The sequence below is a fragment of the Argiope bruennichi genome, chromosome 10 (genome assembly GCF_947563725.1).
Source record: "Argiope bruennichi chromosome 10, qqArgBrue1.1, whole genome shotgun sequence".
Classification (NCBI taxonomy): Eukaryota; Metazoa; Arthropoda; class Arachnida; order Araneae; family Araneidae; genus Argiope; species Argiope bruennichi.
The window spans coordinates 71,478,659-71,595,479 of NC_079160.1; the positions used below are offsets into that span (position 1 = coordinate 71,478,659).

Below are 116,821 nucleotides of genomic sequence, written 5' to 3' on the forward strand. Positions count from 1 at the left end.
GGGGAAAAGTGCAGGAGTGCAAATAGCCAAATCAACAGAATGAAATGTACCTGTGGGTTCATGGAAATGTGTCTTCTCGTTATTATTGAGCAGACAGAGACAGTTAGAAGAAATAAATTGTTCTATCTGTCGCCCGCGAGAATTTGTTCTATCAGAACCCCACATAGTACCATGGCCATTGAAGTCACCTAGTAGTATGAAAGGCACTGGAAGTTGATCAACCAGAATGTTAAGATAATTTTGAGAGATAACATTATTTGGTGGTAGATAAACACAACAGACTGTAACTAAGGTTTTGACGTGCACCTGTACCGCCACAGCCTGTAAGGAAGTGTGTAGGTTTAGGATAGTACTGGGATAACTGTTGGAGGTCAAAAGGCACACTCCACCAGAAGATAAGCCAGTAATGTTATCCTTTCGGACACAATTATATCCACGTAACTTCAAGTGCACATTTGACTTCAAGAACGTTTCTTGAAGAGCTATACACACAGGGTGTGTGGAATTCACGAGAGCTTTGAGGTCTTCCAGCTTTGTCCTAATTCCACGACAATTCCAGGAAATAAAAGAGGCCATTAATGAGTGGGAGGGGGACTGTTATCTACGCCAGTGAGAGGAGTTGCCGACTGTTCGCAACCCATGTGGAAATCTTCATCATCCTCTGAAGGATGGATTTTTAATAGCTCAGAATTAGATGGATTCCCAAATAAAGAAGGCAAGTCCTTGGTGGCTAGACCAGCTTTGCCTATCTCAAGAGCAACTGACTTCCGAGATTTCAAATCTTTCAGGGAAGCACCTTTCTTTGAAAATTTCAAAGTCAAGGACTTTTGGGCTTTTGATATGCGTGACCTTTTCTTAAAATCAGATGGTTTTGCCTTTATTGGACTTGAAATTAAGTCAGAATCGGAATCGCTTGATAAAATGGTTACAGGTTTTGTTTGTACCTCACAATTTCTGAGTGATTTTGTTACGGAGGCGTAGCTACGACCTTCTGTTGGAGTCTGCGCTAACACCAGTCGTCTGGCTTCCTGAAATGATATATCTTTTTTTACCTTTGTTGTAACAATTTCTTTCTCGAGCTTCCATTTGGGGCAGGCTCGTGAGAAAGAGGTATGCTCACCCTTGCAATTTGTGCATTTTTCTTTTAATGTGCAGTCAGTGCTCTCATGACCAGCTTCAGCACAACGAGCACATGTCAGCTTGCCGCGACAATTAGCCTTTGAATGGCCAAAACGCTGGCATTTAAAGCATCTCAAGGGATTGGGAATAAATGCCTTCACAGGTAATTTGAGATATCCTGCTTTTATCGATTCTGGTGCCTTAGGGGAATTAAACGTGAGAACTAGATGCTTCGTTTCAAGAAGTTTACCGTCATGTCGAATAGTAATACGACGGACATGTGTCACTCCTTGCGAGCTTAGTTTCTGAGTTATTTCCTCCAGTGAAACATTAAACAATTCACCGCAGGTTATAACACCTTTGGATGAATTAAGCGTTCGATGTGCACTCACATTTACTGGTATCGTTGCTAATGCTTTCAATTTCAGCAGTTGTTGAGCTTGCTTGCGGGAATTCACTTCCACAAGCAAGTCTCCAGAACGTAATTTTCGAATTGAAACAACTTCTCCGACAGTGCTTGATATAGCTTTTTCCACTAAAAATGGTGAAACTATGTGAAAATTTTCTTCATCTTTGGTTCTTTTAATCACGAAAAATGATTCAAAGTGTTTTATAAATGCATTTGATACAATTGGTTGCCCACTAAAGGGAGCACGTTTGGATTTGCCCATACGATATTAGAAGTGTTTCAGGCCCGACGGCACCGCCCACCACGGAGCCCAACAAGGGAAGGTAGCCACCGGCTCTGGCCCTTCCCAGCCTCGGCGCTTACCTTGGTGCTAGCCGGAACCTATACGCTCGGAGTTACCCCCGGGGACAGTGACCACCCTTAACGCCAAGCCCAAGGAGTAACCCCTTTGCTTGATCCCTAGCAGACTAGCCACTCAGGTGACCAGCTACCAGCCGATTGATGCACAGGGGACCACAGTGCACCACCCGTCTTTCTAATGGGTTGCCACGCACGGCCAACACGTGGGGTTTTGGCTGTCCATGAGAAGCAAGAAGCAAACAGAGCGGCGACAGCTTCTCATGGAGAGCTCCCTCGCTTGCCGTCGAGGGAAGGAAAGACAGCAGAAAGCAGAAGGCGTAGGGGAGAGCGAACTGAAAATGAGTATAGATCCCTGGGTACCTCGGGATTGGGACACCCGTACTCACCTATAGTAGGTGAGCCCCTGAGGGGATTAAAGTTAGATAAAATTTTGTCCCTTGGAACATAATTTTAAGACAGGATTTTTATTTCCAGGTTTTTTTTTTTTTTTTTTTTTTGCTTTAGTATGCCGAATTATAAATTATCATTCGTTAATACACCTCAGAAAAGACAATAAAAGTGTTTTCATAAGACCCTCTCTATGTGTGTAATAATTTCAAATCACCCATGCTCTTAAAATAACTTTCTTGCCAACAAGCTGGTCGCCAAAGGCGGCTAGTTAATAATAAAATTAGAAATAAAAGGTTAAACAAAAGATGGATCAAGACGATCAATACATAAACTGCTCATCAGATGAGAAAACCAAAAAAGACTGTTGAAAGGAATACATCCTTTTCTGCAAACAGTATAGAACAATTAAATGAAAAAAATATTGTAGACAGTTATTCCTACCTTTATGGTTGAGGTGCGTGTAAAACTTGGATCGAGGAAGCAATCATTGAGTTTTTTATTCTATAGAATACTATGGATATAGTCTAATTAATAACTTTTATCAAGATTCCTTTGTTTAAATTTGGCAAAGAGCAGGATGGCGAACCAAGCAGATAAACGGAAAGAATGAAAGAGTGGGCATGAGAAAGAACTGCAATTTAGATTTAGGAGGAATCTGCATATGATATGATATATTTGCATAAAATATTTGACGCCTCTTGTTTCTTGGTTCCAAATTATTCCGATTCATTTTATAAAAGAATTGTTACTATACCTTATCACGCATTCTCTCAATATTAAAACATCAAAAGAAACAAATAAAAAGGAGTATTTTAAATAAAATTGAATCTTAATATTCTGATGTTATTAATCGATCCATGCTATGCAAATAAATGTTCCTTAATAATTTCTAGACTCAAAAAGTTTTGGTCACAAATAAATAATTTCATTCCTTAGTAAATCTGGGGCTAAGTTATCAATTTGTGTACTTCACAATTCGTGATTTTACAAACCTAGTTTAAATACTAAAAAAAAAGAAAAAAAATCGAAATTTTGAGGAAATTATTTACTAATAATCTTTATAATAAGTAAGGATTTGGGAATATTTTCATTTAACTATTTTAATATTTAAAAGGAAAAATTTGAATTGAATTTTTTTAAGGCAATCTGTATATGTAGAAACGGTTGTGACAGTCTCAAAATACCTCATGAGATGGCGCAGGCGGCGCCAAGGAGAAAGCTAAGAACTCTAATGAATATTCAATGAGACTGGACATCTGGTGCTGTACTGTCCGTTGTTAAACGGCTGTGAGCCGTGGTACTGTGGTAGAATGATGAGGTGCCCAAACCATTGCTTGTCTTAAAACTGTAAATAAATATGTACAATAGAATATCATATTTAACCCCTTGACATCGTTTTGAAATGATTTCTTTCTTAGGATAGACACATTCTCTTCCACATACAATGGCTCAAACATTTGAGAGTACACTTTACTTTTACTTGATAAATCCGATTTTCAGTATAAATATCACAGTATAGAGAAATACAAACATGTTTTTGTTTTTACACATAACAAATGGTTTAATTTAAAGTAAAAATAAAGGACAATTAACGAAAAACTTCTAAATTGAAATATTTCAGAAGCATTTTAAATGAACATACGCAGATTTTTGACTCAAAAAATTGAGAGTACACCAATGAAATTTTCGTAATATCGAGCATAGAAAGAAAGTGTCAATATTTAGTTACAAGTCTTTTGGTTTTTATAATTGCCTCTAAACGTCATGGTACCAATTTGACCAACTTTTGAGTGTTATCTGAAGATATTTTACCTCATTCTTCTTGCGACACATGTTTTAAATATGTTTTATTTCTAATTTTGTGTTTTTGGACCACTGTTTTGAGTGTGGTCTACAGATATTCAATGGCATTGATGTCAGGGGACTGTGGTGGTGTGTGTGTAACTGCTGTTTACAATAAGAAAAAGACCATATTTTGATGTTACGTGCAGTGTGTTTGGGATCGTTGTCGAGCTAGAAAATGAAATTTCCATCAAATTCCAAAGTTTTAGCACTTTAGATTACTGCGAAGTATATCCAAATAAACCATATGGTTCATCAAACTTGCTGCAGAAACTTCTTAGATCATAGGCAGAAGTGTAAGTGCTGAAACTGTGCGAAATGTAATTAGACAAGTTGGATATAAAAGTCGAGTTGTTATATAGAAACCGATCAACAGCCTTCAACATCAGAAAAGCGTTTGGCATTAGCAAAAACTCATCGACTGAAGACCAATAACTTTTGAAAGAAAGTTATATTTAATGATGAAAGTAAATTCAACACTTTTGGTAGTGACAACCGTCCCATGATATGGAGAAAGGCTAATCCTGCTTTGGATCCAAACAATTTACGTCTTACAGTTAAACACAGTGATGATTCCGTCTTGGTTTAGACTTGCACGGTTTCCTCCAGAGTAGGAAATTTAGTTTTTATAGATGGTATTATGAACCATATGGTTTACTTGCATATACTTCGCAACAATCTAAATCAAAGTGCTAAAAATTGGGTTTAAATAGAAATTTCTTCTTCCAGCAGGACAACGATCCCAAACAGAAAGCACGTAACGTCAAAATGTGGTGTCTTTTTCATTGTAAACAGCAGTTACACCCACCACCACAGTCCTCCGCCATCAATGTCATTGAATATCTGTGGACCACACTCAACTGTGGACCACACTCAAAACAGTGGTCCAAAAACACAAAATTAGAAATAAAACACATTTAAAACAAGTGTTGCAAGAAGAATGAGGTAAAATATCTACAGACACTACCTAAAAGTTGATTAAATCGGTACCACGACGTTTAGGGGCAATTATAAAAACCAAAAGACATGCAACTAAATATAGACACTTTCTTTCTATGTGCGATATTATAAAAATTTCATTGGTGTACTCTCAATTTTTTGAGGCAGTAATCTGCATATGTTTATTTAAAATGCTTTTGAAACTTTCAATTTAGAAGTTTTTCGTTGATTGTTCTTTACTTTTACTTTTGTTTACTTTTACATACCATTTGTTATGTGATGTAAAAAAAAGTAAGGTGTACTCTCAATTGTTTGAGCCACTGTATATTAATATTTTAAGGAAAAATTTTATTGAAATTACTCTCTATAAAGAGAATAATTTCAATAAAAATAAAAATTAAAGAATATAAATATAATAGAAAGAATAAAATAATAACTATTTTCATAGTTGCCAAAAAGAAGTAATCATTCTTTGAGAATGATTTTCATAGCACTTGCCATAAATAACGTTTTTAAGAATCTGAAGTCCTCATTTAGGTGCTAGAGCATTTTACTAAAATTCTGAGATCCTCTAATTTTATCTTTACATCTACTAATAATAAATATGATATTTGTGCCTTTTGGCGCTCTACAGGCGAAGCTGTTTGACATAGAGCTATTCAACTTGGCATGTAAATGAAGCATTTTGGATTTATTTTGGAGATGAAGGAAATGAACATTTCAAGGCATTCATTTAGAATTTTATTTAATTAAAAATGAGCTAAAATCTGGCATTTTCCCGCAATAACTCTTGAAAATATTTTGACTCAAACATAATTTTGGCATCATCTTAAAATTCAAAGCATTATCTTTTTAATGATATGAATCTTTTTTACTATATAATTATTTTTTCTATTCTAGATGAATTTTTTTAAATCTAAAATGTGTTTTGCAGCAATAAATTTCATTGTTGAAGTCAAATTCAAATCATTTTCATTATTGCGACTAATATTTCATCCTCGCTTTACCCCATCGTTTCTGAACAAGATAGGATGATTTTTCACGTTTTTTCTTTCCCATGTTGAACAGTTTTCAGCATGAATTATGGCTTTAATGATCTCTTTCTTACATTTAAATTCTTAACTTCAGAATCAAGTAATGACGACTGCTATCTTTTCCATTAATGTAATTGGATATATAAATTCATGGGTATAAAATGAAGAAAATACTGTTACAAAATTTCCGGGGTTCGTTTGGATTGGGGGAGTTATATTGTGTGGAGAACGCTCAATCAGCAGTAGAAAATAAAACAACGACGTTTATTTACACGAAGACACACAGGACAGCACAAAGACGACAACTATATACACCACAGAACACGATTATCTTCAGCCGAGACGTGCAGTATACAACAGCATACAACAGTCTCTACTGCAGACAGTAGCGCACAGCTTAGTTGAGCACTAGCTTCACTCCGTCGCTGCTCCGCTTACTCTGGAAGGCCAGTTCTTTACCGTCGATCTCGACTACTCTTCGACTCCACTGGTCCACCACTCACTCCCCGGCAGTTGCAGCTCCTATTATAGGTCTAAAGAGGCGGGGCTAGAAGCCTCTCAACCAACCAGGAACGTTCGAGGTGCAGCGGCCAAACAGGCGATAAATGACTGTTTGTTTCGCCAGCTGGCGATAAGCATCAATCATACCTACGGAGATGAACTTTGCTCTCCAACGAATACGAGTGACTCACTTCCTGCCTTCGCCGGCTTGCTCCGAACTTGTGCCTCGTGCTGGTCGATGGAATTACGGCCAATGTATCATGATATATACTTGTTAATTTAATTTGTAATTAAAATTTATTTTTGTTATTTACATGGCTGGCAGTTTTCCTTAAGTAAAAATGTTTTAATACTCTAATTTAAAGTAAATTTGGCAATGCGTGTTAAGCCACGCACCAAACTGGTGACCCGGTACTTTCGTTTTTACTCTTCTAAAATTTGCGAAGTCCAGCCTCAAAATTTCTAAAATATGCTCAAATCAGATTTTGGTAATTGAGCTCTTCAGTTACTTTTCGTAATGGATTATTTTGGATTATTGTACCAAGAGGTAATGCATCAAGGACCAGGTATGTGCTTGAATTTTCTGTTCATTTCCCCATTATTTTGGCGAAGAAATCTTATTATTTATATTCAGCATTAATTTTTGTGTTATTTTTCGTATTCGAAGTATTAATTTCTTATTACTTTCATTTTGGCTAACATGTTTACTATTATGATTTTTAACTAATCATAACTTTTTCTGATACTCGTAAATATTGTAAAAATTATTAGTTTCCCACATCGAGTAACCAAAAATGCTTAATTCTGAAAACGAAACTGTCAATGCTGACGCTCCGACAGAGTCGCAGGTGTCCCATCTTTCGGTGAAAATACCGCCACTGTGGAGGAACAATATAAAATTGTGGTTCATCCAGGTGGAAAGCAATTTCGCTTTAGCTAAAATAACCAATGATCTAACAAAATACAATCATTTGATTGCAACTATTGATCCGGAAACTTTATCTGCGGTAGCTGATATTTTACTCGCACCCCCCGACACTAACAAATATGATGCATTAAAGGCTCGACTTATAGCCGAATTTTCCGCTTCGGAAAATGAACAGATCCGTCGACTGCTTTCTGAACTACATTTAGGTGCCGATAAACCATCGCAGTTACTCCGAAAGATGTGCGAACTGGGTGGTGGCACAGGCATAAAAGACGATTTTCTCAAAACTTTATGGCTGCAAAGACTACCGTCAGAAATGCGGGCAATTTTATCAATAAGTTCTGAACCCCTGGACAATTTGGCCAACATGGCCGACAAAATTGCCGAGGTCCGTATTTCCTCAGCAGATAACAGCGTCTTTGCCGTCAGCCGAGTCGCGGAAAGTAATGCCATGCGGAAAGCTTCCACTCTGGATGAGTTTACTGCACTCCGAAGCGAAATCGCCGCTTTAAGTAAGCAGGTACAACGGCTTTCCCGCGGCAGAAGCAGAGGCCCTTTCCATCGGAAAAACAAACAGCGCAGTTTTTCGCGTGGGCGTTCCGGTGATCGTGGGAGAAAATTCTGTTACTATCATGCGCGTTTCGGAGAAAAGGCACTGAAGTGCGTAACGCCGTGTTCGTACTCAACTAACGCGGATCCGGAAAACTCGCAATAGCGGCTGTCGATCAACCTACATCGGCGGCAGCCGCGCAATCGTATCGTTAGCATGTGTTTGATAAGAGGTCCCATTTTAAATTTTTGATCGATTCTGGCTCTGATGTTTCATGCATACCGCTCAACAAAAACCAAAAAAATTTCAAACCTGATTCTCTGCAACTTTTTGCAGCTAACAACTCCAAAATTTATACTTATGGATCTAAATCATTAAATGTGGACTTAGGTCTCAGGCGAAATTTCCCATGGAAATTTTTAATTGCTAATGTGCCTGTTCCCATCATAGGGGCCGATTTTTTACAAACCTTTGACCTATTAATAGATCTCAAAGGGCGCAAACTTATTGATAATGTAACTAAATTTACCCAACCCGGAATAATTTCAAAATCAACAAATTATGCGTCTCTAAAACTTATTTCTGGTGAATCAATATACCATAAAATTTTGGAAGAATTCCCAGAATTAACAAAATTAACATTTGGGTTAAAACCTGTTAAACATAATACGGTGCATTTTATCGAAACAACTGGTCTGCCTTTCCATAGTAAACCTAGAAGGCTAAATCCAGAAATGTATGACGCCGTCAAAAAAGAGTTTCAGTTCATGATGGACCAAGGCATATGCCGGCCATCAAAATCACCTTGGTCATTTCCCCTTCATGTCGTTACCAAAAGCTCAGGCAGCATTCGACTTGTGGGTGACTATAGGAGATTAAATGCTTGTACTGTACCGGACAGTTATCCCATACCCCATATCCAGGATTTTTCCAATTGCGCTCCACGGAAAAAATATTTTTTCAAAACTTGATATAGTCCGCGCTTATTTTCACATACCAGTGCATCCGGATCATATTCAAAAAACCGCAGTTTGTACACCATTTGGACTGTTTGAATTCCCATTCTTAAATTTTGGACTTTGTGGGGCAGCACAAACTTTTCAGCAATTCATGAATGAAATTCTGGGAGACATTAAATTCTGCTATGTCTATTTGGATGATATTTTAATATTTAGTTCCAGTCAAGAAGAGCATAAAGCTCATTTACGAATCGTACTGGAGAGATTAAATACATATGGACTAACCATAAATGTTTCAAAATGCATATTTGGCGTTTCAGAAATTCCTTTCTTAGGTCATTTAATTACTAGTTCGGGAACTAAACCCCATAAAGTTGAACCGATTGTCAAATATCCACAGCCAAAAACAGTTAAAGATCTTCAAAGATTTTAAGGTTTTTTAAATTTCTTCCGTAGATTTTTACCGAATATAGCAAAACATCAGGTATTTTTAACTTCCTATTTAAAAGGCGCGAAAAAGAATGATAAAATGAAATTGGACTGGTCAGATAAAGCGGAAGAAGAATTTCAAAATTGTAAACAATTAATTGCAAATGCTGTTTTATTGGCACATCCAAAACCAGATGCCACATTAATTTTACAAGTCGACGCTTCAGACTTTGCAATCGGAGGGACATTGTCTCAATTAGTAGATGAAGAATTGCAACCACTTGCATTCTTTTCTCGGAAACTCTCCCCAGCAGAAAGAAACTATAGCGCTTACGACAGAGAGTTATTAGCAGCTTATGCTGCCATCAAGCACTTTAGGCATATGCTTTTGAAGCTAGAAATTTCTCTTTGTTTACGGATCATAAGCCGTTAACTTACGCTTTCCAACAACGCTTGGACAAATGTTCTCCGAGACAGGCTAGGCAATTAGATTTTATATCTCAATTTACTACCGATATTCACCACATAAAAGGCTCTGAGAATATATTAGCAGATGCACTTTTTCTAGGATAAACGCTATAAATATGCCAAATCCCACAGATTATAACGAAATTGCGCAAGCGCAACAAATTGATTCTGAATTTTAAAAAATTAATCAATAATTCTGAAACATTACAATTTAAAAGAATTGCTTTTCCAAATTGCGAAACTCCCATTTATTGTGATGTATCAACAGGTACAGCTCGACCTTATATTCCTGAATCATTTCGTCAACAAATTTTTGCATCACTACATAATTTATCTCATCCTAGCATTCGCAGCACTTCAAAATTAATCCGATCGCGTTTTATTTGACCTTCCATTCGAAAAGACTGCAACAAATGGGCTAAGCATTGCATCCCGTGTCAAAAATCGAAGGTAATTCGCCATACTAAGACCCCAGTCGGAAAATTTGTAGACCAATCACAGAGGTTCGAACATGTGCACCTGGACCTTGTAGGCCCTCTACCTCCTTCTCAAGGAAACTATTATTGTTTAACAATGATAGATAGGTTCACGAGATGGCCAGAAGCCGTACCAATTCCAGACATGACAGCACAGACAGTAGCAATTTTTTTTTAAGCACAGTGCAAATTTTTTTAAGCACTGGATAGCCAGATTTGGTTGTCCTGTAAGAATCACTACTGACCAAGGCAGACAGTTTGAGAGTGACTTATTCAGTGCTCTCTCTCAGCTACTAGGAATTAAAAGGATAAGATCTTCTCTTTATCATCCTCAAGCCAATGGCTTGATCGAAGAGTTCCACCGCCCATTAAAGGCAGCTTTGAAAGCCTACAACACAGATCAGTGGTCTGCAGCACTGCCCACCTTGTTACTCGGATTCCGGTCCGTCTTCACAGAGGATCTGCAAGCAACGACAGCTGAGCTGGTATATGGCAAGTCTCTGCGACTACCAGGAGAGTTTTTCGATCCAACACCTGGAGACGCATCACCCAAGCAGCTCGTGGAGGACTTGAAACACCATTTTGCAACGATGAGACCAGTTCCAACTTCCTGTCATGGACAAAGAACTATCTTTGTACATCCTCACTTCAACGAGTGTTCACATGTATTTGTGAGACATGACGGTGTACGCAAACCCCTACAAGCACCATATGATGGACCGTACAAAGTTCTAGTCAGGCGACAGAAAACTTTCGATCTCGAGATCAAGGGAACTTCCCATACCATCTCTATAGACCGTCTGAAACCTGCTTTTATTATTCCTCCTGAGTGTTCCAGTATACCACCAGCCAAACAAGATGCAAGTTTCACTACTAAGTGTACCAAAACACTTCCAGCTGAGACATCCATCGTCGTTCCAGCAAGGCAAACAACTCGCTCAGGGCGACAAGTTCGACCCCCACGTCGTTATGTCCATTTCCAATGAGACTGCGGAGGGAGTGTGCAGCGGCCAAACAGGCGATAAATGACTTTGTTTCGCCAGCTGGCGATAAGCATCAATCATACCTACGGAGATGAACTTTGCTCTCCAACGAATACGAGTGACTCACTTCCTGCCTTCGCCGGCTTGCTCCGAACTTGTGCCTCGTGCTGGTCGATGGAATTACGGCCAATGTATCATGATATATACTTGTTAATTTAATTTGTAATTAAAATTTATTTTTGTTATTTACATGGCTGGCAGTTTTCCTTAAGTAAAAATGTTTTAATACTTTAATTTAAAGTAAATTTGGCAATGCGTGTTAAGCCACGCACCAAAGAGGCATATCTCGGCTCCTACTGGACGGCTCGGGAAAATTCTCGATGTTTGGGGTATAATCTATTTTGGCGCCAAAGTCGCCAAGTCCCCAAATGGTCGCCAAGTTTGTCGCCAAGCTCTGGAACCTCATATGGAACCAACTATGCTGGTAACTATGCTCACAGATTCGTAAAAATACGTAGCACAATGAGTTAATCGATGTAGGGCTTCTAAATAGTATGAGTTAATATATTGTTAAGGATTTACTCTTCCGTTGGAGTTCTTTTTGATTTGTTGCTCGTTGAAATGAACAGTCCTTTAGTGACAGACGACAGCTTTTATTAACACGAAGACGACAAATATACAACCGATATCAACACAGGAAACACACAGCAGCACACTACAACAAACGGTAGTCCACAATTAGTAATCGGTAGCAACAGCAACCAAGCACACAAAGCGGCCAGATAAAATTCAGCAGAATGAGGGAATTCACGTAGCTTCATTTTACGGCCTTTCCAAAAGTCTGCAAATCTCCACTGTCTTCTCGCGTTAGCTGTATCCAACTGCCGTCTCACTACTACATGACTGACTACTCCACACATGACACGATGTTGCTTCTACAATAAATTACAGGGCTCAGCACACAGCTCAATTCGGCAATCGCTTGAGCTCTTCGCTGGGCAGATTCAACTAATCACCGTAGACTCTTTACATGATCTCGACCTCGGACACGATTCATTGCAGCTTGAGACTGCCGGCCTTTTATAGTTCTCGGGAGGCTGGCAGAGAATGTTCTCGGACCAATCAGGCGCATCTCAGTTCCTATTGGATGGATCGATAAAATTCTCGAAGTTTTCAGTAATTTCTATTTTGCTATTCAGTAATTTCTATTTCTATGCCAAGCTCTGAGATCATAAAATTTATCTCTAATCTCTCATCTGACTGACGCGACACCCGATCAGCATCCAACAGGGCTCACAGTAAAACGGTCTTTCTTGCGATGAAACTATTCGTGGGAAGCAACATTACAGGTTTGTAACTATTGTTACAAATCTGTAATTTTGCTATCCGGCACGAATAGTGTCATCCTGTAAAAACCGTTAAAACCTTTGTAAGATCTGTACTGTGCGTGCTGAGCTTGGCGACCATTTGGCGACTTGGCGATGAATTTGGTGACTAAATGGATAATACCGGAAAGTTCGAGAAGTTTCATGATCCATCCAGTAATAACCGAGATATACCCAGGTACGCCCTGATTGGTCTGAAGATTCTAGCCCCGCCTCCCGGAACTATAAAAGACGAGTACTCTGAAGCTGGGAAGAAGTCGTATGTATCGTCAGAAGTGGTGTGTGAGAGAAGTCGGATTCGCCGACAAATAAGAGATTTGAGATGATTAGACAGCAAGCAAGCTGCTGAACTAGCAATTAAATGTGCTGCTTCATAGTGATTGATTAGCGGTATTTGTAGAAGAAAAAAATTTTGTAACACTATATATAACTTAGTTATATAATATATGGTATATATGGATCAAAGTTTGAATATTTTCTTGGGGAAGTCCTTACAACATAGTTATAACACACACACACATATATACACACAAAAAATATTTAAGTGACATTCTTAAACTATTAATCCTGCCGAACCAACTGGTCGACAAAGGCAGCCAGTATTTCAAAAAAAAAAAAAAAAAAAAAAAAGAGGAGAAGCAAGTTGCTGGTTATTTCATTCTCAAATAGTTTCATTTGTAATTTAGATATAAACAGAGGAAATCTTCAGTAATTACATAGATAGTAAGATATTGCATTAACATTCACAAAATCTTTAATATTCTAAAGAGCTTGTGCATTAAAAAATAGTGAGCACTTAAGTAAAAATTTATTTTAAGTAATAAACAAAAATTAATCAGTTTAAATATAATAAAAGAAAGTCCTTCTAATTTTGACAGAATTTAATTCACATGATCTATTATAAATAATTCATTAAAATAATATTTTATTGTGGAAGTTTCTTTTTATATCAAATATATTTCTGATTTTTCCCTCTTCTTAAGAACTCTTAGAAAATGAATTAAGGATTCAAAATTGAATTTAAAAATTATAATCGACTCTCACAAGGAGCCTTTTTTCGCACCTTTTAAAACTGGAAGTAGAGTCATAGACATTTCACCCTTCCTTTTCTCCATTGAAGGAGGGAATTTGTAGTCTTTTCTTCCCGATGGATACTCGAAGAGTAGTATGAACAACAGTCAATGACATTATTTGGCGGGAAAATAGTAGAAAGGTAGCTTCTAGTCACCAGATCTGCATGATGTGACCACCAGATCGGTGGTTGTGTTTATTATTACTCATACATTAAATTTTAAAAGATTTCCATATATTTAAATTAAATGCCATTTTTTTTATTTAAAAGTAAAACAGTTTATGGAAAAAAATATTTACTAGATTTTGTTTTCCAGAAAAAATTTCTGAAAATTCTATTTTTCCATATTTTCTCCTACAATGAATATAGTCACAGAGAAGGAGAGGAGTGAATATAGTCATCGACTATCACTACTACTACCTTCTCTGTGAATATAGTCATCTACTTTGTAGGGCAAAATAATAATAATAATTCTTTTGTTCATTTTTTTTTTATTCAGAAGAAAGTATTTTAAATGTTGTGTGAGGCCCTTGTGCAACAATAGATGCTGAGAGAAAGAAAAAAAAAAATTATAAATTCGTCAATCGTTTAGTATATTTTCAGTACTGTTTATTATTTTTCCAGATAAATTGCATATTGCATTATCTACTGTTAAAAATATTTTCAAGATATGTTGATTTAAATGGAAGGAAAAAAGATTCTAAGGATTTCATTATTTTTTAATACAGAATTATGAAACGATTTTCTTAAAAAAGAATGATCTCTCCGAATTCAGAAATTCAATATATCTTAATGGAATATTTCTTTAACTAAAAATAATGCCTATACCAAGGAATATTTTTGTCAGATGAGTAATAGTAGTGTAAATGAAACTATTCTGCAACTTAAAATTACTAAAACTTATTTTAATTAGTAAGATTACAGTATTATGTTAAAATAGCATAAGATTATGCAGATTATTTCACGATTCTTAGAAAAAAATGTACAGTTCAAGGAAATTAATTTACAATTAACATTAACAAATGGGAATAAAGAGTAAGTAATATTTTTTATCTCCTTTCTTTTTTGTTATCTTTTAATCATCAACTTTTTCATTAATTTCGTACACCCCCTTTTTTCTTTTCTTTGTATTCTTCAATTATCAATACATTTTCATTATTCTTTATCATTTCGTACTTTCATTCAAAATATTTCCAGTTCGAAGCTTAGGAAATTACATGAAAAGTAAGCGTTAAAAGCTACAAGAAAATCTTGCATACAAAATGCCCTTCCTCCCTTTTATTTTCAATTCATAAATTTATATTTAGTATACATTATTTCTTGTTCTTAGTTTTTTTTTTTTTTTTTTTCAGAATATTTTTATTGTCACCTAGAGCTGAGAGTTCAGAGGAAAAACAGTTCTAAAGTAAAAATCTTCCTATTTGTTCGTACTGCGAAATGATACATCCCAACATCCCATAACAAACGGCCGTATTCACCAAACCGGTTGCTAAACATCGGATCGTTCAACCCATGATCAACGATTAATCATCAACCAATGATCATTGGTATTCACGAACGGTAATTTCACGACTAAGCATCAAGGTTACGACAATCAGCTTTTTCTGCCTTTTTCAACCGGAAATGGATCTTCATTGGTCTATATATATCACATGATTATCAGCTGATGGGTGGCGCTGTTTCGTGTTTTTGTTGTTATTTTGTTTCTTTCCCAGATGTGTACAAGGATCAAACGAGAAAACGAAGGTGATATTGCCTAGTGATAATCTCACCGATTTGCTTACATGATATTATAGCTTTTTGTAGGATTGTTTCTCTGACTATACATTATTAACCAAGTATATTTTAAATTTCCACTCTATTATTATGTAATAAAACATTTGAGCATTTGCTCTCTTTTGAATTGAGAATATGCATATTAGCTGTGCTTTGAATAGTTTTCCAATGAATTAAACTTTTACAAAAGGTCTATCTGAATTAAATTTTTGAAAAAAATGCATATTAACCTTAAATTAGTTCATTTACTTATGGAAATATTTAAACATTTTTTTATATAATTATAGAGTATATACATAAACGATAGAAATAACAAACTGCTGCAAACTGATTTCGCAAGTGAGGAGTTCATTAAAGTTTCTTCTAAACAATGAATTTAACAAAAATTGTAGTATCCTGTATTTTTAATATAATAAAAGAGGAGAAAATGTAGTGTATAAAATCTTGCTTACAAGTATTATGACTTTCATATTAGTAAATAATTTTCATTTACACAAAATATTTCAATTTCCAAAGGTTATTTAAATTGCAATGATATCTCTGGCAATCCCATATAATTGTTTGCATGAAGTTTATAGCATATATTACAAACTTCTCTTTAAGATTGTTATTAGACTTTCAGCATTTATTTTTAAACAAATAGGTTTTAAACTTCCACAATATATTATATTTAAAAAAAAATACTAAGATTGTTTTTGGTGTCAATATTTAAATATTTATTAGCTGTCTACATATTCAGTAGTGTTTGAGATAATTTTTTTCCCTCAAAGCGGAATAAAAGTAAAAAATACTTATTCTGTGGTATGCTTTTATTTCCATCGAAAAGCAAATATGGAAAAATTTTCTTTTATTAACTATCAGAATATTAAATTTTTACATATATTTTGTTAAAAAAGATATAAATTTATTGTTATAAATGTCAGAATATATACATATAAGAAGAATATATACATTCAGAATATATGCTGCAAATCAGAAAATTCAAATTATAAACAAAAGTCAGTGAAAATTGTATATGAATATTGAAGAATTCTTATGAAAAACAAGAGCCTTTTTTGCCAAAATAAATATTCATGCAATAATTTTTTATAATATTTTATTATTGTGGAAGTGAATTAGCTCATTTGTATCTCATATCTGAAACTTTTTATAAACAATGAATTTAACAACTCTTTAAATTTGAATGAGTTAATTGTCAGTTTGACAACATGTACTTCACAATCTTGCCATTACAAATCTGCATAAAAATAATATAAATATTGATGACAACCATACTTATTTTAGAATTGCTATCCTTGAATAAAAGAAATGATTAATTTGCACATCATAAGCACTCACCACTCACTTTTGTACAAATAAATTGAGTGGAAAAACATCAACAACCAACAATAAATTTTTTAACACTTTCTGCTTGATGATTCAAACTTAATCAAAAAGCAACACAGTTTAACTTGATTAGCCTGTCAGAAACTAGTAATGATATTTTAATTCTTTCAAGTAAATGTGAAATTCCATTTGTTTCAACAAGTTTTTGCCTTTTTTTTTTATTTTTTTTATTCCCAGGATTTTGTACCAAAAAAGTTATTAATTTTTTGATATTTTAACATTTAGTTTCTACTCATACTTGAATAATATCTGTCACTTTATTATATTAATTTCCAACGATGTTTTTAATTATTCATATCTTCATGACAATCATTACTTCCTGAAATCATAAACCTATGAGCACAACATCTAACTAAATACTGTTAAGTCAGCATAATTTCCTTTGTTTAATTGTCAAATTTTTCAACTCAGGATCTTGTGTATTTAAACAAGGAATCTCTTTCTATATTTAAATTTGATGAAAGATGATCCAAATTGAAATGTTTCAAAAAAGTAAAAGAATTTTTCACAAAATTTTTTTTCTTGAAATCATCTTAAATATTATTCTAATAGGTTACATTAAACTGTCAGTTAAATTAAGTTGAATTTTTAAAATAAAAACCTCTTTTTTAAAATTTTATATTTGCATCATAATTTGTAGAAATTTGAATTAACTCGGATAAGTTATTATCTATACTTGTTTTTCAAATTCCAAAATTTTCAAATCACAATTAATCTATTTTCTTTGTTTTTCACACACTTCTCAGAATGTCTTAAAATATGCAAAATTAAAAAAGGACTTCTGTATACAAAAATCTATTTTATTCAAATTTGACTCGAAAAGTAACATATATGAATTACAAAAGAAAATTCTGACAGAGAAGTTACAGCTTTTACAAGCATTAAAACAAAGTTCCATTAAAGGTACTTTAAAATATAACATTCATGCTGATTATTAATTCAAAATTCTTCTACAAGAATTACAAGAAAGTGTCAATAGAGGTGCAACATTAATGCTGATTCTTAATACAAAATTCTTCTATATGTGTCTTTTTATTTCTCTAATACATATACATATTGTAATAAGATAATGAGCACATAAAACCACTAAAAAATAACTACACTGATATGAGTCATACATGCATGTCATTTTCTATAAATCATAAAAAGAACAACATCAAATTAAAAATACATTTGATTTTCAAAGATGGGAATAAGGAATTATTTAGTCATTTCTATACAGATAAATTCAAAAAATAATCAGGTAGAGAATACATTAGAAATAATGTTAAAATTTGTTATGTAATGAGAAGGAAAACATTAATAAAAATTGGTAATCATTTTCAGCAGCTAACAAAGGTCAAAATTTGATTTCTTTAAAAAATGTTAATTTTATACACATTGTTGAAGATTAAAGCTGAAGTAAACTGATATTGTAAAAGAGATTAGCTATATTGAGTAACTAAGCACATTATTATATCACACAATTTATAAGTAACAAAAGTAATTTCTAATTATTAATCATAATAAAAACTGCAATAATTCTTTTTCTATAAAATAAATAATAACATAAAAAATCAATTTACTAAAAAAAAAAAAAAAAAAAAAAAAAAACTTATATACCCATGTGAAAACAGTGTACAATCATGGAAATGAGTCATACAGGAAAGTTTCAAAAATACAAAAAGCAATCCTGTATAATCATCACCAGACAGATGAAAAAGTTTTTTTTTTGTTTGTTGCTTTTCTTTCTTTCTTTATTTTTTTTTTTTTTTTCGGGAGGAAAAGGCTGTTCCTTATTTCTTCCATATCTTTGCAAGTCTTTAATCTGAGAAATGTGAAATAAGAATTAATTATATTATAAATAACTAATGAAAAAAATTGCTAATTTAACAATAATACTTACATGACATACTTAAAAATTGATAGTATAAACACAAATATTATAATTTATTTGATTATAATATTAAATTTTTTAAATATTATAATATTTGATATAAGACAAAAATTCCATTTTTTGTAACTAAATTTAGAATTCATTTATACAGTACTTTTTAAAACTTTTTTATATATATAAAAAAAAGACATAAGGTATTCTATTCTCAATCACTAGAAATGTGCATTCTAAAATATTTGTAAGTGATTGCAGATAACTTTGGAAAATATTCTACAGAAAGAATATTTTTTTTCCTAATCTTAAAATATTATTTGTTCAACGAAAACATATTTATTATTTAGGTGGTTGTTTCTCAAAAACCCTTCTTGCTTTATTCATACAAAAATCTGCCGTAATCTTTGATATACAGTGGTATAATGGTAGGGGTAGAAGAATAAGATTTTTCAATATGGAATAAAGCATAATTAAAATGTTAAGTTTATATTGCAAATAATCTTTAATACTTGAATTCTTTATTACATTTTTACAGATTTACAAAATTGAAAAATAAAAGGAGCAAGGTTAAAATTGATTAACATGTACACTGTCTATGTAAAGAATGGGAAAATTTTCTTATAGCAAAACAAATGCAAAAACTGTTACAGATGAATTCTAGTTATAAAAGTAATATTAAAAGTTAATTAAAAATGATTTGAAAAAATATTACATACATACATTATCAATTTTTAATAACTTATATCGCCATAATAATATAATTAAAAAAACTATAAGACTACACAAATGATATGAATATGTATAGATATGAAATAACTTATTTTATTAGCAAGTCATTAGATTAACCAGATAGAAAATATGCAATAAAATGTTTTTAATGGAAGTATTTTAAGGAACAAAAAACTGTAAAACAGTATTGACAAAAAACAGTATAATCGTACTAAACTTGATGAGTTTTCTAAAAGGTATTAATAAGTTTAGAAAATTCTTTTAATTATAATTCCTTTGCTTCAAAAATTTGAATGTTCACGGAATTATACAAATGACAGATTCTAATTTTAATTCCAGAAAATAATAATCAAAAATCAACTCGGATATAATAACAATAAAAAGGGATTCCCATATGAACGATGTAAAAGGGATAAATGTAAACATACCCCAAGTCGCTCAGATTCATTATTTGGTAGGTAAATAAATCTTGGCCTCATTTCAGCTATACATCTAGATACTTCATTTATAGCCCGGCAACATGATGACTGGATAGTTTGATTGAAATCACCAATTATTTGTTGATGACTTCCTGAAGCAAAAAAACGTAAGGCAATACACAATTTCTCTTCAGTAGTTACAGCACTGTTTCGTAAAATATTGATGCTTAATTTCTCCTTCTCAAAGATAAAATGCATTGGAAACAAAATCACATTCATCTAACAAATCCAAATCAGAAACTCTGTCAGTGTAAATTATTCACCTCCTATCTGATATCAACTGCAATAGTTCCTATGTATCTAAATCCTCCATGTTTGTTTGAAAACTAATGTAACAGTTGTCCTTCTTGAGAACTGCGCATGCGGAAAACCGTTGATCAAATGTGATCATCGGAAGTCCATGAATCAAAAAATGGGGGAAAACAGGGGGAAATTGACAACGGGTTTGGTGTGGTGAATACCGATTTGACTGCTGAACAGCGTTTAATCATCAGCCGATGTTTAACAACGGTTGGTGAATACGGCCGAAATGCTTGTATCAGTACGTCATAAAGAATAAAGAGAATTTAAGAATAATGCGCAGAATAAGCTATTGCGCATACTGTTTCGCGCCAGGTTTATCACAGAGAAAAGTGCAGAGATTAACAGTAGTTTGTTGATATTAAAGATAAACGAATTTGGACATCCTGACCATCTATCCCCTAATTTCACTGTAAATTAATGCACTTGAAGAGGATTAAAAACTAAAAAACGTGAGTTCTTATTCACTCGAAGGATTTACTATTAATGGTTAGTATGTATGCGAGATCCTTCCTTCAGTTATCCAAGAATTTTTCTAAAATGCCTCCACTTAGAACCATGGTATAAGTATAAGCTGTTTATTACTTATGAGGTACTTTATATTAATTATATTATGCAGGATAGTACCAAAAAGACCAGTTTCTGTTTTATTTGCTGTGAAATTGCGGAAATTAATTTGAATTCATTAATATCTTGACCCATACATTACCAAATATAGAAACCATTCTTCATGCAGAGAATGTAATTTTGAATTTGTTTCTGGTTTATTGGAATTTTAGATTCATTTCCATTGTAAATTCTTGTGTTACATATTTCCAAAATGGAAATAGAAATATTACTTTTATTCATCATTTTACTATAATCATAGAAAAATACAAATCTCATTATGAAGGCTAAACGGAACAGTCATTATTGAGTTGAAAAAGTGAAAGTAATTCACATCCACATCAATACCATTAAATTAAATTTCTGTAGTAACTTTAAGTACTGAGGTTGAATACCATAACTAATCCTTCTGAAAATTTACAAAATGGAAGAATTTACAAAGAGTATCTTAATTTATTAGGTTATGGAATAGAATAAATAGATATTTAGTGTTTTATTTCAAATGCACTTCCCTGGATTTCATTTTAGCAAAATCTCATTATGAAGGCTAAATGGAACAGTCATTATCGAGTTGAAAAAGTGAAAGTAATTCACATCCACATCAATACCATTAAATTAAATTTCTGTAGTAACATTAAGTACTGAGGTTGAATACCATAACTAATCCTTCTGAAAATTTACAAAATGGAAGAATTTACAAAGAGTATCTTAATTTATTAGGTTGTGGAATATAATAAGTAGATATTTAGTGTTTTATTTCAAATGCACTTCCCTGGATTTCATTTTAGCAAATTCATTCATTATGTTATCATAATTAGTATTTTTAATGTTATTTTATGTATTAAAAAATAGAAAATATGGATAATCATTCTTGTCCAATAGTTGAATTTATTTTTTTCTTAATTTCACTTGATTAACATTTAAACTCATTTAAAGCAATAGAATTAGGAAGAAGTGGAAATATTCAAAGAGCAACAAAAATATTTGAGTAAGACAAATATACCAGTATCATGTAAAAACATAAAATGCTCTGCAAAGATGCAATGTATAAATTTGTTATGATTTCGTTTTTACATGTGAATTCATACTTTTTTAAATCTTTGCTATATATATATATAATAGCAAGATCTGCAGCATTTTTTTTAAAAATTCAATAAAACTCGTGCATTATACATATGAATTATAGATAAAGCAAAAATTGCCCTATTTATAGGGCCTAAGTAATAAAAATCTAATCGTTAAATAGCACAATAAAAAGGTGGAAAGATTTTTAAATATAATTTCTTGTAAACAGCAGTTTGTCTCCATGCCTTTCTAGTAAACATATTGTGGGTACACTTGTCTAATTATGTTGTTATTGGGACCAGAAATATATTGTTCTTTTTTTAATTTGAATTGGTAAAAATATTCTTCATTGAAAAAGCTTGCCTTGGCCTAAATTCATCATAGTCAAAAATTTCATTCAATAATTATTACATGTGGCACTTTAGTTGTAAACAACACACTATTTTCATTCATAAATTATTCGACTGAATCTGTTATTGTTTAAGTTCATTTAGAAATAAACCATATAAAATTCTAGGAGGAGATTCTGTAATGTTCAGAATAATGCCTAAAAATGTTCAAAAGTTGAAGAAAATGTCTTTGGTTAATACAGATTAGAAGAAATGATTGGGGAAACATTGTTTAATATATAGTAAATAATATAGTTCCTTTTAGAACATAAACCTTTTTATTTTATTTATTTATGTAAAATATATGCATGTGTTTGTAACATACGCAAAAAACATTTTTATTATGTAGACTAATAAACAGATTTTACAGAGGTTATGTATTCCTAAAATACTGCTGTTATACATTGTTACTAACATGATTCAATTTTTAATTTTTATGTGCCACTTTTATTAATTCAATGTCAAAGCTTTTTTTTTTCTCCAATTTTTCAGTTAGCCAGATAATGTATTTCACAAATTGTGTATCAAAATATATTTTACATGCTGTTGGATTATAAAATTATTTGATTATCAGTAAAAGATTGCTTTAATTTAGTGAGAGAAAAAAATTGTATTCCATAAATACAGAATTACAATTTTTATTGAAGCAAAACATAAAACTTATTTATGTATCATTAATTTTTTTATTTGTAAAAATACATAATCTAAAATTAATTTAATACAGAATTATATACATTATAATATAATTATTTTAAACACCTGTTTCATGTTATAATATTTTACAAATTTCTATAAATGCAATCATTTACATTTCACTATATATATAGTTTATTTTAAAAACATAGGTAAATATCAATGTGAGAATAGTATACTCTTCAAACAGCTTTTTTTTTTCCAAAAACCTTTAACATATTTCCCAAACATCAAGGAAAAAGTTTTAAAAAATCAATACATCTTAAGATTATAAATGAAAATTAAAATGATATGTAACATAATATATTTATAAATCATTAAATAAAACTGTTATGGATAATTTCTTATTTGAAAATAGTGACTTATTAAAATGATTCATACATTGAATAAAGATAAAACATAAAGGCATTTATCATGTGAAAAATAAAATGGATTACCAAACAACAGATATTAATCACAACATCTACAATTTCAAAGAAAAGCATGCAACTAGTTTAAATTATATTTTCTTCATAGTTTTAATCAAACAACTAAACATTATAATATAAACATAACAAATAAAACATATAGGATTTTATAATAAAAATTTTTAGAAGAAAACAAAAGGACTATGCAAATCAAAGATTTTACATGGAGAATTTCTAGTTATTTAAAAATAAAATAAATTACAAATGATCTAACTCAGAGTAATAATTTTCATCATCATTTGGAAATGGAAAAGAGTTTCTTTTTAATATGACTGAATATTGCCAGTTTTCAAAAGAAATGGAATGATTATTTAACAGATTCTTAGAAATGAAAGTTTTTAAAAAGTGCAAATTAATTCCTCATTTATTTTTTAAAAATCAGAATATGATTTTATTTTCATATTGAAATTTCTAAAATGACTGAAAGTACTGAAGCAAAATGTTAATTAAATTTCTTCCTGTAAAAGATAATGACATAAAACTGAATATGTTACTATATTTACAAAATATAACATAGAAATAAGAGAAATATGGACATAAAATCTATTAAATAAGAATAAAAGACACATTTTTCAATTTATGTTCTAAAAACTTAGTGTCTGATCTGTATATTGCAAAAAAAAAAAAAAAAAAAAAAAAAAAAAAAAAATCTTTTTAAAATTTCTTTTTTATATTTAGTTTTCTTTTTCATATATTCAAATTGAAAACTATTTGAAAGACAACTATTAAATAAAAGATTTGAAATTAACTGAACATTTCACAAATCAGTAATTACAAAAAAATTAAAAAATATGAAATAGACATTAAAAATATGCATGACGGCATTACATTAAAAAGTATATTACTTAAATAAAAAAAAGTATTGTTATCAGACTTGAAAGAGTATATTTTATATTTGCAATTCCATGATAATTTAAGTTTGCAAATATGTAAAGTTATTCCAAAAAAAATCAAGATTAAAATCAAAAGTTACTTAATTTTTTAAGTACTGGTTTGCTATGTATAATTTAATATTTAGTTAAGCTTATAAAAGTAAAACAAGTAAACATTTATTGTTTATGTAATTGTTTTTTCTGCAAAAAAATTTCAAGCTCGTTAAAGAGAGAGATGGCTGATATAATGCAGCACTTTGTAATAAGCTTTTACCATTCAAATTTTGAGCATTTAAAACTTCTGAAATCTCATCATCTTCAAGTTTCAATACATTATTTTATAAATAATGTAGTGAAACTTTCATTAGTACTTTCTAGTGCATCAAAAAGCTTATAAATGAATGGTAATATTATTTGATTGTCTTCATTTTTTAATGACATACAAAAGTATTGTCTTTTTTTTATATATATATTAAACTTAGCTCCATATTTCACCAGACATAAAGCTGCGTTTGTTTATTTTTTATATTTGGAACAATGTTGAAAATAATATTTCTATGGTTATCAGTTTTAGCATCAGTAAAATCTTTCAATTTTAAATTATTATTATCTTTCATGTGTTTTAATAAAAGTACAACAATGTAAGTATAACCTTTGAATGCAGCAGCATGCAAAGCAACATTGCCTTTATTTGAAGTTACCATTTAATTAATCCCTGCTTTGAATTTCAATGATTGGTCCTTCATTCACAACATATTGTAGTTCAGTTACCCCACTTATGTCTTTATCGTTAATATCATCATCTTGTCCCATATCTGAAAACATTTTATACATATATTCAACAGGAAGTTCTCTCATATTGTAATTATTTGTACTCTCACTAAAATCATACTGTCCTTTCATTTCAAATGCTAATTTTATAGCTTTTAATTGTTTTTTGATAAAAATAAGTGTTGGATGGTTTTGTCCCAAAATATTTGTTGCATTATCAATGCATTCTTCATACATCTTTTTTGCTTCATGGTGTTTTCCTTGCATAAAAAGGCTAGTTGCTGTATTCACCTGTGTGTAAATGGTATCACGATTCTGCATTCCAAATAAAGTTTTTTGCAGATTTAAAACTTCTTTAAATGACTGACTGTGATCAGCAGTTTTATCCATTTTTGCCTGAACTGATTTAATATTACAATATGTTCTTAATGTATCTGAGTGATTTGGACCAAGTATTTTCTTTTTTATTTCATAAACTTCTTTAAAAATCCTCAAAGATTCTTCTAACTTCCCTTGATGTAACAGTACTACAGCAATATTATTTTTAGAAATTAAAGTTAGTGAATGCTTTGAATGCCATTTCATGGACAGTTTGTACACTTCATGATTCAAATTAAGAGCTTCTTCATATTTACCAACTGCATTTAAAGCAAGAGCCATGTCACTTTGTGTTTGTAAAACATTAATGTGGTTTGGACCTAATATTTCTTTTTGTTTGGGCAGAATTTCTCTAAAAATATTTATCGCTTCTTCATCTTTTCCTAGAATGTGAAAGACAAGTGCAATATATTCTCGAGTTTCCAGAGTTTCACAATTATTTATGCCAAGTAACTGCTTTTGTTTTTGATATATTGATTCAAATAATTCCAAAGCTTTATGATAGTTATGAAATTTATATAGGGCTTTGGCTTGAATTTGTTGAATTTTTAAAGTATCAAGATTGTCTTCTCCAAACAATTGTTTTCTTTTTTCTAGCACAGATTCAAAAATAGATATAGCTTCTTGATAATGTTCTTTATCACAGAGATCATATGCTTTGTCCATTTCTGCAGACATACCATCTTGATAAAGAGATTTCAACTGATTTAATGTAGGAAAGTCTGAATTTATTCCAACAGTAATAAGTGTTTTATCATCCTGATCATGAGCATTCAGTATGCATCTTAATATATTTCTATTCTCATTTTTTTTCAATACTGATATAATCTTTGTATCACCATTTTTAACCATTTTGAAAGATTTATCTATCAACTGCAATAAATTTTTAATATCATCAAATGTAGCAAAATCTAAAGGGCTTTTATAATTACTACTCATGGCATTATATATTCCTCCATGTAAAAGTAAAGATTTAACAATAGTAAAATGATTAAATTTGGCAGCGTAATGCAAAGGTGTACAATTTCCCTTACCAAAAATGTTAGGGTCTGCTTTATTTTTTAGTAGAATATCAACAATATTCTCATAACCTTTCCAACAAGCATAATGCAAAAGTGCAATATTATCAGCATTTCTCACATTAATTGGAACTTTATTTTTAATATAACTTTTAACTTGTGCAATATTATTTTTTTTTACAGCATTAAATAATTTTTCTACTGATTCTAATAAATCAGCACATTGCACATAATTCTTTACTTGAGCAATTTTTAATGGTGTGAAGGTATTATGAACTGCATTATAGAATGCTCCATGATGCAAAAGAATCCTCAGTATATTTTCGTTATTTACATTGACTGCCATATGTATTGGTAAAACCCCATACCTACTAGAAACATTAATATCAAATTTTTTATCAATTAAGAATTTCAAAATATCAGTATGACCTCCCAGCACAGCATAGTGTACAGGTGTGTAACCATCTACTGTTAAATGTTTACCATTAGGATCCAAATCTAAAAGAAACTGGACAATATCTTTATGTCCATCTCTTGCAGCAAAATGTATAGATTTAGTTCCAGCATCATTTTCAGAATTTATATCGATTCCTTTTTCAATTAAATACTTCATTATATCAAGGCGCCCAAACTGTGCAGCAATATGAAGCAAAGAGAGACCATCATTTGCCTTATCATGAATATTTATTCTTTTCAATTCTGATAGCATTTTCACAATTTCCAATTTCCCATGAGCTACTGCCAATTCTATAGCTGTTCTATTTTTGTAATCAGCAATATTAACATTTGCACCACTTTCAATTAATAATTTCACAACAGTTATGTGTCCTGAATAAACAGCTAAATGTAAAGGGGTATATCCATCTACAGATCTTGCATTTATTTTTGCTTTCTTTTTCAATAAAATTTTAACTACCTCAATTGCTCCTTCACTTGCTGCCCAATGAAGAGGTGTTGCATTATCAATGGCTGTTACAGCATTAACATCTGCATTTTTTTTATTTATTAAAGTTTCAACAATAATTCTATGGCCTAATTTAGCAGCTATATGAAGTGGGGTTATATCAGTGAAAATCTTCTTATTTATTTCAAAATTTTCATTTAGCAGAAATATTTCAACAAGATCATGAAAACCATTATAAAATGCAAAAAAAAGAGGATAGCCATCATTTGCATAGATATTTGCTCCATTGTTAATTAACATCTCAACAGTCTCTTTATCATTATTTTCAACAGCAAAACACAATGGAGTAAATCCAGATTCATTTTCTACATCTACTTGAGCCCCATTTTTAATTAACATTTCAACTACTTCTATAGTATTATTTAGTACAGCTAAATGCAGTGGTGTTTCTCCAGAAGACCTATCATTTACATCAGCATTTTGCTTAATTAGTTCTTCAATAATTTTCCTATTTCCACATAGGGCAGCAAAATGCAAAGCTTTTAAGCCATAAAAGTTAATTAAATTTATATCAGCTCCTCTTGTTATTAATAATTCCAAAATTTTCATGTTGTGATTTTTAATAGCAGAAAATAAGGGCGAGATATGAAAATCATTCCAGATATTAACCAGGACTCCTTTATTCAATAGGAATTCTACTGTATTTTTTTTGTCATTAGCTACACTCAAATGCAATGCTGAACATCCTTTAGCATCTGTAGAGTTCACATCGATTCCTTTTGAGATTAAAATTTCTATAACTTTAGTATGGCCATTCAAAGCTGCTAAATGCAGTGACATTCTTTTTTCTGAATCTGTTGCATTGATTTTTGCACCTTTCTCTATCAAATAATTGACTACATGTTCATGGCCATGCAGACAACTATAATGTAGTGCAGTAAAACCCATTAAATCTTTTAAATGCAGTATAGCATTTTTATTACACAAAAATTCAACAATATCTAAATGACCATTCTTTGCAGCAAGATGTAATGGAGTTTCATTCCCTATTGTAGCATTGTTAATGTCAGCATTGTTTTTAACTAAAATGTCAACTATATTAAAATATCCATCTTCAGCTGCAAAATTTAATGGTGTATAAGAACAACAATCTAAAGCATTGACATTAGCACCATGCTTTAAAAGAAATTCGGCTATCTTCTCATGGCCATTTTCAACTGCATAATGCAATGGAGTGCCACCATCAATATTATGATTATTTATTGAGGCACCTTTTCTGATTAAAAGTTTTACAATGCCCATATGACCATTTAATGCTGATAGATGCAATGGTGTTGTTTGCCTGTCTGTTTTTGCATTAACATTTGCTGCTTTTCTTAACAATAAATCAACTATTTCCAAATGTCCAAATTCTGCAGCAGTATGCAATGATGTAAAACCCCCTAACTGTACACTTTCATTTACTGAATTATAGCTTAAAAGAATACGTGCAACATTTATATGATTATTGACAAGTGCATAGAATAAAGGGGAACAATCCATAGCATCTTTTAGGTTCATCTTTGACTGGCATTTTAACAATAGATTGACTACATTTCCATGGCCATTTTGTGCTGCAAGGTGTAAAGGAATTTTTCCCATATTGTCAGTATCATTAACATTTACTTTTAATTCTTCAATTAGGAATATAATAATATTTATATGCCCAAGCAAAGAAGCAATATGGAGCGGGGTTCGACCATTAATGTCCTTGTCATTAATACTTAAATTATAATAAAGAAGGAATTTCATGATTTCAACACTATCTCCCATTGCAGCAAAATGCAATGCAGTCCTCAAATTAAAACTTCTTTCTTTAACATCTGCGCCTTGTTTGATTAAATGTTGCAGTTTTTCAATATTCCCTGTAGCTATGGAATCAAAAAAAGCTTTTTTTAAATCAAGTATTTTTAATTCTCTTTGATGTATTATTCTTATTTTGAGGGGGTTGTTTTCCACGATTTTACCAATTGGTCTACTATGTTTAACAATATTTTCTAATGCTATATGCCTAGCATTTATAAGCACAGCAATTGAGTGATCTAATTGAAAAATATTCAGCAAGATATTATTGTGAGCCAAGTGGTTTCGTAAAACTCTTCCAACTAGCACAGGTATATCACAGTCAAAAAACAAAGAGTTATTGGTTAAGCGTTGAAACTCATTCAAAATACATAGTACATCTAATACTAGAGTCTCAATTATTATTTTTAATTTATCATTGTTTTTATATAAAGAATAATTTTTAATTAATTGAATTTCAGATATATTTTTCAAAATTATTTTTTTAAAAGTACATAATTTTGAAGATAATTCAAAATCTAATTCTTCTTTTGTACAGTTCTTTCCTTTCTTAAAAGTAATTTCTGCATTACTGCTTACAGATTTATGATGGCTTAACTGTAATCTTAATTCATCTAACCATTTTACACGTCCTACTTGAAACTCAATATAAATAAATAATTTCTTAATGAGCATTACAATTTCAGTAAAATTATTTTCATAAATCTTATTATTATTGATTTCGAATAACTCTATAACATTTTCAGAAATTTCTTTTAAATTTTCAGTCTTACTATTTGATGTAATGTATTGTAAACTTTTCTTTGCTCTGAACTTGATTACTCGCATATGATTACAGTCAAGTTTCAATAGCTGAAAATGCTTCAAAAGAATTTGAAAATAGGAATAACCTATAACATAATCAGTTTTCATTTTAGTCTTCCTGTTTTTTTCTGAAGTGATTATTAGTTTAATTTTATACAACAGATTTTTTTCCAATGTTGTTTTATTTGTTATTTTATCAGTAATTTCTTCAATTAGATGTTCAATGTAATCAATTTGATCAACCACATCTTGAGTGAAGATATTTTGTAATTCAACATCTTTTAATATTTTCATCTTATTTACTAGCTCTTCTAATGTTTCACACTTTATAATACTTTCTAACAGCAGTTTAAGTATTTTGATTTTATTTTTTGCTAAAATTTCCAACACTACATTAGAGATATTTTTTACATCATTTTGAATATTTTTAAAAAAGTCAGTGCCAGCATTTTCTGGAATCAACTGCCAATTTGTAGAGAAAAATGTATGAGAGAATGAATTTCGTAAATTCGCAACAATTTGCAAAGAGTTTCGAGGTAGATTGGACAAAATGAGCTCAGCTGAAGAGTCGGATAATTTGGGGGACTCTAAAGTATTTTTTAAATGTTCACCAATAATTTGAATAGTACGTTTGATAATTAAACATTCATCTTCATTTGCAACATCAACAGAAACTGCTAAATTGACATACCTTCTAATAGTTTCCAATGAATGTAAATCTCTCACAAGTTGATAATCAGAATATAATTCTTCAAAAGCAGGATGATTTTTAAGAACACTGGCAATAATCTTTTTCCTGTCTTTTATTTCTGGAGCTTTTCTTAAGTTTTTAACTCCTATCTTCCCAATATTCTTGCTTTCTTCTTTTAGGACACTGACAAAATTATCTAAATATATCAGTATTTTATCTTTAGTCAATACAAAACTATAAAATAAATTCAATTCATGATTTTGGATTCTAGAACTTATAAATATTGTTAAACAGAACTCCATTTCTTCCCATGGTAATTTATCATAAGAACATTTTAATTGCCCTTTTAATATGAACAAATTTTGTGCAATGTACTTTGCTATTAGCAAAAAGTTTTCATTCTCTTCACTGTCTGTATTTAAGCTTTTTAATGAATCCACGCTCTCAAGAACTAATTGAATTCTTTCTTTCATAAGTTCGATTGGATTCGAATGTTTCACTTGAGTACCATCATCATAAAAATGAATATTTATCAAAATTGCTTCAACACACACTTGAATTTCATCTGATAAAGCTATGTTTTTCAATTTAAATTCTTTATATGTTAAGCATAAAAGTTGATCTATTTCATCTGCATTCCTTTTAAAATAATTGTTAGGCCATTTATTAACTAGAGTTTCCAGGAGGTGACAGTTATTATTAAGTATTGCATAGTAAAATGCATTATGACAATTGTCATCTTTATTACTTGGATGTATTGTATTCTTTTTCACTTTGATGGATAAATTATTGATAAGTGTGCACTCTTCACTAAATAAATATTCCAAAATATTTGTACCATTATGCTTGCAAACAAAAATAATAATATTACTTTCTGCAAACGGATTCAGAGCATCACTGTAATAAATATGTAAGGCCGATGAAGATTTCACTGAAGATATAAAATCAGTATACCAATTTAAACATTTCAAATAATCAAGCTTCCCATTTTCAATAGACTTTCCAATTTCTAATAAAATATGAAGATAGATTTTTTTACCTTTCTCATCATTACAGTTATTGAAATGTTTAATGAATTTTTCTTTAGATTTTGAATCACTTCTAAAACATTCACAATAAATATTGCATTTCGATGAGATAGACATATTTCGATAACTATGCAAAACTCTTACACATAAACTTTAAAGCAAAATGGTTGTTGCAGTATCTTTTCAATAAAGGAATAATGAAAGGTACCATTTCAATAATTGCATGTCCATTTACTTATGTATATATAATTACTACTATAAAAATGGAATAAAGAAGAACTGGTACACCCATCGCAGAGCACATGATTGATAAAAATGATTATACGAAAACTTGATAAATTTGGTTTCGGTTTTGAAGTTGACAGTCAAAGTTAAAGTGAAAACAAAATGAAGATCAAGGGTAAAGCAAAAGGAAATATTAACTTATTCGATGTTATCGTCAACTCACGGTCTGTTATTAATATTGTTTTGACGCAAGAATAGGATTAGGAAGAATATCTTGACAGAAAGAAAAATCTAATAAGCAGTTTGCATTTTTAGATCCAATATGACGTCGAATGATCATGCTGACATTAATAACAAAATTATTCTAATAGAATGATGTTTCTATTTCATGAATGTTCCCTGAGTTACACTATTAGCGCCAGATTTCATGCCTCTGTGGGAATTCCTTTTCCCTCTCTAATTTATAAAACAACCATATTTTTTTAAAATTAATTTTAATTTCTATATAAGCAGTCATTAAATTTTGATAAATTGATAAGACCAAAGCATTAAACTTCGGATCACTTTTAAAAAAATTTGCTCGCAGTATTTCATTTGTATAAAAATTAAATTCTAAAGTTGTGTCAAACAAAACTGTAAAAAGTATGATAATTTTTAATGTAATCTAAATAATATCGGGTGTCCCATAAATTTGTAAATACTTTAAAAATTCATAAAAATTGAAGGACTGGGTATATTTGAATGCGGTTTGCGAAACTATTATTCTCATGAAGGAGGATTTTTTTTTTTTTTTGATACAGAAAGAAAAAAAAATAATAATTCAAAAATTTGTCAATAGAGGGCGCTGCACACAAGCAAATCAGTGGAAATATGCAAATTAAAGTTTTATGAAAGGCAGAGTGAGCGATTGACACATCATTTCTAAAGGTTTGCATTAAGATGTTGACACTGGTGGATAAAGCACTATTGGTAAATTTGTTTTATGTCAGCAACGAATCGGCGGCTGAAGCCTTACGAAAGTTTAAAACCCAGAAAAGATTGAAAAAAGGTTCAGGTCCGATCACTCCTGCTGGACTTGTTTCCCTAGTACGCCGTTTCGAAGAAACTGGAAGTTATTGTCATCGACCACGCAGTGGTGCACCTCGTTTAACAACAGTCCGTACCCCCAATGTCTCTTCGCAAATGGACACGCTAAGGGAACAGTCTACAAGTGCAGTCAGTAGCGCACAAGAAGTGACACGAATAACTGGTATACGAAAGACTTTGGTGTACCGTATCCTTCATGGTGTATTGCACTTGTACCTATACAAATTGCAATCGCTACATCAGCTCTTACCAAATGATACAGCTAAGAGATTGGAATTCTCAAATTGGGCTTTAGCGGAAATTGAAGATGATCCGCAATGGCTGCTGAAATATTGTGGACAGATGAGGCTCATTTTGCTTTGCATGGAGCAGTTAATACCCATAACTGTAGAATATGGGCACATGAGAATCCACATGCTTACACTGAGAAGCCCCTGCATTCACCACGGGTTACTATTTGGTGTGGTTTCACTGCATCCATTATTGTAGGCCCTTTTTTCTTTGAAAAGCCCTGTAAAAAACCAGGATGGAAGACATGTCCAGTTAATGGAACAAGTTACTTGGAAATGTTGCAGAAGGAAGTGATATCGTCCTTTGTAATACTGCTATTAATACTGTGGAGTGGTCTTCCCAAAACTTTTTTTTACAGCCAGATCCTTTATCGGGAAATGATAATGTATTTTTTTAGCTCTTAATCAAATTCAGGCTAGCGGGAGTGGTGTTTTCTCATGTACACTCTAATAAATTTGCCATATCAGAGAACGCCTTACTGATATTGCCTTATAATATTTATAAAATATTAACTTTTGGCCTAAATTTAGCATTTTTTCAGAATCTGTCGAATTATTCTTGGCGAGTTATTTGGTGATTAATCCCTGGCATGCGTTAAAAGTATCCAAAAATCGAATTTGTGTTTCAGACACGTTTTTCGCTGCCGATTGAAACAAAAATTGGACACAGATCTACGCTTGTAGATATAAAATCGCATACTAATGTTTGATATATTTAAATCATTTCGTTTTTGAGTTATAGCATTTACAAGTTTCTGAAAGTACAGTTCACCAGATAGTCAATTCCACATTCAGTTTGTCTCAAAATTTAGTAGATGTATATGTTAATGTTAATATGTAGATGTTAAATACGTGTACTAAATTTGCTATACATTTGAACAGGCGGACTTCCTTGGAACAGATTTTGCTCAAAATTTGATAGAATTTTACAAAAGAGATCGTATACCAGATTTCAACTGCATAGCTCAAAGAAATTTTAGTTATCTTTGTCACAGATGGACATTTTCTAAAAATGTGTTTTTCGAATTCAGGGAGGTCTAAAACGTGGAAATTCGGATTCTCGAATCGAATTTTTTGATAATTACTGTACTTTCTTTGTACAATATAGACGAGAAAGTAAAAAAGGAGAGCGTTGAGATGAAATTCAAACTGATTTGTGATTTTCTTCCATTACTGAAAGATAAGGAAAAGGGATTCTGTTTAATTTCTGTGTAGTTTACATAAGGATGCAAAATTACTCGCGAAATTATTCAATGTGAAAGTTAGATGGTATATTATCGAGACAGTTGTTGTTTTAAAAGCACTACGATGTCTTGAGATTTGACTTTATTATAATGGTTCATATAAATCAACAGAACATGTTCAACGACGTTAGAACAATACAAAAAGGAAATAACACTGTTTAGATCTCAGTCATAATTTGATGTTTAAAATTACTTTCTTATAGGGAAGGAACTGAATGATGAGGGTTATAAGATTTGAAAATTGAAATATTAAACTTGTGTTTCTAGGGCCACTTTTTTTTTCGATATAAATACCGTGTTATTAATATGCTTAAAATTGTGAAATTGATATGCACAGATAGCCATGCCAATTATTATATACTAAAATCAGTATAAACACTTAAAATAATAAATTCTATCTAATAGAAGATTTTTTTAAAAAGAAATTCCACTTATGGCCCTAGGTACGAAACCTTATTGTATCTAGAGTCACTTTTCGAATATCAAGTTTTACTCAATGATGAATAGAAAACAAATAAATTTAAATATAATATAATACATATGAATTTTATGAAAGCAACAATAAAATGTTAATACATTTATTTGTCATTTAAATTGCAATGTGCCAAATTATTAGTAAATTATAAGTATTTTCATAAGTTATTCAGCATTATAATCTGAAAAATTAATTCCAAACGTTAACTGCATATATTGTCACATTGAAGCATTTATAATTTTTTTTAACAATTTGGCCACAATATTGTTATTGTTCTGTTTCATAAACAACATCTTTATCATGCAGAAACTTTTTTGAATGTGCAATGTTTCGAATGTTGATTATTTTAGATATTTTGCACTATATTTTTTCTCATTAATATTTAATATTTTTGAAAATTAAAAATGCTCTGTTTTTCTGATTGGAAATCTAGTAATTTTTTTTTTCAATAGATTGTATTATCAGTGGAATCAGAAGAATTTACATTGTCCGATAGTTCTTCAAATACCTCAATTTGAAACGCTGATTTTTTTTAAAGAAGTTTTCTTTTCTTTTGATCTTCTACTTGTTTTCTTCAATGTCTTTCTTTTCTCAAGTACCTGTAGGGATTCTGCATCTCCCTGGTTTTCGACCACTTCGTCAACAAGGCAGCAATAATATACTGAACGAGAGTATTCTTTTCGTTTTTAGAGAAAATCGTCCAAATAGCACATCGGCTATAATACGTACAGTTAAATTTTGCATTTTTTCCCAACAAAAAGCAGTGTAGTATTGTTTTGTTTACTCCAAAGTTTTATGTTGCATCACATAATGGAATTTGATCTTTCAAAACTACACCTGCGATCACATTGCATTAACTGCATTAAGTTTTGACTCTTTATTCCATCAGGATTTCTTGGCATCTAAATAATTATGAATATATAATGAAAGAGGAATACTGATAAATTAAGAACTCGCTGTACAAAAATAGGTTAAATATTAAAAATTTGATAAAAATATAGTAGAAACCTTATTTAAAATTATATTTTGGCTTTTAAAAATTTAATAAAAATTATCTTTTTTTTAATAAATCCTCACGTTTATTTAAATAAATTAATATTCTGCTAAAATAATAACATCAAATGTATTTTTTATAAGTTAAGCACACTGAAAGTTTCTGAGCACGATATACATCCCTTTCATTTAAAAATTATTAAACAACAACAATAAAAAGTAATTAATTTAAAATGGTTTGGATAATTGACTCTTTTTTTATATTTATTATGAAAAAAATCTTATAACAACATAAAGAATATGATTGCTGTTTTACTTAAATTCATGGTCCTATGTACAAGGAAACTACATGGCTCTTGGTATAAGATTATGCAATTTCATACGAAATGTTTTATATTGAAAAATACTATTTCAATAGTAAACATAAAAATTTTACTATTGAATTACTAGCTAAAAATAAAATTTTGTACTAGAATGTAAAGAAAGTGTACTTGATTTACCTTTGTGAATCATTATAAGAAATGAGTTGCAGAATTTTACTTGGGACTATCAAAAAAAAAATTTTTTTTTTTTTTTTCACTTATGACGTGCCACAGTCTTTTCCTACAAAATTTCAAAATGGCTCGGAAAGCAGCAGTTATTATTGCCGCTTGTACAACTTAGGAATAAAATTTGTAAGTAAATGTTAGTTAATTAAAGAACAGGAACCTTAGGTACACAAATCTTCCCCACAGCAAAATTTAGTTTTATCCTATTTTTATCTAAATTTTTGAAACAAATTCGTTCGCTTAAAATTCACTTGATGGGATAAATTATCTATACTTATAATAAAGCTCAATGTGTGTGTGTATGTTGGAGCTCTACAGGCCAGGCCGTTCGATCTACAGCTATCAAATTTAGTACTGTATACCTTGGAGGCCGGGAATGTGCACCTTGGAGCGATTTATTTATCTATCTAAATTTATTTATCTATTTTCACGATATAAATGTATTTAGTTGCTGTTCTTCTTGAATTGAAAAATGTATCTACATCCACCTGGCTTCCTATCATTTTTTAAAATTTATACTACTACTAAGGACCATAATACCGAAATCAATTAGAAATAAAATTGGTGGTTTCTAAATTCTTCCTTATTATATCAAATTATGCTATTTAAACAACAAAAAATATTTCCGAAAGATAAAATCAATAAAATTACAATTCCTATCGTTTTTAAAAAAATCATTTTATAAATATTCAGGGGAATCTGATTTAAATACATTCAAATGTTCTTGTCACACTTTGGTTATTTGTGTATATTTCTGTGCTAATAAAGAAAAAAAAATACTATACAAATGTAAGACTTTTTTTTTATTTATTTCAATGCAATCTCTCAATCTCTCTGATCAATCTTGAACGCAAAACAAAGAGTTTATCGAAAAACACCGTAGATATATCGTACAATATTTTATGTTGATAAAGTAGATATTTATAACAAAAAAGGTTATTATAAAAGTGCATCGATGTCTCAGTTCACCGCGTAAGCCTGTTCCATTAATTTTAAACAATCAAAAGAGCATAAACAGCAAATTACCACATCTTTATGGTCTAAATCAGAGGTGTTGTCAGTGTGCACGTGTGAATGGGAATATCGGGGATCGTACAGCAATGTAACAATATGGGAGATTTTTTCCCTAATGACAATTTCTTTTTATTTCACCAGAGACATTATGAAAGTTAATTGTGCACATTTATAACTGAGCCCTGGAGCTAGGCACAAGAACTTTTGAACACAGTCAAAAATAGTTTTTAAAGCAAAGGCTATCGTTACTTTTGATCAGTTGTACTTCAGCAGATCATAAGTTTTAAAAGATGATATGAAGAAAATAGTCTTGTTTTTGCAAAGAAGTTAGATACGTCTGGACATACAATATTAAAATGTTTACTTTAGTTCTATATTCTACCAATAGATGGCGCCAGCAGTAAATGGAATATATATGGAACAGTGCATGAACACATACGAATACCAGTAAGACCGGTTTACTCTCATGAAGTGGAGCGGCGACTTTACACTTTCAAGTGAAGTCACCGCTCCGATAAATTTCAGTGATATGCAATTCAGTGATACGATGATTCCAATAACCGGTCCGTTCACTTTTCAATCCGTTCACAGATTTCTCCTTTACTGTTATATTCGAGAGCTTCCATTGGACAGATCGTATCGATTGTTACTTTCCAGTGAAGTCACCACTCCGGTAAATTTCAGTGATATCGTATCGATTGTTACTTTCTATCGTGATAAAAAATCTGTAATCGAAATATAACCAGTAAGATCGCATCAAGGATTTGAATCACACCTCTCTTCGAAAAGTATTGATCACTTGTATTTGTGACTTTTTGATATTGGTTACGTAATAGTAAAATATTCGTCATTCCTAGATTTTATACCCTGTTCACGCAATGAACTGTTTATTCAGATGTAGATAAAGATCTGATAAAAATTCGAAAGAATTATTATTGCATCCATTCTCTTGAAAAGCTGGTCATGTTCCTCCGTCGGACAGACCATGCTCTCCTGAGAGGCAAATTCTAACTCTACTCCTAGTCTGAACTAATGAGATCTGGATAAGATTCTCAAAAGTAAAATCTGCATCAATCTTCGAGCTTGTTACAAACCTCGTGCCGGCGTCCTGGCATAGGGGTAGCGCGTCTTCCCCGTGATCTGGGCGTCCTGGATTCGAGTCCTGGTTCGGGCATGGTTTTCTTCATCTGTTCTATCTGTGCAATACATGAATGTGCTCCCCGGTAAAAAAGGGGTTGTGCAAGCAAGCGTGATGCGTGAGTAGCTAAGACGTACTCTTGGCCCTAGTTGGCACTACTACAAAACAAGAGACGCACCTTCGGCTTAAAATCACTGACTTCGTCAGCGATCTTATCCATAGCAAGTGCCATTAGAAACAACAACAACAAATCTCGTAGCATTTATCCTAGCGCTGATAGGATGCGGAGCGGAAGTTTGAAGACGGACTGCAGATTCAGTTATATCTACCATGGTTTTTTTTAAAAAAGCTTTTATTAAACTCTTTTTATTTTTTCACTGACACTGGTGAAAGAAATTATCGGTTGCTTGAATTAATTCTAATTTGAATCCTAAGGAAAGACACAAGGATTAACAAGATTGATGAATAAAATAAAAAAAAGAAAATGTATCGTGTTGATTTCTGAAACGAATAAAATTTTTAAAAATTCTCGTATTTTTATTATAATAACGCTAATTTCCCAATTTTTCTTTTTTGCATATTATTATTGCATCCACAAATCACAATGTTTAGCTTATTGGCCATCAAACTGTTTTTATTTTTGTTGATAACGGACGAATTTGTTTAGTTTCATATTTAAGATACGAATTAGGCATGAGATGGCATCAACTGTTACACCACGGAACAGATGTTTGCATTGCACTTTCTTTACAGTTGTCTATTCTGTTATGTGAGTGTTTGTTGAATGATGGGGCCAAATGGAGCGTGTTTTCTTCAAAGTATAAGCATATATATTTGTTTATGACCTGTAGATACAATATTTATTAATTGGAACAATGAATAGTATTGTCTTAGAGAATTTTGATTTGAATTCCAAGCAACGTCTTAATACACCTCTTCAAAATGTGAGACGTTTTGTGTCAAATAAGCGAAAATCACGGAAAACCAAGTATGAACGAATACCTTTGATTTCTCCCGACACGGATAGCGCCTCAGATGAAGAAATTACTCTTCATGATATTAGACATTTAAGAAATGATTTAGTAGATGAAGCTAACCAAAATTCATTACGAAAAATTAAGAAACCTAATCGAAAAAAGAATGGCGATGTGTCAGATGCTAAGAAAGTTGTTGATCCGTTTCAGAACTGTGATTTTTTGTATTTGAAAATAGAAGAAGGAGACACGTTGCAGAGCATATCCATAAAATATCAATGTCCAGTTAGTAACCTTTTGAACTTCTTTAGATTTTGAGATATTGTTTATATTTGATATTTATTTAAAATGACACCTTAAAAAACAAATTGCGAAACGCAACTTTATTATGCTTTTTATAAACTTTACGCCTTATTTTACCTTGATAATAAGCTTACTGTATAAATTAAATTAAATCAATTCAGTTTCAAATTTTTGTTGTTTCTGTTGACAAACTGAAATTTATGAATTATATATGTGTTAAGTCTGATAATGGGATCGGTTAACTCAGATATAAGTCCTGTAATTCCCAAAAATAATTGATTCTGTGTTTCCACTTATTTTGTATTTAAAATTTAGATATTTTAAAATTTCCTTATTACTTTGAAATTAAATATTTCATGCTTTTTAGAATATTCAGTTCATCCCAATTATACCTTTTGGCATTTTTTGTAAAAGTAATGTACGTTATTTATTTGAAAAATATCAATGGTTATAACTTTACTTCTATTGTTAGAAAAGAATTTATTAAATTAAGTAAATTTGCTCTTTGTTTGATATTACAGGATCCTCATTATTTTACTTAATATTAAGATTTTTTAAAGTAATTTAATAATTGTTTTATAATAGCAAATAATCTATAATATAAGTAACACCTCTATTTTTTTTTTAAATCTACTTTTTAACATTTAATCTTTTTAACAAAAGTTTTGAGTGCTTTTTGGGGTATATAATTAATAAATTATTATTATTATTTAGCAAAATAGTTGCAAAATATTGAATACATGCTAATGTTCATAAAAATTTATTTCCATATTTTCTTTTTTTTTTTTTTTGAAATTTGCAAATGCATGGTTTTAGTAATTTATTATATTTATTGTTATGTATTAAGATAAGAATTTAGGTATATCAAATGCCTATAATGTGTAAATGGTACAATTATTCAAAATGCAAAGGTTTCTTTATAAATGTGATAAAATAGTTTATAGACAAAATATACATATTTTCTGTTTCATTTATATGAAATAGAGTAGTAGGGATGGCAGCCATTTGTTCATTTCATCTATATATAAATAGAAGGATCATTTTTATATAATTGAAGTTTATTTTCTGGGAAATAAAAATAGATCTTTTTCTGCCATAATTTAAAATAGAAATTTAAATTGTAGGATTGATTTTGTAATAATATTAATATAAATTGTGGTAGGACCTTGATGTCATTGATATATATTTTTTGATGTGAATTGTTAAGAATGAATCTTAGAATTTTTCTAAAGCTGCATTTCTTTTCAGAGTAGTTAGTAATTATTTTTTATTCTATCCCTGTCTGTCAAGTTAACAAATTTTATCTTTCATTTTTTATTTCTAAATATCCAAATAAACCATTGATTATTCTAATATTGAAAGGTGTTTGCATATTCTTTATTCATTTTTTTAACTTTATCCATTAAATCCATTTTGCCTAAAGAAATATAGCCTATATATTGCATTGAAATTTTATGTACTCTATGCTTACAGAACAATTAGTATATTTTTTCTCTCTTTATTAAACTCTTTTTCTTCTCCAGTTTTGTTTTTATACTTTATGAAAATCAAAGATAAATTTTTAAAAAGCTCCAAGTGCCTTACAATTTAAGCTGTTTGGATTGAGTTATACAAATGTGAAAGAACTATCATTTTATATATTTTAAATTCATCTGGCGAAAGTTATATTAACTTCTTATTATACTATGCCCAATTTTATCATTTGTTATTATTTCTTAAATTATGCAAAAATGTTTGGAAAATTGTAAATCTGTTAAACTATGAATATTAAGAAATGAACAATATTTAAAATAGAATAATACTCTTGAATTTGTGCTGCATAGTATAAAATAGGTTTAAATCTACTTTGTAATGCCAAGCATAAACACTGCAACATATTGCTAATACTAGAAATCAAGATGACTGACAAGACAAAAGTGTAATGGAAAACTATCACCAAAGAGCTGTTTGTAGAATTATGGAGGCAAATTATGAAAGGAGAACCTCTCCCCCCCCCAAAAAAAAACACCTTCCTGCTATTATAGTAAAATGAAAAATATCTATATCGGTAGTTTCCTTCTCCCATGTAAATTTATTGAATTAATCTAATTCTATCTATTAAATCGAGAATTACATATGCTTATAAGGCAAAACATTATAACAGTTATAATTTTTTTAGATATTAATGTTTTTTTTTTTTGTTGTTGTTTAAAATATTCATGTTATTATTTATTTTTAAATTTACTCAAGTATGTAATTGCAGGTCAATTTTTTAAAAACTTTAAGCATATTTTCTTTTTTTAGATTTCAGATCTTAAAAGAGCTAATAACTTGATGAGTAGCCAAGAATTTTTTGGATTGAAGCATCTCAGAATACCTGTGAAGAAGCATAGTTTGCTAACAGAAATACTAATGGATTCTCCTGAAATCAAATCTAACTCTACAATTGTAGAACAAGATCCAGAAGGTGTACAGACTATAAGTATTGGTATTGGAGGCTCTGTTCGCTGCCCTTCACCACAAGATTCAGCTGCATTTTTCAAACGAATGGATGAAGATCTTGTAAAAATTATGTTGAGTACCAATACTCAAAAGGATTCTCTTGAAGCAGCTGCCGCAGCATTAACTACTCCACAAATCCAACCCCTTGTCAAAGATCCTTATAATACTGTTGACTGTGGAATACAATGGAATTATTTAATATTATTTATGATAATTGTTGCCGTTGTTATTCCTGCTGCAGTTGCATTGTACATGTATATGCGGACCTCACATGAACACCAACATAGTGTCTATCCGAATACTTCTTCCAATAGTACAGTGTCTGAATTAAGTGGAAAAGATAGGAGATAACAGTTTATAAATGTTAGTGATAATGTTAAAGTATTTAAATTTTTAAATATTTTGTTTAGCAATTTATATTTTGAATATTGTTAATATATTATTTTAGATTTGTATAGATGATTTATGTTAGGAATTTATTGTAGTAAACAGTTAAATTCCTTAAAATATATATATCAATTTTTTTAAAAAAAATTCTCTTATTATTAATTAGATTATGAAATAATTAAAATGTTAATTCCTTAAAAAATTATTAAAAAGAAACACAGTATTCTCTCTTTAACTTTACAATGAAGAAGAAAAAAATTAAGTGCCATTAATGTTAGTAATTATTTTTAAAACTATTATATTGCTGATATTTATATTTATACTCTAAAAAGTCAATTTGAATCCTGAATATTCAATTGTAAGTTCAGAATTCTTTGATATATATGCCACTTTTAATGCAGGCGATTTCAAAGATTTTTAAATACTAATTTTAAAACTTGCACTTTCTGTTAATTTGTTTTGATGTTGTCAGTATAAGATAAATGCTGTATATAAAGTGTATTTAAAGTGTCCTTAATTCTAATATCTTGTATTATTTCAATTTAAGGCCATAATTAAAGTTCTGTTTTTGTATTTTCTTAGAGAAATGAAATGCTTACTAATAATTCATTAGAAAAATTTTGACCCCCCCCCAAATTTTAGATACTGGGTAACCAAATTGAAGGAGTACAGCCGTATTTTTTTTATGGCTGTACTTAATTTAGCTTTTGTGCTATATTCTTACTTTTTTAGCATTGCATATATTTGTTAGTACTGCCACTATCCCATTCTAAGCACCTACCATTTTGAAATTACCGCATTTCTTTTGTCTAAAGTATGTTTTTGCAAAGTATCTTGTTATTATGCTATTAAAAATTGCATAATCAATTATTTGCTTACATTCTTTGAAAATTATTTAGCTAAATTTCCTGTTTTTAAAAGTGTTTAGACATTTTTTATTAATATGATTTCGGTTAAAATGGGCAAAATCGAGTTAAAGCACGTTACTTATAGTTTGTATGAAATCAACAATAATACATTAAGAGCTTCAAAATTAGACAAATTTTATACTTATTTTATGGCTTAATTACTCTTGAGTGCACTTTGATGGCTGCTCTTCTCACAAAAATGTGACATTTCATGTCCATATTTATACCTGACATCTGCTGTCCTGATGGTAGAAAAATACTATTAATTTCTTTTCAATTTTTCGGTTTTAAATTCAAGAAGAGCTGTTTATTTACGTGTTAATTTTCCGGTTTATATTTTGCATTCATTTTTACTGTAATTTATACAATAAATTTTATTATAATTTTTTTAATTTTAAGATTAAAAGTACCTTTTAAAAAATAAATTTTTTTGTTTCCTTTCATAGAATTTCTGCTTTTGAAATATTTCATAATTTCTAGTTCAAAATATTTTCAGGGTTTGGTTGCATTTCAATTCATCTGACTTTGTCTGAATGTTTTTTTCTTTATTCACCAGAATTGCCTATTGAGTCAAATGTATGATCTATGTGCAAAATAATATATTTTTTCCATCTGAATGATTTAAAATGGATATACTATTTTCTTTAATAAAAATGTCTTAGAAATAGAAGTGGAACATATCAAACATAAGATCACACAAGTTGAATTTTTGTTTATTTGGTACAGTTGGTTTGTGCTTGTCTATTAATGCTGTTCAAATTCATTTAATTAATTTCTTAATTATGTACCATTTATATTTCATTTTTTAAATGAAAGATCATTAAATTTCCATTGCATATTTTAATAATTTAATGGGTCACAATATTTTTTATTAGCAATTCAAACAATTTCTAGTTAATAAAAAAAATAATGGACATCTGCCTTTAGTTATTTTTATTTTGTAAATAAATTGCAACCTACATTAAAATTACAAATTATTTTGTGTTGAAATATATTTATCATATAAGAATTTGCAGTCCCCCAATACTACTGTGTTTTAATATTTTATTATGTCATAATTCTAAATTACAGTAAACCTTTGATTTAATGGATAAATCACAACTAAGTATCCATAAGATGGAAATATCCATTAAATTGTTGACTAAGATATAAACAAATTTTAAAATAAGATTTTGTTTTCTAAATCCTATTGTGTAATATAAAAGTGAAATATTTATTATTCATATCATATGAATACCAAGAAAGAAAGAACCCGCCTATTTACTACTATATTTTAAAATGGCAAGAGGTGGGGGAGTGCAAGAATATTTATTAAATTCTGTATAACCATGAGTTTATTCTATATCATAATTGAAATTGTTTAATATCTCTAAATATTGTTTCTATATATAATGGACAATTCATTGGAAGATATTTTTGGTACTGTCTGTTTCTTGCATTTTGTGATGTAAAACAAAATTTTTTATACAAACATGAGCATAAGAAAATTATAATTTTTGTTTGACTTAAAAACGAACTTCTAAGAAACTTTTCATGTTATGTCAAAATTTGAAACTGGTACAAATGTTATGGTGTGAAAGCAAATTATGCTTGTCACTTATGTTTAAAATTTAGTAATTATTTTTTTCTTTTAAATAATTGCTTTTATATAAAAATATCAAGAATTAATAATTCATTATGTTTATGTAAAATTATTAAAAAATATATGATTTTTTTATATAAAATATATATTACTATAAAATTTTTTTTCATTTTTTTTAAAGAATCAGTTTAAATATATATGTTTAATGCAGAATTGTTTTCTGTGAGTAAGAAATTCCATTTTTTTAAGAAAAAAAATTATTTTTTCAAATTTTTGCATTTTTTTTTTTTTGAAAGAGTTTGGCATTTTAATACATAGATGCTGTTTTAGAAAAACAAAATTTTTCTTTAATTGTTAGTAAAATTTATAAAAAGAACTTTAATTTTTTAAAAAAAAGAATAGATATTAGGGAATAGAAAACTTAATTTAGAAATAATTTTTGATGTTAAAGTTTCTTTAAAAATTTTCTCTTATATTTTAGACTGTAATTGAAATAAATTGACATATATTTTTTGTGTAAAACTATATTCAAATTCAAGGGTCCAAACAATGTAAAATAATTAAACACTTAAATTCTATGTATTTATTTCAGGTATAAAATTTGTATTTAATCTTTTGTAATCTTATCTTTTTTTGGTTTAATATAATAATTTAACTAAATTATGAATATTTTATGTGTTGGAAAAAAAACAGAAATGCATATATATATTTTTCTTTTTTTGTGTTGAATGCTTTTTCTGATAAAATTATAAACTAATTTTATTTATTCTTGTGTCAAATATTTTATGTGTATATGTAAAACTCATAAATATAATATATTTTGTATTGCTCATGCTTTTTTTTTTGTTGTTTAGGTATGGCTGAATACTTAACTGTTTATTAAAATCTGTTTTCGCACATTATTTGTTTTTATTGCTCTAGAAAGTGAGAATGTTGCTCAATCTGTTCTGAAATTTATCTTTGGATATCACTTAGTGTTTCTGAAATGTCTATTCAATAATTTTGAAATTTTAATGTAAACTGTTTCTATTTCTATGCATTGTTTTTATTAAATCATGTAAGAAATTTTATTAAAAGTTGGTTACCTTTTATGTATGTTGATTTTTTTTTTATTGTTGATTTTAGCTTATGACTAATTTAAAAGTAGCTTATACCTTCATCTTGCAATCAGTTGTCTTTCAACTTTAAAATTTAAAATGTATATCTAGTTTTAAAGAATTAATATTCATTTTCAGTATTATTTTTTTTTAAATTTTTTTATTACTGTATGTAATGTCATGTGGTAACTTTCACGACATTTCAGATCTGCAGTGACCTAATGGCAAGGTCAGATTTTGTGATCGGCAGATCGCAGGTTGTAAAATCAATTCTACCGAAGATCATCTGCCTTGTTGAGAACTTGACATATGCTGGGTTATTCAGAAAGTAGGAGCAGTTGAATCTTTCCATCTTCGTGAACGACAATAAATAGAGACGCAAACGATACGTTATTAGATATAGGAAAGTTCAAAATTTTATTGTAAATTCTTTCAACATGAATTCAATTTGTTATGCAACAAACATCGAATCGAAATCATTTCTTGCTATAATTGAAATAATTGGTTGCTAATTATTAAACTGATTGCTGTAACAATCCGATCTTGAAGAGTAAGGGGCAGGTTTTAAGAACACGCTATTTCATTGATTGCGAGATTCCTAATTTCCTGCTGCTTCCGTTTGTGGAATTTCTATTATGTCCGAAAGCAAGTCAGATGCGTTAAACATTTTCATCTGATGTGCGAGGACGATCAGTGCTTTTATCCTTGCATATGCAGCCAGAATATTCTTTGAAATTCTTTTTATCATTGGTAACTCTGTTTATGACGAAGCGGATCTTTGTTGAACTTGCAAAAAAATTGCACGCTGCAATGCAACAACAGATTCATTCTTTGGATATTGAAGTACACAAAACGCCCTTACCAGAGTCAATGTTTTAAAAACAAACCACTTCGTTCCTATTACTGGAGTTTTCCGATTAGGAAAAAGAAAATTTTTAATCTACCCCTTCTTTTTGATAACCCTTAAATCGATGTTGGAGGTCGTATGTCCTCACATTTGTGTAGTGTATGATGTGAGCCTGTACTATGGCACCTACTGACTGACTTTTTGAAAGGAAAATGTCTGCTTTTATTTGTTATTTGAATTTTTTTGTTCGTTTACCAAGTATAGAAGTAAAAAAAAAAAAAAAAAAAGTCAGGAAATTTGACTTTAATATTTATTTACCATTTGATTTCCGTAAACCCGGAAGAAACCTTTTTTCTTCAACTTGTAAAGGTGGGGGGGGGGGGGGAATCGATTTTTCACTTGTTTCGTTATGTATTAGCAGTTTGAAATTTTGAACTCTTATGTATTCTAATGCTTTATACTATTTTAATACTATTTCCAGGAATTAGTTTATTAATAAATAATTAAATGAAATGGTGATTCTGTACCAGTGGCACCACCTGATAGTAAGTTTGAGAAGCAATAAATCTGTTAAGAAGCTAGAAAATAAGTAAAAGAATTCTGCTAGTTAGTACACTAATAAAAGTGAGTTTCAAAGCTTTTAATTAAATTTATTGTAATTTTGTGTGTTGGTGAAACATTAAGAAAAGAAAGAGTTAGAAAAATGGTGTTAAGTGTGTGATCATTAAGCTAAAAATAAACCAGAGACATTTGGACTAAATCCGGCAGCTGGAAGTCCTGCTTTCCATTCGTGTGCGATAACTCTAAAACCCAATGTTAGATATATAGATTTGATATAGGGTTTTATCACTAGAATTGTTAATCTGTGCTTTATTGTGGAATCAGTGGTCAACGGAAAAATGTAAAAAATACGTATTCACTTCTCTTTAATATCAGAAATTTTCTACTTACATTAAAAAGTAAATATACAATGTTGCACATTGTATATAAAAATCGAGAAGAAACACTTCCCCTGATTAAAATAAAGCAATACTTGCATTTCCGCTTTTATTATAAATACAAGGTTTCCATTAGTAAGCAAGGGATGCAGTTCATTTGCGCGTCGAGAATTCTGATTTTAATATTCTGATTGATTTTTTTGATATTCTTATAGATATTTTTTTACGTATAGATCTCCAAACTTTATTACACATAAGATGTCCTAGATTTCTCCAAGATACTTGCATTTCCGCTTTTATTTAACTATTTTCAAATTACACTAAGATCGGTTAGCAATGGATTGCATTTTTTGGTAACTTATCGCGGGGCCGTAAAAAGTAACGTGTATCTTATCTTCACATCTTATATTGTTTTCTATGATAGTGATTGAATAGTAAAAGTTAAAAAATACAGTTATACCAACAAATTTTATGCATAGTTTTTATATATAAATTCTAAAACGTTTCATTACAAACCATACAATAATCTTATAGTACATACACATATTTAAACACATTGTACAGGGTGGTTATAATTAAACTTCCCCTATAAACAGCATCCTACAACGCAAACGGATGAACTGATTGCAAACTAATTTGGTGTATAGACTATACATGAGATGCGCTCACGGAAATTCGGGGGAAAAAAAATTAAGTTCCAAAATGTCCACTAGAGGGCACCTTTTCCGGAAAAGCATTAAAGTTAACACAATAAACGACCAAAACGGAATACAGAAACAATATTAACAATCAAGAAGAAGAATTGTGAGTAATAAAATGTAAAACCGCAAAAAGCTGTCAGTTCTAGGAAAAAATGTCGAGATTTGCATGCTTGCGTAGAAGAGGAGGCTTTATGCAAAACAGGTTAGGGTAAAAAACTTTTGCAGTTGTTTTCATGTTTTCTGTGGATGTTTCAAGCTGCAATGATGACGATATCTTGTTGCGACGTTGAATGACTTAAAGAAAATGTAGAGAAAGGTGCTGTATGTGACCACCGTCATTCATCTGCAAAATTTCAAATCGATGGACAGTGTGTTCAACTGCAGATTATAACGCTTCTGATATAATCTGCAGTTGAACACACTGTCCATCGATTTGAAATTTTGCAGATGGATGAGGGTGGTCACATGGAGCACCTTTCTCTACATCATCTTGGACACGATTAACAACTGCTCCTCTTGTGCAATTTCGTCCTAATCTGTTCTTGTTTCTGCAAATTGAACTGTTTTTCTTTCTTTCTTTCTTTTTGTTATTTTTCTCAAACAGCGTACTGTTATTTTTTTTCCTTTACTTAATGCGGTTCGATGACAAGGTGACCAGAAACTAGCCTATAAATGTTAATATTGTTTATGTATTCGGTTTTGGTCGTTTATTGTGTTAAAATTAATGTTTTTCCGGAAAAAGCGTCCTCTGGTAGATATTTTGAAGTAATTTTTTTTTTTCGAAATTCCGTGAGTGCATCTCGTGTATAGTTTATATACCAAATTTCGTTGCAATCCGTTCATCCGTTTGCGTTGTATGATGCTGTTTATATGGGGAGCTTAATTATAACTACCCTGTACTTAACTTATATATGATACACATGTCAGGGATTTTAAATTATTTTTATGCATAGTAAACATTAAATATATCGTACATTTAACATCGAAATGAAATTCAACTTTTGATATATAGAAGTATCTTTTCTTGGCATTTAGTTGCATTGTCTTTGTCTAAACAATGGAGTAGCGATGGAAGTGGGAGGGGAGGGGGTAATATAAATGTCTTTGAAATAAAACTTAAAGACATTTGTATTACTTATTAAAGCAAAATAAATCAAAGTAATACCATACTTCGGAAGGCATTTCTGTTTGCTACGTAAGTAGTGTCAATTAAGAAAATGAAAATATAAAATTGAATATTTGACGCTATTGTTCTCTCTACATCACAATGTACAAAGCTATTATTCTTATAAAGCAAATCAAAAAATTAAAATTTCTCTTCGGCCAGTGGAAATTAAAATTTCACAACTCCGATTTATCTAAATGATCGTTCATTCCACTCCCTCGTTAGCTAATGGGTCGAGATACATGCTGACAATACCGTCGATTTGCCAAATATTGTTGACTTCGGAAATAATGACTATCTAGATATCTGTTTTTGAACAGTCTTTGTACATTACCTTTTTACTGGAATAGAAATGAATAAACAAATGTGGAAGAAGATATTCTAATTGCATGCCTTGAAAAAAAAATGGAATTGGAAACATCAAACATTTTTTAGAAAACATATATTGATCAGTCAGTAAAAAAAAGCAGATACTGGATTTGTAAGTACAATAGAGTCCCAATTAGCAGCATCATTTGCAATCAGACTTTATCCATATAATCAAATACGGGAAAAACTTATAAAAAAGATGAAATTTCTGTTAATATCAATTTAATGACTGCCAAAATAAAGCTGTTTACATTTTGTACATTTTACTTAGATATTGCTTTAAAATATCACTGCTTGAAGATATAAGTCAATGGAATTTGCTTTGCTATCTTTATTCGGGAAGAATTTCCAAATAACTGAAGTTCTATTAAATTAATACATTGTGAATATTTTATTGCATTTTTAAAATAAAATGTATCTCACATAGCTGCAAATGTTTATTGTCTTGAATTTGTAGACCAGTTCTATGAAATTCTTAAATTTATCATCTTTATCATTAATATATAGAAGAGACCTTTATCTTAAAAGATCACAACAAAAGAAAAAGAAATTACAATAAAAATAGCGGAAGTTTAAATAAAATCTAAACTTTTTCAACACGTAGAGGAACTTTACGATTTAAATATTTTTTAGAATTGAACAAGTCGTACACTACAGCTTCCTCAAGCAGAGTGCTCAAATCGCCGAGATCTCGGTCATTTGCAGCTATTTTCCTCAAAATGCGGCGAACTGTTTTCCCTGATCTTGTTTTTGGCAGAGCTGTCGCATGGTGGAAGTATTCCGGTCGAGCAAAGGATCCTATCTGATGTTCAACTAAATAAAAAGTAAGGAAAAAAAATAAAAATACAGACGATAAATACTATTATTCGTACTTGTTTGAAAAAAAAATAATATTTCGCATCCTGTATGACAGACGATAAATAATATTATTCTTATTTCTTTGAAAAAATATTATGTATTCTCAGAACTTTCTTTTCAATACAAAATACATTAAAAAAATCAAGAATAAGGAAATGATATGATAAAAATAATTCTGACTGGAATAACAAGAAACTGATTTTCTGACATCTGTAATTTCTTTGCATAAATGAATAATCGCATTTTATAAAAATCCGCACATAATTTATGTTTGTGTTCTTTTAATATCCATATGGTAAAGAATTTTTAAAGAAGCTTATTCTATTCTAATTTGGAGAACACTTTTGAATAGAGCGTAATCTAGCAAGTGTGCATTACAACCGCAACTAAGATCGAATAAATAATATGGAATCTCTATTTTTATCGTACTTAAAATTTTCTAATATAAACATATTTTGAAATCTGCGAAAATAATACAGATCTAAAATATTAAATCAAAATTTCTGCATAATGAATTAAAGTTAATGATTGAGTAAATATGAGCGAAAAACCTTTATTTTCTAGTTCATTAATTTATTTATAACTGCTTTTTTACTTCTGGGTCTAATTTAATGCTTAATTTAGGATTGGTAATTTTTAACAATGGCCAGATAATGTGGGCGATATCTGAACTAGTAACACCATTCTGAAATTCTGTACCATATCAAAAAGGAACTTTCAACAAAAATGGACACAAATTCAAGCATATTCTTTATAATTCAGGATCTCAAATAATAAAAATAAATGAAAGGGCTCAGTGATGCATTTGATTCTCAGTAATTTGGAGCTACACTTATTCGGCGTTTTCAGGGATAGAGAGAAGATTTAAAGGAAAGTAAGTAATGAATATGCATTTCAGACTTTGCAATGATGTAAACATTAGGATTTTGAGTTATATTCTGATATTTTTTAAACATATTTCATAATTATTTGCATATTTTAGCATATTCGTAATATTTTACGCAATAATAAACTTGTTATCAAAACGTCTCTCACTCTCTCCCCCTCTTTCTGTTTTTTTTTTCAATGAACTACTAATATGGTATTTTCGTTGAAACTGCAGTCCTCTGATATATCTGCTGGATTACTGAAAATTTGCTGTAGGAAGGAAAAAATGTGTATAGGAATTACTAAATAATTTATAAACTTTAAATGAGTTTTTAAAAACTAATAATCATGTGAAATTTTATTAAAATGATTTTATATTATAATAAGGGAATTTCATTATTTTGACAAATGTAATAGAAAAATATTTGTCTTTTGCGTTCGAATAATTCTTTTCATAAAAGTTTAATAGTTTATTTAGGAAAGGAACTTTCATAATATATTTGATAAACAATGCTACAAATATACAGAATTAAATTTTGGTTATACATTTTTATAATATTTTAATTTCTTTGCAAGGGAAGAAGCTTACCTTTTTGCGTCAATTCTTGAACAATGCGTTCATCAAATTTACATCCCTGAAAAAAAAAAATAAACGGGATGAAAAATTTGATTTCCACAGAAAGTGTTATGTTGCAATTTGTTAATGATACTTTTGACATAGAAATTTCGCCAAGTGAATTTCTTTCTTCCTCTTTTTTTTTTTTTTTTTTTTTTGAAAAGTTATTTTAAATTAAAAAAATGACATTACAATTTTTTTTAAATATGAAAATACTATTTTCAATAGAAGAACATTTATGCATAAGTAAATTACTATTAAAACTGGTAGAATTTATTTTTCAGGGAACTTTGGTAAATAACTAATTATTTTATTTTACAATGAACTATTCTATAAAATATTTAAATTTGGTCAGGTAAGATAAAATAATTTAAAATTGCAAACAATATTAACAATGAACTTTGTATCTTGTTTCATAGTTCTTTTACAGATTTTTTTCCCCCATCCTAATCTTATTTCAAATTGTTAGTATAATTTATTTGAATTATCAATGTGTATAAAAATTTTCTTCGTGATATTTATATCTTTATTTCAAAACATCTTTCCTAATCTCTCAATGAAAACCACAGTGAAAGTCTTTAACATTAGATTTCAGGTATATTAATAACTAAACGAAGATCGAATATTCACCTCGTATCCTCTAATAAATAACAAAAGTAATGTTTGTTTTTTATTAAACATATTAAACAAAACAATTATTTTTAAATAAAATAATATTCAATATTATTCTAAATTACTTTAGAAAAATTCAAAAATTTTATGTATAAAAATTACAGAAATAGTCAAAGCAACTTATACTGACAATGAATATTTTGCATTTCCAGATAAATAGTTAGTCGGTTTGTGCAGCGCTTTCATACCATAAGTTGCATGAGCATAAATAATGCACGACATTATAATCATAAATTTAAAATAGTATATGTGTTGCAAATGCCACACTGTGTCTTAATGCTGCTAGGAGTTCTGTCCCTTCATAAAAGTCTTAAGAGTGGTTTTAAGATAATTTTTTTTCTTTTCCGTTTGAAAACTGTTAAGAACTGCTGCAATAGTTTTCTTTCTGCTTTTGTCCCGATATTGTTTTAATGTAAACAGCTGAGACAACGCCGTCAGGACAATACTTTTTGTTTCAGAAAAAACAATTTTGGATAATTTTACTCCGCAAAGGGGGTGAAATGCAGAAGATATGTGCGTTTATGGAATTTCTTGGTTAGGCCGTGATTTTGACTTAGTTCAAATTAAATAGAAGTTTGACATATATTTGCCAATAAACAAATATTTGCCATTATCCTATTATCCTATGACATATATTTGCCAATAGACAAATATTTGCCATTATCCTATTGGAAGTTACGTGATCTTCCTTAGGTAGATATGGCTTCTATTGCAATGCCATAGTTGGCCCAGTGTGAATGGTGCTTCATTTACTGACAATCTTTAGTTTAGTGATATTAACGTCCTGCTTTGAAACAATACCAGGAATTTTTTTGAGATGTCAGGACTGGTTTAAGCCCTTTAGGAGCCCTAAGACAATGCGAATTTCAGGGTTCCTTTTTCTTTTTTTTAAAATTAGAAATTTTTATTGGCATAATCTATATAAGCAATATTAAGCAATATTTAACTAAAAATCTATATAAGCAATATTTAACTAAAAACTATTAAAACAATCTGAATGGAGAGTCACCTTCAAAAGAAATTGTTTAAGTATATCTCGTATATAAAAAAAAAAAACTTTCGGATAAATAGTTAGAAAAAATAAAAAAATAAAAAATTATCGAACAGTTTTAATACAATTTAAGCACTTTAATACAAAATTTTACAGAATTCTGGACTTGTAAATCAATCAGCCAACTACAAAATAAGTTAGGTCACATTTATCTGTTAGTGAATTCCAAAATATATATATAAAAAATTATCTCAAGAATAAGAATCGAGTTCTGAAATAAAGAGGTAGTTGTTTCCAATTTCAATAAATTCGAGGTCACAGATCATATAAATCAAATGAAGTCACAAAATGAAATTGCCATGACAATTTTACAAAATTATAATTAACTAATGATCTGGAATTCTCGGAGGCACTAGATAGTTGCCTACTTTGCCTTTTTGATAATCCAGCCCAATATGTCAAATTACAAGAACAGCATCTGAACCTGAACCCTCCACTCTATTCCATAGCAGTGTCAGGACATTGGATTGCCGATATGAAATTTAACTATTACCAGTCCCACTTATATGGCAATCTAGCCACGAACCTGGAGATTCGACCAGTCCATTTGCCTCCCTCCTAAATTAGTACTGAATTTCAAACTAAAAACACTTTTTAATTTTACTCCAAATTTTTGATAATTGGCCATAATAGGTATGTACTAACTTAACTTTCTTGTATGAAATGAGTAATGCCATGATTATTATTAAAATAAATGTAAATTAAATTTTTCTCATATATCTTTGTGCTATTCTAAACTACACATTCTTTTATATTACTTCTTGAGATTTCATTACAGTTAGCAGCGGCGTAGCAACGCTGGATACAGAGGGAGTATAAACGTCATGGGAACCAGCCTTAGAAAGCTCCAAGGAGGCTAGCTGTTACAACGATTGTGGAATTTTTGAAGTCCAATATGACGAGAGAAAATAATTAATAACATGAACCTCGAATTCCATTTACTCTTGCAGAGCTACTGATAAAGATTAAGGATGAAAAAATCATATTATTCCTAGACACCACTTTCCCCTGCGACGCCACTGTGAGTAACTGAGGTATCTGCATGTAAAACAGTGAAGGCATGTCCATAAGACTTTTGTATTTATCAGTACTGATCTTTCGTTTTGTAAAAAGTGCAAATTCATTTCCCAGCTTTCCAAGTGAAATGTTCTGGTAAGTACTTACATCTTTCAGAACGACGAAACAGTAAAGGCATTCTCCTTTGACTGGGTGAGGATGACGCACAACTGCGATTTCAGCTACACTCTTATGTCCCATGAGAGATGCTTCGACATCAGTAGTGGACAGTAAGTGACCAGATACATTAAGCATATCGTCTACCCTGCCTGTGACCCAAAAAAATCCATCTTCATCCCTCATGCCACCTACAAATAAAAAAAACTCTTATTAAATATCAATATATATTACATATTTATGCATAAAAACATAACTAAAGATAAAGTTAACTCTTACCCATAATATGATTATGAGCATATTTTGAGTAATTTATTAATGTATGTGGACCTAAATTTATATGAAAGCATACATTAATAGTTTCCGATTTAAAATATAATCAGCATTTCTCCTAGAATTATCATCCGATAAGAATCTTTTTATTCAACTATGAAGTGTTTGCATTATTTTATGCGAAATCTTTTAATTTGATACTGTTGGTGATTCTAATCTCACTTGGTTTAGCATATCTAGAAAGATGCCAGCCCAGGAATCAATGACTTGTTATATATGGGGAGTGTGGCATTTACTGCTAATCAGAGCGATCTAGGAGAAATTTGACTGTCATTTAGCTTCTCCGAGGAAAATGGTCCGCTTTTGTGTTTGGCTTGGAAGGAAAATTTCCAACAATTAGCAAGAATGAAGAAACTAGTTTGTGTTAAAGCGCATTTCGATTAATATTTTTTAATGAAAAATGCAGACCATGTGCACAATCCAAGAGAAGTAAGGTTAGGCTCATAAAAAGTGGATGTATTGATGGCGCCAGTTTGGGAGCGCACTTCTTCATATCTGTGTTATGTTAAGGAATAAATAAAGTGTTTGAAAGATTATTTTAGAAATATTAAAAAACTTTTTCTAAGTAAGATTTTTTGTTGTTGAAATGTTGTTAGAGAGTCGCACACTATGAAATAATAAAAATTTAGAATATTTGATAGAAAATTCTAATAAAACTCAAATAACTTTATTTCTAATATTGTTCCGATGCAAAAAATAAAATAATTATGTCAATAGTATCTAAAATTTAAGAGTAAAAAACCCATTTTTAATCTCAATAGGGTTTGATTATTAAGGGAAAAAATTATTAGGAATAATTTTAATTGAGATTAATAAAATACACATTCATTTAGATAATAGTATTTTTCTTAATTCATCTAACAACGAAATAAACTATTTTTGAAAGTCATCTTGAATCATAATTTATAATTTTAAATAAACGTAAAAAAAAGTTTATTTCTTGCACATTTGCTTTCATTGCACAATTCTGAACTGCATTATAGAAGCAGATATCACATATTTAATTCATAAATGTTACTTTTTCCTACATTTATTTATAAAATTTCAGAGCCGTCGATCAATATTATAAGTATTTGTACTAAATATAAATGATTATAAAATTGTTTTTTTATATTTTAAACAGAATAACTTCTAACAAATTTTATGTACCTTTGATTAGGAGAAAAATGCAATCACATTTTAGAAGACTGACAGTGTGAAGCATTTCGTTTCTTATCTCTTTTTGGTGTCCTTTTTGAATATTGTTTGTTTTGAATGTCCATTTTAACCATATAAGCCGAATGAAAGTTCTCAAATAGGTTTTAATTATTAACTTTATAATTTGTTCTTTCGAATGATGGCCTACATTCCAGTCCTGTTATTGATTCTATTACCATCAAAATCCATTTCATAAAAAAAAAAAACAAGTGATACAGATTTATTGCAAAGAAGAAAGTACAGAAACACACATTTTTCTGGTTATTGCGGTTCATTTCCTGAACAACTTCTATCAAAATAATAATTCATTTTTAATAAGTTTATTAAAGTTTAAAACAGTGGCGAAGAAAGTATTTAAATGAAAAAAATATATATATTTAAAGCTTAAAAATGGACCTTTTTTATTAAATAATTAACAAATAGAACCATAAAGCATTAAGTACTTTGATGTAATTGATTAAAGAAATACACCACCGAGCTTGGAATAGTTAATACTAAGTTGACATTTTTTATCCATCTTTCCAAATCTGTAATATTTGATATAGGAAATCTGAGAATATCTGTTACAAATTTGAAATATCTTCTGAAACAGCTTTTAAAGCAATGGCTTTGCATCTATCAGTTTTTGCCCATTTTCTACATTTTTTTTCTGTCAGTAAGTATTTTAATTGATTATGAGAAAATAATATATATTTTTTTAAATTCTGTTGATACCTTTTGAAACTTTCTGTTGAATTGATTGTTTGATACGTTTCCTGTTCATCGAAAGTTTTTATTATAAAAATGTGGGAATACCAAGTAATCCAACTTTCAATTTACTAGAATTATCGTTCTCGTTAAAAATACAATTAAAAAAAAATCGAGAATTTGTAATTTTTTTCTTAAATTATTAGCTTAACGGAAATTCAAGTCGAAAATAATCTTTTAGCGAGTTAATCTATTGTAAAATGCGATAAAGTAACTTAAACTCATCGAAGAGCATATTTATGATATGCTCATCGATGGCAATATCAATAAATTGCAATGATCGATGGCAATATCAATATCATTAAATGGCAATATCAATAAATTTCATTCACTACATTTTTGACAAGAATGTCTTATAAAGCATACGGGACTTATAAATTTCATTCACTCTATTTTTGACTGCAGTGTCTCATAAAACAAATGGGCCTTGCATGCCATTTTCATAATAAAATATAATAAATATTTTGGCCTCAAGGAAAGAATCTTTTTACCAATGCTGTTTTTGTCCTAAACTTATCTTCACAATTTCATTTCATTGCTCGCAAATTCTAAAAAATACTTATTATTTGTATCTAATGTTCTAAACCGAAATTGTGAAAACGTTTAATAACAGATTCTTGCTTCATTCTCTCTCGCCAAAATAACATTTCGTTAGATATCGGATTTGATATGACGTAAGAGTTTTCAATAATTATTTATCATGTAACGGTTGTTTGCGATAAGTTTAACTGTGATATCATCGATCACCATAAGTACAAAATAATCGATGTTGAATCATTGAAGAAAAGTGATAAAGCGGAAAAGGGCTTTTGCGATAACGAAAGAAATATTTTACAGTTGTTTGAAAATAATAATAATAATAATAATAAAAACTCTTTAAGAAAGTTATTTTAAACCTTTTCCTAATAAAATTACCAAGAAACATGACATTTCTAGATTAATTATTGCTCGATTTTTATTTTTCTAAGTTTCAGAATTAGCTTAAGAATTCTCGTATAAGATCTAAGCTAACATTTTATCTCAAATATTTCCCGAACAAAATAGTTAGCATATTTTTTCTGTTAATTTAAGTCTGTATTTCTAAATATAACCGATTCAATGAATTTGGAGTTGTTCTTATTTAATCACAGATTAAATTCTCGGTTTTCTCAGTTCGACATTTTTATACATTTTCTCATAAGTGATGGATTTCTGATTAGGTAGCCGCTTAGAATCGCTGGGCTCAGATAGGGCCGCAAGTTGTTTCATTCAAAAAATTATTGTTACCAAATTATTAAATAATTAACATGAAAAAATATAAATTTTAAAATATTAAGATGATAATAAGTCATCAAGTATAATTTTTAAATTTCTATCTGTTTCATTGCTTTTACTTAACCCTTTAAAGGGCCATTTTTTTCTAGTCATATTATGTTAAAATATTTTTAGGCTTGAAATTAGAATAAGAAAAGGGATTCATTTAGCTTATTAGATAAATTTAATTTGATTAATTAATTAATAATTAAGTAACAAATCAAGACACATCATTTTGTCTGAGATAAAGAACGGAAGCATCTAAGTTTCTGACTTACTAAAAAAATTTGTCAGAACTTACACCAACCTACATAATTTAATACAAAGATTGATAAATTTGGTGGGAAGCATACTTCCCACGGCCCTAGAAAGGGTTAATTATTACAAGATTTATAAGCATCGAACATTTGTTTATAATTAAAAATGTGTACAAATGTATATATTGCAGAGTCATGAGATTTAGTAAATAAATAAACTGCATTTTAAAAAGATACTAGAATAAAAAAAATACTCTAAATAATGAACTTGTTGATTATGTTAAAAATGTGTTGAAATGCAAAACTAAATTCGCTAGTTTATTAAAAGAAGGACGTTATAATGTAGATTGTATAAAACCGCAAAATGCTTAACCTGTCACTGTCTCTCATAAGTATGCATACAATTGGGGTTAAAAATTATTGTACCGATTAAGTTATACAATCAAATGTTCTTAATTGTAAAATTCTTCCACGTTAAAAAAGTTCTGGAACTTTCTAACTATTTTCCAAATATAAATGAAATATACCATTTCCCACAAAATAAGTGAAGACTATCATGTGATCGATTATTATCAGAATTATAAACACAACAAGTTTTATCTGTTTAAAAACAGTTCACGCTTGTAGTTCGTGATTACATGTTTTCAAAATTTCTTTATGCAGAAAACCTCCATCACAATAAGGCGCTGTCACAGTCGCTCCTGATACTAAATTACTTGTCAGAAAATAAAATTTCGGTACTTCCACTAACAGTTAGCTTATTTACCAGATTTCGTCCCATGTGAATTTTTTATGGAAGAAGAATTTGCTAAGGCTGCCACGATTTTCAAGTTCTTAAGAAGTGTAGCGATGAAATCTTGGAGTGGAGGGTAAAAAAAGGATTAGAATCCGCATTTGCATCTTTGCATGAATGATAGTAAAAATGAATAATTTCAAAGATAATTATTTTGAAGAAAACAATAAATAAATATTTTTTTAAATCTATAATCGTTTTTCCATAATAGGTTCCCATACTTTTTGCATGTCAATGTACAATTTCAGCATTTTTCTTAATACCTTTCTCCTTCAGTACTTTTGGCGCAGCATAGACAATTCTGGCTCTTGCGCCATAAAAATCCAGATCAACCAATCAACCTTTAGTACTTATTTAAATAAACTAAAAGTCAATTTTTCTGTTGTAAATAGTAATTCAAACTACTTAATATATTTTCTTCCAATTATATTCAAAAATGTTATATCATTAGAATCATTAATATTTAATTCCGAGTTAATACGTTGGGTGTATCAGAAACTAATAAAATAAAAATGCCCTATTAACATTCAAAATGAATTTCACTAATGTAGGGTTTGTAATTATTTTTTGGTATCGAAATTTTGAATTTATCTGGATTTTATTAAAGAATACATTATTAAAAAAAATTAGAATATTATGCACGTTTATCTTTTCACTTATGACAGCGTTCTTTTTTTTAAAAAATATTTTTCAGATTCAATTTTTTAAATTTAAAATAGAAATATGCTTAAATAATGTCATCGTCTAATTTTACATCAAACTGAATCTATTTAGTTTGGTGCATTTTTGAGTAATTGGGAAAAATAACATAATTCTAAAAATGTTTTTTATTCCTCACCAAAATCTCGATTTAAATTTTTTTAAAAATCCTGAAATGTTTTATGCATATTTCGAGTATAAAAAAGTTACAAAAATATTTATTGCAAATTTTAATAAACTTGCTTACCGTCCCCAGTGCAGTAATAACCTGGAAATTTTGTGAAATAGGTATTTCCAAATCGTTCGTGGTCTCTGTATATGGTTCTCATTATAGCGGGCCAGGGCCGCTTAATCACCTAAAAGAATTTCTTTTTATTAGTATCTCAGTTATGCAATGAAATGAAATTCCTTTATTATGAAAGATTGTTTTAATCTGTATATAGACACCTTTTAAAAGATACCCAAACAATTAAGAAATAGCCATAAAATATAACGAAAAGCTTCAAATGCTTAAACAATATTGTGAAAAAATTTGTAATTAAATAACAATCATAGGAATTAGTACTACGATGAATGTAATTTTAGAATAAGAAATAACAAATAAAAATTTCTGAAATAAGTTTCCTGAAAATAATAATGATTATCATTTAAAATTGCAGTTAAATTTTAAGAGTTTCACCTTCAAATTTAATATTTCTTATATAAATGCTCCTTTTGTTTTTTTCATTGTATTGAAGAACTTTCAATCCAATTTGCGTTACACCATTTAAAAAGTCAAGTTACCTTTATTCTAATTAGTTTCTCGATGTAGATATCTCTGCTCCCATTCCTCAAAAATTCCTTCTTGTTCATAATATATTTCGATTTCCTTATATCAGAAATATAAAATTCTCCAGTTGTTCTATTACCAATGTATATTTTGTTTAATTTTTGAAACTAATTGAAAAAAAAAATGTCTAATGCTTTCTATGCTGTTTATACATACAGAATGATGCAAGATATAATTGAAATTGAAAATAAATAAATTTATTTTTTAAGTTCGCCTGAATTACCAAAGAATATGCCAATAAAACAATAAGAAACATCGTACTATGTAATTCAGCCCGGAAGTCTAATTTTTTTGTTGTTTGTTTGTGTGTGTCTAAATCTGTTGAAAGGAAAGATTTAAGAAAATAATACGGGCGTTTAAAAGACTCAGAAAATTAGAGACAAAAACACTCAACTGTTTTTAGACAGAATCCATTTTGAACAATTCTAAAACAATTTTTTTTTGCTTAAGAATTACATTAAGTAATATTAAAATAGTTTGGATTATTTTAACATAATGATATTTTTACATTGACATATTATTTGTCCATTACCTGATGTTACGATGCAAAAGTCTTTCAAACTTTGTGACATCCATTCAATTATTTGCTTCCTGGTTAGTGAGCATTGAAAAAATTGTCTTAAAATTTAAAAATTAATTAGAGTTTTAATTAATAAAAATTAAACAAAATTCTAATGTTTCTCCTCAATAATGCATAGTTGATTAGTGCCCACTTTTAAAGTACTTAAAAAAAACAAAACTAGCGGTTCAGAGAAACTGATTTTATTTTCATGTAATTTTTTTCTTAAATTTTAATTAATTTATTAAAAATTATTATTCAATGACTGATGCAATAGATTTTCACCTTTCGTTCTCTAATGAAATGCTCAAATAATCTGTTTAGTTATGAAGTTGAATTTTTCAAAATATATCTTTTTTCAATCTACAGTTTTCAATATGTATCCTCTTTATTTTGTCTAAATTTACATTTTTTTTTATTCAATTAAAAAAATTGTAAATTTGCGTTTCAAAAATATTTAATTTCAAAACTTGCTTTCGTAATTTTGTTTGAAATTCAATGAAAGTGCGTTGTATTGTGCATTATTTTGATACGCCTAATGTTTTGAGTTTACAAACTTAATTTAGAAATGACGACGAAACGCAGACGATAAAATGAATAATGATTTTTAACACTAAAAGTATGCTACGCTGTTATAAACTAGAGGTTCGAATTTCCTTTTTTTTATTTCTAAACAATAACTGACACAGGAAAATAATCTAGTTTCAGGACTGCAACGACTGATAAAGCTTTAACAATTAGACATTTATTGAATACAAATTAATAAGTACAATTCGAACAAAAAAAATCCAACAGGAAATATTTTGTTTTGGCTGAGTTTTTCGGAAATAATTTGAACGACATGAATATGATGAATTAAAAAAATCGTCTGTCGCTTAATAAAGATATTTAAACGAATTTATTGGCATTATTCCAAATTCATTAATCTCACTGATTCTATTAAGTATCATTGTTTAATTGTACATCTTATGTTTAAAACAAAGTTATAAACTTACTTGCAATTAATTGACATAAAATATTGGTAAACAAAGAAATTTCTTGATTCAATTTGGAATGTCCGTTTCCTGTGGTAAGTAAAATTTGTCTGTAATTTTAGTTTAATTCAATCTTTTTATCGTAATAGGACTTCAGTTTCAGAATGATTCTTAAATAAATTTGTCACATCGAAAAATAATTCTTATAATAAAAAAAAAATACTGCTTTCAATTTTAAAAAAAAATAATCCATTCATTTCTAGAACCCTTTAGTATCTTATTTTTATCATTATTATTTAAAATATATGGAAATGGCGATATGATGCATGAAAAGCGTTCTTTCTACAGTTAAATGACGAGTTTATTTACTGATTCTCTTTCAAAGTGGAAAAAGTATTACATTTTATTTGTTTCTTCAAATATATTTCTGGCTTTTACGACTGTTTTAAGACGTTAATTTTTAAAAATATATAACACTCATTGTTAAAATTTCAGAGATAAAAGTAAATTACTAATTTTATGATATCATCTTTTATAAACCCTATGGAATCTGTATTAAGGGGAATTTTTTATTTGAGATGTATTCAAAATCTTTTTCAATCAAATGTAAGAAATTTTATAATTAACATATAATTTTTGAATTAAGAAGAAATGAATGAAACAGTAAAAATAATTTTTAAAAATATAATACCAAGTAGAATTTTTAAAAATTATTCCAGACTTTTTAGAATTAAATTGATAACTCTGGATTTGGAAATTTTTTTCTCAAAAATACTACCAGAGGGCGCCTTACAGGTGAAAACAATATGTCATTAATTTAACCAATTAATTGATAAGTAAGTTTTGAAAATTAAATAGAATTTAATACCTTTTAAAATTTCATCTATTTGTTGGAATTATAAATATTAGATAAAACTTATTTGAAGTTTATTACCAAGTTTCCTTTACCCGGACCTTTTATTTCATTTCCATCATCGTCTACAATGGCAGGTTCTACTCCAAAAAATGGGAGAGCCTAGAAAATTAAGATTTATTGAAATACAATTTTGATCAAGGCAATCTTTCAACTTTAATATAAATGCATCATAATAAGGAAAATAAAATCATATTAAGTAAAAAAGATTCCCGGCACTGTAAGTTGAGTTTCTTCCTTTGTCATGCCAGAAAACTATATATATGTCAATATTTTTTTAACATCTAAAAAATAATATAAAATAAATAATAAATTTATTTTGGAAACGAAGGTAGGAGGTTTATTTTTATTTTTTTAAAAATATTTAGCTTGTTAAAATTCCTTTCATTTGGAACTAAACTGATTTATGTTCTGTCATCCTACAACATTAAAGCAATTTCTTATTATATGTTTTTTACAAGTATAAATCGTTTTATCAGAATCATGCGTATCCAATAAAATGATAAGTTACTTCGTTTATACAATGTAAAGGACACGAAGATTTGGTTAAATGTCGTTTTCCGCTTGAAGAAGCTATGCATTTGAGAGTGATCTGAGCTCTTTGAATCTCATGAGAGCTCACAATCAGATTAACTTGGAGGAATACGTGAATCGTGATGCCAATATCTTTGACAAAGAAAAATGAAAAGAAGTTATTTCATACTTCTTGAAAGACGCAATGGATACCATAGAAAATTTTTTAAATGCTTTTTGTTAAAGCACTAGTGAAAAACATTCAATAATTCAATTCATAATGCTATATTTAGTATACGCAAACAATCAGCACATCGGTTGATGATTAAAGATTTTTTAAAATTAAATACCTATCTGCAAGTATATAAATTGTATAAAATAATAATAATCTTGTGATAATGATCTAGATACATAATTAAAGCATGATACCTCTCATTTTTATGCTATATATTTAATTTTAAAATGTAATTGTTATTTTCAGTATTTAATCATTAATATACTGGCATTATCTTTAAAAAAAACTTTAAAATCGTTACTTTGAAATAAGTTTGCAGGAAAAGAGTTAGATTTACAATAATCATTAATTTAAATTTTTATTTTACGCCTTTTCATATGTTCGTCTATTTGCAGTAGCTCTTTTAAAGATGTATAAACGATGCTATATTATTTCATTAGAATTGACAGCACGTTTAAGAAGTGCCTGGTTTGAATAATAGATGGCGCTCACTTCCCTAGGTGTTGGTGAAAGTCGAGATTTATTCGATTTAGTTGAGATGAAGAGTAGAAAAGTTTTTAACAGAAAATTTCTTTCATCAACATTTCTAAATAAAAAGACTTTAGAATAATATTTCGACATTTCACTAGGATCTATGAAAGAGCAATTTAAATTAAATTTTTTCTCTCGAGTAAATGCTTTATGTTATAATTAATTATCCAATAATGGAATAATGCAACTGTTCTATTTTAAAAGAGAAGCTGGCTTAAAAAAAACTTTAAGAATTCTCGATGTAGTAGTTATTTCTTATGAAAAACTTAATAATATATGAAGCATATCTTATTAATTATTTCTTATGAAAAACTTAATAATATATGAAGGATATCTTATTTTCCATTATTATGTAATATAGATGTTTTGGACTATTGAGAAAAGTTTAAGGAATCACTTTAGTTCTCTAAAAATAGTTTGTTGCAAGGTTCGTTCCAAGCGTTTTTGAAATTGGGAATTTGTCAAATTAATTAACCGATGGTATTTACATTTCTATTATAACAATAAATCGTGCAATTGTCATATTTTACAGCATAGTGACTTATTTCCCATCAATTAAAATTTTAGCAAAGTTCATGAAAACTTCTCGACTAGTGTGAATAACTTACCGCACATCCAGGCTTTAAAGGAGTACAGAAAGGTATCGGGGTTAATAGATGTCCTCCCTGGAAAGCAGAATTTATAGCACAACTTTATACTGAAGTAAGATTTAAAAAAGCAGAATTATTTTCATATCTATTATTTCATATATATATTATTTTCATCAAGTTATTAATACATTTTGACATGCTATTTTTATCTTCTTTTTTTCCCGGTTAGATTTTATTCTTAAAACTACAGAAAATAAAATTTCTGGCTATACAGCAAGTACTCTAAAGATAACAAAATTTTTGTATTTTTTTATGGCTTATATGACTGCGAGACTAGATTCCAAATTTAAGATTTCATATCTAAATAGTTTTAAAAATATTTGAAATTTTCTGAGTATTGTCGATTTCAAAATTTGATAATTAAGGGGGACGTTGTTAGTTTCATTTTCATTTTGAAGCATTTTTCCTATTCTTAAGTTTAATTAATCAAAAATATTTTTGAATAAATCCATCCCTTAGGCTTAATTGTTATCTTTTCTCTCTTCATTCGTTTCTATTCTTCGTTTCTATTTATTGTGCTTTCTTTTCGAGTCTTCATTACTACTTAATAATATCCACAAGAAGAACTTTTTTTAAAAATCAATAGCAAATTTTGCACAGAGAGTTTTTTTTTTTTTACTTAAAACTTTGCATTTTAATATTTTGTTGTTTCTTGTTCATTCTTCGGTTCAGAGAATACCATGACTGAAATGTTCTCGAGTTATTAAGACATAATATTTTGAAGGGATGATTGATTAATATTCTGGTCTGCAGATACAAATGTAAGATTTCATAATGCAAGTATTTTGAATATACTGATATTTTGAATAAAATTGAAAATATAGTGTTGCACTATATTTTCAAAACATATTATAGTGAATACAAAGTTATCTTACAAAAAATCAAACCGGCGAAACTAAGCCGATTTAAAACTATGAAGAAATTCAAGAGTATTTGCATAAAATGCTGATAATCTTTAATGTTAACCTGTATTATTATTATTATTATTTATTAAGTACATATTGTGTCTAAAACTTTTTATAATTCAATAATATTGAAATAAAGTAGTGTTTTGTGCATTTTTTATTTGGGGAAATAAGATATTGAAACTTAGAGATCTACAAGCATTATAAATTTTAAAAACATTTTCCTCAGATTTTTATTTTTATTGATGCGGATATTAATATGTCCTAAGAGTTTTTTTTTCTGTTCAAGATAGAGAATTGAAATTTTTTGTAGATTTTATAGATATATGCACTATAAAAATTAGTACCGGTTTAGGGTTGAGAGCTCTAGTAATTTTTTTTAAAAAAAAGTTTTTATAATTTTTATATTTTTTTCAAATTTAGTTGGGAAAATAATTATTAGAATTTAATAAAGAGTCAGATCTTCAATTCCATACTAATTTTCTCCCAAGTGATACAAGAATATAAAAAACTTAAAATAGTTCAAAACATTAAAAGAAATATTTTGTAAAAGTTTAAAAAGCTTCAAAATTTCTTATATTTTAAATTTTAAAATAATTATTTTCACTAAACTGTCTTTTTTAAAAGTCAGAATCAATTTAATAATATGATCTAGAACGGAGTCAATATATATTTTTTTAAATATTACTGGTCTTTCGAACTTTCTTTATTTTTTTTGTAAAAAGGATACTGTACATATAGCCTTAGAGAATTTTCAGATGATTGTCATACAATATCAGCGCATTATAAGTAAAACATGCGTGATCGATAGTTTATTAATATAACAAAACACTCATCCTGAATTTCAGTTGAATGAAATGCATCTTAAGTTTAAATTAAATGGATTATTTGTCAAGTGAATTGGTCCAAAAGAAAATAAAGAAGCAAAATGCTTTTATAAATAGGAAGTCCCACATGAGCCTGACCAAAAAGGAAATGCAAGTGATTGTTTCTTTGTATTTACTAGAATTCTAATTTTGGTTCTTTTGCTCACATTCACGAGCAAGTAAATTAACCTCGACAATTTCTCTGGAATATTTTTAGGTTTATATTTTAATATCATTAACTTATTTCTTAAATACAGTTAAGTTACAATAATGATGAGAGATTGAGTTTCGTCAATTACGATGGCGGTCGTACCTCTGTATACATTGATGGGATCATAAAGAGAATATTTTGTATTCACCTTAATGCCCATTTTAATTGTTGTGAAAGTTCAGCCATTTAGGTTACCCTGCACGCTAAGGCGAATTGGGTGGTACTATTACTTAATCTTACCATTGTATTACTCCATGTTATATGTTCTTTAATCCTTATATGGAAAGTCTTCTTTGATTAAGAAAATAGATCGTTGAATTAATTATTAAACTAATTTGAATAATTCAAGTTAAATATGATATTAAGAATATTCAAAGAATGCCTATAAGATATGTAAAGAAAAACTAACGCATATATGTCATTAATGAACACATAAGAAAATAACTTATTTAAGACCAACGGCATAGTTTACAAAATTCAGTAGCTGAGGTCAGATAATTTCATTCAAGAGGATGGGAGTATGTTGAGGTTAATTGAAGTTTACCGTTTCTGTTTGCCAGTAAGTGTCGACGATTGGACATCGCCCTTCTCCAACTACTTTATGATACCACATCCAAGCATCTCGATTTATAGGTTCACCAACTGAAGCCAGAACTCTCAAGGAACTGCGATCGAATCTTCAAACCAAAAGGCATTGATTAAAAAAAAGAACAAAGAAAATTAAAGAATTTTTGGTTTTTGCAAACACATTATTTAAAATTATGCCTATAGTAAATCACTAATTATTAGACGCTGATGGTTGAAAGTTCAAAATCTTAAAAATGGTATTCCAGTAAAATTGATTAGAAAGGAAGAATATGAAAATTTCTTAAGATACATCTATTATTCAATTCATTATATTAAAATTATATTAAAAGACTTCATAATACAAAAAATTTCAATTTTCAGTTTCTATTAAATTTTCTTAGTTTATTTGGATAAAAGGACGCAACTTTTCTAACAAAAATATAATTTTATTTGAATAAAAAAATGTAAGAATAAATATAAAGTTGCAGCCTTCATGGGACAAAGAAAAAGTTGTGGAATAAAAGAAAAAAAATACCGTTGTCATTAATATTAACATTAATATATCGTTGCCATATAAGGAAAGCAAAATAAACGCGAAATTTGTTGCTAGTTAAGATATTAATGATAACAGAAAATAAAATATTTAGTGAAAACCAATAAGAAATATAAGTATACAAAAGATATTCAACCATTTCAATAAAAACAATAAAACGATTTATTATTATTATTTTAATAAATTAGATGCTTTAAAATTTTTTTAAATAAAAATCAAAAATTATGATGATACTTCAATCTTTGCAACACTACTTACAACTTATAAAGTTTGGATATAATTAAAATGGGATAAATGTAAAATCATACGATTTATTTTAAATATCGCTTTCATAATAATTTAGATTTTCCCCCTACTTTGTTAGAAGATAATAAATTTCAATTACATTTCGAAAGAAACTATCAGAGAAGCAATTTTATTAGCTTTTAAAATTAATTCATTTTTAAAAGTAAACAAAGAAGTTTGAGAATCATTTTTCTGTCAATAATTCTAAGATTAACTTAACTTGAAATTTATTTATATAAATTTTGTTAAGTTATCATATTTTTAAGATTTTTTTTGTTGGAAATTATACATACGTATTACTATACAGAAGCGATAAAACCATAATTTTCTTAGTTCATAATTTTTTCCACTTCCATATAAAAGACACCTGTATTCCTTCCCCCCCTCCAAGAAGAATTTTGAAATTAAAAAAAATATCTGTAATAAGGAGAATCTGTAATTAATTGAGTAGAGAATAACCTCACTTTGAAACAGAAATAAACTATGATAAATATTAATAAATGAGGACCATTAAAAACAATAATTCTAATAAAGTAAAATTAATTCAATACACACAAATTACTCGTTAAAATGTATATGTATTCTTTTTTTACGATTGTTTATTCTGTGCAGTTAGGTATTTTTAATTCATTTAATTAAATTAATAAATTTGTAAAAGGAGCCAAAAAGTTATGAACTTATTCATTTTTTTCCGAAATGATAAATAATCTTACTTGGTAACATAGATATCATCATATTTCATTAATGTTCGTATCGCCGTAGGTGCTGTGTAAAATTGAGTAACACCGTATTTTTCGACGATTTCCCAATATCTGCCAGCATCTGGGTGGGTAGGGACGCCTTCATACTATTGAAAAACAATTTTTTTTTCAATACATTGATACAAATGTGTAGATTTAGCGGTTTTTTTTTATTTAAGAAAGTAATTAACACATTTGTATCAAAAAAAAACTTTGCGCACTCACACATTTAGTAATTTCACACACACACACATTTGTGGTTATTTTATTTGCTTTTAGAGTCTTAAGCAATTTTTCGTAATTAATTAAATGTAATAGTTTCTAATTAAATTTTGTTCTAAAAGTGCTTTCCTAACCTTTCGAACTCAGGTTTCAATATAAACTTTTGATTAACTAGGTCAATTATTTTCTCACAAAACCAGAACATTGGCAAATTCTTTTCTGAAATTATATTAGTTCTAAATACTTTTTTACGCTTGCTCTTTCCTGCTTTTTATCTTCCTATTCGGTAGGCCGCACCGTGTTCATCGCGTCTTTTAACAAATAAATCTCAGCAAATGATGAATCTGATTATTTCCTTAAAATTATAAAGAATAAAAATTGGTAAATTCTTCAAAGGATGTTTTATAACTATATATTCTATTATGGTTATCAAATGGATAGAAATGCTTTATATGAATTGCCCAGCAAAATCTGTTAACAATTTCTTCCTGTAATTTAAAAGGAAAGTTTCATTGTTTATTCTTGTCCCTTCGAAGCATTCACAGAGTTTTCATGTTTATCCGTAATTCATAATAAAATGAAGCTTATTTGCAGAATTTCACTCCTATATTGCAATATACCGTAATATAATACTTTTCCAGTTTTGCTTTATATATGATAAATGCAAGAAAGGAATTTTTAACATTTACAAAAGAGTGTTATTAGTTCTTCAAGGTGACCATTTAAATCTGATGAAACTACAGTTCTAGCACACATCGCACTCGATTTAAGAATGAGAGTCCGAGGATTCAAATCATGGAAACGAAAGCTTCACAATAATTGGTTAAATTTTTTCACAATAATTAATTAAATGTTTCTCATTTTTATTTGAATTCTTAATATATTCTGAAAATTTCCTGAACACTGTTTAGTAATATTTACCATTGTTCTATTTTAAGTCATGTTACCTAGCCTGGTTGATGCTCAAGTAAATTTGATTATAGTTAGTTAAAAAAACTGCTAGATATAGATCTTATCGTAGATATTCAAAGCTTCATTATTTGGGTCATTTTTTTGAGTAGAGTGGAATTCTTTTTTGTTTGTTTTAATTGTTAGTGTAGCAAGAATATTTTATCAAACATTATTAATAGGATATTTATTTTCTTTACTCTCTCGTATACAAAGTATGTAAAGAGAAAGTATTATAATTGTCAAAAAATTGGAACTTAGAATTTTAACGAATCTCCACTTCTGTGAAAATGGTAACTCAAAAACTCTTTGAGCTAAATGGATGGAATTTAGTATAAGGACTAAAGATCAAATTTGCAGATTTCTATCAAATTTTCAACAAAATCCATTCTTGTCTGTCTGGTTGTTCGAGTGCAAGTGAAATTGATATCTTCTAAACATCAATAGCTAGATAGATAAAATTTGATATACAGGTTTATCACCTAAAATATAAATTCTTATTAAATTTTGAACCAAATCTGTTTGAGGGTTGACCACATATCGATCTCTCATTTCGCGTACATGTAAACAAAATAAGTTATTAATGCAATGACTTAAATCAATCAAGTTCAGTAAATGGTTTTGTGATTACGACTGTAGTTTCTAGTCAAATCTTGGTTTTAATCGGTCGGGAAAAAAAGGCGTCTAAAATACATATTCGTACTATCGATTCATTATAAATGTTGGATTCATGCTAAACATATATATTTCGTAAGTATTGCCCTCCAATTAAGGCTGCAAGTTATTGGCAGCCTTAACAAATTCCATAATCTTATGCAAGGGGAGAAGGATGAAATCTTTCATTAGAGAATATGTGAGAAAGCTATATTAATAGCATTCCATTCGATTAATCACCAAAGATCGCACTCTGATAGGCTCTCCCATAACTACTACTTGCCAATGGTATTCGATTAATAATACATAAGTACGTTAATTAGAAAGTGTGTGAGAATTTTTCAGAATTACTCCGGCTGGTATAAGAAATACAATTTTTTGACAACAACATAAAACATAATTCTTTACTTCATCTGCAGCATTTCTCCATTTGGTAATGCTCTAACAATTAGAAATCTTAATTCCCTAACAATTTAGAAATTTCATATTGGGCCATAATTTGATTGCACACATTATATTGATTGCACGCATTATATAAGTATTGTGTATATGGCCACAAAATGTAAGTGTACTTACCAGAATACATGTTGCTGTATTTAAAAGTGAACCATATACAATATACGTATGTCCCGTAAGCCAGCCTATGTCTCCTGTACAAAAGAAGACGTCACCTGGGAAATAATCGAACACATATTTAAAAGTTAGAGCTCCATATATCATATAGCCCCCAGTCGTGTGAACACATCCTTTTGGTTTTCCAGTTGAGCCACTATGAAAAAATTAAAACGTAATCATTAAGAATATATCCCATATCAAAGTTCGTTAAAATTTTAAAAGCGCGTATTTTAATAATAAATTTAAACATTTAAAAACGTTTTCTAGAAATACGCGGTTTTTTTCAAATTTTTTGAAAAATAGTTACTCTAATTTCATTAGGGCTGAATCATGCAGTTTTTTAAAAAGAATCTTGGAGAATTAAATTTCACAGCATTGATCAATTCACAAAATTGTATGACTGTAGTAAAAGTCTATATTTGCTTTAAGAAAATTTTGCAAAATATACTTGTCGTAATGAGAATAATCAGTTCCATGGAGTTTGTATATTTGAAGTAATACATATTAATGTGCCTTTGTTGACTCTTATTTAATTAAGAAATCGATTCATGCTCATGTTATACATATCATATGTGCTGTGCCGCTTTAATTTTGGAATCATTGAGTAAAACAACATAGTTAGATGATGCGTTATTTAATTTACTATGTGAGTATAATATAATGCAGTTTGACTGCATTATGTAGGATATCCAGATAAGTATTTTTCTTACCGCCTTAGCGTTTGAAAGAAAAAAGTGATATTGTCTTAAAAATGATGTCTGATTTAGAAAAATGACCATGCTTCTATGACTGTTCGATGACCTACCGCATATAATAAGCTTCAGCGGGGCTATTAGGCAATCCAAAATTCTTTCCCCTTTTTTCCTTCTAAACTGCCAGTGATTTTAAACAAAATTGTACAAAAGGATTGTAAAAATCCTTTTAATGCATTCTAAACATTGAAAAGGAAAACTGGGGTATTTATTTATGAGATTATTGATTTGCAAATCAGCAAGCCAATTAAAAAAAAATCGAAAAAAAAGAAAGAAAAAAAAAAAAACCCAAAGACTGGGGCAAAATATGTCTACCGGCGAATTTTAAAACACCAAAAAAATATCTTTAAACTTGAAAGAAATTCTGAAATTCAAAAGATAGTTGATTTTAAATAGGATATGTTCTAAAATACAGGTCTTGTAAATCATATGAAAACACGATATTAGATTATCCTGAAAATATTAAAAAAACTTTGATGTCCGTAACTTTGAAGGATATATTGTTTTCATGTTTTGGACCTCGGCAATTGCCTTGACCGGGAGGTCGGATGGGGGGGGGGGGTACATTTGATTTCCACTGAATGGTTCGAGTTATTTTGCTTTCCGGAATACAGGGATCTTGTTAATTATGTTCCTTGAGCTTATGGTATTCGAATCGCATGCAGTTTGTGTAACGTTCAAATAAATATGGACCATAATAACTTTTTTAGAAGGTATAAAAGAAACTATTTTTTGGAGATGTAAGTTCAATGTTCCAATCATGGAATGGAATTTTTTTTCCCAGTAATATTCCAAAATTTTCAGTTCACTATTTTTCCTTTCTTTAAAAAGCTCAACAATGTTCAGAAATTTTTCAAATTATTATTTTTGAAATTAGTTCCAATTTTTTTCGCATTCATTTATTAATAAAGTTTAAAGAGCTTCTGTTTATATCTTAAGTAGGTCTGCGTCTTCAGCAAGTTTCAGTAAATAGTTTATAGCCATTTAAATGTGATTAAATACTTTTTTTGGGGATAATTAAGATATCCAGAATAAAGTGTGGGGGGAGTAGTTAATTAGATACCTTCTATATTTATATGCTTACGATGATTAATGATGTATATAAATAATAATTTGTATGAAAGTATTATAAAAAAATATAGAAGACGTACAATGTAGCAGGATATTCAGTATATTTGCGCTCAAAAGGTGCTTACAAAGACTTAAATAAGTAACATAAATTAATATCATTATATTGTACATCGACATATATTCATATTAATAACACTTTGTACACTTTGCATTAATACACATTGTACACTTTGAATTACATTAAACTAAACAATGTGTGCACTTCAAGAAATTAAAAAATTCTGATGTGTGTTAAATTTATTACCTATGTACCATTGCTTTTTAAGTCTTTACTTTTAGGTAACGTATTTATATGTATAAAATCAGGATTAAAATCTACTAAGAATGTTTTATTATCATACATAATAAGATGTTCTCAATTTCAGTTGGATTAGTTGTTTTCTGAAGAAATAATTGTCTGAGACTTTATGTTAAATATTTACTATTTAAATCAAATAACTAATTATTAACTAGGCATACTAGTAACATAATTATTTGAACTTATGTTTTATTCGTATTATCTAAAAAAGATAAAACATTAAACATTTATTACATTTAGTGATATCTGCTATCTAAAGCTATTAAATGAACTTAAAGGACGGGTACTTTTTTAATACTGATTATATGTTCCATCAATTTTCCTATATTTAAATTTTATGCAGAAATAATTGCAAAATCTGACAATCAGGGGCTATTATTGAAAAAAATTATATTAATGTTCTTTTACAAGTGGGAAAATACATATTTTAATGTATAATCCCTGTGATGCTACATAAGGTGCTCATTCCAATCCTACTATTTAATAATATATGTCTCTTTGAAACATATCTATACTTCCAATTAAGGAACTACTTTAAATAACGTTAAGAATCATATTTTATATTAAAGACATAAAATTATTCTTAACGTTATTGAATAAACTTTTAAGAAAATTCCAGAGCCTAAATTTTTATACAATTTCCCGGTCTTCAAAATATTAAGAATATTTTACTATTAGTCATTAGCAAACTATTCTTGATATTTGAACATTTTAAACTAAAATAGTTGTACAATTTTGCTTCTAGAAATATCTATTAGTGTGCCAAAAATATTTTATTAAGATAATAAAGCTAATGAAATAGGAGGGTTGTATAAAAGTTTAGGTTCTGGAATTTTCACGCATTTATTGATTCAAACAACATAAAATATAGCATTTTTAAAATTGCATCATTTAGCATTTTTTTCCATTAGGAAGTATATGCTTATTTCGATTTGTTTAAAAAAACTAATCGCAACATCTCGGCTTCGAAGCCAGAGAGTTCCAGGGTTGAAACCCAATTCCACCGAAGAGTCACTGTGTAAGCAGGTTTGATGCGTGCTAAATGTATCAGGCGCAAAGCTCTCCTGTTGGCATGATGTGGAGAGTTTAGAGAGGCATCCTCCAGTTCAAGTGCTATCCTCGTCATCTGACTGCTATTCAAAATGGCGAGGTCCATCCCAAAACAGCCTTAGCGTTGCTTTAAAACGAGACGTTAATGCAACTAAACTAACAATTTAGGAGTTCAGACTAACAGATAGTAGGAGGTGCTGCTGCACCACGATTAGAGCTGACATCATTTTATAATTAAGAGTCTTATTTTGACTATTTTTCAGGGTTTTAAAAGGCTATATCATTCTTTCAATGATATAATAATTCTTTTACTTTCGTTTTTAAATTAAATTCTTGGTAACATATCTAAAAGTTATTTATTAAATTTATATAAATCGGTAAGCATTTATTACGATCTAAAAGGCATTAAAATTTATGAATAAAATAATAAAACAATATATTATAACAAAAATATTAAGCATACCTCGTATAAAGAGTGAAGAGTATATGCTCTGCATCAACCCATACAGGTTCACAAACATCGGTTACTTTTGCCATTTCTTCATGCCACCAAAAATTGATATCGGGATTCCAGGTTACCTACTCAGTAATATTTTATAAATGAATTACAATGACTGAAAATAAGATAATGGCTCTAAACATCATATTTTACCTGTTTTTTAAAAGCAGTGAAATTATTGAAAATACAAATGAAGAAAATTATTAGAAATATAAATAAAAACTAATTCATAATAACTCTTACAATTATGTAATTTGAAACGAATGAGTTAATCAACAGTAATTATTTATATAAAATTTATATATTTATATAAATTATTTATTTATTATTTATTATATTATTTATTATTATAAATTTATATATTACTTTCTAATTTTATTTTTAACTCAGTTTATTACGAGTACATTTGAATCCTGGATTATCGTTTGACCATTTAAATACCTTTCAAAAAGTAATAATGGTACGGCTTTTTGTAAATTTCTTTTTGCAAAAACACTTTTCTTTATCAATAAATGTTTAAAAAGAAATGATGTAGCAGATTTTTCATGCACAAGATTAAGAAAGAGACTGAAAATGTTTTATTAAGTTTCCTTATCTAATAAATAATGTACAAGTACCAGATTATCTGAGTCATTTGGAACCATAATCATTACGGATAATCGAAATTCGTTTTATAAAAACTAGATTTCAAATCATGAATTCTTTTCATTTCAAAAAAAAATATTTCCAACTTGTTTATTTCAAATGATAAAAATATATTCGATGGTATTCTATGTATTAGCCTTTTTTCAGTCTCTCTTATGATGATTTATGAAATTGACTGATTTCCATTATTTCCTTTTCTTTTACCTAAATGTTGAATTGATTCAAATATATATTAATATTCTCAAAAGAGTATTTTCCTAATTCAATAACATGGAATGCCCAGGAACATTTACAAAGCTGCTTCTTGAATGAGAATGTATGGAATTTTCTCACATCAGTATTAAAATGCTTAAGAATGGAAACATTTTGTATCCCATCCCTTTACATAATATTTTAAATTATAAAAAAATTACCCCCGCCCCCAATATCTATCTACCACAAGCCTTCAAATTGTAAAACTAGGCGACTAGAATTTTTATACCTTTTTGATCAACTAATGAAATACCTTAAGATCATTCCTTAATTTAATTCACTATCTTCAGATTAAGATAAGATAATTTTTATTTATGTCATAATTATTAAATATTTTTAATCTCTCAAGCACTTTATAAATTTATTCATTTAAATATATTTATTCTACTTTTTGGTGTTTTTATTTGATAGAATTCATTAATTATTGAAGGTCAGATTTTTTTTTGTCCCAAGCCTATATCAGGTCTGGTTTCTCGCTTTTAGAGGATCATTATTTATTTCAAATCGATTTTAAAAATGATTTTTGATTTGAATATTCTTGAATTTTAGATAGGGAAGATCATGAAACAAGGAAACAAAACTTTTAATAACAATACATGTTTATATCTAAAATGTAACAAATTATAATTTTCTTTTTATTTCTTAAAACTCCAAGTATGCATGAAATTTTTTGGTACAGCTTTCATTTGTTAATCTGTGACAATCATATCCGATATAATGTCAACAGAATAACAGCCTCCTTAAGCGGGCCATCTTCTAGTATTAAAGAAGTGTATATCGGTTGAAACGGAAGAATTTTTGTAGTTAAAAAAATACGGATCTTATAGTATAAAAAACATTTCTCTTCGAATGACTCCGTTCCACTCTCTTAATATTCAGGATAATTACATGGGAACTGGAAAAATGCTTTCATTTGAATTTCGTTTTTCTACTTTTGCATTTTCACTTGGAAATGTTGAATAAAAATTTTTTTCTAAGCAAATGATTCTGAAAATGTTACTCAGTGACAATATTAAATAATAAGTGCAAGTGCCTTACAATTCAATATTGAGTTACATACAAGGTGAGCCTGAAAGGTCCAGTGAATAAAAATATAAAACAAATAAAACAAAATATGGGAAACAGAAAGGTGAACAAAATATGTTATTCACCTTCAAAATAACATCCTTTGACCTCTATAATATATTTTTGACATCGTTGATAAAAATGCTTGAATCTGTTAATTACGTCCTCTTTTAGAATCAATCGAAACACAGATCTTGGTGTCGGATGTTTTGTAAAGTTGCAAAAAATTTCAGGATCTTCTTGAGGTGAGGAGGGAAAAAGAAATCAACAAGCGCCAGATTAGACTAGCACGGTGGATATACAATAACAGTTACATGGCGTTAAGGGAAGAAGTTGCACACAAGGATAGCAATATGTAGACATTCGTTGCCATGCAACAAACTCTACTTCCAATTACTGTATATTTATAAGCGAAAATGCTGCATGTGCAGCAGCAAGCGCTTCAAAACGATTTCGTAAAATTCGGTGTTGATGATTTTCCCTTCTTACAAAACTCCTTGTTTATCCATCTCTCCATTTCAGTTTGACATGGATTTTCGCGCACACGCCGTTCGACTGCCCGTAGCAAAGTAATATGTGTCAGTTTCTTGAAATCCTTGATACATCTGTCCATTTTTTTTCTCCATTTTAACTTACATTGCTTTGAGATACCCCATACATTCACCGAACTTTTTAGACATATCTTGTATTTAGACGACGTGCACTTAACATTTATCATACGATTTTGATTTCGCGTGAGTTAATTTTAATGTAAAGGAAAGAGACGCTGATGCCTGTCACTTCATTTAACAAGTCTCATAAAGCAGTCAAACAAAATGACCAGGAAGTCAATTTATATTATAAAAAAATGCTAAAATTAGATCTCTTTTGTGTATCAATGTGTATGGGTTAATCTTACATTTTAGAAATAAAAATACTTATTTTTTTGCTGTTAATCCCAAAGAACAATTTATATTTTCTCCTAATTAGACGACATAACTGTTCACTAGATTCGATTTTCAAAATTTCTTCCTCATTCTGATTCATGTAAGAACTTACATGAGGATAAGGATACTACTAAGGAAATAGGAATGTATGAAAACTCATGCTCATGTAAGAAATTACATGAGGATAAGAATATTACTAAGGAAATAGGAAACTTTTTCAATTATTATACGCAATTTCGTCATTTAAATTGATTTTCACTAATGACTTAATATCAACTTTATTTAGATGTTTGATTTGCTACTGAAAATGAAGGAATTAATAACAGGAATTATCAAAATTTTCTTATTAATTGCTCTCTGAGTTATAATGTTGAATAAGGAAAATACATTATTTTTTCATACTTTAAATTAAAAAAGTTATAACTTACATCAATATCATATCCATTAACCGTGTTTTTTTGAGAATCACTTGCTTGACTCAAGGCTCTTTTTGTAGATAATAAGTTCATCTGATGTTCAACAACTATAACAGCGGAAACATGGAGATTCCTAGGTAATAAAATTAAAGTCGATCACATTAATAGTTTTCATAAATTATGTGGTACTATGATATATGAATGCTTAAAGTAATGAATAAACTGGAATTATTTGGTATACTTTGTTAATTATATACCCTATTAAAGTATCGCTCACCAACGTGCACGAGTCTTTTTTTCCAATGTAAAGATTGAGTTATAAATTTACAAATGAATTAAAAAGTACTTCGATGCATTTATAATTGAAAATTGATATAATTATTTTTAAATGATAATCAAAAAGGTCGATTAGTATCATTATTTTGGAAACGCAGAAAAAAAAACCCCGACATAATATTGACTACCAGGAGCTTTAATAAGCAAAATTTATAGGATAGGAAACTCTTAGTTCGAAACATCGTAGTCGTAACCTTTTTTTAGGCTTCATCCATCTGTATTATCGTTATTATGATTAAGAGAAAACGTTTTTATATTATTTAAAAACATTTGCTCTTAATCATAGTAACGATAATTTGCAGCTAGCAATGTATGTATTTGTTACCGTTGCTACTCGTACGAGAAAAAATGTTAACATGTTAATTAATGTCAAATTAATAAAAAATATAATTGAAATTTTGAATTTTTTTCTAAATGAACACTTATTATCCAAGAAGTAACGACGTGCCGAATTTGGAAGGTCTAAATCAATCAATCAATCAATGGCATTTTGAACGATTTTTTCTTCATGCATATCAATTAACAATTGCAACACCTTCCGGTTAGTATTCATTCTATAAACGTTATTATGTCAAAAATCATATCACTTCTTATGTAATTATTTTCATTCACTGCAGTCAATAATTTTTATTTATAAATCACGAAAGTATTATTATAAATAAGACTAGCATAATGATGAATCACTTGTATAAATAGTAAGACTATAGAATCTTATTTTAATGAAGGTACTTACTTTTCTTTACATATTTCAACAGTTCTATCAACGATGTTTTTCAAGTGAATCAACTTCGCTCCTCTGAAAACACCATCTATGGACATTTAATAACAATAATAATAACAATAAATTGGTACTTTATAAAATAAAAAGGCCCAAAAAAGCATTATTTCTTTAAAAACAAAATTCTAATAATATAATTGAACTCTTTTGTTACATAAAGCACTTATATATATATTTATCTTTAAATGAATAATGATCATATATCTTTTAATGAAATGTCTGCTGCGGTAATGTTTAGGACTAGACAGTGTTCAAGGGTTATAGGATCTTCTATATTTCCATTTTTTTAAAGTTTTATTTGAATTAATTATTTCTGAATATTCTGAAGTATTACATATTCTTAATTAGTACTTTACTTAGCTTACAAGATGTAGTTAAAATCTTATCCAGGGTTATAGATGTTTTTAAAGTGATTTTTTTTCTTTAAATGCTTATATATCAAAATTGCAGTTTTAGAATTTGCAAGTGTCAGCGTTTTAAAATATTTTTTTTTTATCGTATTGCTATACAAAAGTAAGATTTTTTAATACGAATACAAAAATGAATCAAAACAGAATGTGTTACAGCTTGTTTTCAGTGTTTGTTAATTATACTTTTTCATAAAATTATATTATCATATTTTAACAATTCAAAAAGTAAGTCAAATATATAATATTAACCAAATTGCATTCTTTTTAAGGTATGCTATTCTGAAGTGAATTTTCATAATAGTTGTATGTATGAGTTGATTCCTTTCTTAAAACATTTCTCGCAAGCGAAATCCATGCTAACCAATTATTACAGAATTTGTTTACATTATGCATAAGCTGGTCGTTTATGGCTACCATATTGTACACGGGAATATTGGTTTCCTTGACTGTAAAAATTTAAATATGGAATGCATTTATATAAAATTTCATGGTTGTTATTTTTGATATTTAATAAAGCTATAAGATAAGGTTGTTGTTATTTATAAGGCTGAAAAATATGTTTTGAATGGTACCAGTCTTACAAAATGCTGCTTAAAAAGTATATATATTACGAAATAAAAGCGGAAGTAAAAATTCTTTTTCGGGATTAATGTTCAAAATGATATCAATATTAAAAGATTGTTATCCTTTAAGAATATATTGATGGATCGTATATTTAGTAATTAGAGTCTGTAAACGTTAGTAAAGAAGAAAAATTAAATTATAAAAACTAAATTCAGTTCTAATTTGCATAACCATTAACTACCAGATCACCATTTCCTTTCTAATCATACCAAATGAATTTTAGAATATGAAGCAGCGTCTCCATTCGTTATGTGCTAAAAGAACTTGTATGCACAGAAAGTTTGAAGAAATCTCCCAGAATTAAAAAAAATTATTATAATTTTGATAATAAATCTTAATTACAATGAACATCAACAACATTCTTTAAAAACAGAAAAGCAAACAGTTTTTAATACCTAAAAAATGGATACCTACCGAAAAGAGAAAAGTAGGTTTTTATACGTTTATTTTTTGAGAAAGCCAAGTCCGATTCAAGTAGATCAAACAGTTGCTTCTAAATAATTTGCAAACGTACCATGTCTTTGAATCTTCCTGTAAATTTTATGTTGATAGGCACTTCTATTCTTCGAGACAGCTGCCTTTCCCATTTTAAAAATCATTAGCATTTTTATTTGAATTGAAAAGGCTGAAAAATGTTTTTAAGAAATTAATGAAACTTTTTAGAAAAGTCGTTCAGAGCTTATGTTGGGTTTTTTTTGCTATATCTTGCAATGATTTCTCTAATGACCATAATTCAAAGGATAGATTTTTTATGACAACAGAATTAAGACAAATTTTTAAATGAACGCTTCCAGTATGTAAAAAAAAGCAATGATTAAAATTATTGTTCATTGATGCATTTTCAGATAAAGGAATAAATCTGAAGTATAAAACTCACCAGCTGTAACTAATACTTTAATATTTCCATCCAATAATCTATCAGCTAAAGATTCAGAAGAATATCCTCCAAACTATGAAAAAAAAAATTGGAAAAACTGTATGCATGTACAAGAACTGAATCTGCACACAACATTTATGAAATTGAAAAATATAAATTTTATCATAAATCTCTATTCTTTTTTAACAGAAATGTCGGCTCACTGGAATAGAACATTTTTTCTAAGAAGCATATTAATATTTTACAGTTGATTGTTAGATGATAGTAATATCTCTCTGCATTGAATAACACGTTATTCAATGCAGTAATTCGTTATTCGTTCACGTAATTCGTTGTGGAATTCAACGTTAATAGAGATTATTTAAAATCTATTTGTTTTATTATATGTGTTAATTTATCTAACTATACATAAAACTTTTTTGTATTATTAGACATAAATCTACAATAAACAGATAGCTCGCTGCTTTTGTTATTAGATACAAAAAACATGACTTACGAATGCAAGGTAGATCTTTAAGTGCAATTAAGTTAATTTTTTAAAAAATAAAAGCGGTATCTGAAAAAATATATCCTTGATCTTCAACATGGAGTTCTTGTAAATTTTTAGAAAAATTTATAAAATTTATTCGGAGATTTTATATGTGTAATTCTTTATTCACGAACAATTTATGCTCATTTATAAGACATTTTTTTATATAAACTTCTATATAGAATTAACTTAAGATTGAAGAAGGGATAATTTTTAGGAATTTCAATATAATGATGGTAATTTTTAAAACAGCTCGTATACTTTAAATCGTTTTAATATTTTTCAAAATAATGAGTCGGTGTCAATCCGAAGCATAGATTATATGCTGGAAATTAATATCAAGTAATGAAGATTGAATACATTTAAAGTTAATCGAAATAAATTTCCCAATATGCCACCTGTACTTCTCAGTGATTTTACAAAATTTGCCGGTCCACATTAAAACTTTAATTACAGTTTGCTATATCTTTTCAACATAATACAATCACTCAACAAGAATTTAATTGTTTGGTTGATCAATTTTCAATATTTTTCATAGTGACTTTCATTTAGTGAAATGCCGACTCAGGTGGGCAACAGATCGAGCATTTTATTTCAGATCTGTACCTCTGTTTATTTAATAACGATAGACAGAAACATGAGTTCATACGAGCATTCCATTCTCTAAAACGCAGTATCTTGTCTCCTAAATTGCTTCTGTTTTTTAATTTTGTGGTTGGGAGTGATTTCTACAACAGCCATCATTTCCCCCTCTTCATGTCTCATACTGATTTAAATAGAATTCTTTCTACCGATATAAGACAATAGATTGCAATGTATTTATCCACCTAGTTGTAGTTACCAAGGGAATGATCAGTAGCGCGAATATTTATAATGCTCTAATACAAGTCATCAAAATAATACTTATTGCTTTGGATATTGAAATTCTAAGATCTAGATTTCTAAAGTTCAAATAGCTACATACAATTAAAATAGTCATGAGTTTATAATATCTTTTAAACTTTAATTGGTTCTTCTCTGCTTTGGTCACACAGGCTATATTCACGGATATCTACTTTTTAAAGAGTGAGTTCGCAGTTGTTCTAATTGAAGTGTGGACAATTCTATTATACATATTTTACCTGAATGCCGTAATTATAAATTGCTATATTCAATTTTTCTCTTCTTAACTATTTTGAATCTTAAATATTTACTGGATAAAAAATATCATCATAGCTTTTGGGTTTCTCCAAGTCATTGACTTTTTATCACAGCATAGTAATCCCTATACACAATTTAGTGCCGAAAACTCTCGCCAAGCTGCTTCTACTATTAATACTTAACACAGATAAGTATAGGGATAATAAGCCAAGGATAAATGACTGTAATCCGATTCATAATTACAGAGATGAGTGATAATGATAAATAACGTTTCAAGAATTTTGACGGCAGTTTTTTTTAATTCTGTTTTAAGTACATTAATTGATTACATACTTCAATTAAATAATGTCGTATTTGTGTGAATACCACATATTTTAGTTTTAAATAAATTGGTAAAAATTCAAAATATTCACATTCTTTTAAAGATAAAGTATCACATTATTCCGATTTCATTATTTAGAAAATGGATGGATCATCTTCGTCATTGCAAGGTGGATTTTTAACGAAAGTAATATCTAAGCAAGTTATCTTCGAGTCATATGCGTCATGAATCATTTCCATCAGATTAATGCAGGATGTTAATGCAAAAGATTTATATGAGGTGAGTGAGATAGTTTCTTTATTTAAATAAAATAACTAAATTTTAATAAATTTTTTGAATTTTTTAAAATCAATATTTTTAATATAATGTATTTAAACATATTTTTTTAACAAGAAAAAGTCGGTAGAAAAGTGTAAACTGAATCCTTAAAAATAAATTAAAAATCTAAAAAATGTATAAAAATTATTTGTAAAACGAATTTATAGAATTCACTCAAAATTTTATGTTTAAAGCCAAACTTACCACAACAGAATGTATAGCTCCTATTCTGGCACATGCGAACATTGCTACAACAAGTTCAGGAATCATAGGCATATACATAGCTACCATGTCTCCCTTTTTCACACCTATGAAATTTCAAACAATGGGAAAAATAAATATATATATCAAAGTACGAAGTGCAATTCATCTTTGGGAATGATCCGTGTCTTAATTGGAAATGAATTTTATTAATCATATTGATTTCTCATGACAATGCAAGGTCTCTTTTGTTGGTAATAACATGTAAACTTTATTTTGTGAAGATATTGCAATTGATTGATTTAGTTTTGTTTTAAATACACATTTATTTAATTTTTGATGTAAAAATTGTTACAATTCTTGATAAAGTGTTTAGGTTAAAAATAGAATAGAATAATAATAGAATTCTTGATATTGTATTTAGATTGTATAAATAGGAATTCATATAAAAAAATAAATGTATCTCTTATTCTATTATGCGTTCTGTGATGAGCAATGCATAAATTTTTTTTATATCAATAGAAGATATTGAAAATAGTTGTCATAAAGAAACAATTTGTATAATCAGCGCCATGTGATGACAGCGTCATGTGATGAAAAGCGATATGAGTTGTGAAAGTTATTTAAAACTCATAAAAAATTTCTATTGCATCAGTTATGCATAAACTGATGAAAGAAGATCACATAATTGGAATTATTTACATAGATATCCTAACTTAAATTACATATTTTTAGATTTGACGATTTAGAAATTGATTTTATTTTCCTGTTTTTCTGGTTGAAAAGAAATAAAATTTTTATTTTCTCAGTGTTATTATTTAGCGATATCATTAATAATAGTTTATAAAATATGATTAAAAAATGAATTTTTATAATTCATCTTCATTATTTTTGAGGATATTTATCTGCTTACAAAGTATATATTGATTAGGTTAAGGTTAAACATTTTTATTAATCATTTAATCGTAATAATTCAATTTTAATTGTTCATAATCAGGTGAGTCAAATTAATTTCATTTCTATTATTAATCATTATAATTTTTAATTGATAGCTATCACGCAGTGATTATAATTAATAAAAATTACGACCTTAAGGATTTTTTTAATTAATAATTAATCCCCTTTTTTAATTACTCCTTTGACTACGGAAATTTTAAAATCATTTTCTCTTTGTTTTCTACATAAATGAAGGTAATTGGTTTCGAATTAAACAAATTTGTCAGATTTCTTTTTTCTCCAAATCAATTTTTAGCCAGAAGTTGAGACACGATGGTCTATTAGCCCCTCCTCTCTCCAACAAATTAGTGTAAATACTTTTACTAGAAAGTATTTACACTAATTACGGCCAGATAGTTAAAATAATTATGGCTAACTATGGCCAGTTAGTAGTCGAAGGTTGAAAAGTTTAATATTTATAAAATTTTATATTTTATAAATATTTAACCAACAAAATACACCAGCCCTCAAAAGATGAATATTAAAACTGTAGCTTATTTTCAAATGAAAAATTGTATTCTTCATTCTTTTCAATGATATCTTAACATTATAAAAGATAATCAAACTACAATAAGAAAGACAATTAATTTATGCAAACAGTCTTGCAACGAAAAAAAAGTTAAATTACCGATTACTCACTTTTATTGATTCGTAAAATTTGAAATATATCTTTAAGATTTAAATGGAAACTGATTTATAAAAATGTTTTATATAGTTAGATTTTAAGGAGAAAAATCTTACCGTAGAATTGTTTTTTCCGAATAAAACATTATAAATATAGTATGATCAGAGAAAAGACTCTATATTAATTAATTACAAGTAAATCAAGTAAGAAAGATTACTAAGTCAAGAGAAATTAGAATACGGATAGATAAAAAAATTATTAAAAACCAATTTTTTATGATTTAACCTTACCTTTACTTTTGAGGACATTTGCAAAACGACAAACTCTCCGTAGAAGCTCTCTGTAAGTAATTTTATCATTATCTTGAGGATCATTTCCCTCCCTAGAAAAAGAAAACGAAAAATATTGTTGAAATATTTTACTACGTGGGATATACGTCATATTTTGCTACGTGTTAATTCATGTAATTAACAGAATTTTTTATTCCTTCAAACATTTGGACAATATTATATAATAGAGCCTATTTAATATTACATGTAGGAACTGTATAGAGTTACCGAGTATATGAGGAAAGACATCTATCACTAATCAGTAATTTATGGAAGTCACAATAAGTTGTAAAGCTGAAACATTGTGTAATATAATATTTTTAATCTCATATAACCTGGTTTTTAAAAAATTTATCTACATCGTTTACAGAACGAAAATTTTTCTTCTAAAAATTGCAATAAGAATTCATATTTAATTAATATACATAAACAAAGAAATAATGAGCAGATTGAGAATGATAAAAGAATGAACAGATTTATCATTTTTCAGATACATATCGTTATGTCAGTCAAAAAAAAAAAAAAAAAAAAAAAAAAAAAAAAAAAAAACTGGACTAGAATCCTTAATATTGTAAAAATGAGCAATCTTATGAATGTGGTTTAAAATACGTTCGGGCAAAGACAAATTGATTCATCTATCAGATTAACACATTGATTAACAGCAATTCTTAACAGAGCTTCACGATTTTTTTCAGTAAAATGTTCATTCTTGCATTTCAGAAATAATTGCCGAAAATAGAAAGTAAGAAAATTTGTAAAAATTCCCTTTGTTAAGATTCATGGAAATAAAAAAAAAGGAAGGAAGATACGAGTTTTAAACCAAAATATCTTGGCATGCTATATTTTTTAGATTATTTGCCTTCATTCTAGTTTTGAAACTTCCTCTTAAATATATTGCAATGATAATATGCATTTAAAAAATTTAAAGGATATTTGAGCCTTTTGTCTGAGACATGCTAATGCATTAGGCATGATTTATTTACTTTTACTTATTTTTAAAATTTGTTTTAAAATTATAAGGCACAGATAACATGCGCACAAAAAATATATTTATTATCTTCGCAACGCGCACTAACATTAATGTTATAATTGAAACTATGAAAAATCTTGGTGCAAAATACATATATTTTTTTATTATTATGCAAGTGAAGGACAGGGAGTTTTGTTGTGTGCTGTTGTAGAAAAGAGATCGTGAGTTGAAAAAAATTAGCATATATGAGTGGCATTTCATTCATACATTTTTATATAAACTATCATTTTTCTATATAATATATCATTTGTTCCCTCTCAAGGTCTATGTATTTAAATTAGAGCTGTTGAATGTAAGAATCTAGACACAATACAATATATTTAAAAGAAAAGTAAAAATCAATCAATTAAAATAAATCAACAAAATATTTTTCAGCAAATCTGAAGAATGGATTTTTCCGAAATGATCTTGAGAAATTCATTAGCATTTAAGAAAGTATGCTCCATACAAAACAATGTGGGGCGACTGAAAAAAAGGAAAATAGGTCAACAAGGAAAATTACAAACTAGATTAAAATAATATGGACATAAACATTTCTTAGAAATGAACCCCCCCCCCCACACACACGCACGCACGCACAACACACACACACACACACACACACACACACACACACACACACACACATACAGAGAAAGAGAGAGAGAGAGAGATTCATATATCTTTCAGTATTAGTCGTTTGACATGAAATTGAGCGATAAATCTCTGCATGTTGCTCCGATGATAACACTCATGTTTGCCTAATAAGCCGATCCCAATAAGGTGAATTACAGGTAGGCACAGCAGCTATAATTCCCCCTCCTCCAGCGAAGGAGGAGGGGGAATTATAGGATTATTGCTCATTCTCTGGAAAAACAATGTGGTTGGGAGAGGTATTTTCGCAGGCCCAGGGAAATATTTTAATAAGTAATTAAACTAAAACTAACTATACAAAGTAGAAAAGAGACTAATAACTATCAAAATAAATGACTACAAATGAAAAAGAAATTTTAAAAAATATTTTTTCTTAATATAAAGAGTCTTGAGATAGATTGTTATTCTGCAAATTAGATTAAGCTGTTATTTTACATAGTTTTTAAGAAAAATAACAATGGCCGACGGATTACGCTATCGAAACTGCTTCTTCGTTAGATGCACCGTCCAGATAAATTTGTGCGATAAAGAGGTTTTCTGAAAGCTTTAAAAAAAAGTCCGAGCATTCATATGGTTAAAAAACCATCAGCTAACCGGGGCTCTGTTTTGGATATTAACCTCTTTAAAACATGGATGTCATTTTGAAGAGGAGAAAGGCATTTTTCTTCTCATTGAAAAAGAAATTCGGGTGTTCAAATGTTCTGAGGCGTTTGAACTTGAATAATCTTAGAGTGAGAAATTAAAAAAAAGTTTGCAAAATGTTAGTTTCAGTTATAAAACAATAGAAAGATCGCAGTAAAGATGAATTATATTTAACAACAGATGCCCTTTTAATATTAAATCTATTATTAAAACAGAAGTTTAATCTAAATGTAACTAAGTATTGTATTGTTATTCTACAAATATTTCAAATTTTAAACTGAAACTTCTCCTTTTCCTCCCCTTTCCCTTTTTTTTAATTATCTTCTTAAGTATTACAGAAAATATTGTTTGGCTAAGTAATATAACATAATATAATAGTAAGTAGGCAAAATGACTACTATATTATCATATAAATAAATTAATAAAATTAAAATAACCTAATATTAAGGAATAAATAACTAACCGAATTCATAATATTTATAAGAAATCTATTTCGGAAATCTAAGAATTAGGAATTTTAAAGTGATAAGTTCAAAGCATTGCATTTTTAAAAAAGTAATAGTTTAATAGGAAAGAACAGAGAATATAAATGATTTAAATATCTATAATAAGATTATAAATTAAAAGGCTAGATTCTAAAGAGTAATAAGTTAAATCATCAATCATAATAATGCCAGGATATGGATTTAATTGTTATACTGTCGATCGTTATATTATTATGTTATTCGACCAAGAATAATAACCTTTTAGACTGTCAAGACATATTATTTAGTTCGTTATTTTCACCGACAGAAAAGAAAAACTTTTTATATTTTATATTGAACCATTTCGCTAAAAAATACAAGCAGCTAAATATATATCCTTTATAGCATTGATATAAAAAAACGGGGCAAAGATTTCAGAGGGAAGACAAGGAATTATGTTGAGTTCTTTTACATAACACTAAATGAAAATCAGAATCAAACTATTTAAAACCTGCTTCCTCTATGGCAAATGTGGAGTCGATTTAAGTATTATAAAAATCACCAGTATAGGTATTGTCTGTATATTGTCTATATACAGGCAATATACTGACAATACCTAATTCTCTATTGTTTCAAGTTCTGGTGTCATAGTTGCATATTGTAGGAGTTTTAGTTCAAGTGAAAGATGGTGTAAAAATGATTGAATGCTACCATCTGAATGTTAAAAGGAATCGCAAGCTACTAAATGGGAAAACGGTATTAACCTAGCATAAATTGGTACCCGAAGTCGTTACTTTTATTAAAGAATCCATTGATGTAACTCATGAATGATATGTATGTACACATTATTTACATAGGACTGCAAAAAAAAAAAACCCTTTTAAAAATTGTTTTAATTTTAATAACTGATTTTTATATTATACTTAGTGCTGATTCAAAAATGAAATCTATTTATTTCTATCACTTAAGGATTAATCATACAGTAATTACAAAGTGATCAAGATTAGGGAGGAAACAGTTGAAATCGGGAATGTTTGCCATTTCATAAATTCATAAATCCAAATAAACTGCATTTATATCCTAGTTCAGCATTTCCCTTATTACACTGAAGGTTGATACTCTGCTACGTCTATTATTTCTTCCTCTTTTGACTAATTATTCTTTGCAGCATTTTTCTGTAATCTGGAATGCTGCTCCACAAAACTCATCCGTAAGCTATGTTCATCCATCGATGTCGTTGCTATCCAGCTCTAGGCCTATAATTTTGCGAGGGACAAAATCTCGTTAATTAAGGTCCACAGGCATTTATGTTCGACAGCGTACTCGGCCCAAACTTCTAAAATTAGATAAAAGGGACATTTTAAAACGAAGCTCAATATAGGCTGATACAAGCTAATTCAGTATGTTTCATCGCCAGTTGTTGTGCGAAACATCACTCGCCAAGTGAATAACTTTTTTCTCATTTTGCTTTGCTCGTTATGCAAATCGCTCGTTATGTGAGGTGTTCGTTAAGAGAGGTTTAAACTGCAATTTCTTCTGTCTTCAATGTTGCGTTTAATAGGCAATGATCCAATTCAGAGCAATATTCTGGATTGAAATAGTTTCTTCTTTGAAGGTCAGTAGTTTAATCCACCAATTTACTATTTTAAGTGCATGAATATGTTTATAGAGCACAAACAAATAATACTTTGTTCGAGACATGCTAAATTTGTAAAAAAATAGATTGCAGGTTATGATGAAATCGTATATGATGATTTTTATTATTATTTTTACAGAAATCAGCATCTAAATAACTATAAAAAGCACCACTTGCTTTACCGATAATTTTTTCATCACAGACTTGGGTTATTTTCATTCTTTGAAGTAAGCAACAGAATAAAAGTAAACGGTGTCTCTAAGAAAATATAACAAATTTATTATAATCGAAGGACTTTTGACTCAGAAAATGAAATGGTATATTCATAATAATGTATGCTTTTAAATAGATTTCGTGAAAGTATTTTGCTGGTGTTTCTTTTCAATCTCTTCGGTGTTTTAGAATCAAATGGTATCTCTTTTTAAGTTTGACACCGAAAGGTATATATATCTAAAAATTTTAAACTATAGTTCAGTGACATTAATAGTTTTCAATTGAATAAATGATGTATTTTCAGCTGTCTTCCCACAAAATGCATCCATTATTTGCTGCAAACTTATAATTACATTAAATTTTTATTTAAACGTTTTATATATAAAAATCTTTCAATATCGCATTCAGACTGTTATTTTAAAAGTAGATAATACATGAATATATGTTTAATACATAGTAAATAAGTTTAAAAAGAAGACGACGGAAAAAGTTTAGCGCTATTTTTATAATCGCGCCAATTAAGATCTGATTAATCAAATCAAGCAATTATTCCTAGGAATAACTTTTCATTTGCTAAATATTTTTACAATAAATATTAACCCCCCAGGGGGCACCTCGAAATGAGGATGAGATGCTTCCGGCATGGTGGTTGGATCTCGCCACCCTGGAGGGTACACTAATAGGTGGGGGATCTGACTCCTCCCATCGATGACGGGACGTACTTCCTTCGGGGTGGGTTGTACCGTGGCCGGTTTCGGCCCTTAGGACTCAACCACAGTTCCCGCCAATGTTGCTGTTGCAGCGGTCCGGTCATTCAGTTTTTATGATTTAAATCCGTGTGCCTTCGTGGCGGGTCGGAGAGTTAGATGGTTTTCTTACAATAAATATTAATTATACAATATATAAAGAAAACAGTGAGTAAGGATATAGTAAAAGATCGGATTCTTATTAAGAAATCGAAAACCCTCTGTAGCTTTAAAAAAGAATCAGCAGACTGTTAAAAAAAGTTGTACTGGAATTTTTTTTCCTTTTAGTTTTAAAATAAATAAATAAATTCATATTGATTAAAATTCAATCATTTCATTTCAGTGTAATTTTATTGTGTACTTATTTGGAATTTTTTTTGTTCTAAGACTATTCAAATAAATACTGAAACAAAAAAAAAATCTTCAACCGAAGTACCATGTTAATAATTTTACAGATTTGCGTTTTTCTGCTAAAAAGTTTCCAACGATCAAAACCCTATTAGAATTATATCTGTAATCAAAATAAATTCGAATTATTTTTTTTATTCGAAACTATAGTTTTATGGCACTTATCCTCTCACAGTTTTTTTTAATGATGAGATAAGAATAAGGAAAGATAACGGATTATATTAAGATTTGTTTGGATGATAAGTCATCCTATGTCGATTTTGAAAAACATTTAATTCCCTTTCTATTTAAATTACGTTGTTAATAAGTGGCTTTGAATAATCTATGAAATACCTGTTACCCAGTTAATTTATTTGCTTTCTGTGGACATAATATTTCATTGCTTGTCTTGAAACTTCCTTAATGTAGTCTTCAATTAAATGTAATTCCTCTTTATTAATAATTCTAGCTTTTATTTTTTGATTTAAAAAAAATCTCAAATTTGTCACAAAAAAAAATTATTTGTCTTCTTTATGTTACTTAAAGTGATTAGTCTAGTTATTTTATTTGTTCCTTTAAATTTCTAACGTGTTTTTAAAATTAGATAATTATTTTAAATTAATATTAGCTAATTAGTGGAAAATCTTTTAAGTAATTACAAAAATCCTCTCTTATTCAAAATTATTTTCCCCCAAATTTATGCGAATTCTTTAAGTTAACTCTTTTAGCTAAATTACGTAAATATGAAAATTGTATTAATGAGCAGTATTAACACAACAACTAGTTTATTTTTGAATGGGCCTCTTAATTTTTAATTGTGGTTAAATATATGGATGATCATTAAATCGCTCTTTTGTACAAGCCTTGATGTCATAAGAGCGAGGGAACATTCAATCCTCTTTAGTTTAAGGAGTACCAAACTCACAACACAGCATATTTTTGGCGAAACGAGGCTCCTGAAATTATCCAATTAAATATGTTTGGACGTATATAAATATCAATCCGGAACTGCATTTTGGCGCGGTCGATGTCTAATCTTTTTTCGATTGATCTTTTTTATCTAATAAAAATGAAATCATATTCGCTTTATTATGGTTTTTTCAAAAAATTATTATGCACCCATTTGTATAGCGTTCGACATATAAATGCGCCATCGCTTGACTTTAAATCTGGAACTTGAAGGATTTTAAAAAATAAATTCTACTGTTAACTGGTTAAAACTCTCTGGTTGCCAATTTTTATCCCGTCCTTATTTTTAGGCTATCACAGTCAAGTATGTGATTAAGTAAAGAAAGATATTAGTTATGTTTTCACTTTCTCGTATATGAAGCATAGAGAATCAATCATAGTAATCCTCAAAAAATTCGAACTCGAGATTTTGACGAACCTTCACATTTTAAACCACCCAGAGTTCGAAAAACATACTTTTAGAAAATGTCTGTCTTTCTGTATATGACAAAGATAACACGAAAACGCTTTGAGCTAGATTTCTGAAATTTGTTATACTGTCTTTATACCAAATTTGTTGATTTCTATCAAATTTTGTACAAATTCCTTGGTGAGAAAAGCTGTTCGAATATAATTTAACACGATAACTACAAAACGAAGAGAACTAGATTGATAAAATTTTGTGCGAAATCCATCAAGAAGTTGACAGTCTGTCGGTCCGTACTTTCAGAAACATGTAAATTCACTAACTCAAAAATGCAATGATTTAAATATATCACATTTAATACGGAAATTTGCGACTTTGATTGTAATTTTATGTCAAAACTTAGCTTTATTCAGTTGACAAGACTGCATCTGAAGCCCAAATACGGTTTTCGGATACTTTTGATACATGCCAGGGATTAATCACAAAGCGCTCTCCAAGAATCACTCGATAGATTCATGCCAAACTGCTGAATTCACGCTAAAGATAAATAGTTCGTAATTACTGTATGCCAGTGCTATACAAGGCGATCATTGGGATAACATTTTTATTACAGAGTATGTGTGAAAGTTTTGGGGTGATGACTCCCGCTGGTTTCTTATAATATTCTAATAAGCGATAGAAGATTAAAGCATTTCTGTGGAAGTTTAAAATTATTTTAAAAGATATAAACTCAAAATAGTATTATTTACTTAAAACTTAATATTTAACACTAATATGTATATAATACTAAGCACTTTAAGAAACATTTAACATATAGGTACTTTTACTGTTTAAACAGCTGCAATTTAATATATTCTATGTGATCGTCAAATAAGGAAAATTTTTTTATTAACGTTTGGAACAGCTATATACATATACTAATTCCTTGTCCTACATTGTTTCCGACGTTTAAACATTTGCCTTAGTCTTTTTTATAAAAAAACACCGCAATCTTAAGTGATACATTTTTAATTCATGCTGGCAGATTATTATTTTATTTCATCTTACTTTATAAGCGTGTCTGTATCATCTTGGAGAAGCAAACTTTTCATTGACTGATCATGTATCCTTTCAATGTTTAATGCCTATTAATGACTGTTAAGCATCCCAAAAATTGCTTAGAATAGGTTTAGGTTTAGTTATATTAACGTCCCGTTTGAGGCAACACTTGGGCTATTCTGGGACGGACCTCGTAATTTCGAACCGCGGTCAGATGACGAGGACGACATCTGAGCTGGCACCCACCTCTCCACACCACACCAGCGGGAGGACGTTTGGCCCTGACGGATTTAAGGTGCAACAGGCCCCCTTACACGACGGTTCTTCGGTGGAATCGGATCTCGAACCTGAAACCCTCCGGTTCCGAAGCCGAGACCTTACCACCAGGCCACCGCGGCCCCTGCTTGGAATAGGATTTCTCAGTTCGAGAAAAAGGCCACGTTCCTGATTCTGGAAACATTTGCTAACTTTTTTATTATTATTTAAGAAGAATTATAATTTTCGAACCAACTTCATATCGTTAAGGAGAGTCCAGAAAAAGTAAATTTCATTTTCAATCAAATTAGAGCCTTATCATCTATACTTATAATAAAGCTCAATGTGTGTGTGTGTGTGTGTGTGTTGGCGCTCTACAGGCCAGACCGTTTGACATACAGCTACCAAATTTGGTACATGTATACCTTGGAGGTTGGGAATGTGCACCTGGGGTTCCTTTCTTCGAATTTGTAATTAGAATTTTAATTATTAATTAAAAACTAACTTTCCCGCCAAAAAAATCTTCCATTTTCCCCACCGCCAAACGAGAAAGGCTTCAGTTATTTTTTTCTCCCAACAGTAATGAGGCTAGGGTTAAAATTTTTCGGCGGATTATTTCAATCGGTTCTGTTTATTTTCTTAATGTTTGATGCATTTAAAATTAAACATTGTTAATGAATCGATCTTTCAGATTCATTCTGAAGTACTTTTGAACTAAAATAAAACAGAATAAAGGAAATTAAAAATTTCTAATCGGCATAGCGTTACCCCAACTGGCGTAGAAAAAATCACGTATTTGCGTTACGTAACCGGCGAAGAAAATTCACGCATGCGCATTCTGTTCTGATTGTTGCCATGACAACGTTATCAATGGATGATTTAAATTATTTTTGGGTTAGTTGCATGCTTTTGTAAGTAAATTGTATTTATGTTAGTTATATATTTTTTGTATATGCTTATAGTTTTAAGTACATCGTTTTTTAAGTAGTTTTTTTAAAACCTGTTTTCAACCGTTTATTTTAAACGATTCGTTTTATTTTCATAGTGTTTGATGCATTTAAATTTAAACATTGTTAATGAATCGATCTGCTCATAATGAATCTAAGAAAATTTTGTTGACCAACTCTTGAGATATTACATAAATTAAAAAAGATATTCTTTAGTGACCATAAAGTTTAAACGCTGAGTGACTCTATTTTCAGTAACCAGATTATAAAAAAATGCTTTGTTTCAGTAAAAAATATTATTATATTAATTGAAGATTAATTCTTTCCACTTTAATTTAAAGCATAAATTCTACGGGTGCTAACAGAAAATGAGAGAGATACATATTACGTTATGACTAAAGGCCTTTATAATATTATGAATGAATTATATGATAATCAAAATTTGAAGTTTTAAAATATTTTGATAAAGAAGCTATTAAAGTAGAAATTGCATAAAATATTTTATTATTAAAATTTTAACGAACATTAAGATTGGCGAACCGGCTGGTCGCCAAAGGCGGCTAGTTTATAAATAAAGAAAGGATTAATATTAATTGAAATTCAATTTATGATTACAAGAATGCAAATATTCATAATTTCGTCGAGAAGTTTTTAAATATTTTTCATGCAAAATGTATTAAAAATAACAATGAATAAATATAAAATGAAGTTAATTAAAAATGATTACTCCAATAATTTTGAATTTTGGATCGAAACTTTTATATTGTCAAGCAGTTTATATATTAAAGTTAAAGTAACTAAACTAATGAAAATTAAAATTGATTATAACAAAATTAAAAAAAATCTAACAGTTTTCATATATAATTTTTAAAATTCGATTATATAGACTATCATAGCATTTCTGTAAAAGATGTTTATAAATAATGGAACAAAATAGCTCTTAAAATGCAAGTACAATTTTTCAAAAACATCTAAAACTCTTTAAAAATTGAAAGATTTTCATGGAATTACTTTTCACGACTTAAGAATAAAATCGCAACTCTTTTTAAGTAGTTTGGTCTTATATGCTGTGAAAAAAATATTATGACTAATTTGCGTTTTTAAAAAATTCTTCTTCACTTTAGTGGTTATTTTACTTATTAAAAGTGTCCAATACTTCTCATCAGTCGAATTGGCTAAGAGAGACAGTGTAGCTACTTTTTTAATGCTATAAAATGAATCGAAAGCAATCTGAGAGCAGTAATAAATGGGAATTTTATAATACACAAAATTGTCATCGAGTAAAAACTTTTCACAACCATTGAACTTAAAGTAAAAAATATTTTGCCTCTATTAAAAGTGGAAATTACTCATCGTATATGAATCAGCTACTTTTAGATTTTTTTTTAAGCATTCATCCAGAATTTATTAATATATTCTGACAATTATGCCTTCGCGATGCATTTTTATGCTTGATATGCCGATATGCGGTAGAGGACACGGAGTTCTTGAACTCGATGCTTCTTAACCTCCGAACATAACTATGTTTATGTAGGTTAGCTTTAATGTAATTTAGAAAAAAATTAATGTAATTTTGTATGTTAGTATAATAAGTACTTCTAATAGCTAAGTTTAAAAATTGTCTTCCAGTGCTTGAAACGTTAGTGAAAAAGTAAATTTTATTCTTGTGGAACTTGCTTAATCCATAGTTCCAACCATTCTTTAATATTTGTAAGTTCTTTGGCCTCAAAGATCAACAGAACATGCAAAGCTAACAACAATTAGCTTTCCAAACTGAAAATAAGTAAAGTGAAGGGCCGAGGTGGCCTGGTGGTAAGGTCTCGGCTTCGGGATCAGAATGTTCCGGGTCGAGACCCAATTTCACCGAAGAACCGTCGTGTAAATGGTTCTGGTGCACGCTAAATCGGGGCCAAATGTTTACCCGCTAGTATGGTGCGGAAGTTTGGTGAAGGATGTTCCAGCTGAGGTGTTGTGATCATCATCTGACTGTGGTTCAGAATTCTGCAATCAATCCCGAAACAACCTTATGCTACTTTAAAACGGTGCGTTAGTATAACTGAACTAAGCTAAGAAACGCAAATGCATTGTTTGTATTAAGTTTCCTTAATTTCAAATTTTGATTGAAGATGAGAAATTTGATGAAAATATTCTGGGAATTGAATATTATTGACGCATAGCTGAAATACTTTATGTATCATGTTTATTTGTTTTAGAAAAAATATTAAGATTTCTTCAGTTTATTATAATGCAGAATCTACTTCCAGTCTCTCGAACCTAAAATGTTACAATTCACTAAAGCAAAAAATCCTAACCAGAACATTATTTATCTTCTGGCTAATCTTTAAATGATGTCAGTATCTATTTGCAGTAAAAAATTTGAACAATAGTTAATGGGTTTTTTTTTGATAGTGTAAAGAGTTTGAAGAGATTAGCTTGAAATTATATTACGAATTCATTAATTTTTGCAAAATACCGAAGTTTTTTTTGTTAACCAAGGAATAGACTTCATTTAAATAATTCTTTGCTGAAGAAATGCATTTTTTTTATTTTCATTATGGTTAAATGGTTTAAATCGAATGTTTAAATAAGTTTTAGTAAGAATACTTGTAGAAAATCTCCAGTCAAGTAAAAATTCAATTATGTATGAAATCAAACACTTGAATTCTCTAATGAATATTGAATTCATCGATTTGATGTTTAAAATTTAACATACTAAAATTAAACATTAAATTGAAGTTAATTGCTCACTATATGAACAAAATAAATTAATATGACTTACAATATTTTGCCAAACACTAAATGAGAGACAAATAAGACTTAAGAGAAATTTATGTTATTTAGATTTTTATATTGTTATGGTTAGATATAAGAATATTAATTGATTTACAAGTTTAAATTTACCGTCAAATGTAATATTGACCAGTGTGTGTAATGAAGGTACATTTTATAATTAAAAACTTGTTTAAATTGTAAAGTGTTGTCGCAAATTATGCATAAAAATATTTTTAAAATTTTGTTGAAATTAGCGAAGTAAACGGACAGCTACATTGGCATTACGGAAAAGACAATGCCTTGCATTTAACAATAATTTGGCGGTATAAAAAATTATATTGTAGCGATAATATTTTTAAGCATTACAATCAAAAGAACGTCAAAATTCTACTTATTTTTTAATTGACTAAAACTTCAATTAAAATCTTGAAAAAATCGTTCAGAATTGTATATTTTTACTCTTCAAAACATTATTGTACCAAATTTCGTATCTGTAGGTGCAGTGGTCAGCTCCGTGGAGTGAGAAAACACGCACGCGCGCTTAATAATCTGTTTTTAATCCATTAAGTAGCTGCATCATTTATACAAGGAGCCATGCTAATCTAATACTAATCTTTTTTATTTTAGAATGATGACTGGTATAGTCGTGAAAGGTAAGTCTAGCTAAAGTAAACTGACTATGTAATTTGTGTGTGTGTGTGTGTGTGTGTTTTACAAAAATCATATGAAATAAGAAATCAATTCAAAGTTATAGAGCATCATCAGTTTAATAAAAACAGCATCATGCCCATATTAATGTGTAGATCAGAATAAATAAAGCTCAGATTAATTTGGCAGAATTTTATAATATTGTAACACCAAGAAATTGAAAACAAGGAGAATTTATTTGTTATTAGGTCAATATATTGTTCTTATTAAAAGAGTTATCGGTTAAACAGGAGGATTATTCACCTTTCGACTTTCTCGTAGACTGATGCAATATAGTGAGCTTTATGTTTCATAATACAGCGAAGAGAAACCGAATATGCATTTTCATCGTCTTCTTTTTGAAGGATTGGATCGAAAGCTGGATGCAGATCAATAATGTTGTTGTCAATATTACATATCAAATGACATTCGTTTTAATATTTGTGTTTTTGATTTATAGTGCCCATGTTCCCAAAACGAAAATCATAGATAGATTATAAACTCTTCAATGAATCAAATCAAAAGTTTGTTGCTAAAACCATCTGCCTATTCATCCATTATACTATCTGTTGTTTCTTGAGTTATTGTATTCAGAATCCCACGGACAGACAAAGAGACACATATTATCTATCTTTGACTGATTTCGTACAAGATTTGATTGAAATATATAATGTTCGCAATATGGACAACTAATAAGTTTTTGACTCAGTTTGTGAGTAATTGTCTTCACAGACAGACTGACATAATACAAATGTTTTTTCCTTATTTTCAGAACTAGAGAAATCGAAACACAGAGATTCATAAGAATGCTGAAGTGAATTAGCATTTTTAAACACCTAACTTTAATTTTGGCTTCCTTGGTATAGGCGCTTTCATGCCTTTTCTAATGTCATTGAATTGAGTGGAAGGAATTAATGCGCAGAGTCCCTTAATTGTGAAACCCTATTTGGAGCAATTTGTCCAATTGGGTTAAAGTCGACACTGCATATAACCCTGTAAGATACTACGAAATAAGATGCCTTGCTAAATTAAGTGTGTCATGTGATTATAACGCCATTAAACTGAAATGCAATTGATTTTATCTCTGTTGTTCTGACTTAAGGCACTTTACAAGCCCGCTGACAGTTATCTGTCAGCGATTTAAGCCGAATGAGCGTCTCTTGTTTTTTCAGTAGCGCTAACTAGAACCAAGAGTATGACTTATCTACTTCATGCGCCATAATCGCTTGCACAACCCCTTTTCACAGGGGGGGGGGGCATTTACAGACCTCACAGATAGAACACAGAAGAACAACCATCCCAAACCGACACTCGAACCCGGGACGCCCATAACATGGAGAAGACGATCTTCCCCTATGCCAGGACGCCGGCGGTTTTATTCCTACTAATAATAAACACAAGTATGTGCTTCCACGCCCGCGTGTGCATTGATGCTCTACAATCAAGAGAGTTTCGCTTAGATTTATCAAACTTGGAGGCTAGAAATGCGCAAGTAAGGTGCGATTTTTTAAAATTTTAATTAATTAAAAATTATGCGAAATTTTGGCATTTTCCCATCTTAACTTCCAAAAGTATTACAGCACAAAAAAAATTTACGTCATTTTAAAATTCTAAAAATTATCTTTCTAGTGATATTAGTTTAATTGTAATAGCAATAATTTTTTTAATAAATTTTGGCAGTTTTTAAAAGCACTTTTTTCTGCTTAATTTCCAACAATAGATAACACTCCTGTCCTGAAATTCAATCCGTTTTTCTTGTTTCATCAAATATTAATACCTGATTTTTCTTCCATTGCTGAAAACTAAAAATGAAGGATTTTATTTGACATAAGCGTAGCGTCATACGATAAATAAAAGAAAATAAAGTTACAATACTATTTAATTTAGAAGATAAATGAACCACACATTTATGTTTTTAACAGCTCTCTGATGTTATGGGATTAAGCTCCAAGAGAACGTTTATGTACACAATATATAGAATATGTGCAAGTCAATTAAAATAAAAGGGTTTTAATGCCTGGCAGTTTGACGGGTTCAGGGACATGAATTTAAGTGATTTACCTAAAATTCAATATAATCAGTATCCCCGGTGAATCCATTGGTCACCAAATCGACTAGTATTTAATAAAATCTTCTTGACACATTAATATTTCAAACAAATATGGTTCAATTCTTCTGCCATCAAAACCGACCGAATTAATGAGAATTCGAATTTCATCATTTTAAACCAATCCATGCACTATTTGAAAAAGCGGAATCCTTTGATTGGATTACCTTCTTTGATGCATCCCTTGAAATTATGTAAAATAATGATATTCAAAGATTCCTAACTCAGCCGGTTTTGGTTTCAAAAAGATGAAAGTTTTTTTTTTAATTAGTATGTAAAAAATATTTTACTAAATACGATTAATAGTACTGAAGAAGGGCTGTATCAAAAAGGGATACATTTTTTTCAGTATTGTATTTATTGAATGAGACAGCTTAAAATATAATTCTTTAAGTCATTCAAAGCATTTTCTCAAGCGAAATTATTTATCTGTCTCTAATGGTTTAGCCAAGTTAATAATGAATATTTTGTATAATACAGCTCATTATATAAAGAGCAAATTTATTACTATGCAATTTTATTTTTGTAGCAGACAATAGCTAATTACAAATATGGTTAATATATATAAGTTAATTTTATTTTTAAGTATTTAAAATCTTTTAAACCTTTTTATAATTTTAAATCCTTATTACAATCAGTGAAATCTGATTATCAGCCAAATCGATTCACATCTGCTTTTCCTGTAGACTTTTCTGATTTAGATATGCCTAGGTCTAGCGGAGTTTTCATCTATCCTTCTTTCATATGCTGTAAAAAGTAACATATTCTTGAAAAGTCGAGATAAAAGAGGAAAGGCACGAACTTTTAATATAATAAAAGCTGGCATTAAAACACACATTAATTACAGAATTTTTGAGTCAATATCAAATTTTCTTTCAACAAATAAACTTTTTTAATGCTATAAATAAAGTAAATTAGCAAGGATGAATCCTTTTGTTTTAATAAAACAAATCGCTTAGTGAATAAATTACAATTATCCCGTCTTTAAGAATGTTCCAGAACATGGTGAGGAAAATCAGCTGAATTCTCAGTATCTATCTACACCTTTCGTAATTAAGGAAATGTGATTCCTATAATTTAAGGGAATTAATACGCATTTTGATACTTATCATTTTCCTCTATTTGTGTTTTTCTTTTCTTCCTGAGCACCGTCATCTTAAAACCACTCATGTGTTATAGATAAAGTTTGCTTTCATTATATATTCAGGAAATAAATTGCCGAGTATCTTATTGCTACAGGAAAAATAAGCAGGGTGTTTGTAGGGAAGTTAAGAAGAAAAAATTACAAATACTTTTAAGGATCGATTAATCAATAATCAATAATCATCCATCTTGAATAAGCACATTAATTATAAAGTTGAATTCGTTTAAGTCAGATTCAAACTTTAAATTAACAAAATGTAGAATAACATTTATATTTGTTTGATAACGATTTTTAATACAAATATTTTTTTTGTTAACGAGGGGCAAATTTCCGTCAAGACAACTAACTTGTTTGGGATGGGGTCATAAATGGTTTGTTTTGAAAAGATTTGTTTTCCTAGTTTCCTGGTAAATATGTTTGCAAAAAATACAAATTTAATAAATTATAAAATAGTTGCATAATAATAATTCTTTATCAAATATGATTGATCATGTTCCTATGTGTTTCATTGCATTCACTTAATTATTAAAATATTTATGAAAAATGAACATTTACCTTAATAATATTGTGTAGATGTCGGGCCATTTGGAGTTATAAAAGATAAACAAAAATTCATTTTTACAAAGCACATGCAATAAAAAATATTAAATTAAAGTAAAACATTAATAAGTTAAAAATGTGTTGAAATGTGAAACTAAATAGTGGAGTTTACAATTATATGTCAGAGATAAGTAAACCAGGATACAATATGATTTTTTTTCACTTAAGTAAAAGAAAAAATTATATTGTACTTTTTTTTATAAGTACAATATTATAAGTACAATTATAAGGTTTTGCAATAATAAGATGCGTCCAGGGCATGGTATTCTAACCATACGTTTGGCGCAGTTTAATCACAAATGGTTCTGGCGCTCATAAACTTCATCAAACCAAACAAAACCAGAGCATAGTTTTGCTCTTCCATCATATTTTTTTCTTTAAAAAGTGTCACCGGCGCAATAACGTTATTTTTAATGGCACTCGAGTAATCTATACTTTCCTTACCACCTTCCGTACGCGAAAATGCAGAGCAAAGCAGGATTATTATTCATTATTGATAATCTTTCAACTTTGTATTTATTTATCCTTGCATATCTGTAATATGTAAAATATATTCCGAAAGCTACTCATTTCTGCACGAAAATGAAAAGATTTATCTTTCATTCATAAAAATACAATAAATAAGTTTCGATTCCGATGCATGATTCGATTTCTTGCCGATTTATAAAATGCCGATAACCCAATAAGTTATAGGAAATCAGATATAGCTTATTTCAAATTTAAACTTCCTATTTTGGAGTTCGAAACTGTTATGCAACTTAAGCTAAAATTCAGCTAATCAACGGAGAACAATATTTTGAGAAAGCTGGATGGACTTTGATTTCAAAAGAAGAGAGCAAAACCCTCAGACAGCCTTGAACGTTAAATTTGACATTGGGATCTTTGAAACGTGGCTGAAATCACTATCTCTGACTTTTGAACTCGTAGGATGCAGACTTGAAAACCGTTCTGAGGTCGTTGACATTTCATACCAAATTTTTTGCAGATAAGTTATGCTGGATTGCAGTTATTTATAATATAAAATGATAAGAGTCTTTTTTCAAAGATTGACGCAATTAAGAGAGGCCAATTCATAATTTCTAATCGGATTCGTTGTCAATGAACGATTTTTTCAATTAACTTTCCAGGGAGTGCGCCCTCTATACCAAAATGAAAGGTCGTGCGTGTTTCCCATTTATACTATTATAAAATATAAATAATAAAACCTATACTTATATAAAGCTCAATGTGTGTGTGTGTGTGTTGGCACTCTACAGGTCAGACCGTTTGATCTACAGCTACCAAATTTGGTACATGTATACCTTGGAGGTCGGGAATGTGCAACTAGGGTCCCTTTTTTGAATTATTGATTAGAATTTTAATTATTAATTAAAAACTAACTTTCCAGTCAAAAAAAATCTTTTCATTCTCCCCACCGCCAAATGAGTAAGGCTTGTTTTTTTTCCCACGCTAAAAAGGCTAGGCTTAAGATTTTTCGGCCGATTATTTCAAACGATTTTATTTATTTTCTTGATGTTTGATGCATTTAAAATTAAACATTGCTAATTAATCCATGTTTCAGATTCTTTCTGAAGTACTTTTGAATGAAAATGAAATAGAATAAAGGAAATTAAAAATTTCTAATCTGTATAGCGTTACCCCAATTGGCGTAGAAAAATTCACGCATTTGCGTTACCGTAACTGGTGTTGAAAATTCACGCATGCGCATTGTGTTTTGATTGTTGTGACTGATTGCGGACTTGATTTAAATTATTTTTAGGTTAGTTGCATGTTTTTGTAATTAAATTGTATTTATGTTATATATTTTTTGTATATGCTTATAGCTTAGTAAATAAGTTTAATTAGTTTTTTTGTATTAGTTTGTAAATTAGTTTTTTGTATTAGCTTATAACTTAGTATGTAGTAGCTTAAGTAAATCGTTTTTTAAGTAGTTTTTTTTAACCTGTTTTCAACCGATTATTTTAAACGATTTATTTTATTTTCTTAGTGTTTGATGCATTTAAAATTAAACATTCTTAATTAATCGATCTGCTCATGATGAACCTGCGAAAGTTTTGTTGACAAATTCTTGAGATATTACATAAATTAAGAAAGATATTCTTTAGTGCCCATATGGTTTAAATGCTCAATGACTCAGTTTTCAGTAATCATATTCCAAAAAAAGCTGCTTTGTTTCAGTAAAAAATATTATTATATTAATTGCAGATTAATCATTTCCACTTTAATTTAAGGCATAAATTCTACGGGAGCTAACAGAAAATTAGAGAGATACATATTATGTTATGACTGAAGGCCTTTATAATATTATGAGTGAATTATATGACTATTAAAATTTGAAGTTTAAAATATTTCGATGAAGTAGCTATTAAAGTAGGAATTGCATAAAATATTTAATTATTAAAATTTTAACTAACATTAAGAATGGCGAACCGGCTGGTCGCCAAATGCGGCTAGTATAAAATATAATTAGGTTATAATTGGGTTTTTAAACATTCTGTGTTAAAAAAAATGAAAACAATGTAATCATAAAACACAAAAACAATATAAAATGATCAAAGAATTAACTGAATGGGATGAAAATAAAAGAAATGCCAGCTCCAATATTCCATTTCAAATATTTATATTTGTAATACAAAACTATAGAAACCACATGGAAATAAAAAAAAAATGAAATTTGGAAATAAAAAGCAAGAACATTCATATTCTATTTATTGCATCTTTGCCTTCCGCGCAACTGTGCTTAGAATGCTTCGAATATATAAATTTCAAGCAAATTTTAGCTAAACCATCCGATTCTAGAACGCTTATTATATTATTAGATTTGCATCTATTCCTCCTGATGACACAACGTTCAATTGTTGAAGTGTTTTTCTTTTTAACTCCAGTGTTTCAACGAAATACTTTTCTTTTAAACACTTTTAATTTCATATCACTTTGTAAAAAGATATGCGCTCTTCGTTCAACGTGTTCTTTCATAAGAGCATTTCATAAGAGTTGTTTCATTTTCTTCTAAGTAGCCTTTTTTTTAACCGCTGTCAGCTACATTATTTATAAAAGAACAAAGGAAATAAGATGCAGCAACAACATTATGCAAACGGTTGCGCATATCTTTGATATAATAATAGGAAATTCGTGGAATTTTATTAACGCCTAAAATTCCAAACGTTGACTAATCGTTCGTCAAAAGGCAAGAATAGCCAAAGTAGTGGTAAAAAGGCTCAAAACGAAACTCTTCTCTAATGTATCTCTCGAATGTGCTGGGAAATTCCATTTTTATTGTTCATTGTAATCAATTTCTGTAATCTGCAAATTTGTAAAGACCTTTAAAAAATTTATAAACATTTCATTCAGATTATGTGATAAAAACAAATATTTTTTCAAAAAATGAGATGAAGAAGGGCAACTTTATGATGAATATCCTTTAAAATGATATAGGAGGGGTGTAAGCGGATGCATTTGTAATTAAAACGCAGTATTCTGTTAAATTGTGAAGAACAGACATTGGGGAGAGGTAAGCTTCCTCGAATACAAATGCTTAAGCGAGAGTCGAGTTTTGGTGATTCTTCATTGAAGAACCGAGCTAAGCTTTCAGTTAGGTAAACTATGCCAAGAATCAGTAAGATTTTAATGAAGTGACGTTTATTTACTAATTTAGGGTCACACGGAGTTTCCCATTCTGAATTAAGAACAGTTTTAACGTTAAATGGGACAAGACAATTTAAAATATTGGTGACAGATATCTTTACATCGTCAGCTAGTTTACAGATGATTGCCGAAGATTGCTGGTTATGATAAAAAAAAATAAAGAAATGCCACCATAGAAAAATATTTGAATAATCATATAATAAGACTTGTATAACCCCCCAAAATATCAATTCATTGCTCTTCATGAATAACTGAAATAAAGATTAGGTTTTAATTTAGCAATGTACATCAACTCATCTAATTAATAATTAACTCGTCTAAAATAGTAATTAAATAAAATAGTCTTTTGAATCAGGTGTATATTCTGTATACCATTTTTATCATGGCAGTACAATAGTGCCTTGTTTTTCAAATATATGGTTTTAATATAGGTTTGAAAGAGTAAATTAACTAAATAAAATGATGATAATTTTATGTGAAGCAACTTGACAAATATATTAATAATAATAATTGAAGAAAGATAAAAAAAAAAGTGAACATATATAAAACTAATAATTGGACATAGCATAATTGGAGTTTGTGTAACAATTTAAAATTAAAATACTATTTGCAAAATTTCTTTTTAATTTTTTCTTTAAATACCATACAGATTTCCTCCGAAGCACTGAAATAGGAAACAAGCTGAAAGTATTTGTGTTCATTAACGTTAGAAAGAGAACCCCTCCCAACGCACAGGTCCGAGTTTCAATCCTCGGGCTGAGAAAGGTCGATTCAGCCTTTCATCCCTACAGTGAGTCGGTAAAACTGAGAACCAAGCTTTTTTGGGAACTAAATACTGGCGTTTCCGCGTTAGGCTGACCGCCTAACCGGGACATATGCCTTGCACCCCAGAGCCTTTGGTTAAAGGAACAGATATAGGAACTGAAGGCCTTGACTCACATGGGCTGTCGTGCCACTGAGTTTAGTTTAGTTAGACATTAGAAAGAATAAAAAAAAAAAAAATAAATAAGTCCATATTAAGTCAATTGCTTACAATCAACATCTCGAAAGAAAATAAGCTTTTCTTATTCTCTAACAGATATCTCCTTTTCTACGAAAAACGAAAAATAAATGTCTATTCAGATTATATATTAAAATATAACTGTCAGTTATTTTGAAGTATGCAGAAAATATATCATCTCCAATTAGATTTAATCTATAATTTTTTTAATTCAAATTTGCAATATATCTTACACAATTTTTTTAGATAAATGTAAGAAACTGAGGAAAATTCATTAAAAATTATAATTTTATGATATTGATTTACTCCAAATTAATTAAAACATTTATTATTTAACAGAATTTTTCTTAATATGTTTTCCCTCAATTAACAAATGTGATAAATATTGTTAAATAATCTATACTACTATTATAAATGTGAAAGTTTGGATGGATGGATGTTTGTTAGTCAATCACGCCAGAACGGCAGAGCAGAATTGGATGAAATTTAACACAGGGATAGATTATAGTCTGGAATAGGACATAGGTTACTATTTGTTCCGGGTAATTGAGTGGTTAATTTTTTATTAATTAAAAACTCACTTTCTCGCCAAAAGTCTTCATTTTTCCATCGCCAAATGAATAGGGCTTCAGTTGTTTTTCTTTCCCACGCTAAAGAGGCTAAGCTTAACCTGCTTTCGATAGATTATTTCAAACGATTCTGTTCATTTTCTTAGTGTTTGATGTATTTAAAATTAAAAATTCTTAATTAATCGATTTTTTGGATTCATTCTGAATTACTTTTAAATTAAAATAAAACAGAATGAAGGAAATAAAAAATTTCTAATCTGCGTAGCGTTACCCTGACTGGCGTGGAAAATTCACGCATTTGCGTTACGCCAACTGGCGTTGAAAATTCACGCACACGTATAGTGAATGTTGACAACTATATTTTCATTTTTATTAAAAGTTTAAAAATTATGTGTATTATACTGTTGTAGCTATCTCAAACTCGATCGATAAATAAAATAGATTTGACTTGATTTTAAAAAAATACGGACTTGATTTTCTATTTTGTTTTATTATATACTTTTAATAAATTTATTTATAGTTTTAAGTACATCGTTTCTTTAGGTTAGTTTTAATTTTTTTATTTGTTATTATTTCATACTTTTTCGAAATTCCCAAAAAACGCAAATCTAATCTTTCGAAGAGGAGTAATAAAGCTCGGGCTATGAAAGTAGCTAGACCTGTTTGTAATTTTAGTGAGCACTTGAAGACGGTCTGTGCAACGGCACCAGGCTTCGTATCAGAGAGATTGGCTGTAATAGTATAAAAGCTACCATTATTACAGGAGCAACTAAAGGAGACAGTGTTTTAATTCCCCGCATATCTTTTATTCCAAACATCTTTTTCTTTTGTTTCAAGAGGTTGCAATTTCCCTTAAAATTATCTTTTACAATGGTGATCAACAATCCCAGGGCCAAACCAGGGCTTGATGTTGTATACATTATGGTATTAAAATAAAAATAAATGTTGAGATTTTTCCGTAGGTCTTTCTCAACCAGTTACAAATTTCTTGATTATATCATATCAGACTCTGCTTTCAACAGCACTATAATGATACGGTTTGATAACATTTTAAATTTTGATTAGACCGTCAGTTCTCATACATACACACCAAAAACTCCAAAATTTCCACGCGAACGAAGTCGCGGGTAAAAGCTAGTATATAATAAAATTATATACGATGAATATTTTATTGTTTATTAAATTAAATAAATTTTTCCAAGTTGATTGAAAAAGTATAAAATGGTAAGGATGCAGATACTGATCTCTTTCAGCAATGTTGGGTCAATGCAAAAATCTTACAAGAAAAACCTCAAAAGATCAATAAATACATATAAAAATGGAATTTAAAGATAAAAATTATGATATTTTGCTGTATTTACATATCAATTATATAAATAAAATTTTTCTCAGACATAAATCGATATAAATGGGCAATTTGAATACAAAAATAATTAAATCAGACAAAACATGAAAAATCAATGAGTTAAATATATTAAATTTTTTTTTAATTTATAAAATATTTTGTTATTTTTACCTAAATTACTTAGTATCTGTTCTTTATATTAAGGAATAAATATTCAAACAATATGTTGGATAAATTCTTTTTGTCGAAGAGATTATCAAGTACAGTTAATGTATGTTTGAAAATTTTTCTTCGATTTTTTTCAACCCCTTAATTTAATAATTCAGCATTATTAAGTGAAAATTTGAAAGAAAGTTTTCGTAAATAATCAGTAGTTCACAAATGAAATAAAGATTTGCAACTGTTCAACAATCCAATTAAGGAAAATTTGCTACTTTGACGAACCTTAGTTATCAATCACCTATTGTAAAAGAGTAACAGAGAGCAGTATTTATTATAAGCCACTATGCTTTTTTCATTTTTTTAAAGTCTTAATTAACACTTTATTTTTTTCTGCCCCTTTATATTTATATCACTCATATATCGAATTTCTTTACAACATGTGCATTACATAAATGATGATTTCTTTATGAAAAGTATAATTGAGTTGTTGATTCGTTCACCAAAAGACTATTTCATTTCAATTTCACAGCAATGAGTTTTTATCGTTCTTATTAATAAATCCGAGATTTTTTTAAAATCAAGCATTTCTACAAATTTTTATCTTTTCTAGTTTTTCAGATCCGAGATTTTTTTTAAATCAAGCATTTCTACAAATTTTATCTTTTCTAGTTTTTGAGATCCGAGATTTTTTTTTTAATATCAAGCATTTCTACAAATTTTATATTTTCTAGTTTTTGAGATTTGAGATTTAAGCCATTAAAATGTTTAAAGATAGAATTTAATTTATTTTTAAAAAGAAAAACAAAATGTATTAAATAAACACTCATATCTTTGACATTAAAAAGAAAAAAAAATATAATTTAGAAACCATTATGATATTTTTTTAAAAGGCACCGAATTAAATATTAAAAAAATAATTTTTTATTGACTACAAATTACTGCTACATTGACATTTATTATTTCTTTATCATGTTTGAATTTGAACTCAATAAATTCGGAAATTTTTTTTAGAAAACGTAGTAAAATATTAATAAGAAAGAAAGACACAGAAGGAGAAAATAAGTCATAAAAAACACCTCATTATTATAATGACTGATTATGTCCTAAAATAAATTCTTGTTAGGTAAGTAATTATATGGGAAAAACGAAATAAATTATCATTGAAATTCTCTATTCTAGTCAGTATAATTCGGTTGTAATATTTCAAGTATGCGATCATAATTGACAATGATATTCCACTTATTATAAAAATTAGAAGGAAGGGCATGTAATTTCAAAAAGTATCCTTTAAATGTGATGACAAAACAATATTAATAAGAAAAAAAAAGCCTTAAATAAATTTAAATAAAATCTTGAGGGAAACAAAAATCTTCATTTCTTATTAAAAATCGTCAAAATAAATTAAAAAAATATCTAAATTTTTAGAAAAATTAAATTTAAAAGTAGAAAACGTATAAGGCAATATACCTTATGCAGGAATAAAGAAATTGAATAACAGGCATAAATATATTTACTCACCAGTAATAAGCAATTTGTTCCCCGTGCCCATTTTGCACATTTCTGTCCAGTGCATTGTAACAAATATTCGTGGTCGCTCCCTTCAGCCACTCAATGAAGATTTTTCCTTTCCGCACATCTATATTGTAGTTCAAAACGTTTTTTTCCGGTACAGGTGTTTTCCAGTAAAACGGTGCAGCAGCCTCACCCCAAAATGCATCAGGGTCTTCCAAAGATTTCCTGTGTAATCTCCAGAATTCATCCAAACTTCCTAAATGAGCATGACTTCTTTGCTCTTCTGTTGCCCTGAATGTGTAAATACCATTTGTGGCAGTCCCGTTCGAAACCCCATTCGCCATATTGTTGTCCATTATTTTATACACACTGAACAAATTCCAGCTAAGTGAATATGCTAGTCCTAGAAGATGAAGATACTATAGCACCTGTATCAACTTGAGAGACTAGAAGATTATCTTCAAAAAAACAAGAAATTTTCTAATAGTAGATTTCTGGAGGAAAAGAACAGCTGTCGCATCCAGTTGGTTGGTAATTAGTGGGGGCGGGACGAAGCACTTATTATTTTACCGTTACAATCCATTTCGATTCCATTTAATGACGCATATTAAGTAACTACAGGTACAATAAAAGATTAAGGATTCTAAGTAAAATCCTCATAAGAAAAAAATAAATATTCTTTTATTAAAAACAATATTTTGCTTAAAATGTGAAATGAGGCTATCAGAATTCAGAAGAAAATGAAATTTTTCGAGACAGGATGGGACTATTTAAACCTCAGTTTCACTCCCCCAAATCCCTCTTTATCAGTCAGAAATGTTTGTGTCATCGTAGTTTTTGATATTTTGGTCTTGAACTTGAGATCGACAGAGATAAAAAATAATGATCTGTTTGACCCTAAAAAGAAAGCAAACATCTACATTTCACCGATACGGAATCCGTGGTATCTTCCAAATTAATTAAAGTTATAAATCTCAAGACGAATCTGTCACCAACACTAGTTTTTGTATATGTGCTTCCTGAAAGTAATGGGGATTTGATGGAAAATATAAACAACCATGTGAAGTCTTTTGCTAAGCATTATCATCGTTTTTTTTTCTTATTCCCAATTATTTATTTATTACCATTTTGTCAACGAATAGCTATTTTAATCGTTTAACCACAACTTTCATTTTCTTATATCTTACTTTATTCTTGAATTATTTACCTTTTCCTTGTTAAAGTACTTTGACCCACGAAATTTTTTATGTGTTTTTACCACTTAGCATTTCCTTTTAATATTACCAATAGCTGATTTAATCATTTTGCGGTCTTAATCAGTGCAAATTATGAAACATTTCTTTATAATATAATATAAAGAAACTTCTTAATATTTTTTTGTTTAAAAACTTGTTAATTTAATTCCAGATTTCAACACATTATTAGTTTAACAACAAATTAATTTTATATTTGAGTTCATTTTTTTTATTATTTTAATAACACGATGAAAAGACATATGTTCATTTCGATTTATTATGATTTATTAATACAATTTTTAAATTTTGTGCAGAGTCCACATTTGAGCGTAATATTATTTAAGCAGATGGTTGGCGTTTACAAATACTATAAATAAGAGAAAGCATTGATATACACAAAGATTTAGCCACTTATATTTGCTAATATGTTTAAAAAGTCACCTTTATTTATTATTCATTTAAATGTATTATTTAATAATTCGTTTTGGATTATAATTCGAAAAAGCCTGGCATATCAAGGACAATGCCTGCGACGGCATCTATTCGTGCAACAAAGTTTATTTCACTGTCAAGGGGGGTCTCGTATACATGGTCTTTCACGGTCCAGTACAAAAAGAAATCCATGGGCAATAAACCAGGTGATCTGGATGGCCAAGTGATCGGCCCACCTCTGCCGATCCATTGAGCTTTGAATATTCGATTCAAGTAATCACGTGCAACGATTGTATTATGGAGTGGAACTCCGTCATGTTGATACCACATATCTTGGCGGATATGCCGCAGTTAATTGTCCGTGATACGCCAGGCGTTTTTGAAAATGTTTGGTGGTTGAAGCAACGGCGCTCTGAATCCCGCGTTCCTGTAAATGGTCGCAATTTTGAGCCTCTATTGGTAACAAATGTACTTTTCCTTGTTGAAATAAAAGTCACATTCATTTCTACTTAACTTCACTGTTTCCTTATATTCACTTCACGTGTCCATTTTGTCCATGCAGATGAAGTCTGGGAACGCACTTTCCTATGTGAAATCGATTCATGAGATATTCCTTACTTCTCCAAGAAATTTGAAAGATAAGTTTCAAATCACCCTGTATATGCTTCCACCTTGAATTTTATACATATTACTGATTTATTGATGGAGAGTTTTAAAAGTTCAAAAAGATCTACAGATCATCTGTCCATCGTAAGTCTTTCTTTGCTATTTATGCTTGGTAATCAAAACAAAGAAAAAAATTGTCAGCATAAATAAACTACTAATGTGAAGCTTGAAGTTTATTATAATATTAATATGCATTACTTTTGCTTGAAAAAGTATATTTATTGTCTTTGTAAAATTATTGCACACGTAGATTAAGGCTATTATTTAATAGTTGGTATAGAAAAATTAAAATGTCGAAGGCATATATGACTGAAAAATGTTCAACCAGTGTTCTTAATGTCAAAGGATCTCAAATAGAGGTTATTTTTTGGAGATGTACTGAGCCTAAAAACCGAAAGTAATCATTCTATAATTTGAAAGAATCGTATCTTTCGAGATACAGTGGGTAAAAAAAAGTTTCCGTACGCAGCTATGACTATTAATAAAAGTTTAATTTTTGGCACAAAATATTTTGTTATGAAATTGGAAATTTTAAAATTGGTTTAACACAATTTCATTTATTATTTATGAATAGTATAAAGAAAAAACTATGAAAAAAATTAAATACTTACATTGAAAGAATAAAAAAATGCCACTAAGAAGGAGCAAAAAAGTTTCCGTACGGAACTTACATGGTACGTGAAAGACCTTTTTCATGCTGACCAACTTGCATTTAATGATCGGTAGGCCTTCCTTTGGCCTTTATCACTTCTCTCAAATGTTGTGGCATAACCCCCATCAGTTTTTTGTTGTTTCTAGAGAAATACTACTCCAAATGTCTTGAATAACTTTTGAGTTTATACTTGTTCTTTGTGTCATATTTTTTTAGTTCACGACCGATTTCTTCCAATAAATGTCCTATAGGAATTAAATAGGGAGACTGGGGAGAGCTATGAAGCTATTTTTTAACATTATAGAGACATTACTCTTGACAAATCTTGGAGGTGTGCTTAGGATCGTTGTCCTGTTGAAAAGTAAAGTCCATTCCAAGGGACAGTTTATCTGCATTGGTTAAAACGTTTTGTTTTAGAATGTCAAGATGTATGTACCTATCCATATTTCCATTTATAAAACATAAATATCCGACACCAGCAGCACTTATACACCCCCATACCATATTCCAACCATCAGCGTGGTTCACAGTTCCACATAAATTCTTAAGTAACATATGCTGTTTTGATTCCCTCCAGATCATAATTCGACCATCTGACTCACGGATATTCAATTTTGATTCATCACTAAAAAAGGACCGATTTCCAAAAAGATGGAGGCTTGCTTATATGCTTCTTTGTAAACTCGAGACGCTTTTTCTGTAGCAGAGACTTATAACAGGCTTCTTACGGGCCCCACATCCATTGTAATCTTTTTTAAAATAACATTTGTCACAATTTAAGATGCGAATTTAATGTTGTAACTAACCGTTAAATCAGCTGCAAGTTGAGGTGTACTAATCCGTGGGATTATCTTGTACCTTACACATAATATTTATTTTATGCAAGCGATTTAACTTCGGAATTCTTCCAGATCGATCTCTATCCTCAAATGTTTACACATCACGGTATCTTTCAATAATATGCTGCTCTGTAGACTTTGGCTTGTAAGTCATTTCACTGATTTATTTCATAAATAATCCATTTTTTCGCAACCGAATCACTAACTCACGAATGGATTTCTGAATTTCCATTTTAAGACGATCAGCGAAACATTGGAATTAAACAGCTGTTGTTATGTCGTATTCTTCACTCTGACAAATTATCACACTTCGAATATTTACTGTGGATTAGTTGTAGAGCACGTCAGGAGGAATTCGCATATTGCGTACGGAAACTTTTTTTTGCATGATACTTCGTCATTTATCTTAAAAATTGCAAACGGACTTGCTGAGTTTTGTAAAAGAGAGAAATTTATTATGAAACTCCCTTTTACAGACTCATATTAACAATATATAAGTAGATTACAAAGATTAAAAGCAAAGATTAGAAATTATGCGAGTTAATTTTTATTTTAGTCTTCCAAA

General features: G+C 29.2%; 4 protein-coding genes across 4 annotated transcripts; 1 reads left to right on the forward strand and 3 right to left on the reverse strand.

Annotated features, from left to right (window-relative positions):
- Positions 1 to 575: 575 nt before the first annotated feature.
- LOC129987587 (uncharacterized) lies at positions 576 to 1,790 on the reverse strand. The gene has a single exon (XM_056095549.1). The coding sequence runs from the start codon at positions 1,788 to 1,790 to the stop codon at positions 576 to 578; it is 1,215 nt and encodes a 404-aa protein (XP_055951524.1).
- Positions 1,791 to 24,434: 22,644 nt separating this feature from the next.
- LOC129988425 (uncharacterized) lies at positions 24,435 to 32,331 on the reverse strand. The gene has a single exon (XM_056096651.1). It carries the CDS (start codon positions 32,028 to 32,030, stop codon positions 25,185 to 25,187), a length of 6,846 nt encoding a protein of 2,281 aa, XP_055952626.1. The 5' UTR covers positions 32,031 to 32,331; the 3' UTR covers positions 24,435 to 25,184.
- A 7,317-nt stretch (positions 32,332 to 39,648) lies between these two features.
- LOC129989073 (lysM and putative peptidoglycan-binding domain-containing protein 3-like) lies at positions 39,649 to 45,763 on the forward strand. Its single transcript, XM_056097395.1, has 2 exons — positions 39,649 to 40,185; positions 42,487 to 45,763. Exons 1-2 carry the CDS (start codon positions 39,802 to 39,804, stop codon positions 43,033 to 43,035), a joined length of 933 nt encoding a protein of 310 aa, XP_055953370.1. The 5' UTR covers positions 39,649 to 39,801; the 3' UTR covers positions 43,036 to 45,763.
- A 3,145-nt stretch (positions 45,764 to 48,908) lies between these two features.
- LOC129988674 (acetyl-coenzyme A synthetase, cytoplasmic-like) lies at positions 48,909 to 113,194 on the reverse strand. Its single transcript, XM_056096944.1, has 16 exons — positions 112,439 to 113,194; positions 87,485 to 87,576; positions 85,577 to 85,680; positions 83,064 to 83,136; positions 81,108 to 81,183; positions 80,051 to 80,171; positions 76,699 to 76,814; positions 72,966 to 73,158; positions 70,539 to 70,672; positions 68,965 to 69,097; positions 66,397 to 66,453; positions 64,531 to 64,611; positions 61,482 to 61,590; positions 55,907 to 56,106; positions 52,993 to 53,038; positions 48,909 to 51,491 (listed from the first exon to the last, which is right to left on the reverse strand). Exons 1-16 carry the CDS (start codon positions 112,786 to 112,788, stop codon positions 51,262 to 51,264), a joined length of 2,115 nt encoding a protein of 704 aa, XP_055952919.1. The 5' UTR covers positions 112,789 to 113,194; the 3' UTR covers positions 48,909 to 51,261.
- Between the last annotated feature and the right edge of the window lie 3,627 nt (positions 113,195 to 116,821).

What these genes read in the sequence shown, in the direction of transcription:
- LOC129988674 (XM_056096944.1), bottom strand. Translation starts at nt 112,788, where the DNA reads ATGGACAACAATATGGCGAATGGGGTTTCGAACGGGACTGCCACAAAT. An exon ending in GTTGAAATATGTAAAGAAAA is followed by an intron (nt 80,172 to 81,107) that starts GTAAGTACCTTC and finishes TTTATTACCTAG; the next exon opens with GAATCTCCATGTTTCCGCTG. An exon ending in TCAAGAATTGACGCAAAAAG is followed by an intron (nt 51,492 to 52,992) that starts GTAAGCTTCTTC and finishes CTTTTTATTTAG; the next exon opens with TTGAACATCAGATAGGATCC.
- LOC129988425 (XM_056096651.1), bottom strand. Translation starts at nt 32,030, where the DNA reads ATGTCTATCTCATCGAAATGCAATATTTATTGTGAATGTTTTAGAAGT.
- LOC129989073 (XM_056097395.1), top strand. Translation starts at nt 39,802, where the DNA reads ATGAATAGTATTGTCTTAGAGAATTTTGATTTGAATTCCAAGCAACGT. An exon ending in CCATAAAATATCAATGTCCA is followed by an intron (nt 40,186 to 42,486) that starts GTTAGTAACCTT and finishes TTCTTTTTTTAG; the next exon opens with ATTTCAGATCTTAAAAGAGC.
- LOC129987587 (XM_056095549.1), bottom strand. Translation starts at nt 1,790, where the DNA reads ATGGGCAAATCCAAACGTGCTCCCTTTAGTGGGCAACCAATTGTATCA.